A 143,362-nucleotide genomic window follows, 5' to 3' on the forward strand; every position below is an offset into this window, starting at 1 on the left:
GCCAAACCAATATAAGTGCAACATACAAAGTACAGTTATTTTGTTTGCTTCATTCGCCGAGGTGCAGTCGAAACAGATGGGTTTTCAGTCTGCGCCGGAAGGTGAACTATTGATAGGATGAACTATTCATCCAATGAATAAGGCTTGTTAATATTTTATATATGTTTCTGACATTAAACGTTCACAGCTGACACAAACAGAAATGGATTCCTAGATTCAAATATGGACATTAAATGTACTTTTTGTTATTTCTCTGTCAGGTGTTATAGCAGGGATGGGCAATTCATTTTAGCACAGGGCCTCATGAGAAACTGGGACTGTTGTGGAGGGCCGGACCAACAGGCTGATCTACCTGTATTCATTTTGCCACAATAATTATGTAATGAAAATCTGATATATTGGCAGCCCCGAGACTGGTGAGTCTCCAAAACACCAGAAAAGTCTCCAAAAGTCTCCAAAACACCAGAAAAGTCTCCAAAAGTCTCCAAAACACCAGAAAAGATTTGTCACTAGTAGCTTTTCACAAAAAAAAAAAGTTGCCAAGAGGGTTTGGAAAGTCGCTAGATTTAGCGAGAAAGTTGGCAACACTGAATGCGTGTGGTGCGTGGGATGCTTGGCACGGATTCTATTTAGTTCCCTCCTCTCCTTTCCTCCGCTTTGTCTCTGACTCTAAGTGTATGCGCCGTGTGTGTGTGTGTGTGTGTGTGTGTCCGGAGCAAAGCCCCGCCCTTTGCAAAACATACAGTAGTTTTAAAGTATATTGCCTTATATGGAAATCTATGGACACAATTCCATTCCAGAATATTAACTGATGTCATAAAAAGAATTCTCACACACAGTCTCTGAGTGTGTGAGAGAATTCTTCTTCAGTGTATCACTGCAGACGAGCTGATGTGCACCATGTATCCTGTCTGTGTGACTTTTGTGTGGCTCTGTGTGGCTCTGTGTGGCTCTGTGTGGCTCTGTGTGGCTCTGTGTGGCTCTGTGTGACTGAGGGACTTCTGTGTGACTTTTTTGTGGCTCTGTGTGGCTCTGTGTGACTTTTGTGTGGCTCTGTATGGCTCTGTGTGGCTCTGTGTGGCTCTGTGTGACTTTTGTGTGGCTCTGTATGGCTCTGTGTGGCTCTGTGTGGCTCTGTGTGGCTCTGTGTGGCTCTGTGTGGCTCTGTGTGACTTTTGTGTGGCTCTGTGTGGCTCTGTGTGGCTCTGTGTGACTTTTGTGTGGCTCTGTGTGGCTCTGTGTGGCTCTGTGTGGCTTTATGTGTGGCTCTGTGTGGCTCTGTGGGGCTCTGTATGGCTCTGTGTGACTTTTGTGTGACTCTGTATGGCTCTGTGGGACTCTGTGTGACTTTTGTGTGACTCTGTGGGACTTCTGTGGGACTTCTGTGGGACTTTTGTGTGACTCTGTGTGACTCTGTGTGACTCTGTGTGACTCTGTGTGGCTCTGTGGGGCTCTGTGTGACTTTTGTGTGACTCTGTGTGACTCTGTGGGACTTTTGTGTGACTCTGTGTGGCTCTGTGGGACTTCTGTGGGACTTTTGTGTGACTCTGTGTGACTCTGTGTGGCTCTGTATGGCTCTGTGGGGCTCTGTGTGGCTCTGTGTGGCTCTGTGGGGCTCTGTGTGACTTTTGTGTGACTCTGTGTGGCTCTGTGGGACTTCTGTGGGACTTTTGTGTGACTCTGTGTGACTCTGTGTGACTCTGTGTGGCTCTGTGTGGCTCTGTGTGGCTCTGTGTGACTCTGTGTGGCTCTGTGGGACTTCTGTGGGACTTTTGTGTGACTCTGTGTGGCTCTGTGGGACTTTTGTGTGACTCTGTGTGACTCTGTGTGACTCTGTGTGGCTCTGTGTGGCTCTGTGTGGCTCTGTATGGCTCTGTGGGGCTCTGTGTGGCTCTGTGTGGCTCTGTGTGACTCTGTGTGGCTCTGTGGGACTTCTGTGGGACTTTTGTGTGACTCTGTGTGGCTCTGTGTGACTCTGTGTGGCTCTGTGTGACAGAGTCTGGCAAAGTATGGCAGAGTGTGACCGGGTGTGACTGAGTGTGCCAGAGTGTGACAGAAAAGACGACCAGTTTGCACTTTTACTGTTTACTTCTGATCCTTTGCACTGTTCAATAAAGTTCATCATTGTCTGCAGTCATCAGTTCAGTCATTTCAGTCCACAATAATTAGCATAAAACACATTTTTGGGATCCGAATAAATGAGTGTAACTTTGAATGCTGTTGTCTCGGCACACGTTTCTAACTTCTTTTATCTTTTCTATTTGAGTTTGCCAGCAGATAACTTTACCAACTAGTTACTTTGTGATAAGCCACCCCTAATGAATGGTTTATAAGAATAATTTAACATCTTATAAATGCTCATGTGTCTCTTTCTAGTAAGTTAAAAATGTTAGTTAATAAAGGGTCTTGAGTTTTTCCATTTCTAATAAGACATCAGAAAAAGCTTGTCAATTATAAATAAATCATTAATAAAGGATTCTTATAGTAATCCATTGTTACAGTTGTACATTTTTTATTTCTATTAATTCATATATTATGAATCAGAATCAGAAATCCTTTAATTGTCCCACGACGGGGAAATTTACATTGTTACAGCAAAGAGAGTACACAATTAAAAATAATAAAAATACAGTAACAGTAATATAATATAAGTACAGTCGCACATGACAGTGTAATTGCAAAAGTTATAAAAGAGAATAAAAAGTGAATAAAAAGTGAATATTGCACAAGGCATTAATAATTGCACACAGTGTAGACTTTTCTTGGTGTGGTGGTCTACCAGGGGCCGTGGTGATTGTACAGTATGTTGGATATCAATAACAAATGGAGGTTCCCACTAAAAGCTAGTGAAGACAATCCTCTACCAAACGATGCGTTACACCAGGGCTGTTCAGCGTCACGTGCACCCTTTTTTGAGGGAGGGGGGGGGACACAGGCCCGCCAGTTGCCCGACCCTGTGTTATAGCCTCTCATTGTGAGTGTCATGTTCAAACACAGATAAAAAAACATTGTGGTGTAGTATTCTGCATACTGAGCAGTCCTTACTGTACCTTTCCTAATGTACTGTTCAGACATAAAACGCACCACTACTGTTTGCCTAACCAGGGACTTCTGCAAATGAGCTTCAGTTAGATTTATAAAATAACTATCTGGCATATGGTATGTTATATTTTTGTGTTTCAAATGTTATTTAATGCGGGTTTAATATCCTTTTTTACTCTCTCAATTATATCCTCATCCTTTATTTTCATATTGTGAGTTTTGTGTGTTTCTCCAACTGTTGCTTGTATTGTCCTGTGTACACAGGGTGTAAGACAGAACCAGCCTGTGTAGTTAAAGTTTGAATTAATGAATGAATAAAAAAAGAAAAAACCTACATACATCAGTGTCAAGAGTGGAAACTGTTTTGGTCTTAATTTTAATTAATTGTGAAGAAGAAAATACACGACACAAAGCATTAGTATTTCTTCAATGTCTCCACATGAGGGCAGTGTTGTATTTTGAGTTTTCTGATTCTAATTTGCACTCTAGTAGATGTTTAAGTGTTCCTGCATGTATTGTGTGTATGTTGGGCCTGTTGCATTTGCTCCTCTGTGTGAAGTGAAAGTGTATCATGTGTAGGTGTTTGCTTAAACTTAAGCTTAGAGTTTCAGGAGTGTGCTTGTAAATTTTCCCAGAAGTGAGACCTTACGTTTCAGCGAGGCCAAACACACGTGTGTGACCATTTAGGTGCCAACATGTGTATTCATGTGTGTGTTTCTATGTATGTGAGTGCTGTGTGGGGGTTCAGGGGTATGGATTATTTCGCCCTGGGTCGTATTCAGAGAAGCCAGCCAAGCGTGAGGCGGAGAGGAGAAAGGGGGCATTGTTGTGGTCCAGATGAGTGTCATAGGTGCCTCAGAAAATAGATTCAGTCATGGAGGTTTAACAGAAACGCACTTGCAACAACCGCCTGACCCCTCAGACGATGACGGTGCTCGAACCCCTTTTACAATAATTAAATGTATCAATTCTCATGGTCTGGCATCTGCATGTGGTTCATGTTGGCTGTAACTGATCGGTGTCACTGTGCGTTGATTACCAAGGAAGTGTTGGAGGAGAATAGACAGGAAAATGTATGAAAAGTGTATTTAGTCTGGTGCGAAATAAAACTTTCAGGGGCAAATCCTGGAGGTGGTTTTTGTTTACATCAGGTGGTTAAATTAGTCAGATCAAGGTAGCAAAGGTACAGTGGTGAAGTACTAATACCACAATGTAAAAATACCCTAAAAGTGAAAGTCCTGCATTCAAAATCTTACTTAAGTAAAAGTACATAACGAGTAACATCAAAATATACTTAAAGTATCAAAAGTAAAAGTACTCATTATGCAGAATGGCCCACATCAGAATTATATAGCCTACTATCAATGGATTATAATTATTAATGCATACATGTGTGCATCAATGTTATGCTAATGCTAATTTCAATTACTTTTAATACTGATGGGTAGCTTAATCAATAATAATATTACATCATTTTTAGTTTTTGAATTCAATTTTGTATCACAGTAATAATCAAACTACTTGGCAACTAATGTCAAATAAATGTAGTGGAGTAAAAAGTACATTATTGGCTTAAGTAATAAGTAGCATACAATGGAAAATATTCCCCTTCAAACATAGTATCTGGATGGTTATCAAACGTCAGCACTTTCATCTGACTGTCTGGGAAAACTCAGTCCTCTTGTATAAGCAAAAACAATCCTATGAATTACTTGGAATTAACTTGTCTCAACCTCCCTGTCCAAGTCTTTCCCCTTATCTCTGTCTCTCTTTGTCTCACACAATCTCCACCCAGACATCTGGTTCGTCTCTACAGAACGCTTCCAGACGAGCCAGCATCACCACTGGTTGTGGCTGAAGAAAAAGTAGCATGGCTGTGTTTCCCCTCTATGATTTACTCACAAGTAAAGAGTATGAGAGCATAAAAAGCCTCTCTGTCACAGAGAGAATGGGAGAGTTATGGGCCGGCCGCTCACATGCTGCCTCGGCCCTCTAGGGCCCTGAGGGGGTCCAGGGGCTCGCCACGATGGCTTTACCCTCATAACTGTTACACTATTTATGGACTCTCCTGGGTGTGCATGGGGCTTTTGATTGATGGCTCTCCATCTGGCGCTGTGGGGTCATTGTTGTTGTTGTTGTTGTTGATACTTCAGACATGGAGTTAAAGATGGAGTCTCTCTGCTGGGAGGTTCGTGGGTGGAAGCGTAGGGATCAGTGTGTGGGATAAGTGTGTGGTTAAAGGGGAGTAAGTCGGGTGGTTTGACTGGGGACCGGGTGCTGGGTAATAAAGTGTGCATTTATGAATGTGAAGTGGTTGAAGCTGTTAAAGGTAAAGGCTTGAGCTACAGAAAAACTTGAAAAGGAAATAGGTAGTGTCACTATATACTAGTATTTTTATAAATACGTTATTGTATTTGTTAATAATTATCAAATGATTATATTGTGTTAATATCCACTAAAGCATCTGGACCTCAAAGGTGTGGAAAGGGGACAAACTCCACATACTCTTAGATTACAAATGATAAAAATATTGAAATTCTTTCAAATAATTAATCAAAAAGATAAAGAATATTAGGAATAGAGACAACAGGAGTTCAGCATCAAGTGCAAGAACCATGTGGGTTAGGCCCAAACCCTTTACCCTCTGTAACTGCTACATCATCCAGCTGCACCACAATAAGAACACCAACTAAATCCACATGTTAATATTCCTGATGAGGAACACATGACACGCTGTTTGTATGTGTAGGCCTTAAATATAAGAATAGTGTTGCCGGTATTAATATTTATTCATGTTATGGTGAATATGCTGTGAGAAGCAATTTGCGAAATGCTTTGTGGATTAAAGTGATGGAGCTAAAACAAGTTGACCTTCAGAAGGGGGCCATTTTTACCTTGAAGATTTAGGAGGTATTTGCGTTTAAACTACTCTTTACAGTTCCTTTCAAATGTCAGTCACTCTGAAAAAGAGTGACAGTTAAATCCCGACAAAAGAAAGCGTTAATACCTTTTGAGATAATGTTGAAAAGCATCATAGAAAAAGCAAGAATGCTTTTTTTTCGTTTTGAAGTGAAAGAAAAACAGCGAAGCAGTGCTCCCCCCTGAGCCCTCAGATCTGGATCAGTTTCCTTAAGACATTGCCTTTTTCTCGTAAATGGGTGGGATTCCTGATCCCGTCCCTCCAGGGGAGTACAAGTGCATGAATAGCTAATGTTCCAAACGAGATCTCCCCCGCTTTCATTCGCTGCCAGAGAATTTCTTCTCCGCTGTTAGACAAACAACAATGTGAAGAAACCCAATTCTTACAAAACTACAGTTGTCTGAGTCCGACGGGAAGTTTAAATATTTCCCTCCAGATACGTCTGGAAGAACGGGCCCAGATTGTGGAAAATGTGTGATTTATGTGAATTTTGGCACCTGTTGAAAGCAGCTAAAATGACTCATCTTACTGGCACAGTATCGGTTGCATTGTTGGATGCTTTAAAATGAGTTAATCCTATAAAACTGTCTCACCTGATGAGTGGACAAGGCCAGAAAAACAGTAGTGATCCCGATTGAAGACCTTGGAAGATAAGTATCTTTTTCAGGGATGTCATTTATGGGCGGAATGCATCAAGTTGACCTTCTCGTGACACGTGTCCATTATGAATGTGTAATGTGTCCAGAGTGTCAGTCAAGTGAAGCATTTGGCTCTGTTCATGATAAGTGTTACATATGACTCACCAGCCCAGAGCTGCTCCATTGTTGGGTCTCTGTTGAACCTCATGTGCGATGCGCTTCACTCCCTTGACAGAGCTTTAATTGTTTTATATCTCTTCTTCCACATTCTTGGGCTTGTAGATTCACCTCAGCTCACACCCACACACGTGTGCCTACATTCAGATTGTAGCAACACTCATTGGACAGTGTTTTCTACGCTTGGCCAGCAGTGCTAACACATACAAACGTGTAGGAATGAGGCCTTCTCAGGAATCGCTGGTCCTAAAGTGAAACCACATTTTATCCGCGCTTGAGTGTTGAGTGTTAAGAGATATTTAAGTACATTTTATATCCCAGTTCACCTGAATCATACTTCTACAATGCAAATATATAGTGTACTGTGGATGGATTTTATGTTGATATTGTAACTTGAGAAACTTTATCACTTTTTGAAATAAACATCTTTGACTTGTGATCCGTTGAAAGGGAACTCCACTGATGTTACACATCATAGCTTGTTTATACTGCATATGTTACAAAAAGCTATAAGTCTACAGAGAGAGATGAAAAATTGCCTCAAGTGGCAGCAATTGTAGAGGCTGACAACGACACGTTTGGGGATTATACAAATCTGTGGGTGTGTGGAGAAAGTCGTTCTAGTTACCACTGACTATGCAATGTGAATTATGTGTCCTTGTCATACCACAGAGAAGAATAAATATTTCCATCCCCATGTCCCATAATTTAACCACACACACATCAACTGTTTGATAAACCTTTATGTATCATATTTTTCTTTTTGGATATTTCCTGCTGCTACTGCCAGGACCTCATTTACTCTTATTCGGGGCTGGGAAACGGGTTTTGGACACCAGGGAAATCTGGTGTGCCTCTGCTCCTCTCACAGCTAATTAGTGTGTGAACTAATTGCATCGCTAACTTTAGCAAAGCAACAGCCTAGTTCCATCTGTCTGCTATCTATAAAGCAGGGAGGGAGACGGAGTAGAGGCTTCTGGTGACATCCTGGATCCTTTTAGAACATTCTAGCAAGAACTTTTACCTAGGGAGCCTGTAAGCTGTTGGAGCCAAATGATCTTTTGTCGGATTGGCAATACACACTAATGGAGACGTAGACCTTTGGCCACTGACCACAATCATGCATCTGGTTTACTTAGGCTCAAAATCAAGTTTCCAAATATGATGTTGTGTCTTTGAAAATGGACAAACTAAAACCTTTGAAACACTAGTGCAGCTGTCCGGCCATCCGTCAGACCTCTAATGTATGGAAGTAATAGTTAATCCTTTTAGGGAATTACACTTATTCCCTTTCTCAGCAAGAGTTAGATGAGAAGATGAATACCAATCTCATGTTGTATGACACTTGCCAGCAGGCAGTTAGCTTAGCATAAAGACTGAAAGCAGGGGGAAACACCTCTCTGTCAAACTCATGATGACGCCAATACTCAAGACTCAAGTCACTGCTCCCAGCAGAGATACAGTACGTAAGTGTTTCCCCTTGTTTTATATCCTTCTTTATGCTAAGCTAAGCTAATTGCGTGCTGGCTCCGGCTTCAAATTATTGGACAAACATGAGGGTGATATTGATCTTCTCATCCAACTCTCGGCAAGAAAGGGAATATGTGTGTTTCCCAAACATGTTTCTCTTCGAAGCCTCTAGTCTCACTGTACGTGGCGTAACGCTTGCCTTTTTTGACACCCTTAAAGGGTCTGTTCACCCAAATGACAAAATAAATATCTAGACCATGAAGATAGTTTTGGTTTTATTTGACCATCTCTGACATTGTTGCCTCCATCCCAATACAATATGGAAGCATGCACATTAATTAGTGTGTTCATGGCATTGAAGTCTTTTTTACGGAAGAAATAGTCCCTATGCAGCTGACAGGAGTATTTTTTGTTGCTTTGAAGGAGGCATATATCAAAACTGTGGCAAATAAGAGTAACTGTTGAAACATGTTTTTTGTGATTTTTAAGCTCTGCTCCTGAAACCATTTCTCTGCTCAGTTGTGTTATAATGTTTGGAGTATTTTCTTCTAACTGTGTAAACCGTACCCTGACTAATCATGAGATTGCATATTACTACAGGCAAATCAGAAAAACCTCGGCAAGTCTTGAGATTGAAAGATTTCACCCAAGTTCTCACTTTTGCAGCTTGATAACAATGGCCCTTGTTTAAAGCTTTAAACACTGCTCCCTTTGTGGCAGACGAAACCAAAGTTTGTCTGAGGTGAGCCAGAGGCCCTTGTGGTTTGATGACCTAGACTTTCACTGATGAGGGAAACAGACGCCCACTTCCAACAGACCCCCCACCTGCCACTCAGGTTGGATGTGTGGATGAGACTCAAATATGATACGTAACGCGACCAACACGCACCAGATGACAGGAGGGAGAAAGACGAAGCAAGATCATGAGAGAGGGATTTAAAGTCAAAGTTTGTAGGTGGCACTGGATCAGGTTTCTGGGAAACTGAGCTGCGGATTGTACGGGGGGTGAATACAGAGGAGAAGGGGCACAGTGGGACTTCACGTCCTACTTACTTGTTCAAGTGAACCTCTCTCATGTCTCATTCTAGATACCGTCTGGGGGCTTGTATTCAGATCGGGTAGAAACACGCCAGCGACAGAACCCCCCCCCCCCCCCACCACACACTGAGTCTCGCTCTGCCTGGACTTCAGTGCGTCCTCCGGGTTAGCCTAACCGACGACATCCCTCTTCCTCCTTCACCCCTCCCTCTCACAAACGCATTTTTAGTTTTTGATCATTCAAACCGGTTAAATTACACAGAAGATTTGACACCAGGTATTGATGTAAAATAGTAGAAGAAAAGGGCCGGGACATCACACATGATTAATAGAAGTGTTCTTTTGAAGGTCAAACACTAATGGAGTGTGGCTCCAGGTGTGTCTGCGCTGCTCTTACACTGATTTCTTTTACATAACACCTCATGTCATATTTCCTCACAGGGATGTTAAATTTATCATCCAATCTTGTGCCACTATGGCCGTATATAGCGTACATGCGGGCATCACTGGCCCATAAAGAAGACTAAACTGTACAAAGTGGATTTATAAAGATTATCTGATCGCCCACCTGATACAGTAACACTCATTTTGGCATGAGATGCAGTTCATGCTGGCACCTGCCAACCAGCTGCTTGTGTGTCCACCTTCATTATATTTGATTCTTTCACTACTGCTGAGCCAAAAAGAAAAGGGCAACGTTAATCAGTGAATTCAGTAGAATAACAAAGTGTGAAATTAAGTTTCCCGAGGATGTTGTATGAGCCCGATGACAGTGATGACAGTTTCTTCCTGTGCTGATTAGATACCAACGCCGACTCATAGACGGCAGGACTGGGCTCCAGGCCTGTGAGATATAAAACTGTCTGGAACTTGGATTTAACAATTTGTAAGTCTGTTCTACAAATAACGCAAGACAATGCATATAATAATACAGAGAATGAATACAAGTAGTTGATTTCTGAGGCTCTAATTTAGACAAAAGGACAATTCTTGTGTTGAAAAAAGATAAATAGAGTAATATAAAGTCTCCCTTTTGTTTTTCATCTTCAATTCTATAATGTTGGACTAAAATGTAAACAGTTACACATTCATGCACGATGATACTTTGCTATATGTTGAAGAAATGCTTCTGTTTTAAATTCTGTTTTCTACTAAAAGCAACGGCCATATTTTAAAGAGATGCATTGCTAATAATTAAATTAATAAAATAGGGTATACACTATTTAAAAATCTGTGGGATATTTGGTGTATTATGACAGCGACGATTCACTTTTTCTGAAATATCTCAGTACATTTAGTATCTCGTTTGTGCCGCCAAACGTACAAAAGCCCACTCTTTTCCCACCACATCAGCATACATAATGCGGGTGCTACATGGGCAGCGATCAGAGATAGCATTACACACCCTCTGAGGCATTTCCTGTGGCGTTTCCTGCTTTCTTCACGACTTCATGTGCTAATGTCCATTTAATCCTGGCAAACTCTCGACAGCTCTTTCTGTCTCAGGGTCTGATATCACAAAGGCTCTCTCACTCGCTCTCTTTCTCTCTCTCACTCTCTCTCTCTCTCTCTCTCTCTCTCTCTCTCTCTCACAGTCGTCACCCTGAACTGAAAGCAGCAGACCGGGGCTCCCAGTATTTCACATGCTGATGGTGAAGATAAGCTGTCTAATGAGTGTAGGTGAACATGTACAGCTTCTTGTGCGTGCATGTATGAGAGGCAAAACACAAATCTGCCATGTATAGCCTGCAGCTCAGCCCTCGGGGAGAACTGTCTGGGAAATTGTAAAAACAAATACCAAGCTGTAAAGAATCTGTGTCAAAAAACGTCTGTAAGTGAGTGCTAATCCAAACGGATGTGTTGAGGTTAAAACATGAGAGTGTGAGCTAAGCTAAGTGTTTGAACCACTGCATTTTTTTCTGCATAGTTGAGCCTGTGTTTTTGTTTTTTAAACCAACATTGTGTGTCATCTAATCATATCTAGCTTGCACAGTTCCAGTCAAGTTTTATTATGGCTGCCCTCATCTTTCTTTCAGTTACAATCTTTGTCTGTAAGACAGTAATATCTCTTTTCCTATTTTTGGCTTCTCATCTGTCAAAAAAGCACTTTGACACTATAAAGCCCAGACATCGTTTATCTCTAGTGTGACACAATTCAGCAGCAGTTCTTGCTGTGTCTCCTCCTCAGTCTGCCACAGATAAGCCCCTTAACCACCTCGCCATACAGTATTACACAAGTCAGCTGAGTCACATACCAATATAGTGATCGAAACTCTGACGCCATGCCCACACATCTCTCTTTCTCCTTTACAAGGAAGACCAGCAGTAATCGATGATGGATTTCGATGTTTAAACAACATATAACTTGTGCTGTTTCTGCAGCTTCGTCTTTGATAACACTTTGGTAACTTATATTCCATAAGATCACGATAGGAGTTCAAGCTTCACTGCACATCCCTGTGTTGATAATGATGAAACAAAGGGGCTCCTGTTCAAAATGCAGGGACTTACAGTAAAATAATTGTACTTTCTTTCTAGTGCTAACCTGCTACTTCATTGCCTACCTGCACAATTTAGCATTAGTTTAGGTATAAGATGTAATGTGTGCTATCATCTTACTTCCTGCTATATAACTTGAATAAAAAGGGATTTTCCTCTGGCCTTATGCTTGTAACTATTCAGCAAGAACACTTCAAATAAAACATATTTGATACCATCAACACTAGCTATAGTTGGACTAAAAGTAGGCCTAATTGTAAAAATGTATTTATACGATAACAAGTTTCCGAACTATCATTTAACATCCGATTTTTAAGGAGAAATAGCAGCAAGAGCTGTAAACAATAGTCGTCAAAAATAAAGTGGGCACAAATGAACTACTATGGCTGGAAGTGACACAACAACTCATGTGCTCACGTTATCAGATGTGCATAAACATCGTTAAACGCAGGAAATATCTATCTTGAGGTCAGGAAGTCATTTTGTGTGTCTCATAGCCCAAGTCATCTGAGATAATTGCCTGTTTTGAACAGCACATCATTTCCTGATGTTGCAGAGCGTCACATGATAAAACAGGGAACGTGGACGTTAAGTTTAAAATGAAACAAATTTTATCATAATTTCCTTTATTTTGGAAAATAAAGCACATAAAATGCAGAACGCTCAAAGGTTGGAATTAATGTGTGTGTGTGTGTGTGTGTGTGTGTGTGTGTGTGTGTGTGTGTGTGTGTGTGTGATAAAACCACACAGGCATCATCGGGGAGATGATGAACAGATTTTTATCTGATAACAACTGAATATATTTCAGTCAAGTCACTACCAGTATCGTGATAATTGTTTTCAGACCAAAGGTTCAGCACCACAACTCACTTGAACTCAAAACTATTTGGACTATGGGACTTCCACTTAACTGAAAATGGCCAGGCATGCCTCTACACGTGTGGGGGAAAAGCAGTTGTTAGCTAACTATAACTTCTTTCACCGGGAGACTAGACCCTGACATGCTGAGAGGACAGCCACGTTAACAGCTTCGGCACAGTTTGTCTGTTCAGCTGCTACCTGAGAGGACTTTTTTTTCCACTTTTCCACTCAGCGGTTTCAGTTGACAATGAAGTCATCTTGAAAGATGATATTGTACGGAAAGCCAATCCCCTGTGGGACAATTATTTAGGCCGTGACCTCACCAGTGCCAAAGGTATTACTCTCCGGTCGGCACAAAGCATGAGACCTCTGAGTAACAATGTGAAGGAGGGTTCATTTTTATTAACAATACTGTCCAGACAAAGTGATATGGTTCTCTAGGACAACCTGTGTGTAACGCCCCCTTTATGTCACTATTTCTCAGAAAAATAAGATCACAGTGTGAAGTTATTAGGAAGGAGGTACAGGACTGTGCTCTCCACCCCCATGGGCTCCTCACAATGACCCAGTTTCCATTCAGTGATCACAGACTTGTCCTGCCCCTACAGCCGACACTGTATTTTTGTGCCCTAATGATAGGCTATTAATAAAGATGAAATGACTGAGTTTGGTTGAGGGTGTCTTTTACATTCTGTTTGCATGGTGGGAGGTTACTAGAATACATTTCTGGGACTGTAAATGTCAGTCTACAAGAACAAAAAGTGTTAACTGTTTGTCCAAAGTGTCACGTTTAAAGCAACATAATCTCTGCAGAAACACATTTTAAGATGTCAGATATATCGGTAAAAAAATACATATTTATACTTTATTGTATCATCCAAATATATATATATATATATATATATATATATGAGAAGAGATCAGTAATATAAAACTAAGGAAACTATCTAGAAACAAAGGGAGGATAATGATTTGAGAAACAAAAAGATCACAGTCACTGTATAGGTCTCCATTATTCTTTGACTTTCTATGAAGAGATCACATAAATGTAAAAGAACAGCTTTGAACAGAACGTTTACTGAGAGGTCAAACCTTAGAGCTGACAAAACCTAGAACAATGTGACCTCAGCTACTGTCCGTAAATCCTACAAGGACCTTCAGGGACGTCTAACTTCCACACTGAGACCCCCTCGAGCCAACTGTCGGAGAGATCGTTAAACTGTGGAGCTGAACGCATAAAACAACATGTTATGGACGCAGTCTGGAGACTGAAGCGTAAACTGGTTTTGTATTTTAGGACAAGCTGCATAAAACATTGAGATCAGAGTTTTTGAAGAGGGAATTCCACTCATACCAGTATGTTTCATATTTGTGTTTGGACTTGTTTTCCACCACACACTGAAGGGTTCTGCAGTATAAATGGGAATAATGATGAATGGTCAAATAAGTAAAAATATTATACTAACATAAAGTAACCAGACAAAAGAAAAACTATTCTATAGTATCCTATTGTCTGGATTTAAAGTATTTTTTTGTTTTGGATTAAGTGCAGTAATATTACAAACTGATTAAATATTGCATAATAAAGACGTGTCTTTTTCCTAATCTTGTGTGGTGGACTGTAACTAAGTAAATTTACTCAAGTACTCTACTTAAGTACAACTTTGAAGTACTTGTACTTTACTTGAGTCTTTCCCTTTAATGCTACTCTCTACTTCTACATTTTAGAAGCCAGTATTGTACTTTTTACTCTTCTACTATAATTTTAAAACTTTAGTTACTAGTTACTTTGTAGATTCAGATTATTAATACAAAAATCAACTGCTAAATTCTGATTTATTAGTATGGGTTAAGCAACCTGGCAGTGTGTGAAGTAGTTGATATTATCACTAATTAGAATTTAGCAATTTAATATAGCCTTTATTATTCGGAAATGAGTCATTTTGCACAATGAAGTGGCTGCTTTTACTTTTGGAACTTTAAGTATATTTTGTTGCTTATATTGTGATGCTAAATGAAGTTCCATTTATTTAAACAAAGATTGATTTTTGATTGGGTTGAACAATTAGTGGACCTAACAATGACTGCGCACTAGAAGAATGTGAAAGTGAACTCGCAGAGTCCCCGCTCACATCAGGTGAGCTGCCTGTCAGTGTAATGATGACGTAACAGCAACCTGTGCAATGTGATTGAGGGTTTACCACCGGACAAACGAGGACACCGTGTTTGAGCTGGTAAACTTGCCAAGTGAGTCAACGTGGAAGGAGTTTAGCGAAGTGTAAAGAAGAACTTTTAGCCGCTTTCAGTGCAGAAAGACTTTTCTCCAGCAGCAGCAGCAGGGAGTCGAAGATTTGCTCACGTGCTCGCTGCAAAGACTACGAAGAAAAAGAGTGAGTGGAACCGGTCTAACGTGGAGCCCTTTCTCTGTGTAATAAGACGGCCCCACTGGCATTAGTAGCACAAACGTGCGGCAGGTGTTTCTTGCTGTGCCTGCAGACTGCCAGACTGCAGACCTAGATGCAAGAGATAGCTGCTGATAGAAAGATAATAGAGAGATTGATGGTGGAACAGGTTGCACAAGAGGGATACACAATGTCGTCCATGCGGCAGGGAAATGTCCTCTTATTATGAGAAGGCATGTGTGTAGGTGTGTCTGGTGGACAGAAAGAACATGAAGTTCTGCAATAAATACAGTGATGGTCCTTTGATGAGACATGATTAACTCTGTCCCTTTTTGAAATTGATCTTGCGTAACTGGAGCATCATTTTACTAAAGACCGGTTTTGCCCGAAGATTGATGTTTTGTTCTCTGGACACAGAAGTATGTCATGTTTGACAGCTTCAAATCAAATTCTTTCTTTTAACTCGGACTAGACGTCAGGCTGTTATGCAACAGGAGCAGATGGAGGAAGCAGGGAGAAATGAACAGTTTGTTTGGCATTAGCAGGTGACTTTCACACTTCAGTCTTCCAAATGATGATTAATGCTGAACATCACCATAAAACCAAGGTCCGCGTCTCTGATTGACAAGGCCCGATGATATCTGCTCCTGCTGTTGCATACTGGAATATTTTTGGACGTTTTGGGAAATAAACTTAGAGAGACAGAGTAAGATGAGAAGATGGACACCAATCTCATGTCTGTATATGAAGCTACAGCCAGCAGCTGGTTGTGTTAGCTTAGCATTAAGACTAGACACGGGGTAAAACAACTCGCCTTAATCCAGTTGCCAGGAGACGAGCTGAGACTCCAGGAAGTTACTGGTACGGGACAGCACCAATGACCTATAAGTGAACTTTAAAGGTGCTGTTGCCGTGTTTTGTTCCCTCTTGGACAGAGCAAGGCTAGCAGTTTCTAGACTATGCTTCTGGCTGTAGTTTCATATTTACCGTACGGAGTGATCTCAATCTTCTTGTTTAACTCCTGGCAAGAAAGCGAATAAACACATTTCCCAAAACGTCTAACTACTCCTTTTAAAATGATATACCTTATTTTGAGAGTTAGTTAGTTGGATGGCAGTTTCCTTCCTCACAGTTAGAGAAGGATGGCAGGTGTTCTTCCCAATTCTAAATCCCGTGAGAATGTAATTTGAGATTGGACGACCTTAGCACCTTCAACCCCCCCCCGGTGTGCCACCCTGTAACGTAAAACCCAGGACGGACCAGACTCTTCTCATGTCCCGTCAGTAGTTTGGTTGTGTTGATTTACTGTCTTCCGCTTGTCTTCTAATGGCATTGTGGTCCTGCGTTCCTACATGCATGTGGCTGTAGGAGCTTCTTTTGAAACGTGCAAGCAGCATAGCTCTAGGTATGGCAATGTTGGTCAGCCCGTCATTCGGTTGGTCCAGAACGTTGGTCCTGACTAAAATACCTCAACAACTATTGGATGGATTGCTCTGGGAATTTGTACAGCCATTCATGGTTCCCAGAGGATGAATCCTAAATGATTTTGTTGACCTCCCTGACTTTTCCTCTAGCGCCTAAGGTTCAAATTTATGGTTTTGAATGAAATGTCTCAACAATTATTCGCTATGAAATTTGGTACATACATTCATGTCCCCCTCAGTAATAACTTTGATTCCTTATCTTTTCATATGGCACCATAATTAGTTCAGAATTTTAACACTTTTGATGTATGACCAAACACCTACTAAACTCTCATTCCCACAAGCCTCAGCTGTTCTTTGTGTTTAGTGCTAATTAAATGTTAGCATGCTAATACACTAATCTAAGAGAGTGCACATGGTAAACATTATACATGTTAGCATTGTCATTGTTAGCATGCTGACACTAATAGACTATTTAGCAGAAAATACAGTCTCACAGAGACACGTGGCTATAAAAGAAATACAAGTCAGTCAAATATATCTAGTTATCTTCTGACTAGATCTTTCCATTTAATAAGGACATTAATTCTGTAGAACCTCAGAGGTGACAGAAGTCCTTGTGTATCATTGCCTCAAACAGCCATTGGTGGGCCTACTGTACTCATCTTTGTCACATGGAAACACAACTGTGGTAGTGACGGCTGGTCAACGTTATGATGAGCTGCAGCTGTCAGGTAACCTTTTTTTCTCTCTGTGTCCTGATTGATGTTTTTACTGGCTCTCTTTCCGACGGATGGCTCCACAGGATGGCTCCACAGGATGTCTCTGGTCCCGCGCTGTATCACGTTTCTGCCCCTTGAAGATTATCTTAAATCACTCCACAACCTGCACTATTTATATTAAGGATCCAGGTGCTGTGTGCGCGCAACTGTACTGCACTCGTGTGTTTGATGATGGTTTCTAAGAAAAACTGTTGAGTGTGTGTGTGTGTGTGTGTGTGTGTGTGTGTATGTATATACAGTATATCTCTGTGTTTTATGCATTATTTACATCCCATACTGATGTCCAGTGTCATCCAACACTTTTATCTCTGTTCTGCCTAAAGCAGTTCCAGATAACATGCCGAGTTCAAACGCACTGCATGCGGAAGACACCCAACTGTGCTTCCATATGTGGCAGGCTACATATCTAGAGCATATGGATGACTAGAGCAGTTACAGTACTTTTTGGGAGACTGATACTACAATAAAAAAAAGACTGGAAGGAGAGAGTTCATGAGAAAATGATAAATGGTTTGATTTATTTTCAGAGACAAACCGGAAACAACTTATTTTCTCTATTATTTCCATATGTAGCAATATAAAAGCAGTTTGATGATGAGATTAGCTGAATCTCCATTTTCTACTGAGGGCAACCTTTTTGTTAGTGTTTTGAAACCCTCTCTGATAAACTGTTGGTGTCGAGAGATGCAATATCCCCCTGTTTCCCTAATCTCTGCTTGAGGCTGGAGGCTGGAGCTGAGCTCTTTGTATGGGGGGGTCATGATCTTTCACCTGCTGCTGGCCCCCCCCCCCCCCCTGCTAGGAGGTCACATTTAGGAGCTGAGGCGTGAAGGAGTGGACAAGAGAGGGGGAGCAAATGAGGATGGGAAGAGAGCAAGAAGAAGGTTAATAGAAACAGAATTCTTTTGTGTGCTGTTTACCTTCAACACTTTGGGAACTTAAGCTGTTGGTGCAAGTAACTCAAAGCAATGATGTTTGGGTGTATGTTGATGTCAATGATGTATTGCTAGTAGGATGAGCAGACACAAGATGGTCTCGCAGTCCTGAAAATGTGCCACATTATTGCACATCTATCAGCACCGAGCTTTGTTTCAATCAGACAACTCTGGTTTCAGCTGCACAGCTGAATGACCTTTTCCTGCTCTTCATACAGGAAAAGGAAGTGAGCTGTGCTAACAAGCAGTGCGTCCAGCTTTATTTAGCTTTATTTATTTTAGCTTCTTCATAGATTCAAACAGAACACAAATCCTTGCAGTGTGTGTGTGTGGCGTAAAAGTTGTTATTTTTATCTCGTCTAGATAGAAATGTCAGCATTTAAGACAGGTTCAGCTTTATCGGAGATTTACACCCACTGTCATTTCCTCACGACTTGCCGTGAGTGGAGATGCAAACGACATGCAAAGCATGCCCTTTCACATGCAAAGCTGTGTGGCAGCCACACAAAGTGCAGCCTGGCATCACAGGTAGACGTGTAAAGACGAGGATACGCTGTGTTTCCACATCATTCTGGTATGACGAGGTGCAAATACCTTTTTTTTTTTTAATGAAAATACTTTTTAGTGGAACAAAAAACAATTTGGTCAGCATGCACGGTGGTTCTGATCTCGTTATATTTACATGTTTTAGCTGCTGCGACTGCGGCTTCCCGTTGTTATATTTTCCAAAATTCACGGTTTGTTGCCACTTGTGTGTACGTCTGTGCGCGTGCATGTCAGAGGACAAAAGGTTGATGTTGATATCGCCATGTGTTTCCTTGTTTTATACTGAGTGTGTATGTGCATGCATTTATACACGTTTGTGGTTGTTTCTCCAGGTCCAGCCCATATTTTTGTGGCCCAGACAGCAGAAGGACATGCAGAGACCTGCTCTGTGCTGCACTGGGATATTTTTGGACTGTTGTGTTACTGAGAGACGGGCTGTACGAGCAACTTTCTTTGAAAAACCCAATTTTTTTTATTCCAGGTCATAGAGGCTGGGTTTTCTACATAGCACCAGGCTGCTAACTTGCTATTCAAAGTTTATAAGTGTATATATACACGGCATTATAGAAGTGCACGCCAACAGTGACAAAACACCCAGGTGCTTATAACCAACACCTGCAAGCAAATAGTTCACTGCAGTCTGGAGGTTAGAGGATGAACGATTATCTAGAAGTGAAAAAGGACACTCTCCTCTGTCAAGACTTGATCGAGATGTACCTCGGGGCTAAATACAAATAACCCACTTAGAAAACCTTGACCTGATCTGTACACTCGCACTCACACTCACACACACACTCTCTCTCACATGAACTTGCCTAGCATATCCTGAGGTGACCATCCTACCAGAAGCACACAGGAGTTTAGTGTTGATGACTGTTTTTTGAGGATTTCCACAGATTTTCATTACATTTGCGTGAACTTGATGTTTTGCTGATTGTTTAAATTGGGTATTTAGGTCTCAGGCTATCTTATTGGCAACAAAAATGTGGACTACAATTTTTTAATTGTTAGTCATCCTGTTTAGGGATTTTAAATTCTGGTTTTGCATTGTGTACTTTTTTTTTTTCTAGTTGAGACAGTTGGGTTACTAGGGGCACTATGGTCTATCATGCACCCACTTCAGATGTGAAATGAAGTGTGTGTGTGTGTGGGTATATTTGTGCACAATCTGTACTGTATGTCAAGACCCATCCTGTGCATCTGATAACACACTTGTGTCGGTATTTGTTCAGCAGGGAAAAACAAGCCAGCAGACATACCTATAGGCTGTGATTTAAGTGCATGTGTGTCCTCAAGCTTTTTCAATACTAACCACCACTTACAGTGCTTTAGAGATCTGCTGTAAAAACATGTTTCGGTTAATTACAAGGTTTGTGACGATGACAGGGAAAGTTTGGCCCGCTGACATTTAACATTTAAAATGGTAACCTTTAGAAAATATTTGCATGCTTGCTTTCAGAATAGATTTTAATACCCACCTGGTGAGGGAGATTGTAGAGTTACTTAGAAATTGTATTAGTTTCAGTGCCACAAAGATTTATGTTTGTATAAATTACCATGCTCATGTAGGGCTGACACTAACTACTCAAGCATGTTATACAAAGTGTCAGAAAGTACAAAGCTAGAGATGAAATTCCTAAAGTTGCATTTGTGTTTTCCTTCAATTTTATTATTTTCAAATATTTTATAATTCCAAAACTTCTCAGTACTTAAGTATTCGGGCCTTAAAGGGGAACTCCACCAATTTTACACTGATAAATTATTTGCCGCCACAAGTATAAAACACCAGAAACTCAGGTTGAACCGTCATCGGTAAAGTTGCATTGTGGGTAATGTAGGTGCCACGTTCTGACGAGGAAGAAGAAGAAGAAAAAAGCTGCTGCATCGATGCTAAATTGGTGGAGTGCTCTTTTAACAACTATTTGTTATACTGAAAGCACATGTTGGTGGATCAGTAAAAATGTAACCAGGGTGATGCAAAGTTTGTAACCGACAGCAACTATATGCCAGTTGTATTCACTGCACCAGCTTTGAGAAGTGTTTGCTCATGCACTTGCCTCTCCCAGCTCACTGCTTCCTGCAGGCTGTGACCATGTAAACTAAAGGCTAAAAGGTCGGAGGTCAGGGGCAGGGTGAGACTGAAATACTCCTGCTTTGAAGGCAACAGGCTAATTCCAGATAGCATGAAAGGAATGCTAATAGTAGTGGCTATATATGGGAGTGCAGGTCGGTGGACAAGCTCACTTATTGTACAGTGGCTGCAGACACTATCACTGCCCACTGAGGGTCTGTAAACATAATGAAGGGCCGATTGTGGTGCTTTGTGTGTTTTGCTGAGTGTGTCCCAACTCACCGTACAGTGGAAAGCTAATTCTGTAGTGTGTGTGTGTGTGTGTGTGTGTGTGTGTGTGTGTGTGTGTGTTTACCTTTTGTCTGCCTTACCCTGCTGTTGGTTCAAGGTTCAATTCATTCATCCATAAACGCATGAACATTACAGTGCTTCCCTTCTGATCACCCAACACTCATTACAGAACATAACAGATAAAGTAACTATGAAAACCACAGATAACGTCAACATAAAGTGTATATATTGCACAATTATACACTCGTATTATACTGTATGGGTGTGATCTTAATATACTGCATATTCTTAGATACTTCATATCTTAATGCTGTGATGATTCTAGTAGCAATGCAGTTTTCTTGTCTTGTGAAGACGATTATTGTTGTAGTTTATGGGATTTCTCTTTGTATGTCCCTTTACTCCAAGATTACAGATACAAACAAAATGGTGAGGGTGCTTGGTGCAACGTTAGGTAAATTGTTGGAGAAAGTCAGAAGTCTACTGGTTAGCTTGGATGTTATAAGTGGCGGAGGTTGCATGATTTGTTCGCTTCTAGAGGTTCTTCAATGTAATGGATGAGCATCTTCCTCACTACAGCTTTATTCCTGCTCGCATACTTTATTTTATTCCACCACCAACATTTCTGATAAAGTTTGTCACTGTAACGCAATAACTGTTCTTCTTGTGCGACAGAGCAGACAAGTTCCCAAGCTCCATGTTGAGAATTGACCCTCATGGGGCTTTTTTTTACTCTCTTAATCCTGTCACTCAGTGAAACAGTCCCATGACGATCCATCGGTTGTTTCCTACTGCAGGAAGGAGAAGAACAAGTAGAAGTAGAAGAGGAAGGAGAGTGCCAGGATGGGTCAGGGGGTCACCAGCTATAGCCAGGAAAATGTCCCATGACAACCCGTGGCATTTTTATGTCAGTCGGGTGGATTCCTTGGTAAGTTTATCAGGTTGGTGAAGTGGGAAACTATGTGGAGTTTAATTTGAAAGACAAAATCATAAAGTAATTTATGAAATCCCCTTGTGTTCCTGTCTTCTAGGGTGGGTCTGTCTCTGGTTAACCTCAAACCTGAGATGTCATCAAGTATAAATAAGACATATTAAAGTCTGATGACTGAAGATGAGGTTATGGGAGTGGCATGGGGGGGGGGGGTGTAGTTGGGAGATTAAACTTTCTGTTTCATTGACTCATAACACTGCCAGTGTTTGCTTGTAATGCACAAGATGCCACACTAATTACAGTTGCCAGAAAGAAGTGATGCAACATCATTTGGTTTATTTTCTTAGCTTCAGATCTTGAGAAGAAGCTTCACTATTTGCAAAGAAATAACCACAATATTGCATGCAGTTTGTTCTACCCAAACATTTATAGCCTACATGTTACGAAATTACACGAGCAACGAACAACACTGGCTAGTACATTGCACTTCACTAGAGCAACCAAACGGCCATGAATACAAACAATCATATATATATATATATACACAATGACACCTATCTATTGTTTATAGAGCTACTTGTTCTACTAGTTTTTCAATCATTTGAATACCGGAATTGAAATCTTGCACCTTGTGGTGTTCCACTTAGGTCTGCTAAATAATGAGGTTGAACCAGAATGTGAATGTGTGCCATTGTTGGCCTCCGCGCCGCTCTCCCTCCTCCCGGTGTACTCCCCAAGGCCCCGTATATGAGGCTGGCTTCTTACCTCCCTGATTTTGTTATGTCTACAGTCCACCCCCCCACCCCCCCCCCCCACCCCCCCCAAATACACTGCAGTATTCCTGGCCTCCATTCATTTGGATGTGCATGTTAAAGGCGCTGCTAAGTGACAGAGGCAGAAGAGCGGATGAGAGTTGGTCAGCCTGTTAAATGCTAAGAAAAAATAAAAAGCCGTGGTGAGGAAGTTGGCAACTAACAAACCTTTTTTTTTTTTTAGCTTCTGTTTTTAAAATAGAGACTCGCCAGCTTGACTTCTGTCACCCAAAATATCCCAAATACATTTTGTTTTGAGCCTCCAGTTGCAAATCTGTTTCCACTTCATTTGCTGACTGCTGTTTTATAGCAACAGGCTGAGTGCATTGAGCAGCTGTGTTTGGGCTGTACCAACTCAAACGCCAACTCGGACTAACTGTCCATGCAGGAAGGGTGTATGAAGTGTGCCTCGCTGTGTACCCACGAGCTCGCACACGTGTACGTCATTGCTTTTGTTTCTTAGAAACCGTCCGGTCACCAACAACCGGTTGTCAAAGGCGGCCCAACTTTTATTGGGGCAGTTGAATGAAGATATGTTGTTTTATTACTTGTTAATATCCAAAGCACTAAAACCTTAATGATCATTATGTTGTAAATGCATGATGTAATATATTCCTGAGCACCAATGAGTGTCTGCTGACGTGACGGGTAAAGGACGACAATTCTGATGCTTTAGAAGGAATACATTTTACAGCTTTTCTTTTATGACTTGCAGAGCAATAAAAGGGTGCAAGTGTAATTTAGTTTTATAAATAGACTGAAACTAAGGTAAATGAATAAAAATGCCTATAGAGAAGTAACCCGTGTGATACTAGTATTGCCCTTTTGAACATCCATTGTTATGATTCTACTAAGAGGAGTTTAATTTATGGATATGCAGCACCAGAACCAAACAGACAAAGCTAGCTACTAGCTGCTGAACATAGCGGAGCATTGAGCAGCTAAAGACACAGATGTTTCCCTCAGGAGTTGGTGGAGACCAAAAAGAGCTGTTCTACTTTTAGTTTTGCTGATGCATTGCATTGTTTCTCGGCTCCCTACCAACAACAACTGTTTTAACATTGAAATGCCTCAAATAATCCTCATAATGTGTATTGCGTCATTTGCTTGCTCATGCACTTGCCAGAGTAGCTTAAGATGCAAACAAAGCCGGAACACGCTGATCAAAACATTTCTCCGTAGCACCAATAGTGGTTTGAACACTCCACTGGGAACCTTTTTTTTTTTTTTATTAGCTCCAGAAAGGAAACTTGGGTAAAACACAGGGGTAAATATTTAAGTTTGACGTGTGCAAGAACACACACACACGCACACTAAAGGCCAATTCATACGTTTCGTGTAAGTGTGTCTGCTTTGGTCCTATCTCTGGTCCTCATGATGCAAATGTCGTCATCCAACCGTGTCAACGAGGGTCGTGTCTTAACAGCAGCTCCTAGTTGTCGTCCGTGTTTAGCAGGTCTGTCAGCACTCTGCAAGTTTGGCCACTGATTCTAATCAAGGAGAATTCCTCAGAGACGGAGGGACAGGAGAATCTGTAAAGCAACACAAACTCTCCACACTGAGCCGATATTGTGGAGGGAACAGTATAGCTATAAGCTGTGGTCATTGTGCGCTTGTCAATTTGTGTATGCCTAAAAAAACCAGAGGGGGGTTCTCACCCTAACGATAGCAAAGCCTAAACAGGCCGCAAACATAAAAGTAATTTATTTCACTGAAAGAGAAAAGAGAGAACTTCCCCCCTCCTTCCTCCGGCTTTCCTTTTCTCCCGTGTCCTCCCCCTCAGCCAACTTTCCCACTCAGCAGCTGTTGCCTCTCACTTTTCGCTCTCCCTCCCTCCTCACCCCACCCTGCACCCCTGCATGCTCACCCCCCCCCCCCCCCCCCCCCCCACCACCACCACCAGTCCCAATGTGATGGCTTTGTTTTATTGTTGTGCAGCGTTCGGCAGGGAAACCCCCGTCTGGAGTGGGGCAGGGGTCCGACCCCCTCTGATGGCTGCTGTGTAGCAGTTTGGATGCCCAGATAGGATTAGCAGAGACGGTGGGACATTTGCTTTCTAAATGAGCTTCATGACGTTTTTTGTAAAGCTGTTAGTTTTGGCTCTCCCAACCCACACCCACTTTTAACACCCTGTGAAACTGAATTGAAAACACATTTCTGTGCTGAGGTTGCAGATTGTGCTCGTTATAAAATGATGGTCCAGTTTGTTCCCGTGTTAATGGGAAGTCACATTAGCTTAAAGTGCGACCGTTGATGTGTTTTTTTTTTTACGTTTTCTCTAAACATCAGCTCCAACCTATATTTTTATGGTTTGCTCGGCTTAGACAAACATGCATCTCATGTCAGCTCCAAAAACAATCCCCAAGTCAAAGACGGTAAACAAACACCATTTATCTGCGGTGTTGACAAACGACTGTTTCCTGCACAGAGGAGAAAATATGTAAAGGGAGCAAAAAGAATCTATTCCTGCAGTACCAGCCACAAAGTACAGCACCGTCGTGAAAACACCAAGGATGTGTGTTTATCCTCTAACCACCAATCGGCATGAATGTAGTCCGAAAAGACTGAGGAAGCGCCTCGGGTGTGTTTGTGTGAAAGTGTGTTTACTGAGGAAATGTTATGTACACTGCAGTGTAGGATATTCGTTATTTAAATCCTTCTTGTTGTTGATCCGGTTTCATCTCATGCAGTAGTCATTAGATGCTTATGTCCTATATAAAATGTCATTTTCAACAGGGGGCAATAGGATCACTGGATGTTTTTTGGTTTGTTTTGTGTCTTTTCCTGACATTTTTGCACCTTTCTACTTTCACCTTTCTACTTATTATTCTACCTTATTCTACCTTTTTAGACTAACTTTTATCTCAACTATTTGAGAAAAGGCCTGTAAGTAAAACAAAATGTGCTTGCAGTTTAAGTAATATAACTTGTAGAGGGTGTGAGCTACCATAAATCGCAGGCTTTTACAACATGTTACTGTGTACCTGGGTCTGATTTATGGATATCTGTGGTGGGATGGTTGGGTTAGTGGTTTGAAAATGAAACCATAGTGGTTTCCTGTACCCCCATAGTCTGCCCCACCACTGCACCCCTGTGGCTTGCTGCCGGAGAGTTGGGAAAATAATGATCTGATCTGTTTACACCGTAGGGGCCATTTTGGGAAGCTCCCGTCCTCATAGGAAGTAACTCAAGAATAAATGGCTAAAAGCGACGAGTATTTAAGGTCATTGCATGTCTGTGTGTTTGTTTTCTATGGGCACACTTCGTCCTGCAAGATTTATGCAGCTAACAGAGTTGTCGTTTTTTTGTATAAGTGACGTGGGCCGCTGGGCTCGACTCCTCAGCTGCGAGCCGACGAGCCATGAAGGTTATGAGCTGTCCAGTAGCTTCATAAAAGCCCCTAACTTGACTTCCTGGTATATTAAAGCTGACATGAAAAAGACAGGCTGTAATGAGCTGTCATCTCCAGCACTCAGCCAAATGTCCAACTGTGGACTCTGTGTGTGTGTGTGTGTGTGTGTGTGTGTGTGTGTGTGTGTGTGTGTGTGTGTGTGTGTGTGTGTGTGTGTGTGTGTGTGTGGGGAATGTCAGGCTGTGTAACAGGTGGTATCAGCTTTTGGAGTTTGTCACTCAGACCCAGAACAAAAGCTGTGGATATTTCAGAATGCTGGCTTGTGTCTGGCTGCTGCCTTAGTCTTTGTGCTACAGGGCCTGTGTGTGTGTGTGTGTGTGTGTGTGGTCAGCTATATGGACCAGCCATTGTGCCCTTGGACCTCAGCAGATGTGGTCTGAACAATGAGCAGGGTAAATAAAAGGAAGTGGAGTATAAATAGCCTCTCACGTCTGCATGAGTGGAGTTTGTGTGTGTGTGTGTGTGTGATCCTGTTTGATGTGAATGAATTGTACTTTAGGAAGTTGCACTGTATTGAGCACTCCAGGTGCAGTTTTCTATCAACTATCAAACAGTTGTAAATTCTCAGCACAGAACTATTTCACATGGCTTTGTTTTTGTAAATGGTATCTCCTTTTTTTTTTTTCAAAGATTTTTTCTTTTGTTGTTATTCTCAGTTGTTTTCAGATTTTTCATCCCAATCTTTCAGCGACGCAATGTGAAAACTTAACGGTCATTTGTTCATAAGCCTCACGGCAGGCCTTTATGAGCAGTGAAGCTCAGTTAGAAACTTGTCTCTAAATCACATCCTGGTGATAAGTGCGCAGGGGAACAATGCTTAAAATAAAGAACTCTCCTCCCTCTTCTATCCAGCTCTCTCCCTGGCTCTCGTGTATCCAGGCCACATATAGACCGGGGCCATACATTCTCGCCGGCGCTCATCACACGCATGTACGTCATCTCACGCATGTTCATAACACCTTTTGTTTTCTTGCTCTGTCACTTCAGCTTGCAGTGTTTTTGTGACAGATGATGAATTCATGGCTGACTGACCACCGCCTGCATGCATCTATGTAACCATCATTGCTGAAATGATTAGTTAATTAATGAGTCAATTCATTTTAGTCATCATAATAACCTATTTCACGTAATAAGTTAGATATATCTGGGTTTTGCACTGTTGGTCTGACAAAATAAGATCTGAAGTAGTCCCCCCTGGCTCTGAGAAATTCTGATGTGTATTAATCAATTATATGAAAACCATTCAGAAATCAAAGTGTGTGTGTGTGTGTGTGTGTGTGTGTGTGTGTGTGTGTGTGTGTGTGTGTGTGTGTGTGTGTGTGTGTGTGTGTGTGTGTGTGTGTGTGTGTGTGTGTGTGTGTGTGTGGTCATTGATGTCCTATATCAGCAGCACACTTCAGCTGAAACATAATACAGGTGGCGAACCTAAAGACGGATAACAGCAGAAAGACAGGGAGGGAGATAAAGAGAGGTAGAGTTGCAGTGGGATGAAAAAGATGTCGGTATCTCAGGCTTAGTTTATAAACATGAGATGTGGGCCTGTCTTCCTTTTTCAAAGATCTTTTTCGTATGTTGAGTAATGATGCAGATCAGCAGTAGCTTTAGATCCAGCACAAACATTTCAATGTCAACTGTGTCAGCACAAAGAGAACAGTTGTATATCAGTTTCAGCTGCTGCTTTTGAAAAGAAACAGGAAGTGCTCGTATTATCAATTGAAAGCTGGCCAATAGAAAATGAATACAATTTCAGCTCTCCAGACATTGACTGAGGAAAATCAAAAAAAAAATATTTGTAATTACCTCAAAGTTCTAACATCCCAGAAAGTATTTTAGGTGCGCCTAGAAACTCTGTAAAAAAACAAAACAAAACAAAAAAGAAGCTTTCAGTCACTCGTACTCACTTTATTTATGATGTTTTGGTCCTCAGATGTGTATTTTTCCTAATGCAGATCTAAGGATTGAAATTGAATAAATAAAGTGATCAAAAGGATTTTTTGGTTCTTGCAAATATTGTATTTAAATCGCTGACATGTGGTGCAGTACATCTGCATCACATGTTCTGTGTTCACTTTCTACCATTTAAATACAGAAAACCCTAAATAGTATTTTCCTCTAAGAGAGTCCCAATGACCACAGTTATAATACTGCACAGTCTCAGTGTTGTTTCCCTCCACATTGTCTGAACGCATATTATCGTCATTTTGTAGGAAGTGCTATCGGGGGTGTTTAAGTGTTTATGGGGCCCTTCGTTCTCTTGGGCACATCTGGGTCGAGTTAAGCCCTGTCACTCACTAACATCTGTATTTACTGTAAACATGAGGGTAGGAAGTTTTCCCACTTCCACGGCCTTTTTAACAACTTTATTTAGATGGACTTTAGACATATTTCTGGACTTGCTGTTATTACAGCGACATGTGACCTCATACTTCTTTGTGTCAGCTGGACTGCAGTTTGGACTGCTGTTCATACAGTAGCTTGTAATCAAATGGCTGCAGAGTCTTGACACGGATCATGTTGCTTAGCAACTATTAAAAACCTGTTATGCTAATTCCTGAAATGAATCTGACTCCACACTTTAATCTCTCCAGACTTTATCTGGGAAACGTTCACTTTAATGGAAAACTGTGTGCGGCCTGTCAAGGCGTAAACATGTTTTCAATTGTCGTTTTTCAACCCAAATGTCCTTTTTGAATTATTAATAAAATGTATTCATAACACACTTCAAAGAGTGGCAGTAAAAAGCAGGGCAAAGCCACATTTGCTTTCGGTTATACTGGGTAAGGCAAATCTAATGCATGCAACACCTGCATTGTAACTGTATGGAAACCTTCAGAGAGAACAGATTACCTTTTTGAAGTTTGTAATCAGTCGAATCTCCCTCTGTCTTCAGACAGATTTGTCCTGTATCATGTCTGCATCTTTACTTTGTGAATAGTTTTTTAAGTCCCAATGCTTTTGTGTGCAAAAATTCATTCCCCTGACGGAAGAAATGTGAGGCTGTTGAGGAAAGCTTTTACAAATGCAAGTCTCTCCTCTCAGAGGGTCTTATATGATCAGTGTGGATTCTTCTGCCTGTTTTGAATGGCTCAATGAAGATCGGCAAAACCACGGTTCAGGGCTTATTCCTAATTTTGGGCTTACTGGCTACAAAACCCACTATTTACTTTATTATGGTGGGGCGAGAGGGTTGGAACGAGAGAGTTTGGAGGAAAGTAAAGCTATAGAGCAAAAACAGTTAGATTAATGAAAGGAAGGAAAAGGGCAAAATTGGGGAAGCATTACAAGGAGACAGACGTCTGACGCTCAGAGGGGGGGGGGGGGGTTACTGTCGGGAGAAGAGCGATTTTCTTTTGGTACTGTAAATAATAGCCCCTGCTTGAGTTGGATGGCTTTCACGGCTCCTTTTGTGTGCAGTGACATCTTAGGTTCCCTAAAGAGAGGAGAGGGCTCAGCTTCCAGGGTTTTCACTGGCATGGGAAAGGCAGAGTATTAGCCCAATATGAATATGAGAGAAAATAAAGCCTCCACAGGTCAAAGGGAACCTGCCAACACGCACTCCTGACTCTTTATCCCTCGCAAACCCACATAAGCAGACATGCAGACACACACACACACATACACACACACATCAGCACTTCATTTTATCTTAGTCTGAGCAATAATGTGTTTCGGCTCCTACTTGTGACCACCGCAGCCCAGCGGTTGAGTTGTGGCCTCTTCTCTGTTTCTAACTATAATGTAAAGCTTTTAATCTTAATGCCAAACACATGCACTCACTGAGATGCCCCATTCATATTTATAGCAGTGGAGGTGGTATCAGTTACACTGTTTTAAAAACCACACCAAGAGACATTATTTTAATCGAAGTGTGTTTTGTATTTGACAGATGCGCACATGAAGTAGCGATGACTCATTCAAGGAGGCGCTGTAATGCTGATGTCGAGGCTTTTCTACGCTGACACACCGCTTTGTCTGTCAGAAGTCATTAATTGTCTCCCATCTTCAATATACAAAATATGGTCCATGATTTTAGATTGCAGCTTTATTGTAGAAGAGCTTAACATTTCTTTCTACCATGGCATCATGTATGTGGCCTCTGGTGTTGGGAAATAACGCATGAATTAGTCAAATGTTACAGTATTGTGAATACTTGGCCGACGGTGGAGGTGGAGGAAACACTCCTCTCTAGGTATCTTACCACACCTCTGAAACTCTTCGTATTCGCCAAGTAATTGATTTAAACGTGTGTGTTTGGAGATGTGGAGGTAACGTCTCCATTAATCCTGTGCTGTTGAATATATATATATATATATATATATATATATATATATATATATATAGTAAAGTACTTTTTAAATGAGTCATATGTAATGAGTAATTGATTAGCGGTAGGCTTTGAGTTTAACCCCAATGACATCAGAGAATCGTCTAAAGAATAAGCAAACAAGAAATAAGTCTCACTCATTAACATTTCCTGTGCTGCCAATTCAATGCCACCAGGAAGTCTTGGGTGGAGGAGATGAAGCGTAATATTTGGTGACGCTGCAATGACGAAGCCATCACATGAGTATGATTCACCTGCCTCATGATGTCACACATTGTTTGATTCCTTCATCACAACAAAACAAGGCGCTGAAGAGCAACAGGAAATGGTGGGGGGGGGAGGGGGAGGGGTTTCCTTTTTGCTGTTAGTTGGGGAAATCCAGAGCTGCTATCTAATTTCTCATTTCCATTTTTTATATTGTCTTCCTGTTGGAGAACACATGTCTGTCAACACTCGAGTGATCCCATGGTGTATCTACCAGTAGTTTCAGACAAAAATATATTGACCTAGTTTATTTTTCCATTGCACGCAGCTACTTTATTCTAAGTTTCACGCTTTTGTGTCGATGCAACTCTGGGATATGACCAGTTTCCTCTTAAATAATAGTCAGATAGTAAATAGTAAAAAAAATGGCCGACAAAGTGTCATTACAATTTACAGAATGCAACTTCTCTAAAGTATTATTCTTTTGAATGAGCAGATTTTGGTTGGAAAGATGGAAAACAAACTGATCGTCAGAGCTCGGCTACATATAAGCAGCTTATGTACTGTTTATATATTGTTTATAGCCGTACTGTATATATGTAGATTACTCACAGATTAAACAAGACTTTAAGGAATACCGAGTGTTGTCATAACCGTATACTATCAGATTTGAGATATCTCAAAAACAATCGCAGGAAGCCGTTGAAATGTCAATTAAGTCTAATTTTCTTAGTTTGACAGCTACCTGACACTCCTAGTAAACTCCACCCGTCTTGTTCCCGAAGCAGAATAAAAGCTATGATAAGAAGGCCCGCTTGGCAGCAGGCTATCGGCTTGTTTTTCCTCAGACACGGTGCTATCGTCTGTCATTGTCTCTGTGTTTCAAAGTGCAAGGTGTGGTGTTCGGTTACAAAGGCTCGGCACTGGGTTTGTGGGTTTATCCAGGTTAGAATAATTGCAGCAAGTCGCTGACCCACAACAGCCCTGTTTGTACGGTCACTGGTCACTGCGACAGCAGGTCACAGACAGCGGGGTTCAAAAAAAAAAGTTCCTCAAGTTGATTGACGTATGCTAAAGATCACTGCATGCCCCATTGTGTGTGTGTTCACAACTCGTATGTTTTTATGAAGATCTAGGTCATTTATTTTAAGAAGTAGGTGCATTTGAGTTGGTTTCTTATCGAAGGTCAATGTTTGCCACCGTCTGCGATTGCACAGTAACCACTTGCAGTTTTGTTTTCCCTGGAAAAACTTAAGCTGTGTGTGTGTGTGTGTGTGTGTGTGTGTGTGTGTGTGTGTGTGTGTGTGCGCTTTATCAATCCCAGGAAGCCTTGCTACCAGGAGGCAGCAACAACAGCCACTGGCTCTGAGAGAGGGGACTTTCCTCCATCCTGCTCTGTTAGGATGCAGAACAATGACCAAATTACTCACACACACACAATGACCACTGGCTTGGATATTTTCTGTGTGTGCTCATACAGACCAGCTCGCAGCAGGTTGCACTTTGAGCTCTGAGCCCCCTACTCTCTGTCTGTTTTCTGGCTAGTCTAAAACCTTTACCCTGATCCGACCTCTTGTTTCCAAGAAACTGTGGCATTGAAAGTGACCCTGGGGAGTCGAGACCAAGAAAGTGGCAGAAAAAGTATCTCTAAACGGATGCTCCGTGACCTACTTGTTTTTTGGGGTTAGACGAGACTGCTCGTTCTTGCGCTGCCCTCTTTTTCTCTCTTCTTCGGCATCAGCTTTCTGTCCCACCCAATAGTTAATCACTATCATATCTCACATTAATTCTTGAGCACTGTCCTTCTTTCAGTTTCAGCGCGCTCTCACTTTTTCTACTGTTGATTTCTGTCGCCTGCAGTGTTGGCCGCTCTCCAGTTCTTTCGGCGATCCCACACCGCAGAGAGAGAGAGGAGAGAGAGAGAGAGAGTGAGGGCCCAGTTTGAAAGAGGCCGAGAGACTAGTCTTGCAGCAGTAATTGGTCAGGAAGTGGGCTGCTTGGATGTGCAAGCTCTTCTCTCTCTCGCTCTCTCAGTGGGCAGTCAATTCAGTTGCGTTTTGCTTCCATCTGTTCATCCCTCTCTCTCTCTCTCTCTCTCTCTCTCTCTCTCCCTCTTTCCTCTCGGTGTCTCTCTTTCTCTCTGAACTGACCTCATAGAGGGGTGGACTGCGGACCGGGCCGCCTTGACACGAGCCTTATACCCACCTCTCTGAAGCCAGTCAGCGTTTCTAAGACTGTACGTGTAGTGTGAAACTTTTCGAATGCCTGGACATGGATCTAACCTGTGACAGGATACTGGGATACCAGCGGCTGAGGAAAGGCTAATCGTGGGAATGGTCTCCCTGAGGTGAGTCGTCATTGTGTTTGTGCGGCGCTGTAAACTGCCGGGACACAGCGTGTCCTCCAGTTTTCGGTTTTATTCACTGTACATGGTTCTCAGACGTTGCTCAGATGACACAGTGCAGAGTATTTCTTTCCTTCTTAACAGCCGAGCTCTTTATTTAATCATAATTACAGAGGTGGTTCCCAACAAGCACAGTCTGACCTCCAATTACTCGCTCCAAAGTTTCAATTTAGCGCCGACTCTAATGGCACCTTTGCCCTCTTGTCTGATACGAAGCCACTTCTGCACTTGGACTAACAGTTTGGGTTTAAGCTTGGGCGTCAATGCTCGGTAGACATATAATAATACTTTCACCTTTTTGTTTATCTGAGAGGATGATCAACATGGTGTTTGTGGGTGTGTCTTTTTGAAGACCTATCCTATTCAGTTTTAAGGGACACTATTAACCTGATTCAACAATGTTTTCAGTGCAGTTTTAACATTTTGGTTAGACAAATTACTTTCAGAAATAGCTGAAGTCTTAGAAGTTTAGAATAACTTTAACAGCCTCATCTCTACAGTCATCATAATAACCTATAATAAGTTAGATATATCTGGGTTTTGCACCATTGGTCTGACAAAATTAGACTTAGTGACTAACCGTGTGTGTGTGTGTGTGTGTGTGTGTGTGTGTGTGTGTGTGTGTGTGTGTGTGTGTGTGTGTGTGTGTGTGTGTGTGTGTGTGTGTGTGTGTGTGTGTGTGTGAGAGATCTCCTTTGTGGTGTGTCCTCATTCTGGGAGCTCTAACTGGAGCACCCAGCTTCTGAGGGACACAGATTTACAGAAATAAAGGGATGTCATCATGAAATGATTCATAAATCTTGATCATTAAGATTGATTGTTGGTCATGTGACTTTTTACTTTATTTTACTGTGGTCCTGGTTTCTTGTACTGTATGCTGGTCGTATGTGGGATGAGACTTTATATATATGAAGCTGAGGTCTCCCTTGTAAGCCATGTATCAGATGATTGCATTGATAATAACTTGATGGAGGATTATTCTGATATATATTCTACCTGATGTTATACATGACATGTTGTCATAAATAGGCCAGATCAGATATATTTGTTCACTGAATCACTATTAAATATAGTATTTTGCTCTTAAAAAGACCATGAAATCTGTGTGCATATTAGGCACATTACTTCATATTTAAGAAATATATTATTTTGTATTCTCATAGTAGTGTAAATATAGTATGAGTACTGCATATATGTACTGTATTATTTTAGATTGTGTCACGTGTTTCCCTAATGGGACAAAAGTCCCTATGTCTGCGCTCTGCTGGTCTCCTTTCCTGGAGCGGGACCCTCGTCCTGCATTTTAATCTGAGGCCAAACACAGCTTCCTCCGTATATCCGCCACACATGCTCACATACTCACTCGACACACACACACACACACACACACACACACACACACACACACACACACACACACACACACACACACACACACACAATAGCTCAGCACCCACACACAAATACATGGCAATGAAGAAATGAAGCACTTTCTTCTCAGTCTCACACTCGACTCAGATTTTCTTTGCTACATAAACAAAAAATGTGTCATCTTGCAAAATACAATACTTAAAACGTACAAGAAAAAGACGATAAACACATGCATTGATACATGTAGTGTTGATGTGTAAATTAAAATCTCTTCAAACCCCACAGCCACATTTATTCTCTTATTATTGTAAATGAAAGTTAGAGTTTCTGTAAACCACCTGTTTTTCTCCTCTCCTCCTCCTCCTGCTGATTTCCTACTTGTCGTTTATCTGCATCTGCTTAATGTGAATACCAACCAGCTGCATACTTGAATACTGACATTATCTCCCATCGTAAATACTTTTCCTGCGTTCTGCTATGGCCGTGGTGCCACCCTGCTCTATCATTAGCTGCGGCTGTTGACCTTGTTGTTGTTGACGTAGCAGCTGTAGTTATTTCTGTGTCGCCGTTGTTTAGTCTGCTGGAATGGACGGGGACGCTCCTTGTTTTCGTGGACGCTCCTCCAGCTAAACCTTTGAGGGATTCCTGCACTTATATAAACTGAAACTGGTTCCTCAGTCAGATTGCTGGCCGGCAAGAGTCAGAAAATTCCTGGACTTGACCTGGCGCTGCGAGCAGACTGCTGCGGCCCGAAGGGAATACCGTCCGTGAATCTGGGAAACTCATAAATCTGGCAAAAGGAAAATCAATACAGGATATTACAGGGTTAATCAGGATTGTAGATTTCACACAGATTAAATTAGCCACGGCACAGAACATTTTAAGTTGTTGTTGGCTGAAATTCTGCTCATAATTCATGGACTCTGATGATTCAATAAGACGCATGTGCTGCATCGCAACACTAACTGGACAGCAAAAGATCTAACATCAGCCGGAAGTGAAGTCTGATGTAGATGTGCCACTAATCCGAGGGAATTAAACCTGTCCAACCTCATTTGTTACCTTCTGACAGAGCCAGGCTACCTGTTTACCCCGTTTCCAGTCTTTGTGCGAAGCGAAGCTATCTAGCTCCTGTCTGTAGCTTCATACTTAACGGACAGATATGAGTGTTGATCTTCTCATCTCAACGATCTCTCTGCCGCAAAGGGAATAAGCGTATTTCAGACCAATCAGGGTCCCGTGAGGAGCGACTGGCAGCTTTTTATTCACTATGAAAAGAAGTTACCTGCTTGTAACAGCTAATGCTTCTGTGTCAGCAGTGGAGTCAATCAAATCACTACTGATTAGTGAAACAACATTATAGTCCCATCAAACAATTGGCTATCAATTCAAACTAATCAAATGATCAGGTTAATAAAATGAACATGAGTGATAGCTGTTCATTTCCCTTCTTGCCTACAAAGAGTCAGTGTTGTCTTTTTAAGCAAAGTAAAGGCAATGATGTTGTCCTGCCGATGGATGGATCAGGAAACACTTGTTCCATGTGTCCAGAGAGCATGGACAAACGATTGATTTTGCCTTTCTATATGTGGAGGTCTTGCTGGATGCAGAACATATAATACGGCCAGACAGTGAAGTTTCCAACCTTAAAGTTCCTTAAGGGGGAAAAAATTGTGTGTTAATAGGTTAATGAAGAGCTCAGGCGGCAAGAACTAAGGCTTTAAGAGTTGTGACACTTAAAGAATCTGTGTGTGTGAGTGTGTGTGTGAGAGAGGGAAAGAAAGCGAGTGTGTCTGACCCTGTCTGTCTTTGTCACTGGTGAGATGGATCATCTGCACAGAGGGAGGGGGAAACTCTATATGAATGACCCCTCCACCAACAAACTCCTGTCATTAGTCACAGTCTCCCTTAGTCTGAATCTAGTTCCCTCTGTATTCTCTCAGTTCAGTCCTGGAAAGTGCTGTATATGTTACCACAGAAACAGCCTTCATTTTAAACTGTGGACAGCTGAGAAAATGAGGAAGCTGTCAGGCTGTCTGAGCAAGAGATTGGACCTGATTACGCACACACGCACGCACACACATACACACGCCATCAAATAAGTTCTCCGCTTGCAGCCCTTCTCCCTCCACATGCTTAAGTGGATGGGAACAGTTTTTATTTCTGATTATACACACACATTAAAATATTTTCAAGAGCCTGTGGTCTTTTAAGTCGGAGTTTACAATGCTATTTAAAGGATTGTGTATCTGTGCACCAGTAAAAGTTGAATAGTGTGTGTGTGTGTGTGTGTATGAACCCCGTGCCCTGCTTCACTGTTTGCATTGCCCGAGTGTTATGAGGAATGGAGTGGTTTATTGACAATAAGCATTTTCTTCCCTCTCTGCCGCCTCTCTCTTTCTCTCTCTCTCTTTCTCTCTCTCACTGTCTTTCTCTCTCTTCTTCTCTCTCTCTCTCTCTCTCTCTCTCTCTCTCTCTCTCTCTCACTGTCTTTCCACATGCCACTCTGCCTTGGAGATGAATGCCTCGCCGTCGTCATAGCGACCACCACAGCTCCCGATCATCTTGGCAACACGGCAAACTCTCAAACCATCAATTCTGACTCTGGGTGCAGGGAGGGAGTTTAGGAGAGTGTTTTTCCGTGTGTAGCCTGTTGTTGGCCTTGAAAAGGAGGGAGGTCTGTTGGGAAATCTGCTCACCGACTGGAGAGCGACGACATTGGGAGGGGAAATGTCATTAGAGCCGAGCCGAGTGAGGGCGGCGGTGTTGAGAAGAAGTTAGGAATGGTGGACTGGCCGCACTTCACAGGGAGAAAACACTTGCTTATTGATTAATCCTATAAAAGAATACCCAAGCAATTTAGCAACACACTTCCAAAAAGTCTGGGAATTTGCCAGAGGACAGATTGAAATGTTTTTTTTAAGCTTCAAAAACATAGGATCCTTCATTTCCCATGATGCAATTCGGAAGAGTTGTTTTTACATCTGTTGATTCAACACATGAGATTACACTGGTGTCCCCCTGTTTCAAGTCTTTATGCTAAGCTAGGCTAACCACCTCCCGGTTCTAGCTTCATAGTTAGCATGCGGACATGAGAGTGGCTTCAGTCGTCTCATCGAACTCTTGGCAAGAAAGTGTATTTGCATATTTCACAAAAAATGGTTCCACTATTTCTTTAAGATTCCGTTCATCTTGGGCTCTGGGAAATTGCGACAGGCCTTTTGCAGACTGGACCATTAAAAAATCATAGCTGATTATATCAATAATGAAAACGATCATCAGTGAAGCACAAGCTGCTGCAATCTTTCGTTTGTCTGAGTCTGCTGAAGGAAAAGGATCAAATCTGCAGCCGACACGTTGAGCTGATCTTTGTCAATATCTTCAGCCTCACCATCTCCCCTTTCATTCCCCTTTTTAAAACTCTACATGTGTTGCACAGCTCATATGGTGATTGTCACATCCGCTGAAAGAGGAACAATATTGTTTCTCTGGTCGGGCGGTCGGAGCATACGGGGGGCATCAGATAAGCCGGACTGCTGCTGTAGGTTTCTGTCATCAGCAGGTCGTGCTTGGCTGAGCCGAGGAGTTTAGACGCTACCTCTGCGTGTTTTCTAAGCTAGAGGTGCTCATTATTGTGTGTGTGTGTGTGTGTGTGTGTGTGTGTGTGGGACTGTATTTGGATTGGGAGTGGAGGTTTAGGGGCTTCGTGGGTCAACGATCCCTCAGACCATTAGAGAGAGGGGTCGTGCTTCTTTGGGGTCGGTATGTGTGTGTGTGAGCGAGAGAGGATAGTCCAGGGGGTCTCTTATTGTATTGGTGAGGAGAAGGGGGTGGTGTTAGCAGGACCCCATGCTGCTGGGACCAGTCCCTGTCCTTTTAAAGAGGGACGACAAATAGTCGACACATTTGCTTTAGTGCGTGAGACTGAGGGCCTATTGTCTCACATGTGTCTCCCTGATGGGACACGCGCCCTGTCCTGTACTATAACTGCTTTCTGAAATTCTACACCTTTTTTTTTAGAGCAGAGGTTCCTAACCTGGTGATCGCAACACCTATGGGGGAGGTGGGGGGCGTCCCAAGATGAATCTGAGGGGTCCTAAGATAAGAATCAGAATCAGCTTTAATGGCTTTTAAAGTGAGTGTGTACACATTTGAGGAATTTGACTGTGGAATGTTGTTGCTCTCAATGTATACAGAGATGGACAGACAGCTAGACAACACAGCTGAACAAAGGTACATATATGGTAATCATTTTTGTTTCTCAGGCCTCTAAAAAGTATTCTATTAAAACAAGGAAAACAAAACTCCCTCACTCACACATACGGCTGGGTATTACATCCTCATTCTTTTTCAGCACCAACCAAAAAAGCTGTTTAAACCTGTTGAATTGAGCATCTGAAACCATCACATATTGAAAGTTGGCATACATGGTCAGATTCATATTTTCAGTCTTTGCTCAAATATTTCCTGTTGGAAATCATATCTGAACTAGGCTGTCCTTTCTTTAGGCAGAGTTCTTGAAAAACATGTTTACGGTTTATTCCACCAAAGGAAGGGATTGAAAAAAAAAAGGGATCACAAGCCAGAAAGGTTAGGAGCCACGGTGTTCGTGTAGTTCATCTGTGTCCACTCTGATATTCATGTACATCTTGAAACCCACTTCTGACATTTTGTGCGCTCATTCTTGTCCAGTCTTTCTCTGATCTGGGACACAATGAGTGGTGCAGTGTCTCGCAGCGGACGAGGAGCTTTTGTTTGAGCTGGCTCCAGGCCCTATTGATCAGCCGTAACCCCCTCTCCTCCTTGTAAAGTGTGTGTGTACGTGTGTGATCTCTGGAGCTGTGCGCTAACAGCAGCAGTTCAGCTGCCCGCTGAGCGTGCAGCAGACGCACACACACAAAAGGTGTCTTGCCAGCCCTACGAGCGTTACGGACCGAGCTTAAAAGTTTGCTTTTGGAAGGAGAAGAAGAGGCAGAAATGAAAATGGAGGGGGGGGGGGAAGATAAAAGAAGGGAAAGAAAGAGAGGAAAAAGGAGAGGAGGAACTCCCAGCTCCTTGTAATTTGCTGTGGGAGAGAGGGAGGAGGAGTCAAGGGGAGGGGAATACCCAGCAGGGAGGGAGCAGTAGAGAGCAGAGGCCATTCACTCTGACACACACACACTCACATTGAAACACACACATGAACACTTTTAGACGCACACATGCAGGCGGTGGATGTGTTGCCACAGGAGAGAGGGAGGGAGAGAGGCATTCAGACGGAGGAGATCCTTAGTGAACTAAAGTGAGAGAAAGAAAAGACATCAGCTAGAGGAGTGTGTGTGTGTGTGTGTGTGTTCAGGACAAAAAAACCTGAGAGTGTATGCTCCTGTGTATATTGTGGAGGAACGGATTGCACGTTTGCTCCCAGGAGAAAGGTTTCACAATGACTGGGAGATTTCGGGAAATCTAAGGGAATCTTTCCAGGCGTATTGTTGGGAATACTGTTTGGAATACTGTGGATATGTGACCTGCTTGGGAAGTCCTGCTTTTCCTTAAACCTGCGCCTCACTTTAAAAGAAAACTTCATTCACTCTAATTACTGTTGAATTGGAGCCAAGCCACAATGCCTACCGGTAAGCAGTTTTCTTCTTCTTCTTCTTCTTCTTCTTCAAATATGCTCAATGATGTTTTCCAGCATGTTCAAATTATAGACCAGTTTTTCCAGAGGTGAAGGGATTCTGCAAAGTTGTTGGACTAGATTTTCCTGTCAAAGGTGTTGCATGTCTACAAACCTGATGTTAGCTATTGATGATCAGAATAAGTTACCACCTGTGGCATCGACAAAGCAATTTAAAAAGTGGATCTTTTTCAAGTGGCAACTTATAAATACAAGGTCCATTTACTAGCCATTGATGGTTTGGCTGTTTGTCTGAGTGACTCTTTTGTGCGGTGTGTGTGTGATATTTCTTTCCTGAGCTGACAGCGCTGTGTGAAGTGCCTTTGCAGCGTCCGTCACTTGGCAGTACAGTTGTATGAACAGCGTCTTCTGGTTGTTTTCTCACCCCGGCTGTTGAAAGGACCGTGTTTGCTTTCTCGCAGACGTCGTGGGTTAAATTCTTAATGATGCTGAGATGATGGCTCACACGGCTTTCTGCTTTTCTTTCAAGATCCTGGCGGGTATACATGTTACTTTGTTGGTAGTTACAGATTTCAGGCGCTGCAGAAAGAAAGAAAAAGTTTTTTTTTTAGCTATATGTGACACAAAGCATCTCACTTATTAGGTATGCAGTCCCTGACGAATACATTTAAGAAAATAACAATTAAAATAGAATTCTAACTCTAGAAAGGCCTGCGCATGTGTCAGTTTCCCCTTGCTGGGTGTAGGTTTGACTGAGTGGTGAGATGCCATTCTGCAGCCTGTGACCCAAATTAGAGCCTTGAGGGCAGCAGTTGGGGGGGGGGGGCAACAAATGGGGATAGAGGAGAGCAGAACAGAAGAGGAGGGGGGGAATAATTACTGTTTAGAGCAAACTCTTTGGTTTAGAGGTGCTGGTGACAATAGACCCCTCCGTCCTCCTCCCACCCTGCTAGCTCAGTCCTCTGGGACGACATCTGCCCCCCATCCTGAGCACTCACGTGAAAGGAGCTGCAGCCCTGGGGAGGCTGGATGGGTGGAGGGGAAAACAGGGTGCAGAGTGGGGGGGGGGGGGTTCAGGTCGCTTTTGGAGTAGTCTAATATAGAAAGCCAATCAATAGTTCTCCAATCTCATGCTTCAGTGTTCACCCAAAAGCTGCAGGACTTCCCAGAGAGGGACTGAAGTGGATGCAGAGTGTCCAGTGGCTGCAATCCAATCGGGTCAGATAATGAGGCTACTGTGTCACACTCCGAGGGACTGCAAGGGTGTGTGTGTGTGTTGTGTGTGCAGTGCAGCCAGGACCGCATGGGTGTCCCATGGGCGGGTGTGAGAGTGTGCGTCTGAAAATAGGTGGGTATAAGTTTGCAGGTGGACACTTTTTCCCCACAGAGGCTGAACACCGGTGCTGTCAGCTATGCTGCACATTCCTCGCTCATGTCCGCAGTGTCCATGACAAACGTTAACTCGCATCTCGTAATCACAACCTGAAGATAAGGGGGGTGTTAATCTGTGTACATAAAATGTGTTGCTTGGCAGATGTTTAATTGTTTGTTGCAAATTAGCCTCCCAGCTGGTTGGGTGTTTACTTTGACTATGTTTTGTGAGGCAATGAAAGCCACAGGAGTCTATTAAGTTGCACCTCCTGTCTTTACCAGTCGTGACGTGTGTTGGGAAGTTTGAGTTTGTGCCGTGAGACCGTGGGAGCTCGTTCTGCGCCGACACAGTGAAGAAGGAATGTTCTCTTTGTTTTTCTTTCTCCATCCGTCTTCCCAAACGTATGCATTATATTGTATGACCTGGCCTGCCCAGCTCTTTGTTGCTCCAGTGATAAGTTGCGCAGGGGAAAACGCCTCCCGTCTCCAATCCCATCCTTCGCCTCTCTCCAACCTCTGCCCTCTCTCTTCTCCCTCTCTCGGCTCCTCCGCAGTCGTTCACGGCCACGGTGTGAAATCCTGAGTGACACTTTAAGGTTCTTAGCGTCAGTTGAGATCAGGCCCGCGTCTCTATCAGAAAGAGACGCGGAGACTGACTTTTAAGTGGACGTGGCGGAAGATGTGGGGGCCATAACTAAACAGACAGTAAGGACTGAGGTGCTGCATTGTGCCGCTGCTCCTCTGCTCAGCCTGCAGGGAACAAAAACTCTCCGAAGGAATTATAAAGAGGAAGGTGCTGGGAGAATTTGGTGGATTGGTTTGAGATGGAGAAAACTTTTAAGGGTTAAAATACTACAAAAGGCAGTATTCAAAATGAGACTGATCAAGTGGGAAATGGAAAAGAGAAAGCAAGGGAGTGGGTGGTGTTTGACCTCTGGCCTTTTCTTCTCATCTCTTCTTCCTACTTTCATTCCTCTGTGTCCTCTCCTCCTCATTTCTCACTCTCTGTCACACATGTCCTCTTTCCACCATGTTTCCCCATTGAAGTGTCTTTTTGAATCCCAGCTTACCAAGCCAACAAACCTTTGTCTCGTGTACCAAGATGTTGGCAAAGTGAGGACAAACATGCTCAAATGCTTTCACTTCCAACTTGTACTTGCTTAAAAGCAATCTATACAAATGTTTTGCTGTGCCATAGGACTGTAAGTCAGCAATAAGCCGCATTGCGTTGAACTCTCTTGCCATCTGGTAGGCCTGTTGCAGCATAAACAAGAACACACACGGACAAACAACGTTGATTAAAGGATCCATGAGCTTTACGAGGTGTGTGGTCAAGTCCTGCTTTCTTTTCTCAGTCATGGTTTACACTTCATCATATTTGCTTTACTCACAATTTTGGATATAAGATATTTGAACAAAAACGTGTTCTGTCCGTTTCAGTTGGACATGCTCTGGCTTTGCTTACTTTATGTCTTTAATGTGTTCTGGATCGTCCAGTTTGATTCAAATTTCTATTTTGGAAAAACATCAGGAGCTTTCTTTCCTGCATGCAACCAGTAATTCTAAAAGTAATGAGACACAACGCCCCAATGTGATATCTGCTTAGACGATCCCTTCAGATAAGATTTAATCATTTGAGTGTGAATAAGGACTGTTATGAACACATGTGCTCCAAATACAAATATGAACCCTGGTGGTCTGTAGCCATATACACAGGCCGGTCGATGTGTATTTTTACATAGTAAAGTATATGCTTGGAGAGGCATGGTCTGGGCCCAGAGGAATGTCCTGTGGAGATCATGTGACATAGCGAACTTGCCGTTACTTAATGACCTGCCCAAACATATTCTGAGTTTGAAGGAATAATAGGAAACGGGAACAAAGGAATGGCAGGAAGGGAGATATTAAATGGCAGGAATCAAAACAGAGCGGCTGGATGTAACTGACATCAATGAAAAAGAAGTGAATGTGAGAAAGGGGACCGTCTTTCCACTGACTGAAGTGGCCTGTTTGTCTTGGTTTCTCCTCACTAATGTCAAGTTGTAATTGATGAAACGGCTAATACGACAACTTTCTTCATTTCGGAGCCTCCAGTTCTTTCTATTTCCTCAATGTCAGCAGTGTCGTGGACTGTGCACGCAGACACCCAAACGCAGACAACCAATGTAGGAAAAGCAGAACTGCATGCAAGTTCGCGGTCAATGTGGTGTGTGTGTGTAGCCTAATCCACAGCGTATCTGCCCCTTGATTGGTCGCTGTAATCATTCCACCCTACCAAAAGGACCCTGAGCCATTCCACTCTTGCACGACACAGTCCTTACTTTGTGCAAAAATGCCTTCCAAAGTTCAGCCAAATCTAATGTGCGCTTTTAGAGCTAGCCAAACCAAGTGGGTATTTTCCAAACTTAGAGTCCTTTCAGTACGAACTCCCCTCTTTCATGTTCCTGGGACTGTTTTATTGCCGAGGGATTATCCCTGGAAGTTGCATGTAACCGACAAACTGCACAATGTCAGTTTATTCCACTTGTTTTAAAACCAACGATTTGGGATACCACGCAACTTAAAATAAACACATGGATTTCTTTTTTTGTGTGCAGCTGCTGCGTATTCATCTGCATACGACCCTAATACTTTTTCTGTGGTTACAACAGCCACATGGGAAGTTCTCATGCACATCAGGGGGCCGTAAAGAGGCGAGGGAGCTCACAGCTGTTTGCTGACCACTCCAGCACAAAGAGTACTTCAGGTGATCGTAAAGAGTGCGACTGAAGTGGACAGGTTAAGTGTAGCATGAGTCGTTAAACTTGGCTAGACTGGCGGTGAGGACTGACTGCATCGATGGAGGTTATCAGTTGTAGCACGTTTTTTATATACATGCACATGCATGGATGAACAGATGGTGTTCGGCCAATTTGACGTATAGGTTTGTTGATTCATTGTTGACCATATTTGCATCTTCATTAGCATTACTAAAAATGAAAGTTCAATAACAGTTCAAGGGCTTTTTCTTTTTATTATTGAGGAAATAAGTTAAGAAAGGTACAATATACGTATAAGCAATCCCACACGTAATAAAGACAAATATCGGTTTAAACTTTATTTTTCCCTTTTTTGGCTGTTGTAATGAATCAAATACTATTTTCAAGGTCAAGAATTTGACTTTCTTTTTATGTTCTTGTCCATCCATAAATCTGTTTAGTTTCCTGTTGCGAGATCACTGCATTTTACCGTAGAAGAGATTGTCTTCAGCTTTAAAAATGCTTCCAGTAATCGAAAATAAAGAGAAAAATGTTAATATAACCCAGATGAGCTGCTGAATATGTAGCAGACGCGGTGAAAGCGTTTAAGTGTTTGTATTTTAAGATTGTATTTCTAGTCTCTCCAGATTATTGTTTATATAGATTTATCAAAATGTCACCCAATTTTTAATACAAACAAATACGTTTACAGATAATTGTTGATCTTCAAATGAATGAGAGGAGTTGTGTTTACTTGTAACCTAAAGAGTGAAACACCACATGTGACTCTCTGTATTTAGATTTGTACTCTCTGTGTACGTTGTCTGTCGTCCGTCTGCCCTCTGCTCCTCACTGTTTGCCTTCCAGACAGGCTTGAAGTTCAACTTATTAAACTTTTGGCTGAATAATAAAAGCACCCCAGCTCTTTGTCTTTCTTCAAGTAAATGAAAACCAGAGATTGAATCCAGGTTGTTCAGGCACTCGTTCAGGCACTCGTTGATTCTCTCTCTCTCTCTCTCTCTCTCTCTCTCTCTCTCTCTCTCTCTCGTCAGGCAGGAAACAGCCCTCACACACTATCCTAATCCTGGCATGCACGGACACACACAAATACACAGAGGAGCAACAGTTCCAACCTGCATGCTTAGGAGCATAATTAGAGATCATTTACAAGGATCGGGTTGAACATAATCTGGACAGGAGGTAACTAAAGCTCGGACATCTTTGCTGTCTGTCTGTCTGTCTGTGTGTGTGCGTTGTGTGTTGTGTGTGTGTGCGCGCGTGTTGAGGAGCGGGGTGGGGGGTGCTGGTTGTCTGTGTGTGTACAAGAGCCAGTTCACCCAGGAAACGGACAGGGTGTGTCCCAAACATGAAGCTGGAAGGTGGGAAGGAGGGGCTGGACAAACACAAGATGGAGCAATCTCTCTCTGTGATGTTTGGGTTTCACAGCAAACGGAAACGTGTGTGTGTGTGTGTGTGTGTGTTGCACGTGTGCACACTCTGCCCATATCTAACCGCAATAGCTGGTGCGAGGACCATTAAGTTATTAGCTCAGTTAGTGTTATCTTCAGAGTGATAAACGTGTCAAACATACACACAGTATAGATTTACATATATCACTTAGTGTGATACGGAAGGATATATTATAGGTCTGTCAAAGGGCAAGGAAAATTGTCAGTTACCTATTAATGTCATGGTATATAATATGACCCTTTGTGCATTGTGTACGGTAACTTGAAAGCAGTGTGTTGCTTATCTAAAAGCCAAGGCTGTGTGTGTGTGTGTGTGTGTGTGTGTGTGTGTGTTGTTTTTTGCCCACCAGATTCTTCCTCCTTTCTGATCTGTAATTGTTATAAAGTGGGTCAGGCTCGGGCAAACATTTGGATGGATGGACACACGCACACGGTGAATTGGTTCCAAACTTGTCTGAGGAAAATACAGTTTCATGCCCCTTCAGTTTTTGGACGCTCCAATTCCTTCCGGCCTTTCTTGGAACGGCGGTGGATCAAAACTACAACTAGAGAAAGCTGTGATAAGCTGTCAGAACATCAGAATCTCTCATGCGTTCTTGTTTTTCAGACGGGGATTGGAATTGACTTTGTTTTATGTAATCCTTTGAAAAACATGTACGTAATGGTTAAGTGAAGAGGAACAGACTTGATGGGAAACTGCTATGAGCCTTTTTCTTTTTTACTTAAAGCTGCACTAATCAATACTTGACAATGGATCAAATGACTGTGTGTAATGTGAAAGTTGCCACTCGTAGTGACAATTAAACCACAAGCAATTGTTTTCACAGATAAATCTCTTGATAAACCAACTGTATGCTTCCGGCTCGGCATCGAATAGCACACAGGCAAAATTGGCAACTAGCTAGTGAAAGAAGTTGAGCATTTAGCAGCTAAAAAGCCAGATAAAGAAGTCTAATTTTGCTCAATGTCTGCTGCGTAACAATTTACACGATGACGATACATTGATATTGTGTTTTGAGCTTCTTCTTCTTCCCCAAGCTGCCAAAAAAGTTTTTAAAAATGTGATAAATACGGACCCATAAGGGGATAATAATCAAACCTGTGATCTTTCCACCACAGACTGGTCTAACTGGCAAACCTGCTCTCAAAAGAGGTGTCTCCATAGCAAAAAGACCTTCAATGTACCCATTTGAAAGGTGCTAGAGCGAGATTCTTTGAGCTTGTTCTCAGTTTCACGTTTCATGTTTTCGACTCTGTGATCTTCGATGCTTTGAAGTGAGGCGCGGGTTGAGGCTGAGTCAGGGGCTGCTGGCAGCGAGGGAGCGACACTGTCCTATAGGGCACTGGATCTCAATGTTGCCACAACACCGGAGCTGCCGGGTCACCGGTGTACCGAGCTTTGATGATAAAGACCTGTGTCAAACTCCCACTGAGCTGGAATGAGGCGCTCGCATGCCGTCCTTCCCCTGTTCGCTCTGTTTATTTGCTCCCCGTTCTTCCCGTCAAAGCTGGCCTTTCTGTGAAGCTTGGAAACCGTTGAGGGGAAACTTGGAAGGCTTCTGTCTGATACGCTACATGTGTGGTTTCACTTTAGCTGGCCTGAGTGTGGGGCCTTGGGAGCCGGTAATCATATCTTAACAGATCTCTTCACAGACACCAGTTTGGCACCGGCCTGATGCCAAATAGACCCCTGTAGTTGCACACACACACACACACACACACACACACACACACACACACACACACACACACACACACACACACGTCTCTCCTACATGGAAATAGAGCTTTCATTCATTGCCTCAGACTGGAGTGTTCTCAACGTTACACTCTTAATGTTTTCATTAAACTCATTAAGCAGAAATGCTCACACACACACACACACACTTACATTTACTCGCACAAATACAGTTTGTTGTGTTTTGCATATGAAATGTTTTTTTGGCTGGAACTGGGGACAGATCTGGGAGGGCTAGTGGTGCGCGGGTGGCGGGTGGTCAGTGGGACTGTCAGTGTGGCTAGCTGGAATGTCAGGAATTGGGATGCTAAACAGATAGAGACTGTGAGAATATGAAAGTGGTATTGTGACTGATAGAAGTTACATACAGTGAGTCTTTTTAGCACTTGGTGGCAAAGACGGAAGTACGAGATCAGTGTCTGTCGAATGTATGAATTTAATTAGAATTTGAACAGCTCTGCGTGCGACCAGCATCAGTGAATCAGGACATTCATTTTGAGTCATATCGTTACTGTTAATAGATTTTACAATATGCCTGAAATACTTTGACTTATTACACTTTAAATGGAATTAATGTTATAGTTTATGTACTCATTTGCACTCCATGTCGTATTTCTACTGCTGCTACTTCTGTCTACTTAGATTTATGGCAACTATCTTGTCTTTATTTTCCATAATTGAGAGTCTAAGGGGTAGAGGGTGTCTTTGTTGTAAGGTCTGTACAGTTCTCAGAGATTGTGCAAGATTTCACGCACTTTGCTTCATAGCATAAAGGAAAAATAGAAACGAGGGCGCTATTCTCAACAAATCTAAAACTTGGAAGTTTTCTTACAAAGGTAGATGAGCAATGCCTGACGTGTTGGTGACAGACGGCAACAACATGGATTTTGGATGCAACCATTTATTTGGAAGCACTAGCGACTGTTGGCATGTATTAGAGATACAGATCGTCTAGACCGTGGTCTTATTTGTTTACAGTAATTATACTCATGATAAATATGACAACCATATATTTAAACATGCATTAGGCAACCGTCAACTCAATACTTGCAGTAACCAGTAAATTAGACCATTGCTACAGTGTAGTTGCCACAAGGCATTCCACTATTTCCACATCCTTTTGGCCAATGCACTTGACATTGCACTGCAGCATAACTTGAGTCATGAAGGCCTTTTTGTGCTAGAGCTCTCTGCAGCCTCACCTGCCAGTGGTCTCGTTGAAACAAATGAGGAAGTGTCCAATTGAAAGACATCTAAACACTATTTACATATTTGAAATGAAATTGATTAACGAGCGTCTCTCCCTTCCTCTCATTTTCCTCTCCAGACGACTATAACTACTTGCCTGATGCTTTGCCTCCTCTTCCTGAAGTCCCGGACTCCGGCTCAGCCCTGAGCTCCGTTGACTTTCCGGCCCGCTGCCTCCGCAACCCGGCCTTTCGCCACACCTCCTCGCGCTACTGCTCCGCCCTCAGCATGGACTCCTCTCCCGACAGCGCCGAAAGGCCGATCAGCTACAGCTCCACATCTTCCTCCGCTTCTTCCCGGGACAGTCACTGCTCACTGGGCAGCCGCTCCACCCTCGTTCCCGCCCCGCACTGCAACCCGGTGACCTCAGACCGGGACTCCGGGGCGATTCGGTTGGAACTGGTCCCTGCCCGGCAGCTGGGATGTCGGGAGGAAGATGACAGAAGCGATGGAAGGGGACAAGGGACACAGGGCGGTGGACAGACTCTGACGGAACATTCAGAGCCTGAGGTGAGCCCAGATGGAGGCGAGCGGACGGGTCCGGTGCAGGGACCCAGGACGTATGTGGATCGGGTGGTGCAGGAGATACTGGACACAGAGAGAACCTACGTCCAGGACCTGCGTAGCATTGTAGAGGTGAGGAAGACTCAAGCACAATAACATGCTCATTAAACACAAGCTGTGTAAGAAATTAGAAGCCCAGGTTGGGAAGCACTTTTCTAATTCAATAAATAGAGGCATCTCCGTCCTGGGAGAGGGATCCCTCCTCAGTTGCTCTCCCTGAGGTTTCTTCCATTTTTCCCCCTTTAATTTTGGGGTTTCTTTTAGGAAGTTTTTCCTTGTGCGATGCGAGGGTCTAAGGACAGAGGGTGTCGTATCCTGTACAGTCTGTAAAGCACTGAGACAAATATATAATTTGTGATATTGGGCTATACAAATAAATTTGATTTGATTTTGATTTGAAACTGAAATAGGGGCATACACTTTTAAACCTTTTTTGAAGGTGCCATCTTTGAACTATAATGTTTCCCTGTGCTGACCCAGTTTAGGCCCAGGCAGCAGTTGAACACCAGGAGCAATACGGGGCTTTAAATCACCAGATAACACACATCCTTCATGTCTTTGAGGTTTTCCTCACACACACGTGACGCGTACAGCTCGTTGCCTGCTGGGAACCTCCAATACAATAAGGTCACCTGCGCTTGCAGGCGGGGTTTGTCCGGGTTACACGACACCGGTGCCTTTTTTGTGCTGCAGGCACAGGCACACATTCAAATCTTTTTTTTAAAACAGGCACACACACAATACTGTATGCACACACTTGGATAAATATGCTCTTTTTGTGAGGTTGGCTTTGAACTGCAAGGATACACATAGCCTCTAGTCAGTGCTTTAGTGGCTTTGTTAAGAATTGGGTGTAGTGGTTTGTATCAAAGGTTGCTCTCCTTTCTCTTCCCCTCCTCTTTGTTTCTCTGTTCAGCTCTTTTTGCTTCTCTGTGAAACTTAAAAATCATATCCTCATGTGGTGTGCACATGTGTCGTGTGTTTTTGCGTTTGCATTCTGCAGCTTAATTTGGAATAATTGTGGTGTAAAAGGACAAAACGTGTGTGTGGTATTTTGCAGGGCTGCATGGGAGCATGCTTGTGTTGGAGCGTTGCCCACCTTTTCCCATATCCTCCTTCTTAACAGTGCTTCTTCCCCCACTCAGGGCTGTCGGTTCGTGGGCAAGTGTGTGTGTTTGTGTGTGTTTGTGTGTGTGTGTGTGTGTGTGTGTCTGTTATTTGAGGTTAAAAAGGTCCATGGCTGTTGTCAAAAGAGAGCAGGAAACCCATATTCCCGAGAGATAAGATAAGTAGTGGGAGTGAGGTTTAGTTTTTGTGGTTTTGGCCTGTCACCCCTGATCGATGTCCCACCCTTTCCTGATCTTCCTTTGCTCCCCTCTTCAGGGCGCGGAAGGTGAAGGAGAGAGAGACGTAGAGGGATTTAGCTCAGAGATAACAATGTCCAAAGTAGGTTAGGAAAACACTGAACAGAGCTTAGGAGCTGTACTTAATACTCCTCTACTGCCTCGACTCTGCAGACCACCTATTGCCATTAGAGAAGCAGACCACCCAGCCCTCGAAGACCACACTTACATGGCAAGACAGCTAATTCTTCACCAGTACTTTGGAAAGAGACACGTGCATTTAGCTTTTCTTCACTCCTTTTAATGACAGTTCCAGTGAGCGCACAGAGGATGGATTGCACTTATTGTATCTGTGTGAATAGAGCTTTTAGCACAGTTTACCTACGCTAAGGAAAAAACGTACGCTGCATCGCCCCCATCTATTATCAGCACCAGCCTAACGTGAGACGGTCCTGCAACCCCGCCCCCCCCCCCCCCCCCGCTTCAATAATCCCTTTGCCCATGCTGCTTCCTGCAATGGAAGAGGGTGCGACAGCCTTAACACAAATATTTACTCAGACTCCCCTGCGCTCACCTGTGTTTCATCTGTCAGCAGCAGTGTTGTGCTCCTCATACTCTGCCCGTCTGTGTGTGAACTGCATGTGTGGATTTAGATTATTCTCAGCATGTGTTGAAGCATTGCACGGTTTGTCGGTTGGTGCAAGAATTAATGTGTTTCTGCAGCGGCTCCGAGAGCTCCATATACTGCAACTTAAGAAAACACTTGCAAATAGACTAAAGACAATATCATCCCCGAATACAGGAATGTGCAACACAATCAGTTAACACAACCGAATACAAAAAAATACAACGAAATAGTGAAATGCCCTGCAGATGCAGGAAAACAACACCATACAGAAACGCGTTTCAAAAACAGGAAACGCAAGCAAATACGGAAAACACATCGAAAGTCGCAGAGAAAACAATGGACATTAGTTACAAAAAGGTTTCCAGGGGACACTAAAAATGATGAACACGCCTGCCATATTTAGTGTCCCCTGGAAACATCTGTTGTTTTGTAACCCAGTGCGATATTTGCAGCGTTTGTGGGTTTGGGTGAAGATGTTTTCCTCATTTGCTTTGTGTTTTGTCTACTTGCAATGTCTTTCCATAAGTCGCAGAGTGTCGAGCTCTGCGTGCTGGCCACCGTACACTTCTTTGTGCGAACATTGTTTGGGTGTTTGTTAGTTCTGCGTCATCACCCCTCCTTGGCCCGATCAGTCGGTCTAATGAGGCGAATCCGTGCCATACACAAACAACCTCAAAGACAAAGCTCTGGTCTTTCTTTCCCTCCTCCTCCTCCCTCTCTCTTTTTCCCCTCATTTCACTCTGAGACCTGGAACGCATCGCCAGGCTCATTTGAAGCTGACCAGGAATTTTGGAAATAAACTTGACTTGCAGAAACACTGAAAGCAGTGAGATTTGGATGTTTACTCTCTCCTTTGTCTGGAGGAATGACTTCCTACTGCGGTGTAGAATGAGGGACATGTTTGGTCTGTAGGAAAAGAGTGTGTACTCGAGGAGGTTAATGGTTAACACGAAGAAAATATCAAGTTTGTACATGTTATGTCTGATGCTTGGCAGGGAGTGTACCTTTTTTAAGGTGTGTGTGTGTGTGTGTGTGTGGATGTGAACGCTGCCCATTGTTGAGCTCCGCTTTGGCTGAGTGTGATGAGTGAATGGGTCAGGCCAAGTTGGCTCCGTGACCCCGCGGCTAATAAAGCATCACATTACCTCCGATGGTCAACTAAATCTAAACATGACCCCCAACAAAACCACCAACATGCTCGTGAGTCCTAACTCATATCCGCAAAACCTTGGCCTCAAGCTCTTGTATGACCTTTTAAACCCAAAACATCCAAGATGGCTGTCAACTGTCCAGTCTTTGTTTTAGTTTTTTTTTTGTATGAGGAGGGAGTTTTTCTCTCTCTAAAAATTGCTTCTGTACATTGCTGGGTAATGTACAGAAGCAATGGAGAGGGTGCATAAAGGCTCTGACAAGTGCAGTGAGTAAAACATGTTATATGCAACATAAGGTTTCCTTCAGCTGTGTGTCTTGAATTACTCATGCTTCATTGCTATTTAATGGTACTTGGATCAGTTAAAAACAATGTAGCTATTTGTACATTAACAATGAGATAAATCACAGAGCGTAATTAAGGAAGAACATCACAGAACAGAGTCTTTGTCCGGCCAAGGTTGTGCAAAGTAGAGTCAAGTGGCCCAAGAGAATAATGGGCTTTGAAAGCTACTGAGCTGAAGTCTGTAGGAGTCACAGTGTGAGTCTGTCAAAATCAAGTGTGTGTGTGTGTGTGTGTGTGCTTGCCAAGGCTGGTACCAATCAAACTGTCGGTGATCAAGCTCTAACACTGTGTTCTCTCTTTCTCTCCGCAGGACTACTTGGAGTGTATCAGTAATCAGTCTCGGCTGGCCTTGAGCTCTGAGGATAAAGGCTCCCTATTCGGCAACATTCAGGACATCTACCACTTTAACAGGTACGACACACAGAGCTGGAGACTTGAGACCTGCGTCAGACTTAATGCTGCGCTCACTTCATATCTGATGGATGGTAGAGATTGGGGAAGATTCCCATGTTCGCGACTTACGAGCGGTCACGTCACAGGACAACTCAAGATACTTGGATGAGTACAGTGTTGTGTGAGCGAGGGTTAAAAACGACTGTGCTTGGACAATAAAACACTTTATCCATTATATTTTTAATGGATTTACTCACCTTTAACCATGGGCTTTGGCTGACGTGAGATATTCCTATTTCCTTGATTTATTTTCCATGCTCTTCCTTATTATTAAGCACAAGGACAGAGGTATCGGAGCGTTCAGGAAAATCAGCATTTACATTGCCTCATGAGCTATGTGAAAGTCAGTACATAAATGGTCACAACTCGAAAATGTTTCCTGACTTTCAATTTGCTAATGAAGACTGGAGGTTAAAAACAGCTCCGGTACACAGACTTTCGTCTTTCTCAGGCTCAACAAACAATGACCTGCAAATAGTGAAACTGCGCTGAACCACCTGTTAAGTTCTGGGAAGGGCGTTGTTGTCAGGTGTGTGTGTGTGTTTTAATAAGTCCACGTCTGCATATTTGTCTCATCCGGCACCGCTCTAAACTGTGTGTGTGTGTGTGTGTGTGTGTGTGTGTGTGTGTGTGTGTGTGTGTGTGTGTGTGTGTGTGTGTGTGTGTGTGTGTGTGTGTGTGTGTGTGTGTGTGTGTGTGTGTGTGTGTGTGTGTGTGTGTTCAGACGAGATGGCTAGTTGAGCCATGGTGGTCTGGAGACACAAACACGCACGCTCTTTTGCCGCTCCTGTTCATTTCTCAGCTGTCGCGCGCAGACAATCTGGCAAGTAAAAGGAAGCATAAAAGCAGTTTAAAGCGGTCGCAATGACCTCATGCCTCAGCCATGAAACAATAACTCCCAACAGTGGAGTTTTTTTTTTTTTCTTCCACAGTGTGCACTTTGCACACGTACACGTGCACAGCTACACACAGGAGCTGCCTGTTTGAATTCATGGAAGTTTCTCATTTGTTCACAACCAAATGCCCTTAGACCTCCTTTCTATACTCAGGGGTGACTCAATGGAACAATGAATCCTGGGAGTTGATGTTCTTTTGTGATGAAGACATGTATTACAGAAATGATGGGTGCACATGTTCACATGACAGAAACGGATTTCTTGTGTGTTTTGCTTTAGGGATCTTCTTCATGATCTTGAGAAGTGCAACGCGGACCCTGTGGCTATCGCAGAGTGCTTCGTATCCAAGGTAAAGATGGTCTCCTCCCACCCCCCTTTATACTCCCACCTTCAGTTTTTTATAATTGCATCAGTATTAAAGATGTAATTTGATATAGTATATACACAGCACCCATTTTCTGCATCGTAAACACTTTTACTTTTGATACGTTAAGTACATGTTTTTTTTTGTACTTTTACCCGTTACCAGTATTGTCGCATTGAACACATGTTGTATTGTATACACACTCCTGCTCGTTGAAACTTGCACAAGCGGCTGGTTCGGACACAAACGCACGCACACACACACACATACAGAGGACAGAACATTAGAAACAGGCAATATATGGCCGCATGAAGTCGGCTAGGTATTTTGAGGTCTGTAGCATTATTTTGGTGGTTGGAATGTGAGTTTTAAGTGCAATAGGAGGGGTCGGGAGGAAGGACAGCTCCAGAGGAATTTTAAGGACCGTCCAAATATGTAATCACCTTTTTTACTGGGGATAATAGCAGTGCTCCTTCAAGAAAGCGTGGACTCAGCAGCTCTATCACTGGACGCTCTTGTTTGTGTGTTTCAGCTTTGTATTCCACTCCTGCTCCTCGCCCTGTCTATACCCTAAAGAAAAAGATTGCATGATTATGTCCCATGATAATGTGCTGCATTCCAGCACTTCCTCTAAAACACTTTACATTCCCTCCCCACCCGACTGCAATTACACCCAATACCACAGAGCAACTGTCTGACCATGTATATAAAAAAAACAAGTCCCAGTCAGCGTCACAGACTCCCTAAATACAGCAGCTGTTGTTTAGACGCAGCAGTTTTATAGCAGCCCACAGCACCACTCTGCGTAATTAACTGAGATCCATACACAAACCAGCGTGATGACATCTTCTACCGACAGATGAATGTTACAGCGCAATGAACTGATCTCAGATAATACCTTAATCTGAAATATGGACAACCTCAAGTACAGCCAGTATAAAAACAGTACAATATCCTTATAGCCGGAGGTTAAGTTGGGTCAACGCCAGCTGAAAGCAACGCTCCACCTCCTGGAGTTCAAATCACATCCTGCCTGAAGCCTCCTGCCTCTGAAACCATTAAAAGTATTCCTTGTTTCTTTTACTGGAAGAGCTTCTGACTTTGCTGCTCCAGGTCCTGTCCAACACACACACACACACACACACACACACACACACACACACACACACACACACACACACACACACACACACACACACACACACACACACACACACACAATCTGGTGCATACATGCTGGTCAGGATTCAAAATATAAAAATAGTGCATTTAATTTTGTCCAATTTAATCTAAAACGAACATTTATTATGGTCCCTACAGATTCAACCGCACCGGTATTACACAACCCAAACTTTACTTTATGAAAACATGTTTCCATTGAGATTGAAATTAGTTAATTCTTGACCTTTTGTTAGAAAGCCACAAGGTTTATTTGTAGCTCTGGAGCCTCTGCAGATGAAGTGTTTCCATTTCTCAAGGTGTTTTTTAATGATCTGAGCAGCTTTTAAGACTTCTCGTACATGTGGTTTAAAAGTTGAGATTGAAAGTGAGTCTTTGACCTTGGAAATGGCACAAGAATTCCTTCTTTTAAATAACAAGAAGAAGGAAAATCTAGACGACTACAATCGTACGGCAACTGAGCAAACTTCATGTGCTGAGGAAGATCGTTTGACGCGATCTAAAGAGCAGCTACTAGTGGACCAATGTCTCCATGCTTAAATATCCAAAATAATGCATTAGATTCCCTTACATATTCATATGCATATTATAAATAATTGAGGTGAACATACAGTAGTTGTTGGTGGTGAAAGCTGTGTTTAGGATTCTGTCGTTTTGATACAGTTATACGAGTGCCTGGTCTGCAGCCAGACCACCGCCTGGAAATATTTAGTCACCACTGACCACCACGCCCCCTTAACATTGAAGTGTGTGTGCATGCATGTGTGTGTGCTTGTCATCATTTCACAGGCTGACTTCTGCTAAAAGGGATGTAACCAGAATAATAATCGGAGTTATCTTGTATTGCTGAAGTTTTTCTATTCTGAGCATCGAAGAATCACAACCCAACACAGTGTTTGAAGAGAAGAGACATATCTAGTAGTGAATCATCTCGCCCTCTCTCACAGATAATTGGCGACCTATCCTCATGTTCCTCTCTGTTGGCCTAAATCCTAACTGTGCAATGTGATGAGTAAGCCGTTAACGTGTTTTATGGGTTGCTACATGCTGACTGAAGCACAAGGAGTACAATTACAAAAAGATCTTAAGCTTCTTTTTTCCGCCTCAAGTGATTGTGTCGAGTTCAGTGCTTTCCTGATGACTCGCTGTGACTAGTCCATTCTCGACAAATCAACAAAGAACTTTACATCTTTCTCATAAGAAATGTTTAGTGGGTGCTGATACAACTCGACCGTTCCTTGTCTCACTGAGCAGTGATTAGTGGCTCAAATCGTTCTATAGCATTTGTGTCTTGATACTCTGGAAAAGGATCGTTTTCATCAAGTATAGGAGCCATAACTTCCACATGCAGCACATGGATATGATGATTATATGATTTAGCTTCGCTTGTATATATTTCTAAAAGGGAAGTATATTGTAGATCTGAGCTATTTCAAGGTTTTCCTGGCTGGGTTCAAAGAGTGCGTGCAGACATGTCAGCTGTAATGACAAAGTCTGTGTGTGCAGACGTGCATGCTCTGCACAAATTTGTGTCCATCAAAAAAAAGCATTTATGTATCTTGTGGTCTTGTGTCCACGGTGCGGAGGGACATTAAGAGTGTGTATTAGGAGTGTGTGTCGTCAGAAATCGATGGTGGCACATCTGGTTGTGTTTAGACCCGGTCTGTGGCGGCAGACTGGAGGCGAGGAGGAGAGCTGTGCTCTTCAATTTAGGACGTTTCCCACAGAGCACCTCGGGCTAACAAATCATGAGTCTGTCTGTCTGTGTGTGCGTGTGTTTTTATCCTCACTATATTGACTTGGGATGCACTGTTGTGTTTGTGGGGGTAGCTTGAATTGTTCCCTGTGGCTTGAATAGGAATGTATATTTACCTACAGCAAGGAACATAAGGTGTGTGTGTGTGTGTGTGTGTGTGTGTGTGTGTGTGTGTGTGTGTGTGTGTGTGTGTGTGTGTGTGTGTGTGTGTGTGTGTGTGTGTGTGTGTGTGTGTGTGTGTGTGTGTGTGTGTGTGTTGCTGCTTCCTGATGGATTTCCGCATCCTGCGACCCCCAAGTGTTTATGGACACAAATAGATTTCAATTAGACTGTCACGTTATGCAGCAGAAAGTGGTTCATGGCCAGGCCTCCGCGAGAGCACGATGAGAGGGAGAGATGAATAGAAAAGAGGAGGAATGCGAGAAAATGTGCAGAATATCCCTAAAAGATCAATGAAGAGATGACAGGGATCAGGAGAAAGAGTGAACGATATAGAGATTGAGAGCAAAGTTTCTGAGAGCAGCAGAGAGAGGTTAATTTTCTAGCTTTGATAAGTCAGCGCTGTCTCTGACGTCTTTGATGTTCAGAGAGGCGTGCAATGTAAGGGAAAAGTCTCAATTATAGAGGCGGCGATGAAGTACGAGGGGATATATATATAATCTGAGCACTCAGGGCCGTTGGGATCAACAGAGACTTAAAGGCCAGGACGCAGGCTAATCATAAGTTACAGGGTTGACTTTCAATTAGTAGCGAACGGAGGAGAGAGGATGCCTTGTCTGAGCGCTCGGAGTGCGTAAACACAAAGTAACCGGGCCAGTCATCAAAACTGCACCGGGCCGCTGCACATGCAAAGCATTGTTCAGTACCAGTGGTTCTGTATGTTTCATGCCATTTATTACAAAGCAAATATACTTTGTATTACAACTTATCATTTAGCAAACTGTGCTGCTGTGTTTGGAAACGTAAATTGTTCTCAGTCTCCAGGCAGCCATTGTGTTCAAAACATTTTCTTATGATGTGAAGATTTATTTGCAGACTTTTGCTTTGGTTGTGTAATCCAACTTTGTGAACGTCAAGTCTGCATTAAGTTTTGGCAAATGAGCTTTATTGTTATGAATAAGTCTGTAACTAAACTGTGTTAATAATGTAGAATGATAATAATGTTAAGTTTTTAGCCTGCATGATCAGCAATAATAATAACGATGATGATAAAGTTTGTTCATATAGCACTTGTGCAGAAAAAACATTTGATCGTTTCATACATTCATGTACTACATACACGCATGCGAATAAATTATCCAGATTAAATAGCTATATATTTTTTATAAAAGTCTTAAAATATAAAAAAAGATTTTAAAAGAGGATACTGATTATTACAAATCTGAGCTCGTCAGGCAGTTTGTCCGAGAGTCGAGATGTGCTAACCGTAAAAGCTCACGATAAAGTAAACAAAGTTCATGATTTGTTGTTAAAGAGCAAAAACTTGCAAACATACTTCATGGGGCCTTTTCATTAGTGGTGTGCTGTAATTACGCTGAGTCGAAAAACCACCAAAATCTACCCAAAATGTTTTCAGAAATGCACAACACACAAGTGAACACACACATTTACATCAACATGACTTCACCTTTTCTTCTCTTGACTATTTTCCCGTTATTTCCTGTCACTTCAATGCATCAACTTATTTGTCCTTGTTGTGTTTTACAGAGTGAAGAATTCCACATTTATACTCAGTACTGCACCAACTACCCACGGTAAGACAGCAAGTGTGTGTGTGTGTGTGTGTGTGTGTGTGTGTTTAATGTCTGCTTATCAACCGTCTACTGTACAAAATCCATCTTTTTGCAGTCACCCGATCTTGATCTCGCCTGCGCACATCGTCTTCCCAGCGTCTCGCATAGCTCCATTGTGTACGTCGATCAATGCATTACCTTTATCCCCTCCCTGACGAACTGACAGACATAACCTCGGCAGGAGTCAAAGTGTCTACCTTCAGTTGTGCCTCAGGGTGTCTCTCTACCTCCCTCCCTCCTTCGTGCCCTTTTTTCCCCCCTTCCATTCTTTTATTCGCTGCCTATTGACAGAGTTATAGCTCACACACTGACAGATGGGGTATTCCAGTTGTCACCTTATCATACCGAACGCTGTAAATGTTTTAGTAAGCTTTGTGCGAGTGTGGTCCTATGGGAAGAGTTCTTTTGTGTATATTGTGTTTGAAACGTGAGGCTATTCTTCATGCCAAGATGCTCTGCACCTATCGAACACACCTTCTCCTCTGGCTACCTTTTTTTCTGAAGAAGAAGAAACTATTTACAAGCTAATGATTACTAATTGAATGCTGATTGTGTGTGTATGTATGTGCGTTGCGTATGACAGTTTGTGTGTGAAGGGCCTATTGTCAGCTGTTAGGGATAGACCCTCTCCACATCCACACCACAGCTGGTGACCCCAACCAAGGTCACACACGCCAGATGCACACACACACACACACACACACACACACACACACACACACACACACACACACACACACAGGGTTTGCAGATGTATCATGGTCATACTGCACTCTAAGGTCGGGTTTCCTCCAGAACAATGTGAGGCCTGTGTGGAGCTTCACTGGAATTTAGAAATGCAGACACACACACACACACACACACACACACACACACGCACACACGCACGTACAAACACACACACGCACGTACAAACACATACACACACACACACACACACACACACACACACACACGCACGCACGTACAAACACATACACAGGAAGAACGTTTTTTGGCAATTAACAACTGTTTTTCTCAGTTTTTTAGCACGTTTTAGACACACACACACACACACACACACACACACACACACACACACAAACACACACAGCCTTCATTCGTTTGTGAAAAAGACTCTTTCTTCCCCACACAGTAAAGCAGCCCCAGTAACCAGTAAATGCAGGTCTCACAAAGCTTACAGTGCTGCTGTGTTACATACTTCCCAAGATGCATCAAAACAAAATCAATAAATGCTCCCTGTGAAAACAATCAAAGTGTCGAATGCAATTTGAGATTGAGATCTGAGGCTGAATTATGTAGACAGTCCATTCTTGTATTGTCTGTCAGGACATACATTACAACTTCAACATATCATCACTGTCAAATTACGGTTTACTACACATCCCTGATATCTTATTCGCTGTGTTTTGCCTCCACAGGTCGGTGGCTGTGCTAACAGAGTGCATGAGGAACAAGGCGTTGGCCAAGTTTTTCCGCGAGCGCCAGGAATCTCTGAGGCACTCCTTGCCCCTGGGCTCCTACCTGCTCAAGCCAGTGCAGAGGATCCTCAAGTACCATCTACTGCTGCACGTACGTCTGTCTGCCTCGCTCCAAAACACGCTTACACGCAAACAATTACTTTTTACCCACAGAAATGCAAGCACAGGCACACACAAGTCCGGGACACACTAATGTGTTTTGTTATACCAATACAGATTTCATTTCTGAATCTGCTCCAATGACAATCTCCACTGGAGAAGCTAAATGTTTTTGACATATGGTGCTCAGTATGCATGTGCACGCATGAGTGTGTGTTTATGTGCAGAAACACTGGTATGCATCCCTGTGCATATGCATATAGTATGTGCATGTGCTGACTCCCAGTGTTGCGTTTGTCGCCCGTGCAGGAGATAGCCAACCACATGGAGAAGGACACGGAGACGTACGAGGTTGTGCAGGAAGCCATAGACACCATGCAGAGAGTGGCCTGGCACATCAACGACATGAAGAGGAAACACGAGCACGCCGTTCGGTTGCAGGTACGACAACGAAAACACGAAATGAGAAAGATGCAAGATTGTGAATTTTGTCAATTTGTCAAACAGGTGTTGTCCCACTTGCTCAAAAGTCTCTCCTGAATCCATTAAATGTTGAGCGCGTGACCTCCTACATGATGTATTCTGCACATTTCCGACGTCTTTCATTATTCCTATAACGAAAACAGGCGCGGTAGTTTCGAGCCCTCTCAAGGAGCCAATTCTTTTATTGTTCTGCAGAACAGTAATGTGAAGTCTAGCTTTGAACCGGCCAGGGCTCTGATCCTCCCCACGTCTTACGCAAGTCGCTGCGTTTTCCACTGGGCTAATGATGGCCTTGCATAAGGAGGGCACATAAAAGGGAAGCTTGTTTCTTTTATCAGCTGGGAGCCACAAGGGTCAAATGGATGCAGGAATGTTTGTGGAAGCGTTGGGAAAAGGATTGGCCCTATAGAAGTCTTTGTTGTTTTGTCCTCTTCATTATCTTTTTGCTTACACGTATGCATTTTTAATAAAACTTTTCCTCAACCATCTGTTCTAGTCAGTGTCGCCCTCCGCCCAGTGGCACACGACACAGATCTTTTTAGAAAAACTAGATCAGTTCAGTGCTTTTATTTTTATGTGTAAGAAGTCAAATGTTTATTTTTCTGCAACATGCTTTTTAAAATTATTATTATTATTTGGCTCCCCTCACTCTCTGTATTTCTGTGCATTCTGCAGGAAATCCAGAGCCTGCTGACCAACTGGAAAGGCCCCGATCTTATCGGCTACGGAGAGTTGGTCCTCGAAGGAACGTTTCGTCTGCAGCGAGCCAAAAACGAGAGAACTCTCTTCCTGTTTGACAAGCTTCTGCTCATCACCAAGAAACGAGAAGAAACCTACACGTACAAGGCTCACATACTGGTCAGTCGTGCTACTCGAAGCGTGACATGCAACAATATACAGACGTTTCTGCTCGGGAACAGCATTTTTAACACCACTTGCTTCCTACCTTTGTTTTTTGCAGTGCTGTAACCTGATGCTGGTGGAAATTATTCCTAAAGAACCGCTGAGTTTCAGTGTTTTCCACTACAAGAATCCCAAACTTCAGCACACGGTCCAGGTACAGCAACGTTGCATAATGGAGCACACATCATAACAAAAGTCAAAGTGAATGTAATTACATGTTGCGTTTTGAACTGTGCAGCCACCAGCAGCGTTGAGCAAGAGTGCTATTATAAAGTGTGAAGATTATTTGCAGGTGTCCAGGCTCACCTCACTGAGTTGCTCAGACATGTTGAATGTTTGAAGAGGCTAATGGCGGCCATTGTTGTTCCCTAACCACTGTTTCTGACAAGCTCTAAAAAAAAAAATCCAAAAGATAATCTGTGACGTTAGGAAAACAATGTCTCAAATGTTTAAGGGTTTATCCCAACCCTCCAGCTGCCTTTTTTAAGCTACATGTCTGATATAATCTTCTTTCTGATGTTTCCCGCTCTGTCCTCAGGCCAAATCACAGCAAGACAAACGCATGTGGATCTTACACCTCAAGAGACTTATACTTGAAAACCATCCGGCCAAAATCCCTGCCAAGGTAAGAGCAGCTCGTCTCCTGACAGCTCTCTCTCTGTTCACTGATGGCGTAAACAAAGATTTTGAGTGGGATGTATGAGAAATGTCATTCCCACTTGTTTTTTCCTTCATCTCCATCTTTCTTTCCCCCTGCTTTTTCTCCTCACTTTCCTTTTTTGTTTTTTATGTGCTCTGATTTCTTCCTCTCGTTTATTTTTATTCAACCACAATCCCTTTTCTGTCTCTTCATCTGCCTTTGGTCATGTGCAAGTGGAAACTGAGGATTCCTCTCCGAGGGTGAAGGTCATTGAGAAAGTTCACTGCGATTTCATAAAGGGGCTGCTTGTTAAGTTTCCAATTTGAGCATAATTGTTGAAAGAGGACTGTAATGTGGCGCCACCTAGTGTCAAAGTTTATGTTCATCCACAATCTAACCTGTTGAACTCACAATCTTTTTTTATTTTTTCAAATTCTAGGCTAAGCAAGCAATTTTGGAGATGGATGCAATGCGTAAGTGCCAATTTATATATATATATATATATATATATAATCCAACCAAAGTTACAATGTATATAAATGTTATGATCTTAGCCATATTTAATGCATTTAACATCTTTTTTTTTGTAATTTCTCCAGATCATCCCGGGTTTCACTATAGCCCCGATGGAGACAAGAAGGATTCCCCTCAGACCAAGGAGGGTCCAACCCCTCGTAGAGGACGCAGGAAAGGTAAGAAATAAAATAAATGTACTGTATTCTTTTGAAAAACACAGTTTTTGCAAGGCTGCACTTCAATAATTAATCAAGAATTTGTTTGACAATCCAGAACCTCTATCCAAATTGTTGAAAAATGCCAAGCAGAATGCTGCGAACACCGACGGCGAAAAGGTGAGTGATAGCCAGAGATAGTGAAAACAGTTTAAGGTTGAAAAGCTCATACTCATACGGAAGTTGTTTAACTAAAAAAAAAAAAAACATTCTCCTTTCCAGCGGATAAGTCTGGGTGCCACCCTGCTCTCGCCAATGTCCCAGCTGGCTTTGGGCACCATCGGTCGCAGCCGCAGCCTCATCAACCAATCACAGGAGTCCCTGGACCCCGGCGACCACTATGACCACAGTGACAGAGAAGAGGAGCCACATCAGCAAGATGCTGATGATGAAGATGACAGTGGCCTGGTGAGTTTAAAGATGCCCAATCATTCATCATTACATATTCACCTGTACGATTCCACTCTCATCTCTAGTCCTTTAAACACGTTGTTAATGCTGGGAACTCTGAATTCAGGGAGGCGGAAAGCGACTTCGAGTGCCTGGCAAAAGCAGCAGGAAGAGGTTGAACCCTCAGGCATCTGTCGACAGTATAGAACAGTGGAAATCCTTCAACATGAACTCTTCAGACCTACAGGTATTAATCACCAATACACAATAATAGTTCTATCACAATGTTTTTAGACAAGTTTTAAACGTCAATTTCTGCTTTCCTTTCCCGCAGAAAGCCAGAGAATCCCTAGTGAGGGAAGGAAGTCACCACCCGCCGCTTCTCAGGACACCTCACGTGATGGAGGAGCCTCCAGACACCCCTGTCCCCTCTGTTATAGTCACAGAAAGTGATCATTCTGTGAGGAACATCTGGGCAGACCACCGCGCTCGCAGGGCCATGTTCCCCACCCGCCAGCGAACCATGCAGCCTGATGACGAGGACGAGGACATCTACCAGATGTTTGTCCCGACGGAGCCGAGCGGACCAGAACCAGAGGTGCGCTCGGAGAGGTCGGAGGCCACCTCGTCGCCCAAGACGGCTCGACCCCGCAGCTGGCACGTGGAACAGGTGCCCAGTGTGCAGGTTGACCCTCCACCCGATGGAGGCAGGGTGCTGCGGAGGGCGAGCAGCGCAGGGGAGAAGTCTACAGAGGCTCCACAGAGTCCTGATGGCGACCAGGCCGGCAACAGCAACTTGGAAGTGATCCACACTGAATCCTCCAGCAATGACATATCTGGATCATCGTCAGCAGAGCAGCTGACGATAGACGATATTGAAAATGTGTATGACAACATCAGCTACGAGGACCTGAAGAGAATGGGCCTCGTCAGAAGAGACCCCGAGGAAAGCCAGTTACGAAAAGAAACTTCCACAGATGCACAGGGTTCCCCGAGCCATGCAGCAGGGGTACTAAATGCTCCGGAGACTCCTGTGGTCACAGAGCCTTTGATTGAACCAGACACTTCCTCGGATAGCAACCGGTCCTCCACGCAGGAGGGGAGGCCGTTTGGGACATGTGAGCTCAAGATAGTGGAGGAGAACATCTATGACACCATCTGTTTCAGGGAGCCCCCATCGACGGAGCTTAAAGGGATGAATGAAGGCAACAAACTAAAAACGGAGACGGACAGTCTGCAGGCCTGGGAGCAAGATCTGACTGAAAGCCTTGGAGGGTTTTTGTCCGAGGAGAGCCTACACTTTGGAGAGGATGACGCTTCCCACCCTGTCCCATGTTGCTCTGAGCCGGATTATTCCTCCTCGTCTGCCTCTGAGACTTTCTCTCAGCGCTCGCCGAAAGGGGATAAGATGTCAGAGCAAGTCGATGAGATCTGGAACGATCTGGAAAACTACATCAAGATCAATGAGAAGAAAGCTGACAGACTCCCCGCTGCCTTCCCTGTTAGTGCCAGCGAGTCGCCTAAGAAGGCGTCCTCAGTCAAGAGCAGCCCCACAAAGAGCCCCCTTGTAATTAGTCCTCCAGCCAGCAATCCAACCAGTAGTCCCCCAACACATCAGCCTAAAGCCCCACCTGTCACCTCCATGCAGTCATTCACCATCCCAGTCATCAACTTCCCTGACCTTCACAGTGAAGGCCCCACTGCAGAAGAAAACCTCAGCCCTGCTCCAACGTCACGCCCCCTTCCTGTCCCCCCAGAGCCCCTCCCAGGCACAGTGAAGAGCATACGGAACAGACTGGCTCGCCTCAGCAGCGGCAGCTTCCGCCTTGAAGATGACGACCTGGTGGAGCTTCCTCCACGAAATACTCCTCAGAGGGATATTCCCCTCAAAGACCTTCATAGCTTGTTTCCAGGGGAGCTGGCGGGTCTGGACTCACCGCTGGCCTCCTCCTCTCTCCTGCTGGGGGAGTCTGTGGACTTGGACCAGATGGAGAAATCAAAGAACCGAGTGTTCCTGATGGCACGGCAGTACAGCCAGAAGATCAAGAAAGCCAACCAGCTGCTGCGCATGAGGAGCATGGACCCTGGAGACGCTTGTAGTCGGACCAGAGCTGAGAAGAAGCAGAAAGACCTGGCAGCCATCTTGGAAGAAAAGAAACAAGGGGGCACTGCTATAGGTAATAGTTTTTTAGTTCTTTATTTGTGCATATGATAAAATATGGAACTTATTGGGATCATTCTTTTATAAGGTCATACAAACCTTTACATCTAATCTTAACTATTAGTGGAGATACTCATACGCCATTCTGTTTAGGCTTGTGCACATTTGATATTTACATCCTCTCTGTGTTCCCTCTTCAGGTGCACGGATAGCAGAGTACTCGCAGCTCTATGACCAGATAATGTTTAAGGATCCTCCCGGTCCAGCTGGCCCACATCACTCCCATCCAGGGCTGCCGTCTTCTCCGTCCATGCCTGAGACCTCCCTGGAGGAGGACTGGCTTCTCTCCACTTACAGCAATGGAGAGCTGGTCAGCTTCGTCTCCTCGTCCATCGAGTTGGACGGCGCTCGAGCGTCCTCTACCCCGCTGCGCAGACTTACCTCCGCCTGCTCCATCCCTTCTCTCAAGACCTCTCCTCCCTCTCCAACCAGCCCGCCGTCCCAGAGATGGAGCTCCTGCATGTCGCCGCCGAGCGAAAAGGAGGAGCATGTGTACAGTTCCATTAAGAGACATCCTTCCTTTAACGCTCTGTCCTCGCCCTCCTCAAAGTCTTCCCCGTCCAGTCACTGTCAGTCACTCGGCTCTCTGGGCAGCCAGCAGCAGGAGGTGCAGCAGTCTGGACTCAAATGTAACGGACCCACAGACAGACTCCATGGCCCCAGTCTGGGTCGCGCTGGTCGGCAGAGTAGTCTCCCAGAGCGCTCTACCCACGGACAGTCGGACCTGACTTTACACGATGGTCAACAGGTGGTCGTCCTGAACCGGGCTTCTGCGCTGAGCATACTCTCCGCCACCCAGAACTACATGGCTAATTTTAAGGACGATGGGGAAGACGATGATGACTATGTAGAGATCCGCTCGGAGGACGAGAGCGAACAGGAGCAGGACAGGTTGACGCAGCGAAACGGCAGCTCCGCGGTCCTCTCCAATCAGAGCCGAGGTCTCGTACACTCCCAGAGTCTGCCGTGCACACCGGTGCGCTCCTGCGACCCGCTGAGATCTCTGGACCGCGAGCATCTGGAGAAGTACCTGTGGAGCGAGCCGCAGCAGAGCCAACCCAAAATCGTCCAATCTCTGAGGGAGAAGTTTCAGTGTCTGAGCTCCAGTAGCTTTGCCTGAGTCTTTATAACACGTACAAGCCAAATATATATAAACATACAGCATATAGCAACAAAAGGGACACTGCTGCTTTGCCTTGAATGCCCTCTATGGTTCAACATCATAGTCCACAAACATAGCACATCTCTCAACATAGATCAGAAGCAATTTCTTTGATTGCAGCAATAGTTGAAACTCTCTGTCACAGGGCTTCAATGTAAAATACATGATAGGTTACTATTACTAGTCAAAAGCCTGCATGTGAGAGCTGCCTTAGCACTTCCAAACAGTCTCCTTGTGTATGTTTCAAACAGATCTGGTGGTGAAACGTCAGCGGTCAAAGCAAAAATGTTCTCAGTTGTTTGTAAAAGGCATTCAGTGTGACTGAAATGGGTTTTAATATTCAGAGGAATTCTCTTGTATTGCTTTACGCGTGAGCCTTGTAGAGATAATTGGAGTCATATTAATTGGTTCTGCTGGAGGACTTAGTGCCAGTAAACTGTTGTACAGTTACAGTAGTAGTTCAGGATACCTGTTACCGATTGTAAGAAATAAAGTCTTGTCTGTGCCCAACGTCTCAAACAGTAGTACAAGCATCAAAAATCTGATGACTCGCCACGTCAGGAGTACCTCTTGAAGCTCTTTTAATTTGCCGTTAAGGTTATTTTAACTGCGTTTTCAGCACTAGTTGATCTTAACCTGCGTAGGAGCTGTGAACCACAGCGGTGGCTAGTGTTTCTAATTGTGCTTACACTATCAAACAGTTCTGAACGAGCAACCTTTTCAAATTTGCAATCTTCAGACGTGCTACTCAGGCTATATTGTCACTTTTAACAGCTTTGTTTTAGCAATAATTGTAACAAAAAGGATGCAACTGTAAAGAAACCATGTTGACTAAGATCCAATAGGTTAAGTATAACTAGACTTAGACTTGCAAGTCTATTTGAAGTTATTGTGTTTCACTCTACCTGCCACCTTTGTCATCAATAGGTTAATAACACGCTTTAAAATCGAGAGAAGATGCCGATATTTTAGATAATCTAAGAAACCATAGGGCTTCATATTTATTTTGAATCTGTGAGTAAATCAGAGATGTTTCTGCGTGTCACGGTGTGGGGGGGGGGCATCCATCATGTAAAGTGAAATGTGCATCTCAGCAAGTCTTATTTTAAACTTTTGTTTTTAAGAGGGACCACAAAGGAGAACATTAGTTAGTTAAAAGACTGCAGTACTGTATTATTTGGTGTATTTGTTTTCCTCTCAAATGGATAGTCTGTTTACTTTGTTTACGTTTTGGGACACTCCCGACTGTCACGCTACTGATATTGCATCCACAGTCACAGAAAGAAGTTCACAGTCAGATAGTTGTCGGATCACTTTTGATAAGGTTCACACAACACAATTGTTTTCTCTCCTCGTGAAGCAGACCCAGTATTTACCACACGCTGTCTTAATAAAAATCACTAAAGTTGTCCTATTTATTTGAAAGCATCCCTGTTGTTTTGGTCACTATTACTTCAAGCCACGGACGAGTTGTAAAATATAGTATTTATTAAAAGTTTTATTCAGATTTAGGGGGCGCAGACAAAATTTGAATCAAATACTGTGAATATTTTCAGAAGTAGGTTTCCTATCACGCACTGCTTAACACAAGTTCCTAATCAAAATAACACGTGAAAAGTTGAAAAGCACAATATCATGGCCTACTGTTCATATCAGGAAATATGCATCAAAAGCAAGTTAGGAATATGAAGTATGTTTTTTTTTTTATTGTACATTTTTGTCCTGTTTCACTGGTGGGGATTGTCTTCATTGACTCTTTTTTGCACTTTTCTGTCTTTTTTTACATTTTATTTGTAAACACTTTGTAAAGATGTACATTTTAGGAAAGTTATTCTTGTATGCCATAGGTATGCTTTATAATGCTTTAATGTTTAAGTTAAGTGTACTGTATTTTTTTTAACTGCCTAGTTGTCATTGCTCAACAAAACAATGTATTGGAGGAAATAAATTCAAATTAAACTCTTCTCTGTGTTTTTGTGGTTATCATTGAATAAATATGAATATGGCACAGAAAAGCAGCCGTTTATAATTCACAGGTTATGTGTATCACTAGGAAGTATTCATTGCTTATCCTTTCAAGGAGACATCCATTACAAGCACCGCAGCCTGAAAATATGACGGTCAACATTTCTCTAAGAATATGCTCAGTGGGGATTCAAAGTAATTATTTTCCGACTTCTCTCTCTATATATATATATATATATATATATATATATATACTGTATCATGCAGAATATAATGCATATATCATCACACTTCTTTGAGGATTAAACATAATGATTGGTGATCAATTGGTTATTACATTTTGGTAGCTAGGCCTACAGTAGATAAAGTAATTAAGAAAGTAATTAAGAAATTATGTCCAAAAAAGACTAAATCAGATCTGCCCTCAATGATAATGAGTTTTTTTAATTTAGGGTAAAACACATCTATTTTATTTTATTTAAAGAATCTCTTAAATTTGTTTTTCAAAGCCAAATTAATAGCCAAAGAGATTTACTGAGAACACCTGATGGTTGAAAGATACACTTTGTTAATGCTCTCTGGTGGGCTAACAGTTTCATGGTGTCAGAATTTCTAAATTACCACAAACATAATTTTTTTTACATTTCTTTACTGCAATTTCTTGTTACTTATACTGGTAAGTAAGAAGCTGATTTATCAGGTGATTAATAAAACATACACACCAAAAATAAGACTATTATATGAAAGTACAAAGAGGGGAAAGAACGAAGAAGAGAAAATTGTAAGAAAAGGAAAAAGAACACATCTATATTTATCAGAAAATGAATAAAACACACATCCAATTCCTCCAAAAAGAAACAATATTACCTCAAAAACAAGAAGACAGAAAATGAAGAGGAATAATTAGATACAATTAAATTAAATTGCAAGTAAAGAAAATAAGCATGTATATATTGAAAAAAAGTAAAAAACATACTCTATATTTGACGTTTCACAGGAGGTGCACATGAACCAGGATCAACAGCAGAGGTCGCCATCATAAACTAGATATCATCACAGGCATGCTGGGAAATGTAGTTTATAAGAAATAACGTTACAAAGCCTTCTTTACTAATTTGATATAGAACTGGTTGAGGTGAAACTTCATTACAAACACACATTTGAGATCCTTTACATAATTCAAAAGCCATTGTACTCTAATTTGACTTTTTTTTTTACTTTTCATTCTCGAAGCTTCTGCTTATTGCCGGTTTACCCATAGTGCACTGCGCCGCTTCCTTTCTTCTTGGTTGTGTGGTAGTCCAAAATGTCTCTTTTAGATGGTCCGTTAAATGTGCTCGGCCAGAGGACAACTGGCGAATCTGTTCGTACTCAAAATGGTGAGTTATGGTGCTCTGTTACTTGGTGTTTCAAATATGCTTCATGTATTTGTTGTGTGTCACGAATGGTCGATGAGAGAACGGATTTAATTTACTGCGTGCACCACACGTGTGGCTAATGCTACTGCTAGCTAACTTTAATGTTAACTTTAAGCCTCTGCATCGTCTATAGGAAAATTCTGCAAAGATCAGAAAAGTCATGCTATTTTTTTTGCACTACATGCAATTTACACCAACAACATCTTACTCCCTTTTCAGTACCTTCCACTCACATCACCATGAATGGATGGCTATGCTATTGGGATAGAAAAACACTGTCATGGTCTGAAGGTGTGGCTAGCTAACTGTAAACCCCACTAAATAAAATGACAGGATATTTCAGAGAAAGAGGTATTAGTTAAGACGTAAATATTTAACTATGCACCAGCTCTCTTGAGAGTGTTAAGGAAGTTTTATTAAGGGCTTTCTTCTTGTCTTTGCAGTCATGGCCGCATCATCCATCGCCAACATCGTCAAGAGCTCCCTGGGACCCGTCGGGCTCGACAAGATGTTGGTCGACGAGATTGGGGTCTGTGTCACATTCAACAATATTAATATATTGATCAGTTTGTTAACTCAATGGCCTGAGTTGCTAATTTGTCTCATATTATTGTATGACAGGACGTGACTATCACCAACGATGGAGCAACCATCCTGAAGCTGCTGGAAGTGGAGCACCCAGCTGCCAAGGTCCTGTGTGAACTGGCTGACCTGCAGGACAAGGAGGTCGGAGACGGGACCACGTCTGTGGTGAGTCCGGTCATCAGCTGCCCCCAATATGGTGTCAAAGTTTAGGAGTAGAGTGTTGAAAGTGAACATGTACTTGTTTGATAACAGGATAAACAAAACAAATTGCCATGGTGTGATTTTTAACATTTGACGTGTGATTGGGTGGACCTCAGACTCTTTAGGTGGGTCGGAAAAACATTTTGTTAAGTTGAATGCATCAATTAGTGCACATTGAGAGCAAAATTCAGAGGTTGGATATATGAAGATCTTTGTGCTCTCGTAAACAATTTTTGGTTAATAATAATTTCTGTAAACAAATTAATCATAACATAGGGCTCCATCTCCAGTCTGTTGTTAATTGTCCTGTTATAGTGCCTACATCTGCCTTTCAATACGGATGTATGGCTATGCTAACGGGAGAGAGAAACTGTCCATCGTTGTCTGAAGGGGTTGAGCAGCCACATTTCTGCCACCCCTAATAAAATGATGGCACAATATGAAACTTGTACCATATTTATTGAATGTGTAACAAAGTATTCTCAGAACAAATATGAAGCCAGTGGGAGCTTTTATTTATGTATATCATGTGACATTCCTTTAGGTAATTCTTGCTGCAGAATTGCTCAAAAGTGCAGATGAGCTGGTGAAGCAGAGGATTCACCCCACGTCAGTCATCAGTGGATATCGTCTGGCTTGCAAGTACGATGCTTACATTGAGAACTAGTCTTTACTCTCTTCAGAAGTGTTTCTAAATGGACTCCCGTCATCGCCGGGTGATTCATGTCTGTTATGATTTTTTGACATGAAAACTTGCCTTTCATCTTCCAGGGAAGCAGTTCGCTACATTAATGAGAATCTCACTATCGGAACAGAGGACTTGGGCAGAGAGTGCTTAATCAATGCAGCCAAGACCTCCATGTCCTCCAAAATCATTGGAACGTATCCTTTTTGCATTCTGTGCTTGAAATGTTTTGTTTGAATCCAACCCACACGGGCTTTCGAAAGCCTGGAGTTTGCAGGCAGTGAGTAATTGTTTGTGTGAATAATGCCTTTATCTGCCTTAACCCGGAACCCTCAGTGACGCAGATTTCTTTGCTAACATGGTGGTGGATGCTGCTATTGCTGTGAAGTTTGTGGACACCAAGGGGGTGGCCAAATATCCCATCAACTCTATCAATGTGCTGAAAGCCCATGGCCGCAGCCAGAAAGAGAGCTTCCTGGTTAATGGCTACGCAGTGAACTGCACAGTTGGATCACAAAGTATGTTTGTTGCTTGAAATTCCCAAAATGAAAAATGCAAGAATTTACTTAACGGCATTGTGTAATGCCTCATACATTACCATTGCATCTGATTAAACTCTCATTTAAATTGGCTGCTATGTCCCACCTGATGGCGTAAGCAGTGATGCACGTGGGAGACAGTATACTGGCTTTGAAAGGAATTTAGACGCAGTAGTTCATAAACTGCATCACAACCTTTTAGCCAACGTAATAACAGTAAAATCTGTGTTTTTTTTATTTTGTCCTTAGTGTCAAATTGTAATGGTTCTCCCCTGTTTAACATGCTGCTTTGTGTTTTCCCAAAGGCATGCAAAAGCGTATCCTCAACGCCAAGATTGCTTGCCTGGACTTCAGTCTGCAGAAGACCAAGATGAAGATGGGAGTCCAAGTCCTTATAAACGACCCAGAGAAACTTGACCAGATCAGACAAAGGTACATTTTCTTATTCTCCTTACACTGTCACAAATAAATCCTTAAGAATCATCTCATTAAAATGAGCTGTGATGCTGAATCAATAGTATACACGTGGGGGAAACTATAAGCAGCCGCTTCTCTCTGATCTGCTGTATCAGTATTGTGGGCTGGACAGTTTAGTATTTTTATAATGTATTGTTTCTAAATATAACTCAAAAAATTGAATCAATATTTGATTTCCTTGCTCCAGGGAATCTGATATCACCAAGGAGAGGATCCAAAAGATTTTGGCAGCAGGCGCCAACGTTATCCTGACAACCGGTGGCATTGATGACATGTGTCTTAAGTACTTTGTGGATGTTGGAGCCATGGCAGTGAGGAGGGTTCTCAAGAAGGACCTCAAACGCATTGCCAAGGCAACAGGAGGTAGGGTGCAAGTACACTGACGTTTGTGCTTTAGTGTTCCCGGTCTTATCATCGGAGTACACGTTTTAATATATTCAGTGGGTTTAAACTAATGAATATCATGTTGACGTCTTTGTTCTCTCGTGAACAATTTTTGGTTAATAATATTGTCCTCTAAACAATTTAATCTTAAACACATTGGTTGTATAGAATAGGTATACTAATCCAGTCGCAGCACGCCGTGAACATGTGGCTCAAGCTCCAGTCTGTTGTTAATTGTCCTGTTATAGTGCCTACATCTGCCTTTCAATACGGATGTATGGCTATGCTAACGGGAGAGAGAAACTGTCCATCGTTGTCTGAAGGGGTTGAGCAGCCACATTTCTGTCACCCCTAATAAAATGATGGCACAATATGAAACTTGTACCATATTTATTGAATGTGTAACAAAGTATTCTCAGAACAAATATGAAGCCAGTGGGAGCTTTTATTTATGTATATCATGTGACATTCCTTTAACTAATTCTTGCTGCAGACTTGCTCAAGTGCTGGTGAGCTGGTTAAACTAATGAATATCATGTTGACGTTTGTTGTATTTGTCCGCTCTCAGCCACCGTCTGCCCTTCTCTGACCAATCTGGAGGGAGAGGAGACGTTTGAGGCCACAATGCTCGGCCAGGCTGAAGAGGTTGTGCAAGAACGCATCTGTGACGATGAGCTCATCCTTATCAAGAAGTAAGAACTGCAACTATATATAGCAATGTTCTGTATTTCATACTAACTATAAAGTCCTAACACAATGCTGATTCAATGCTGATAGTTGTGTCAGTACAAAGGTAGGATCAAAACATTTCAATGCATTCAATATCATCGATAGTGCGGGCGGGAGTTGTGATTAACTTGGACATTGAAAAGGATTTGTATCATCTGTAGAGGGCGGAAGTCCCTCATGTGTAAATGGTGTATATATATGCATTTATACCACTCGAAGCGCTTTACAACCTATATCGGCGTCAGTAGCACACACATTCTCACACACCATGTTTACTGCAGGGGATCAAACCACTACCTCCTGAGTCACAGCCGACACATGTTAACTGTATTGCTTCTGTTTTCTTTGAATCCCTTCAGTACCAAAGCACGCACATCTGCATCCATCATTTTGCGTGGGGCCAACGACTTCATGTGTGACGAGATGGAGCGCTCGCTGCATGACGCTCTCTGTGTGGTCAAGAGGGTGCTGGAGTCCAAGTCTGTAGTGCCAGGAGGTGGCGCTGTGGAGGCAGCTCTGTCCATCTACCTTGAGAATTATGCTACCAGCATGGTGAGCCATATCCTCTGAACGTTTGTTTCATTAAACATGCAGCGGGAGGTATCTGGGGTTTGGTTCGTCTTTTTTAAAGAGCTGATTTATATATTATAATGCTTGTTGCAACTGAGGTTTCACAATGCTGACATGTTACTCATCCTCTTATGTTTCTTCAGGGTTCCCGAGAGCAGCTGGCTATCGCCGAGTTTGCTCGGTCTCTCCTCGTCATCCCCAAGACGCTGGCTGTAAACGCAGCACAGGACTCCACGGATCTGGTGGCCAAGCTGCGGGCCTTCCACAATGAGGCTCAGGTTAATCCTGAACGCAAGAATCTCAAGTGGTGAGTCTTTCCTTACGGCATGATGATACACTTAGTCCTTTGAACTGTTAAGGCTGAGTTGATACTCTCTTATTTTTATAGTTCTATTTTCTCAGCTGCTAGGTGAAATTATGTTATGTCGAACATTCAGTATTTGACCACTTCTTCTGTCTTGTAGGATCGGTCTGGATCTGGTCAACGGCAAGCCAAGAGATAACCGTCAGGCTGGCGTGTACGAGCCCACCATGGTTAAGACCAAGAGCCTCAAGTTCGCCACCGAGGCGGCGATCACCATCCTCCGTATCGACGACCTCATCAAACTGTTCCCGGAGCCGAAGGAGGGCGGGCAATCTTACCAGGACGCAGTGCAGTCTGGATCTCTGGGTTAAAAGGCTGCGATTGGTCCTGATAGTTTCGTCATCTGTATTTATACTTAAGGAGCTCTTCATGGCTGTTGCTCTAGTATAGGCCGTGCACTTTGCCTGTTTACTGTTCTCCCACTCCCTCGAGGCTCTCGCTTCCAGAGGAACTGTAAGTGATGATTTTTTTTTTTGACACTTAATAAAGCTCCAATGTTCATGTACATGACTTGATTTGTTAATTCAGATTGGCTCGCTGTAGTTGTGCAAGCTTTGATAAATGAGTTTCAAAAAAGTTTTGACTATGGCTTATAATTCTTTATTGATATGTAGAACGGCTACATTACAGGACACATTTTCACAAACATCACGTTATGTGCTGGAAGCACAAGGTAAAGAGAAGGCTAGCGTACTTAACCTTATGGCACTTAGCTGCATTTCAAGGCTGCTGTTTGCTTCGTTTATTAGAGAAAGTGGAATGTTGATCAGAATCTGATTTTAGCTAAACATGGAATATACATAAGATAGCGTGTCTTCCAAGCCTGTCCATACTGGGCACTAATGAGGCCTTGCATTTCAAGTTTGCTTACTTTAGTCAGTTGTACAGGTAACTGAAAGCAGGTCATCTCAAGGGAAAAACATGCAATACTTTGATTTATTGCTAACTACAGTAAGGTGCTTACTTAGAACATCTAATACCAGCATGGTTAAGCTGTCGGCATACACTAGATTTACACTATAGACCTCTTAAACATTAAGTCGCATGCTACACAGCTGTAACCTGAGGAAGGATTTAAATTTCACAGTGAGAAAGGCAGGCTACTGTTAAGTTCCAACAATCACAACTCTTATCAAGAACCCAGGTAAACAAATGTACATCACCCCCACCCCGCAGTGTAAACGAGTCCATTTATACTTTAAACTGAGATGGAGTGCAAGCTGTGAAGCAGCATTTAGTATTCATCTCAGACCTTCTCCACGCACATGGCGATGCCCATCCCTCCTCCAATGCAGAGAGATGCCACACCCTTATGGCCTCCAGTCCTCTGAAGCGCATGCAACAAGGTCACCAGCACTCTGCAGCCAGACATACCTAAGGGATGGCCCAGAGAGATGGCACCACCACTCGCATTCACCTGAGGAGAGAAGGACAAGTGTTACCATGCCGTTTGATTCTGGAGTGAGATTTACACCCATATCAGGCTGTTGGATAGAATCCTTTATTGCCATTGTACAAAATATAACTGAATTAGGAACGATCTGCAGCCGATAAACACGGGTTCTAAAATAAATAAAATGTCATCATTGCACAAGATTGGAGGTTTGCCCTTCGAAAAGACTTCATATTGCATGCGAGTTAATGGACACTGTATGACTTCAAGTTTAACATTTTGAAGTGATGCCGGGACGCGAGTGTTACCTTGTCTATATTCAGGCCAAGCTCTTTAACCACCACAATAGACTGGGCAGAAAAGGCTTCATTGATCTCAAATAAGTCGACTTGGTCCAGCTGCCAGCCTGCTTTCTCAACCTATCAGGACAAGAATGACAGAACTATAAAGACAGAGAAGCTCTTTCTCTACGGTTGTTACATTTTGGTGCTTCTGATTTCTTACCGCTTTCCTGATGGCTGGAATTGGTCCAGTTCCCATGATGGACGGGTCAAGGCCAGCTTGAGCCCACGATACAATTCTGGCCATGGGTTTTAGGCCACGTTTCACAGCCTCTGATTGGCTCATTAGGACAGTTGCCGCGGCTCCATCATTAATACCTACAGTAAAAACAAAGATCAACATGCATTCCGACACTAAAGCTGGTACTAATAGTTACAGCAGGAGCAGACATCTGTTTGGTTAGTGAGATAAACCTCAGTGACATCGTCTCAAAAATAATGGAACAGCAACCTGAGGAGTTCCCAGAGGTGACGGTGCCGCTGTTCTTAATGAAGTAGGGTCTGAGTTTGGACATGCCCTCCATGTTGCTGCCGTGGCGAGGAAACTCATCCGTCTTCACCTCCACTGGGCCTGAAGAGGACAGACAAACGTTAGAGTGCATCTGCACACAAAGACGATTTCTCGATAATAAAAACCACTGAGAAACTCCTCGCCTTTTCTGGATGACGTCATGACTGGGACAATCTCTTGATCGAAATGTCCCGCTTTCTGTGCGGCCTCCGCTTTGTTCTGGGACTGGACAGCAAACAGGTCCTGCTCCTCTCGACTGACTTCCCACTGATTCGCCACATTCTCCGCTGATAAAGAATATAATCACGAGATTCAGCAGAACAATAAATACTCATCAAGATGTGTGACAATCGGGCGTTTGCCCATGTACATCCTCGGCCATGCACACCTGTGATGCCCATGTGGTAGCCATGGAAGGCGTCTGTCAGGCCGTCAGCCACGATGGAGTCCTGCAGGGAGGCATCGCCCATCCTCACACCTGCTCTCATGTGCAGCGTGTGAGGAGCCTTTGGTGGAACCAGGAAAACAGTTAAGACATCTCATCATCAAGGAAATATCGCTGTTTTCAGATGCCACATCTTTATGGTGTAAGTGGTTCCTGCACGGGTTCATATGTTCTCACATTAGAACTACAGCATTTACATCTAGGGTTGGGTGTCCGTCCAATATTTATCCATACTATCAATAATAATCACATACTATCTGATAAATTGATAGGTATATTTATAGTAACCTTTAAAATAAGATACCCACACACACACTCTTATAATTATTATCGGATCTAATTGAAATATGTCATAACCCACCCTGCTCATACTCTCCATGCCTCCTGCCACCACCACAGTGGACTCTCCAGTCTGGATGGACTGAGCTCCCAGACACACAGCCTTCAGCCCAGAGCCACACACCATCTGGCAGCTCCAGGCCGGGACAGGGTAGGGGATACCTGCCCCGACACTGGCCTGACGTGTCGGGTTCTGCCCATGACCTTAAGGACAGAAAGGGAAAATACACTTGGAACACCTCTTCTGCTGCTCAAAAGACCGTTGTACAAATGATCTATGATTCTATATATATGCTCGATTATGGTTGTATTGTATGATGAATTATGTGTCAATGCTTAAACGGTTGGTCTCTTTGTACACAGGTACCTCTTGGAAAATAGATAATATATCTGATTAAATAAAGGATTTTTAAGAATGAAAGGGAGAAATACAATAGAGGTGATACATTATGGGATATACTGTAGAGTATGGGACCTCTGCCACACTCTTTTCTCAGTGATTGAGCTTTCACCTGCTGTTAGTACGTGTCCCATGATAACCTCAGAGACCTCCTCTGGCTTCACCCCAGCCCGCTTCAGAACGTCCTTGATCACTACTGAACACAGGTCCGGCAGAGGCACCGCGGACAGAGCACCATTGAAGGACCCTATGTAAAAATGTAGTGAAAGAAATAGAAAATATAATTGCCAACAGTATTGCCAGTGTGATCTACATATGTTGTTCTTTTAGATTAGATGTACGTTACACCATGGTGCATATTCATCTTTCCCTACATAAGGGAGAGTAGATAATCAGATGTTGCCACGCTACCATCTTTCCTCTTTTATATCATTGTACCTCAGACACTTCATTTAACATAATTTGAAGATGTAATCTGAGGTTTCTTCTTCACATTTTACACATTCAAGATCTACTGCTGCTTTATATGCCTAGTAGATTCCTATGGTCATCAGACAAGAACTTATTGGTTGGGCTCAAAAATAAAAGAGACTTTAAGGCTTTAACTTTGAAACTGTCTCCCATTTAGACTGATCAGTGAACACTCTGGACACCATTAAAGAGCAGCTCAACCCCCACCAGTTTAGACTTGCCTTTGCTTAGTTTAATTTAGCTTTTAGTCTATTTTATTCATTACTTTTAAATTGTGTCTCTATTGTATGTCTTGCTTTTAGCTTTAGTTGTGAAGCAGCTTTGGACCTATGATCTAGAAATGTGGTGTGTATGCTATAGAGTGCAATAAATAATAATATAATCAATAAACTTCACTAACTACTTGTTACTTATTATTTATTAGTGTCATTTAGGGGTATCGTTCTATTAAATTGTTGACTTTACTGGATACACAGTGGTCTTTCTGGATTCACAACTTGGCGAGGTAAACACGCCCAACTTGCTCTGACACGTTGGACATGTTGTAGAGACAACCAATGGTGGTGCGCTCGTGCTCCGTGGCACTATGACCAGCCACCAATCAGTGACCACAGAACAATCCGGACACATGAGCGAACCAATCAGAGCTCTGCAACACTTTGCGTATTTTATTGAATGACAGCAACCACTTTGTCAAATTAAACAAGACAATTGATATACGACTTTAAAAGCCGCCATGATTTAAACTATACGTATATGTAAAGAAACCTCATAACTACATTCATAATTACACAACAATTAATTTGACCGCGACACCGAGCAGAAACGTAGCAACAGCAAAGTAGCAAGCAAAATGTTTTTAATTAATGTGTATGGCACTACGGGAATATTAAACCTTACCAATTGGTGTCCGTGCAGCAGAGACGATGACAACAGGTTCGGTGTTCATTTTGATAGACGGCTGATTTGTTGGAGTTGTAATTCCTGTATGTACACTCTGCACCGTGCTGTTGACACTGCCTGCCTGACAGAGCTGCACTGAGAGGGATATGTACAAGTGTAACTGCTGGGGAAATGCACCACAGCGCCCCCGTGTGTCTGGGAGGAGTGTTCCTTCATTATGTCACCTAATGTTCACTTGTCCCCTTTACATTTAACTTATACTTTAATTTAAAGGTTCACCAACACTCCTATGTATTGCATGTTCTACTATCTGTATCAAGCTCTTGTGCTACTGTAATGATGGGAATGATAAAGTTTGATTTTATTACACATAAGATTAAATCTCAACACAAGAAAAAAAATGTTTTTCATCATAGTAAGTTGAAAAAATGCAAAACATTTAATACTTTTATTTTATATATAAAAAAAAAAAAAACTTTTGACAGTGGGGTAATTATATGCGGAGGACTTTTAAATGAGTATGCTTCTGCTGAACCAAAGGGTTATACAAGTAATGAGTTTCCATATTAATGCATTGATGGGTAGTAATAATGTTTCACTCTGTTGTATTAAAAATCTTTATTGGTATTTGGTCAGTACATGAAAAGGACTGAAGTTAGAATAATATGAACATCGCATATAAACTACTCACAATTCAACATAGTCTTTTGAACAGAAATTTGTCAATGAAAAATTGAAATTGCATTAAAAAAAAAAAAAGAAAGAAAAAAAACACAGGCCAACATCTAAAAATGACCTTGAATATTGCGAAGCTACTGTAATTCAGTGATTTTACTGACTTTTGACGATGAGTTACAACACCAGATGCCTGATTTCAGTGTCAAGAGCTCAAACAAGAACAGCATAGACATGCTCAAAGAAAACAGCAGAATGAAACGTACTAGTTTTAAATCATACATCCACTCAATTCAAATCTAACATTAACCCATACCTGTTATATCCCTGTTTAGCAACACAAGTGTGACAGAGGCATCACGATAGGCAAGGGGAGGAGGGTGAAAACAAAATGTTGTGGACAGCAGCGCTGTGTTACAGACTATGCATTTGTTGCCTTGTTTGTATATTGTATAAAATAAGAAAAAAAGACAGTACATGTTAAAGTACATTACAAAACCGCACTGTCGCCCGTGCTGGAGTCCAGGCCGTTCTGAGTGTGCCGTGACCCTGCAGTCCTGGTGCCCTTGGTCACCACGGCAGCCTTGTCCTCGTGGGGGTCGGTGGTGGAGTCTGTGTCATTCGAGTGCTGAGTCAATGATGTCTCGCTGCCTGTCGGAGAGTCCACGCTCTCGTACCCTGCACTCAGCTGGCTCCCGAAACCCACAGGTCCTCCAACTCTCCCAGCAGCAGTCTGACTCCCTGACGCCTCCTCCGAGTGGTTGGACAGTTTGGTCTCCGTCTCGCCGGGGCTGGAAACCACGGGGGACATGGGAAAGTCTTCCTCGGTGCTGCTGACCTCTCGGTACAGGCTGGGCGTGGCTGTCTCGCTCCTTTGGGATGAGTTGCCATTGCTTGGTCCGTTGGAGACCCTCCCGTAGTCTTTTCCCATTGGTTCAGAGGTTGCGCTGGCCTGCTCAGGCTGGGTGGACGGTTCAACGGACGAGCAGGAAGCAGTGGGTGAAGTCCTGCTGGGTCCTGCTCCGGCCAATGCCCCCTGAGTTTGAGTCAGTTGCTGTCTCGAGTCCTTCAACTGCTGCTGCAGCACCAGGATGGTGCTCTGCATCCCCTCTACCTCCTCGTCGAGCTGGATGATAAAGTCATTCAACTCTGGGAGACAGATCACGGACCGTAAAAGAACCAAGTCAAAAATCGACAGTAGCAAATCCAAAGATGTACATATGATAAAAGGTAAAAATGGTCAGGCTGTGAAATGTGGATGCTACTCAAGTTCTCACCGTCTTGGCTGCTCTTGAGCTCCTCGCTGTACTTCTTCTGCAGGGCCAACTCAGCCTCCAGCTGGGCGATGCGTCCCTGGGACATCTGCCTACCCAACTCCTGGTTTTCCTGAATCAGCATTCGACACTTGGCCATCAGTTTCTTCCCCGTTTGGCTGTAAGGGAAACAAGTCTCACATCACGCAGTGAACCAGGAGACGAACACAACAAGCAAAGAGGTGCCATTGATCGGTTCCAACAAGCTACGGGTCAACACAAACTCTGCAACCTGGCCATCCCTAAATTACTTGTCACAACAGGATGTTCATTTTATTCCAATGCAATATAAAATTACTCATAAAAATCTGTTCTGAACAAAAAAAAGTTACTTATTTTCTTGTAAATGACCCAAAGTACAAACTCAAAAATCTAAATTATATGTAGTAAAAATATAAGTTCCTCCTTACTGTGGCTGAAACCCAAAACTTAGACCCACATTGCTATAGAACTAATGCATCCATTCTTACACGGCATCTTAATTCACCATGTTGCATATTGAAGAAAAGTGACCACTTTAAAAACAACAGTAGCAATTCTGTCGCCACCAAATTCTCACACACACTCGCTACATCCGAGTGTGAGGAAAAAGCAGAATGAAAAAAATGCAACAGAGTAACATTAGAATGACACGCTACAAGAAACCCTGCAATTTAAATATCAACCCTTAATGATGAGTAGCAAAAAAATAAAATAAAAAAAGGAAATATGCACGGCAGAACCAGGCACTTTGTGTAGTCATCACTTTAAACACACAGTGTTTTAACAGTAAAATCAAATAAGCTCAAGGCGCCGCTTTTTGAATCTAATCCAGAAGCCAAATTTGCAACAAATGACAGGTTAACATGTTATTTAAAACCATAACTTATCCATCATCTATACAGTCTATAAATAACTATGGAAGTCCTCTGGCCAGAGGAAGAAGAAATATTAACTGTAGTGGCATCTGTAGCCTATAGAAGTCATTAAAGTGGTAACAGCTCTGAGACTTGTATAAAACCATGCATGTTTTTCTTACTCGTCTTAAAAAAGCAATTATCCACGGAACATTATTTAGTTAGTTGCATTTTTTTTCTAAATGCATAGTTATCATAACCATTAATTTCTCTAGAGAACTACTAAGACATGTGCTTTTAGCTTTTAAAAGGCCGTGTGTACACTGCCAGCTCAAATCTCACAGAAGTGTAAGAGACCAGAATATAAATGAGTTTTTAAAAAGACAGGAAAACACAAAAGATTCCACGTGCGTTTCATTCTGAAAACAGTGGCTCTGTGCCAGAGATGTGACACAAGAATGGTCTAATGAGCTACTTGGTGTAAATGGCTGAGGGAGAGATTGTGAGGTCAATCACAAAAATACACAGAAATACAATAAATACATTCTCATCAACTCATAACATGAATCGTTAAAGACATTTGCATTCACAACTTGAAAACAGGACTCATTGCACCTACAGCAGTGTGTTTCAGTATGCATCGGAAGAATTAAGAAAAGCTTAATTCACCATAAAAGTGCAAATATTAATATACAAGTGTAAACAATGGAAAAAAAGCCAATCATGCATCTCGGTTTCAAACACACACACACACTGCAGTAAGTGTTTGTTTCAGAGAAACAAGAGAAAGATCAAATGAAATGGCAATATATAAAGAAACAAGTCACAAAATAAAACATGTAAATACACTCTACCGTGGGTGGGCCCATGTTCAAAGACACAGGCGACTGGCCCCTCATCCCTGAACCACAGCCCTCTGTGGACCGAGGATCTGGCTCCGCTCACAGTCTTAACATCGTTTCTAGTGGCTCTTCCCCCCCACAGTCTTAACTTTTAATCCTAGATACTTTCCTCATGTTACTGCAATGTATCTAGACTGTCCAAAAAGTCTTTACGTTTCTCAGGCAGACTAGAGGGTATGCGTGTGGTGTAATCCACAGTTTAAATGTCTTTATAAACCAAGTATGGGAATAGTCTGTAAAATGTTCTGTTTTAGGCTAGGGATTCTCCCTGCCTGACTCAACCTCCACCGTAACCCCCCTATTTAATATTTCAACTGTCTGCTTTGAGCTGAGGGGGCGGGGAGGGCATATCCGTGTCGGGAAGTGAGTGACCACCTCCTCGGGAACAGTCCGGACTCCTTCAGGCCCTTGGACGGTGAGGGGATACGAGGGGAGAGAGCTGAAACACAAGTGTCACCTGACCATACGGTCTTTTCACTTTAGGTTATGGGATATGTAGCGGGCACAGTGCAAGAGTACAAAAACAGTTTTGTTTTGCAGTGACTGGCTTTCTTTAAAGTCTGAGTCTCGTGGTGAGTACAGCATTTGTCAGCCTTCCCCCCCACCATTGTTCCTGCATGCCTGCAGTGAGAGTGAGGGTGGGGGGCATGAGGAAGTCTTGACTTTTTTTTGGGAGGGGGGGTTATTTTGATTGTCTTTACCTATCAGGTGTAAATTTCCAGGCACTCAGTTCATTTTGGGCCTGCTCCAGTTTGTCTTTAGTCTGTTCTAGTTCAGCCTTCATTTTGAGGAAAAACAAGTTGATGGCCGGGTCCACCATGGACGACCGCAGTTGGGCCGCACTCGGCTGCTGGACTTGCTTGAGGTACTGGATCTGGGTCTGCAGGATAAAACAAACGGGTGTTACTGACCAGTAGAGTCCAGTATATCACGAATAAAAACCTTATGATTGTTATCATTAGACACATTAGCAATTTCCCAATTCAAATATCGTGGCTTTAAAATCCAGCTACATCATTAAGGTCATAAAGTTACTTTTCAATCCTGAGCCCCAGGAGCATAAATTGGGCAACTCAAGCAATTCCTGCATGTTGTTTTTCAAATAGCATCAAATGAGTTCTGAACATCATCTAAATGTAGATTCAGATAATCAATATTACATTACATCAAAGACACTCTATAGTATATAGAGTTGCTTTCCTGGTCACACCCAGCCCTAATCCTTCCATTCAAGGAAGAGCAGACAAGTTCAAAACACAAAAACTCACCTGCTAAAGTCGCCGCTATGACGACATCAACTTTCCACATAACTTATTTGAATATATTTACATAAGAGGCAAATGGTGTAACTGATATTTCCCCAAAGATAGGATGTTAGCCATTTCAGCTCAACAGTTAAAAAAGGAAGGTGACAACAGGGTTCAAAGTTTAAAACCTTTCTAACCTCTGCAGTGTGCGTGTTGTGTTCACCTCTGCAATGTGTGTGTTGTGTTCACCTCTGCAATGTGTGTGTTGTGTTCACCTCTGCAGTGCGCGTGTTGTGTTCAAACCTCTGCAGTGTGTGTGTTGTGTTCACCTCTGCAGTGTGTGTGTTGTGTTCAAACCTCTGCAGTGTGTGTGTTGTGTTCACCTCGCTGCACTGGAAGACCGGCATGTGCTGCCATAAAGCCACCTAGTGATCCACTGAGCTGTCAGTCTGATAAGCTAAGGAAGCTCTCCTTGACACAATTTACATTTAACCTACATACCACGATAATGAATGAATACACGGTGCAGTGGAGCGCTGAAATGATGTCAATTAATAGATCAAGTCCATTAATTAATCAATAATAGTCAGCTTTATTATTAGAAGTATAGGATAATAGTTACCCCCACAGGGTAGATACTTTTGTTTGAGTTAAGCACTTATGGCACAGCGTAATACTTTATTACTCACAGGGCACTACAGATAACAGAATCAGTATGCAGAGAGAACATGAGGTATTTACCAAATGCCCTACCAAAAAAACAAACACGCTTCCCCACAGTCATATCAAAAGCCTTAGGAAAGTGTAGTAAAAGATACATACTGTGCACTCTTGCATTTCCTGCTCCTTTGTAGCAAGTCGCATGACCAAGATGTTCTCCCTGCGCGCAGACTCCTGCTGCTGCTGCTTGAGCTTTTCCTCCGACTCCTTCAGCCCGGTCACATCATTGGCTAAGACAGTGAAGAGAGGAGGAAAGACAAAGCATCAGGAGAAACATCCCTTTCACCAGCAGCCGAACAATAGTGTGCACAATGTGTCTATTGCTGTCAAGAGAACACGTGTTGTACATGTAAATAACAGATGTACTTACAACATAGCTCTGTATATTTTGCCTCCAGGACCTGGACATACGCTTCATGCTGTTTCCACCTGAGAGGAGCAGAACATGTGTAAACATAAACAGCTCAACGTAAATAGATCAAGTTTCCCCAATTAATCTCCAGTTGTAGAGCTTGTAATCTACCTTGCACACAACTCCTCTCTGGTCAGGGTCTTCATGTCAGATTCACTGAGGCGAACCTGTAGAGAAGAAAAACACAAGGACTGGTTAGATAAAGAAACTCATCAATTATTAAAAGATATTGAGACATGAAGGGGCTCGTGACACATGATGAATATACTGGGAAAAAGGTACCCACCTTCTTGGGTAGAGGCTCCTCGTTGGTCATTGTGAACTCTAGAAGTAAATATGAAAGAAACATCACCATTAATCACAGCTTGGTGTCGTGTGTTGAAGCGGCTGCATCTTTAGCGGTAACGCGTCGCCTGTGCACACGCAGTAAAATATGACATGTATGACAAGTTTGCTAATTTGCTACAAATGTTATGGTTTCTGACTACTAAGTGAAGCTTTAAGTGTTCGTCGGCGAAGCTAACCACATGGTCGACCAAATAAAAGTTAACATTACCAGTTAATAAGAGCTGTCGAGCCTAATGTTAGCTGGTGTGGCAGGGCAGCAACGATGGTACGGAATAGAAATAAGCTAACAAGGTTAACTCTCGGATGCTAATAACATTTAGCATCCGCTAACTAAATAAATATAGGCTATGAAACTACAGCGTGAAGCTAAAATATTTGCTTTATGTTCAGCCTGGCAGCATGCAATTCTTGGCTGTGTTTTTCGGCTCCTTGTTATCACAAAATGGCGGTGAAGGAAATGACTCCCTCCCTTGCGCTCCTTTTCCTGAAACTAGCGGGCTCTTGGCTGCAGATTTCGGGCCTTCAGCCATCAAAACACTTACCGGACCAGTTTCTTTCGATGTTTAAGGAACCTCTCGGCTTCACGGATTCTTAACAAGACGCAAAATTGCAACTAGGGTAAAATTAGCTGTGAATTTAAGTGTAGTTGACTCGCTTCGGCGTAATCACCATCATCTTCGTCACTGACGGCAGAACAGAATGGCTCTGGCCGAGCTGCTGCTGCAGAGTGCGACCAGAGATGGAGAACAGACAACAGACCTCTCACTCCGCAGCAACTTCCGGAATCTAAAACGTGGCTGCGCCGCATCGATACTGGGGGGGGAAATGCTTCTCGTTCATTACTATTGCAGCTCAACCTTAAGTTAACCATACATAGTTAATAGTTGTTTGTTTTGAAGAAAGATATGGGACATGATATTTTCTGGTGATTTTATTATTTTACTTCAAGTATTAAAGTCGGTGGTGGAAAGTAAACACATTACATTACAGTTCATTTAGCTGACGCTTTTGTCCAAAGCGACGTACAAAAAGTGCAAACAATCATAGAGATACAACTCCAAACAGCAAGAATCTTGTAAGTGCAATAGCTTGAAATAGGTACAATCGTAGAAGTGAACACTGTCTTCAAATAAGCCAGTTTGCAGTGCAACATAAGTGCAACATACAGACACTATTACTATTAGCTATAAATAAGCCAAACCAATGTAAGTGCAACATACAAAGAACAGTTATTTTGTTTTCTTCATTCGCATAAATAAGTACATTTACTACTCCACTAGATCTTAGAGGAAAATATTGTACCTTTTACTGAACTATATGTATCGGACATCTTTAATTGGTTGTTACGTTTCAGATTCTGTTTAATTAAAATATAAAATATAATTATGATGTATTATTATCACCATTGATTAATTTCTGGGGAGAGATTCACAAGCTACCCAGCAGTAGCCTGTGTAAAAATAGTTCAAATGAACTCCTCCTTCACCACCTGCAACATTAAAGTGATGAACACATGAATGCATCAACAATTATAACAGAATTACAGAATTATAATAGAATCCCTACATCTCATTCAAGAAAGTTCTTAAATGAGATGTGGGGAGGTCTGGGCATCCTGAATTATTTTTAGTTTTTTGGCTTTCAAACAGGCCCGCATAAAATGAGTAACAATATTCACTCATGTGTTCACAATATTAAAGTTTGTAGTCCGGATTGATTGATAGATCAGTTATTCAGTCTTTATGGGTGGGAGAAATGTGAACCAACACCAATCACAAATACTGAGGTATTGTTGGTGATTCCTTCCTTCCTCAGCATAGACGATCTCTGGTGTTGCTCCGATGTGGTAGAAGAGGCGTTCACGTGACCCTTTACTTTGCTGGTAGATTTGAAAATTATGCAAAATTGTGCAGCCTACCGGTACAAATGATTTACAATTACAATGGCTATATTTAAATGTATGTATAATTTAATTTCCACAACATTGTATGTTTCTAAATGGAAATTAAATACAAATATTTCTATAACAAAATGTGCACTGTTGAATGGAACAAATATATACAAAAGGGAGGGATGAAATACATAATCTAATAGGTAAAAACAAATATTTCAATGTATCACGTTTTCATCACAAATATCATTATATAGTGCATACCGTATCAATATTTATGAAAGTGGCTTCAAAAGATTGCAGTTGAAGTTTAGCTCATTCCGAAACACTCTCGGTAACACCCCTACAGGACGATAATGGTACGGTCGGCTACGCCTGTCAAGTTGAAATTGCACATTTCAAGGGCAGTTATACCAGTCTGTCTACTCAGTCCTGTCTACTCCTGAGAGCACTATTATGAACATGCTGTGCAGAGTTGGCCAGATACGCAGGTAAAGCTTATATCAACCTACCATTTAGTGCCATTATTACCCTGTTCAACGAGCACAAGGTGTCAGGACCGCTGACTCCTGCTAGCAGCGATTGCTAATGCACTTGGGACAGTTGTTTATTCAGAGCTAACAGTTAGCTAGCCAGAGTGCTAATTTAGTTTAGCACCACGGCAAGGTTAGCTTGTGGCGCATCAAATTAAGGGTTAAGTGCTAGTCCTGCACTCATTGCCTTCCTAATGAATTGTTAATTTAATGTTTGTTTGTTTTCGGACACATGTTTATACCTAACGTCAGGTTACTCTGTGCCAACAGCTCATTCAGCTAATATCTAAACACCTCAATTGACTGTAACGTAAATCCACAATCAACACCAGACATTTAGGTCACTTGAAGCCAGTTGCTCCAGGTTTAACCTACTTTTGTCAGGCTATCTTTGGCCTATAAAATCCAATGTAATCACTGTTAACCAAGTTATTTTTGTCTCTCCATATATGTATTGCATGTTGGGTTACTTTAGACCAAAAGCTATATTATTTCCAAAGGTAATTGTTGGTAGGTTTTTCCTCTGCTTTGTTCCAGGTGTGCAGCCAGCCTCAGCCTCAGCCAAACTGTAAACCAGGTAGCTGCATCAAGGCAGAAGCACACGCTCCCTGACTTGACCTATGACTATGGATCCCTGGAGCCCCACATCAATGCAGAGATAATGCAGCTGCACCACAGCAAGCACCATGCCACATACGTCAACAACCTTAATGTCACAGAGGAGAAATATCAGGAAGCACTTGCAAAGGGTACACACTTGCATAAACTAATTGATCCTGTATATTAAATAATGAACTACATCAAGTTGTAATCTAAATGTTACAAGTTTAAACATGTCATGACCGAACATCAATCAGTGTTTCTTCATATTAACCTGCTGTATGTATTTGTCTTGTGTTTTAGGAGATGTGACGGCACAGATCGCTCTCCAGCCTGCTCTGAGGTTTAATGGAGGAGGCCACATTAACCACTCTATCTTCTGGACAAACCTCTCTCCAAATGGGGGCTGCGAGCCACAGGGTGAAGCAGAAACTCTTCCAATTCTTTGAACTTCTCCTCTCATTTCCCCTACACTGCTTTGTTTTGTTGTTAACTTAAACCTGCATTAGGCAACACATGAGTCTGTAATGTGAAAGGGTTGCTGGTAGTGCTTGGACCTACTGTGAGTGAACAGCCAACTCTGCAGCTTTAAGCTCATTGTCTTTGGTTAATCCCTTACAAAGACTGTTACCACCCTCTCCAGCCATCAATATAAAACATAGCATGCCTCTTTCAGTGCACAAGCTCAGGCAAGTTAAAAATATACTACCATCCTAACTAAGATGTGTTTATGAGGATTTGGGCAGGAACAAGGCTCCACTGTGCCAAAGCAACCTGTGAAGCTGGGCTCAGCTTTGTGTTACACTAAGGCTGTTTTCTTTTGTCATTCTGCCCCCTAGTGGTCGAATATGCTACCTAGTCGGGTTATATGGGGACATCATTTAGCAGACAGTATTATGTGGCTTTCCTAAAAGTTTTATTTATTGCTAAAGATTTGACAGTATGAAGCTCACAGGGAAGATCTGTTCAGATAATAAAGAAAATCTAAACATATTTAGAATTAAGTTTACTGAAAATGATTCCTAATTCTTAGTTTTTTTGCTTTTATTGTCTAACATTGCCCTGGATTAACACCTGTCCGTGTCACTCGTTGTAGGGGAGCTGATGGAGGCCATTAAGCGGGACTTTGGCTCTTTCCAGAAGATGAAGGAGAGGATGTCTGCGGCTACAGTGGCAGTGCAGGGCTCGGGCTGGGGCTGGCTGGGTTTAGACAAGGAGAGTGGAAGACTTCGTATCGCTGCCTGTGCGAACCAGGATCCCCTGCACGGAACTACAGGTCAGTTGACAAATCTGCTCTTATCGGTACTAATACAATGTGGTAAAGTTCTGTTTTTAATGGCAGGGTATGGCGATTTCTAGTATCAGTGTAACGTGCAACACTAAAATCCCCGTATGAAAAGGAGCCACCTGAGTAATTGTTTCCTCTCTCTGACCCTCAGGTCTCATCCCCCTCCTTGGTATCGATGTATGGGAGCATGCCTACTACCTTCAGTACAAAAATGTGCGGCCGGACTATGTCAAGGCTATCTGGAATGTCATTAACTGGGAGAACGTGAGCGAGCGTCTCCAGACTGCCAAAAAGTAGAACCTAATCCTCAAAGATCCTCTAACTCATTTCACGCTCGCCTGGACCTGGGTCAAATGGTAGATGCGAATAATGTTCAGTTTTATGATGCACTGAGACTTTCAGATGATCAGTAACATCAAAGTTGATTAAATTAACTCTAAAATATTTCCTATGTTTGTGCAGACTACCACCCTGCATGAACACAGGTTGAAGCAAACGTAAAAAATTATTTGCAAGTGCTTTTTATCTCAGGTCTGTTCCCGATCTCTATACTCCTTTTCAAGCGCACAAACCTTTTCACATTGAAGCTGGCTATTGTTAATCCCACTGAAATATCGGCTGTCATACATGTAAACTCGGTGTCGGGCAACAAGAGTGCAACTGAGACGTTATTGCAGTCTATGTTTTTGATGTATTATAATAAAATTATATTTCAATTGTACAAGCTTGATGGTTGGTGCTTCATTCTTCTATTTGTATGTGTTGTGTTAGATGAGCCACTAAGATGCTTTTCAAAGAGTTCTTTGTCAGAGAAACATAAAAACAGTGATTGTGGTCACAGCGGAGACTTGTACAGAGGCTACAGTATAAAGATCGTTGTTAATGGGTGTTAAATACGGGTCATAGAATATCTCAAATGTAAATAAACAAGTCTTTGGAGGCAACTGTAAGTTCTTTTTCATTTGGTGAGTCGTATAAAAGTATTTAGAGACCGGTCCACTTCAAAGCTCTCCCCGGCTGTAATTCTCATCTTTCATCTTACATGGCGCTACGTGATGGCTATCGACATCTGTTTTCCAAGACTTTTATTTTAACTTTATTTACAGAATGGCCACTTTGGCTTCAGTCCAATCAAAAGATAAACATTTTAGTTGGGGAAAAACAGTGTTTGATGAGAAACCACAGCGCTGCTTATGAAGTCATCTATAGTTAACGAGGTTTGCAAACACTTGTGCACATTAAACACTATATTAGGCGTAAACTGTATGTGTAGTACTGTAAAACCTCATGAACCTGAAATATCAGACGATACTAAATGATTGCGCTGCTTCTTTACAGTGTTGCCCAAAGAGGGCAGTGTTTCCCAAGGTTTTCTGCTGCAGATGCTCAACAATTTGAGTTGAATTTTCATCTCAAAAACACTTATTATCAAGTGTATTTAAATGATGAATGTATGGGAGATGTATATATATTCATGGCATTGGTTCAGACACACTATCAAAAGATCATCACCTCTTCATCCATACAACCCAAAGTAGATTTCAAAGGGCTTGCGCAGTTCACTGTGTGTGACTTATGAGTTGTATGTAGAAAAAAAAAGTATGTTTCCTTCAAAATAATATCAAGAACTTTTGCTTTTAACTGCACAAATAGTTTCCAGCTGGTTCATCTCCCGACATCCAAGTGACTGCGGTCTTCCTGTCTGTGATTAGGAACTGACCAGTTTGCCAGCGGGACTTTCACATTCCAGAGATCACTCCCTTTTCCTGGAGATGGTGTGATGATGTAGAGGTGAACTGGTTTGTCACTGGACACTGAGTTCAAGCACATGGTGACCAGACTCCCATTGTGAGACTGGAATCAGCACTTTTTGTTGTAATGAGTTATGTACGAGTTTGGTCGGGAATTGTCTAACTGAATGAATCAATAAAAAGGAAAAACATGTCATTTAAACAGTTTTTTGATTCAATGCATCAGTGAACTATTACAAATTGGCCCAGTTCGACTCTATTTTCACATTGATCATGATTGTTAAAGCTGACCGACATGCCTTTTGGGACTTTCATATGAAAAATACTACTGATGTGGCAGAAATCAGCTGCAGCAGAAAGCCTTATGACTTCAGACTTATTTTTGGAAAGAACGACAAAGAAATGCTTAAAATTTATCAGAGCCATAAAGTCGAGCAGACAAACTTGAGCACTTTTTCAGTTGGGAGACGTTGCCAGCCTCTAAAAACAGAAGTCTCCCCATTTATAAGACGATGGTCTGTCTAAATGTGGCCTACTTTTGCTCTGTAAAGAAATTGGGTGTGCCAAAAAATGATTTCCCTCTTCCACAACTCGTAAAAACGATGGAACTCACTCAGGATAAAGTTTCTTTAACCTCTGGAAGGGAACAAAGGAAAATATTGGGACTGAGTGAATGAGTTTAAATCCTCTCTGAAACCTGCTTTTCTTCTTCCTCCCCCTCTACCTGTTGCTCCAGTGCTCTTTCCTAAAAAACTATTTTCATGCAACAATCTGTTTTGTTTAGCTTTCTTCCAACAGATACACACACACTTTGGGAAACACTGAGCTCCACTTGGTGCAGTTTTCTCAGTAGACGCACACGAGCTTGCAATGAGACTCGCATGTGGTTTTGTTTCACATCTTTTCTTTTCTTTTCCATTGTCAGGGTGGAAGTGGTGGAAGTGCGTGCCCATCACATTCTGTATCCTTCACTGATTCAAGTTATGGCCTTCATCACCACACACGGAGGACTTTCATTTTCTCTTCTCGCAAAAACTCGGTTAATGTTACTTCATATTCAAACACACATTTCAAAAAATAAAAATAAAATGACATTATTTATTCAGACTTGTTGCAAATGTCTATGCTTCTCAAGCCTTTTGTTGGGCACTGACAGGTGGATGTAGGCCTTAAAGTAATGCATAAACTGCTCAAATCATAAGCTAAAAAGAAATGGAGGATTTGGCCGTGCCCTATGTCGCGTGTGAAGAATCATTTCTGTATACGCCCTGTGATTTGGGTTTTGTTCCAAAATTGAATTGGTGCTTCCCTGGCCCATGCTACACCCTTCCACCAAGTTTCATGAAAATCGGCAGAGCAGTATTTCCTTAAATACTGCTGACAAACGGACAAACCAAACCTCCGGCGGAGCATGATGGGCGAGGGCGATGAGGTTACCAGAGTTCATCTGACGGAGCTGTATGGTACAAGAACCGGTTTTGGAATGACGTGCTCCGCAGCATTCACACCTGCAGAGAAGGATCGCTTGTCATTAGCCTCCAAGCAAATCTGATATCCAAGCCCTGCATGCTTGTCATATAACTCTTCAGCCTCTTCTCTGTCTCCCCAGCCCTCGCAGCTTTGTCATCACATTTCTAGGCTCTGGAGTCAGACTATCCGTTTGCCCTGCACAAGCTGTCATTGTCCCATTTGGACTGGAAAGCCATTATAAAAAATGAAGTGTCAACATTAAGGAGGTAGAACTTTCCAGCGTTCGCCGTCCGTTGTTCCTGGCAGAGAAGGGTGACTGAGCTAAATTCAGGGCACCCGTTTGGGTCCGGGCCCGAGTCTGAGTGCTTCGGAGAGGGAGCTCTCCACCAGGCGCTGAGAGCCAGGAACCAGACATTTCAGAGGGTATGAGGCAGCGGGGTTTTGTGGTAAGCTTTTGATACCTCAGCCTGACAGGGTGATTGATTCATCATGGCTGCTGAATATACCAGGCAGACAGAAAAGCATCCTCAAGAGCTTGAATAGTAAAGGTGCATACAGTAGGTTTCATCAGCTCTGTATGACTTTGGACTCTTCTGCCTCTGTTTTGTCTTTTTCATGTAAACATTAACATTTCTACTCCTGAAAATGTGCTCTAAAGAAAAGAGAGGAAAGGATTGTTTTGGCAAGAGGGGCATGCCTGTCTTCTCAGTAATGCAACAGTCACTTGCACCAATGAGTCGAAAGGCTTGCGGACATCGTTTAGGCAGCAGAGTGTGATAAATCACTGCAGGCCCGGGGTCATCTAGGTTTGTGTGGGACTGATCCAAGCTTGACAAATCCACAGGGAGATCGCTGGCTTTTCTTACAACAAAGTGAAATGCTCTCCTCGCTGCCAAATGTAGCTCATACAAGGACACAAACTGTAGACTGTTTATCCATAAAGTGAACAATAATTGCACAAAGTTATACTCGTAAAGCCTCACCGCTCCATTGGTTTTTTGGCTAATTTTTACAGACGTACAAATCAGTGAAACTGGAGCTTTAGCTTAAAAGTGAAAAGCTATAAAACCCAGACACCTTGTTTGTTTGTAAATTATATCCGTCGCCTGTATTTTCTCTTTCCATATTCATATTTTCTGAAGCTGCAGTCTCCATTTCTGGGATATTCATCTTGGCAATTAAGCCTCTTGGATTCTGATTCAATAATCCCATTGGATTCAATCAACAGAGTGGTTCAGTTTTTCTGTCAGAAGTTGGCCATCTTCTCTCATCCTTTTGCTGCGAGTGAGCACTCAGCAGATCCTCTTTGGCCGGGCGTTCAGGATGTCAGAGAAATATGAAATGAAGAGTATCTGGAGGATACCCAAAGACTAGAGAGTATTCTAATGCAATGAGGGGCCTTCAGAGTGCAGCAGACTGGACTTCCTGGTTGGGATGCAAACGTCCCTGCTCCACGGTGCGCCCACCAGCTTGAACTAAAAGAACAAGTGGTCTTACTTAAAATCGCATCAGTCTCAGTTTCTTATGACAAAAAACTTCCATAAACACATTACAAACCCCACCGCCTTCATTTCCAGTTATTAAGGTGACAGACTGTAGAAAGAGAGGCTCTCTTAGGAAAAGCCAGGAAATAGATAGATAGAATATTGTTTCGCCTAACTATTTTTTATTTTCTTTGGTGCGGTGTGTCCACCATTTTTGTAGTTCTCTCCTGGATTTGTGCTTCGAACCTGGCCACTGCTCGCTACGTTTCTATAGAGGTTGACGTCCCGAACACAGCAAAATGAATAGAAAAGTGAGGGATTATTAATGTATGAATTTGTACATTGTTTTTGTTTTAGGAAAATCCGACTCGTAATGCTTTTAAACTACAAATCATTGTTTAATGGGACATTCGGTCACCCTACCTGTTGTGGGACAACGCAGCATCTGAAAGAGATACGTGTGTTTGTAAAGATAAAATCTAGTGTCCGTCTGCATTAACAGACCTGGTTAGCTATAAGCATAGAGTATATTTAAAGACAGAATTGAGTTTATTTGTTCATGTACCTCCTCTTTGGCTCTGTGCAGAGTGTGTTTACAGTACATATGTTTCTGCGTGACTGTGTGTGGAGCAGTCCTGACGTAGTATAGATATCACTTAGATACACATGTTGACCTCTCAGAAATGATCGGTTGTTTAGGAAATCTTTGGTACCGGTTCATCATAGAGTGAAGCATGAGTGACATTAAAGACCTTATCTAATGAGTGAGTAACATGTGGACAAGACTCTCAAGATTCTCGTAAAAAACCCCAAAAAAGACTTAATTGAACATGAGCCTAAATGTGTATGGGAGACGTTAAATGTCACTTTTAACTTTAAAACACTGCCTTGAATTCAAGAAAGTAAACAACTCGACGCCGTCGGTGCTAAAGTGGTCGGATCATAGATCACAAAGGACCCCCGGCATGTGGGAGGGGCCTGAACTTGCAACGTGCCACATGACTCCTTAATTCATACAAAGAGGGGCTATAAAAGTACGAACACTTTATGGACCTAAGCCTGCAAACTAGTTCCAGAATGTGCACTGATCATCCTCTACTGGCGGCCATACATACCCAACAGTCTATAAGTTCAAATATAAGTTTTATTCAGATTCAAGCCGGACTGATACAAGATCTTTGATCCCAGTAGAGATATTAATATTTGAAAATCTAATCCTATATAATTTATATTGGTCTTTTAGGCTCAACGCATACGCACAACATTTTTTGAACTGAAATCGAGATATGTGGGAAGTGGAAAGAGTAAAGCTCTAAAGTTCTCTGGTGGATGTAATGAATACAGTGTTGCCTCAAAAATATATTTTCTATAAGGCAATTCATTGTTATCAGCTGACATTTTCTGCAATATCATCATAATGTAATATCAGCCAGTGAATTTATTAGGTTAGCTCTAATTCTTACATAATATTAATAACAATAACACATTTAAATATATCAAATGTAATGTTTATTTTGTAACATTTGTACGTGAAAATATTTAAAGAAATATTTCTGATGCTAACTGTTGGGATCAAACAATGTAACGTTTCAGCTTTGACCAATGGTATCCTGATCAAAGTTGCATGTTCATGAGCATATGATTATTAGCAGTTCCTTATATGCCAATGCATTGCACTGTGTCTGCATATTTTCCCTCCTTAACCTTTTCCAATACACTGTGGAAAGCTGGCTGTGTTAGCAGCAGACTTTATTTCCTTGGGAGGTGGAATTAAGGAGGATCTCCTTATAACTTATTGGCTGGAAAACGGGTCCTTTTGACAGATGTGCGAACAGGAGAAATAAGACTATAAAGTTGAGTTGAGGCTTACTTCAGGCTAAATAAGCATGTTCTTTAACCAAAAATGGAATCACACAGGTCTTAGTCTTTATGATACATGTGTGACTGTTTATTATATTATTTAATATTTCCTCTTTTGAAGTGCATAATTCACCTTCCCTACATTGGACTTTGCCATTTTTAACTTTTTTTAAATTGACAATCCGGCAATAAACATCCACTTCACGCAACCATTGGCCAGATGTGTCGAGGAAATGTGAACTTCTCTGTTTTTTTCATTCCTCACACAACGTTTTGTGTTTACAAACAATTGAACTCTTCCAGAAGAGACCAACCAGCACCGCTTGCATCATCCCCATTTGTATGATTCAAAGTGTCTCGCCTCTCTTTTGACGTGCACAGACACGTCATACAAACTAATTAGTGTTAAGTAGAACCCTTTACGATGTAAATCGCTGTAAAGTTTCTTGTAAAGTTGTTTTACCAGCAGACGGTGAAACAGGACGCCCAGTTGCCTTTGTTTAGATGAAATGTTCTGGATGACTCAATATCTTCATAGAAAAAACGGTTAACAACTCATAGATGTACAGTGGCATTCTCTAATCATACAAAGCTATTTAAACGTGAAAACTGCTCTCAGCTGACTTCATAAATCACACTTAATGAAACCATGCTGGGCAGAAGAGACGGCTGTCTGTATTCTTTTGCAAGAATCCATCAGTATCCATTCCTCACTCTGGTCTGTTATATTTCATTGTCTGTCTAAACACATCTCCACATGGAAAACTAGGAGCAGAAACCAGAGTGGAAAGAATGACTGGGTCACAACAGAAGGTAATTTGAAAAATAGAAGAAGACAAAAAGACTTGAGGTCAAAAGTTACGTCAAATGTCGCAATGCTAGATTTTTCATCTCCTGTAACATGAAAGATAAGTTTCCCATGAAGACATCTAAAGGAGTTTTTGGTACTACGGGCAGACCTTTGGGGACTTTATAACTCATTTCCTCTTCTTGTCTTGTTTCACCTGCAAAAGGCCTTCACGGGTCTGAAGTCATGTTTGTAATGGTGACTAAAAAACTAAGAAAACAAAAAAAAAATCCGGAATAAAGTCCAGAATGCAGCTCTGTAACAAGAACCAGCCTTTTTATTGTTGATCAATTTTAAATCCTTGAATGTGGCGTGAAGTAGTTGGTTGCTCACGGGGATGGAAGAAGCATGGCATGTGAGGCCAGAGAGGATGTGGCAGTAGAGGAGATCTGGATAGAAATCAAGTGGCATGAAGGTGCAAACCAGAGATCAAACTGTAGATATGGTGACAGTGGAGCTGCAGGTTGAATATCTATGTTTGTGTGTATCTATGTGTGTGTGAGATTCTCCCTGCCAGGGGATTTTCCATAGTCACTGCTGTATTCAGAAACAGATGCAATACTGGCAGTCAGACCAGTAGTCGGGTAGAAAGGAAAATAAGCCCTCAAAGCATTCTTCCCGCTGTCCCATCTAATTTCACACTCACCCAACTTCTCATTGCCATTCCTTCTTCCAATACATTCTCCTGGACTACACTGATTCCCCTTGTTCATTTCACCCCCACAGTCTCAATCTGCTCCTCTTCTCAATCTTTCACTTGTTTCTTATTCGGATTTAGCTTCTTTCTCCTCGTTTCAAAACAAACATACTGATTGATGTCAGTATTTAAGAGACACATTTCATTCTAACCCTCCACTTTTATGTCAATCTTTCATTAATTCAAGACAGATTTAACTAACAACTAATTCATTCTCGCTCCTTTCCTATGTTTCTCCTAGTATTGCCTCCCTCCCTCCCTCCCTCCCTCCTTTTGCTGCTCTCTGTCCATGTGATGTAATTTAGCATCAGTGTAAGTCTTTAAAGCGACATGTGAGTGACCTCATCCTCACACATCTGCTGCAGGGTTTCACTTGCCAGGGCACCATGGAGGGCCTCAGCACTCTGCGGGGGTTATGATCAACACATGCAATCACGCACTCTTGATGAATGAATTAACAAAGTGTACACACATTCATCCATTGATGAAGTAATTATTTCATATTTACATTGGATTTTCAACAAAGTTCCTTATAAACAGTGTGTGTGTGTGTGTGTGTGTGTGTGTGTGTGTGTGTGTGTGTGTGTGTGTGTGTGTGTGTGTGTGTGTGTGTGTTCGTGTGGTAATAAGTAAATAATTACTCTGTCCATTTAGGCATGACATATTAGTTGACATCACAAGTTTGAAATGGAAAAGTTAAAAGGGCTTAGTTTCAGGATTATAGATTTTCTTGTAAACTCTCAGAGCCAAGCTAGCCTCTCTGTGAGGCTGTAATGCTCTTTGTCAGTAATGTTAGATTGTTAATAGTTGGGTGCTAATTCTCTGTTGGATTGTGACTTCAAGCGACCCCTTTTCATATTACACAAAGTCATTTGAGCCATTGCTACTATAAAAGTATGCTTGAGTGCAGCTTTTATGAATCAGCGCTCGCATTATTAAAGTTTCTGTTAATACGCCATTGTCAATGCATACTTTCAAACATACATACAGCATGAAACCTTGTCGCTGTAAAGTTAGACCCACAACCTTTTGTCCCTCCCATGAGCTTCCGTTTGTTGGCTGTCGTCTTGCCTCAGCCAGCCCAGGCAGCTCCTGTGATGTGACTTTTCCATCCAGAGCTGTGGGACTCAGCCAATCAGCCTGAGAAGACAGGAACTGTTCTTTCACAACATCTCCTGGCTCCACCGTCAACAATGTTTTTGTTTTTTTTAATGCAGAGTGATTAACAATACACTAAGTAAATTATTGCCCTGGCAGCCTCTTTGGGAAACTGCGTTCTAAATTTTCCATGTATGACTTCCTTTTCGTAAGAGATAGCTTTTCAAGATGTGATGTTTTTCAATTTTTCTTTAATCCAGATTCAGTGGTGTAATGCATAAAGCCTGGGGGACACAGGCTGCGTCTTTTACCGCCTGGAAAAACGCAAGGCTTGTTGGTCGGGAGTTGGGTGCAAACCTTCAAGGGCAGGGGTAGCTAAGCGACCATAACCAGCTAACCGTATCGTTGAGGCCAAACATTCATAACCTGCTCACCATAAATCACGAGTTTGTAGCTGAACCTCTTCTAGGTGTTGGTCTTTAAAGTGTGTATAAAAACATTGTCCGTGGGACAGATCGTAAAGCTCTGGGTAGACCGGCACTAAAATCGACTTGCTCCTCCGTTACCGTAGTCCGATATTTAAGGGAGAAAGGAAAGATAACCAACTGTGATTGGTTCTTCCCTGAACATTACTTGCGCTGCATGTTTCTGAGTAAATAGGCAGTTGGGGCGTCATGACGGCGTTGCTCTCGCTTCTGAGAGCGCCTTCCGCACGTCTACATTCACCACAATGGATTTGAAGGGTCCAAAAAAGGGCGCCTTACGCAAGAAGGGTGCAGAGCAACGCACTTCAGAATCAGAATCAGAAATCCTTTATTAGTCTCACAACGGGGAAATTTATAAGAATAAGAAAGTAAAGTACTCAATAATTAAATAGAATAAAATAGTGTAACAGTAGTATAAGTACACAGTCGTTGATACAAGTTGTAAAAGTGAATAATGCACATTTTAAAATGCAGTTTAAAATGTTATAACACATCGGACGATTATAATGTCCATATCAAGCATCATTTGTGTTTGTTTGTTTGCTTTACTATCTTGCCAATACTGTTTGTGTTGCATCTGTTTGCAGCGTTTGCCTGAACACACGGAAGTACTTGTGTTTCTGTTAATTCCACATCTGTTAGTGTCCCTCTGTGTATACATAAATCTTGTACCTAAAGTACTTTCCAATGGCAGTTAAATAATAAATAACAACGTCTATCATGAGCACAAGGACCAGACTGCTTACGTCTTTGCTTATAAGCTACTGGCTATAAATCCACAAGGTTTGTTTTGCTGTGCTCTCTGTCTGTCTGTCTGTCTATCTGTCTGTCTGTCTGTCTGTCTGTCTGTCTGTCTGTCTGTGTCTATCTCTGTCTGTCTGTCTGTGTCTGTGTCTGTGTCTGTGTCTGTGTCTGTCTGTGTCTGTCTGTCTGTCTGTCTGTCTGTCTGTCTGTCTGTCTGTCTGTCTGTGTCTGTCTGTGTCTGTCTGTCTGTCTGTCTGTCTGTCTGTGTCTGTCTGTGTCTGTGTCTGTGTCTGTCTGTGTCTGTCTGTCTGTCTGTCTGTCTGTCTGTCTGTCTGTCTATCTGTCTGTCTGTGTCTGTCTGTGTCTGTCTGTCTGTCTGTCTGTCTGTCTGTCTGTCTGTCTGTCTGTCTGTCTGTCTGTCTGTCTGTCTGTCTGTCTGTCTGTCTGTCTGTCTGTCTGTCTGTCTGTCTGTCTGTCTGTCTGTCTGTCTGTCTGTCTGTCTGTCTGTCTGTCTGTCTGTCTGTCTGTCTGTCTGTGTCTGTGTCTGTGTCTGTCTGTCTGTCTGTCTGTCTGTCTGTCTGTCTGTCTGTCTGTCTGTCTGTCTGTCTGTCTGTCTGTCTGTCTGTCTGTCTGTCTGTGTCTGTCTGTCTGTCTGTCTGTGTCTGTCTGTCTGTCTGTCTGTCTGTCTGTCTCCTGGAGTCAGACAGGGTGGGAGTGAGAATAAAATATAATATTTACCAAGCCTAAGGCTAGCGGTGGTCAAGCAGCATTTGCAAACAATTCTTCTCATTTGTTTGAACTTGCGTGGAGTACCAGATGAGTTTTGACATGTAGGACAACACAAAGTGCCACGAACAAGTCAGTTCAGCACGCCTTATGGCAGTTGACCTCCCCGACAGCATCCGAGCGGTCTCGTTCTGCCTGTGTGGCGCTCTCACAGGTTTAAACAAATGCTAATAATTATTTGCAACAACTGTTCCCGTCGTCGGGCCAGGGCTGATTGACTGATTGCTGATCACAGCAGCTAGACGCACTATTCAATAGCCCGGAGACATATGGAGATAAATTCCAACAGAGTAACGCACATATTCCACCTTCATCTAACACATGGCAAACAGGAATAAGTCAACTTGTCAGACTTCCTCAGTTCAATAACTGAGCTGAGAAAGAGAGAGAGAGACATAAACCAAAGCAGTTTCCATACCATGCTCACATGCAGAGACTTGTCTGCTTTACGTTACGCAACTACGCCATGCCTTCTTTTATTGTGTGTTTATAATTTAAGCTTTTCTAATGACTTCACACTGTATTGCTGTATGCACGATACGTCCCTCGTTAAATTGCCTAATGGGATAAATGTTTCAGCACCAAATTAACAGTGTATTACAGTCTTTGACTTAGACATGAGTCATTACTGCTGCAGCAGCCTCCTTCATTCAAGTCAATGAGAGCACTGTGTCAGTCTCCAGATGGAGGAGAAAATGATTAGTGCCTTGATAGCTTTCCAGAAAGGCAAAATCCTGCTTCAAAGGAGTATAGATCGCTGTGCAGTGTCTTGAGCCTGATAAGCCTTTAAACTGGATTTACTGGTTTGTGTTTTATCTTCTCATTGGTACCTGGAGCAACACAGCAACACAGCCTCTTGAGTTTTTGATACATTGCTGAAGTGGAGAGAGAGACAGGGCAGTTTTGCAGTAAGAGTGAGCTCCTTGTTATCGTCTCTCATCTCCTTCATCTGGAGGGGAAACAAGGAAACAGACAGTTACCTGGCTGTCATTGAACTCAGATTTATTTGACAGGGTAACAGGTCATTTACATGAACAAAGATGATCATTTGTTTCAGTCCCGTGAACCAATATGTTCCACAGACCTGGTGTAGTAACATAAATATTTACTGAAAGCTTCTGATGTTTGGGACAAATGTAATATTTTATGAAACGAATAGTTTGAAAACATGCTTATTCGCTTTCTTGCAGAGTTAGATCAATACCAATCTTTGAAATCTTTGCGTTACGTATGGAGCTAGAGGCTATTAGCTTAGCTTAGCTTAGATAAACTAATTCATTAACATGTTATATCTTGTTTGTTAGCAGTTAGCCTGTGACGGCGCTAAGCTAGCTGTTTTCCTCAGCTTCCAGACTTTATGTCATGATACGCTAAGCTAACCTCTTCTAGCTGTTCATACTTGCTATTATATATATATGTGAAAGAAGTATTTATATCTAGTCCTTTTAATGCTGAACATCACTGCAGTGTGAATGTGTAAATGTGTTTGAGAAACACATGAGTAACAAATTAAATTCAGATTTTACTGCCCTATTTGCACTTTGTCTTTATGGCACACTCATGTTTGTAAGTGCTTTGCGGTGATAATATTAGAGCAGTGTAAATATTAAACTAACACTGTTTGATTGTGATGAAATCATATGTTTGAACTCAACCATAGGGGCCATCGCGTTGGAAAGTTAACATGGACAAAAATGACGTCCTTAACAATAAACTTGTCAAAGGTAGACACCCCTGCCAACGTTGTGTTTTGATTATCAAGAGAAGCCGCTCCTGGCCTTGGCCTCTGCTGGCACACACTTTTCCGATTACGTATTTATATCTGCTGCAGAGTTGAAGGATAATAATGAAGTAATAGAACATTTGAGCAACTTGGCTTTCGACAAGGAGGTGATTTAATGAGCCTTAATCTGAAGATATGTAACTAACAGTTACCACAATGTCAGATGAGCTCAGTATCAGATGGTTGGAAGGTGGATATTCTGATGTCAGCTGATACTAAATACATATTTATCCTTTGGGATAACTATTTACTTCAAGTAAACCTATTTGCTATTTATAAGCACCTAAATATTTAATAAATGTTTTATAACCGACTATAATGTAGTTGATAGCAGATAAAAGAAGCCTATCCATGAACATTTACAACTTCTATGAATACATATTTGTATTATTACTATTGTCATGTGTTACCTGTTTATACACCAGCCTCCACTTATGGGACAAATACAACTACACCATAGTGCATTAAAAAACATTTATTAAATATTTGAATGCTATCTAACTATCTCCTGGTTGTAAGCTTCATTTTTAAGAGACAGATATCAATCTTCTAATTTACGTTTGGCAACAAAGCAAATAAGTGTATTTCCCTTCGATGTAAGACTATTCTTTTAAAATCTAAGCAAATGACAAACTAAATAAATGTTTTCAAGCTCATTATCCCTTCTTTAGCCTGGCAGAAGAAGTATTAAAAATAAATGAAATAAAATAAATATTGTTACATATTATGTATGAAATAGGTCAATTTATATTTTCTTTTTAAATCGGTGCTTGCACATAAAACAAACAGATTTCCGGAAGCAACTGTGAAATCATTCTGCTTAAAGTAATATTCTGGATTGTACAATGAGGGTCTTATTTGTGTCCATCATTTTTATCGGCTATGAAACTGCTGCGATCTGGGAATACTGAGGTCAAGGTTGCACCAGGAAGTGGGTCCGTGAACCGTGAAGGATGTTTAAAACAGACAGTTTGGATAAGAATGAGTTTTCTCTTACACATAAGTGTGGCTAACGTGGGGCTCTGCTCGTGTTTCTTGCCACATCAGTATTCTTATGATGGATCTCAGCAATGAAATCAATAAAAGGGATGGAAATTATTCCCAAGATAATCTAAGTTTTATGAAAGTAAAATGTTCCTGCTATTCTGTCTTTAGTTAGATGTAACATTTTTTACTGAGAGACAGCCGTCGGGCGTGTCAAGCATAAATTAAACAGCGTGTTTCCTTTTCTCAAAGAGTGGGTATTAGTATCTTCCCTTACTTACAGCTTCAGTTCTGGATCCCTTCTTTCAGTTCCTCGCCTCCTCACTCCTGAAGACTAAACAATATTTCCTTTTTAGTGCAGTCAGCCTCTCAATACGTCACCTCCTAGATTTATTTACAAGACCTTAACTCTGTCACCATCCGCTCAAAGTAAAGGAACAAATCCTGTGGTTCATTCTTCTGTAGCTGTGATAGAACTGGACAGAAGAAACTACAATATCTGCAGTGCCTCTCCCTCTCCGTGTCCTGGCAGTCGGGAGGTTTGGAGCCTCATTAATCGATCACAGTGTCTAACATGGACTTCATTAGGTCTTTAACAGAGACTGTAAAGACACCACAGCTCAGTCAAGCTCTTTCACTGCCTCGTTATCAGATCTATATAAGCCGATCATGTAGGATTGGATGACAGTGTTTTAGTTAGCTAAGCCAACAAAAGCCATGGGAACACTTACCCATAATCCTAAACCCCTATCTTTGTGGTTTGTGGGCCAATTAAATATATTAAGAATAAGAATATTATCCACAAGCTGCTGGATGAGGAAGGATTTGCTTATAATTAAGCAACCTGAAGTGTCATGAAGGTGTGCATGTGTGCTTTTCTGTATTGACACAAGTGCAGCATGCATACATTGACTCGTGGGACATGTTAAATGCACCTCAGACCTCACACGCAGTCACAGAGGAAGGTCAGGAGCAATCAGCGTCAATGCGTAAGTAGATACCCTGCTCTCCCCGACTTAACAACGTCTAAAATCGTCTCTGTTTTTCCACGTTTGTTTCCATCCCGTGAAGTCATTTCAGACATCCAGGTCGTTAAATTAGTGTAGCCGTTGACAGAAATGGAATATGCTGCAGCACTTTATTTCAGTCGACAATGATTACCTTGAATTTAGTTTGCTTTAAAAACGATAAATGCGTCCTTATTTGACTGCCTTAGAACAACAGCTCTTTCATAATAGACTGTGTTTACTTTTTGAAGTTGAATGAATGTTGGCAACATTTCAACGGGAGCTGAGTTTAAAGACTTCCACAATGTAGCATGACATGAATGTCCTCTACCGATGTTATCTTGCTTTTACTTGGAGCCTGAGATCCAAGATGTTAATTGCAGACGACTGCTTCACTGTAGTGGTTGCGCATGTGATAACAAAGAACTTGAAACTGAAACTATATTTCTAAGCTCCCTGTCACCATATAATGTATTTTCGTCATGAATCTCTCAGGATAGGAAATGGGTCACTGATGTTTATATTTCAGACTTTTACTCCTAGACCTTTTTAGGAGATAAAAGTCTAACCACCGATGATTTGAAGAGATAATGCTGTTTTATGACTCCTCTACACTCACCTCTCTATTCCCCCTCGCAGAGTTTCTTAGGTTTATGCGTGACCTCTCCATGCGTGCCAAAAGAGTGATATAATTACGAGTCTCAGCAGGCTGAGTTCATAACTGACTTTTACAATGATCTCAGAGAAGCGATCAAAAAAAAAAAAAAAGAGCTCCGACTCTCATCCAAACCCCATTAAAAGAACACTGAGAGCAAAACAGTCTCTGTCACTGCAGCCTGCCTATTATGTAATCTTGGAGTTCTGTAAATATTATGTCTCTGAGCAATTGAGAATTCCCAGCTCTTTAATTTTCATTAGACCCTTTTTTTATTTTCTCATGAAAATCTTGTTCAGAGGCACAAGCTGTTTTCTCCGTCTCCGTTGTTTATGGCTCCTGTCATTCTGACTGATACTGCCGAGGATACTCGATATTCCCCCAGATTCTCCTGCACGTCCCCTCTCTCCTGCCAGTGTGGTTTCTCTTCCAATGCATGTAACAGTTTTTATGCATCCTTACAGAGATTGAAACATTTTAACTGTACTATCTAAGGGCCTTACAATCTCCTTGTTCATCATGAGTAGTATTTGCTTAGACCAAAGCAGCAACAGATAGTGACAGATTCAGGTTCGTGCAAAACAAACTGGACTCCTTTAGACTAGAAATTAAATCTTTTAACAAAACAATTATTGCAAAATGTTCTAAATTCCACAAAAGAAATCAAAGCAAACAGGAAAAATTAAGCCTTTTGGATGTATATGCCTCGTGGTTTTACTGACAATATAGTGGAAATTGATAAAACTAAAAAAGAAAACACTTTTACAATCTATTAATTATTATCTTATCTAAATTCTGCACACAAAGAACGGAAATAAAACATGACGTTGCATGTTCAAGTCTTTGCTTTGCCTCTCTTGCTTTTTTTCTTCAATCTTTCTTCTTGCGATGATTTCAGCTCTCTAGAATGTCTAACTTTTTCCATCCCAAACAGCGTGTGACCTCCCTCTATCAAAAAGCAACAAAAGAAACGCAGCATGTGGAAAATTCTTTCACAACCACACATTTCTTCGTATAAGATTTTAACGTTCCTGTAATTCAGCATTATGTGGTATATTCAAATGTGTGGAAATTAGCTTATTCTTAATCAATGAAACAATGACAGGAGAGGCTTACTGGCATTCAGCAGCCGGTTTGAAAAGTAGCTGAATTTATAATATAAGATCCACGTGTGGAAAGTCGGCTGGGCCTGGACTCAATCAAGCAGCATGGCCTTTTTTTTTTATATAAAAGATCTGCAGTTTGCTCTGTGCACAGACCTTGACTGAAAACTATTACAGAGGATCTGACACACACTGGAAAATAGCTGACATATGATGTGTTAGAGCCGTGTCATCACGGCTGGATGTCACGGTGTTAGCTTGGCTGAAAAGAAGCAACAATTTCAACATTTTTGGACAAATTTAAAAGGCAGCGTTTGTGTGTGTGTGTGTGTGTGTGTGTGTGTGTGTGTGTGTGTGTGTGTGTGTGTGTGTGTGTGTGTGTGTGTGTGTGTGAGTGTTTTTTTGTTTATGTGTACATGAGGTTGATGTTGATCACCATTTCATCCTTCTGTCTTCTGATGTCAGCTTTTGGCTTCTCGATCAAAGCAGATGCAATCACAATCCAATTCTTAATCCAAAGTTTGATGCTGAGGAATGAGGAATGAATTCTTAATGAGAAGAGAAACTGACAACAACATCACAGATCCTACACTTGCTCTCCCTGAACATCTGAGGACACCACAGACTGTGGATGCTTTTAAAACAGGCCTAAAAACCCATCTTTTTAACACAGCGCTTTGCTAGACTTGAACCATTTTAAAGTGTTGTCTTGTCTGTCTACCAAATGTTTTTTAAATGTATATTCTGCTCATCGTTTTTACTCTGTAGCACTTTGAGTTTTGTTTACGCAAATGAAAAGTGCGCCTATAAATACAATTTGTTATTATTATTATTACTTGATTAGCACTTGATTAGCCAAACTCTGTTTACTGCATTGGTGCCGTGGACCACTCTTGGCCGAGATGAACACAGACTCCACCAGATACGTCATGTACACGTGGTCTTCAGCTTTTTTCCGGTATTAGCTTCACTGGGAGTGGAGCTGCTGCAACCATTCACAATCGAGCATGCTCAACTTTTCCAAGATAGTAAAATAACTTACAAGAATGTAGCTCCAGCCTTTCTACATGCTCCTCAGGGAAAATGCTCACAGGCATCGTTTGGTTTCGATTGTATAGATTTTAAAAGTAACATTCTCCAGTGAACAGTTGGATCAATTCATCAGCTTGCTGACGTGTTGGCTCCTCAGTAAACCTCTGGGGTCACCCACGGTACCCTTCTCAAGACATTAACGTGCATTTACCTGCCTCAACTTAACATGTCGAGTGTTGTTTCAGTGTGCTTCCACTGCCATGAGGTTATTCTACTTAACTGACATGTTACTATCACTTACCATTTAAAAATGTTATTCTCCTGGCAGATACAGATCCTTCCAGGCAGCTGTCACTTGGACTGATGGTCCAAATGTTTGCTGTTCATTAGTGATGGACTGTTTCACAGCGGACATTTTGGCGTGTCATAGCAGGAAAAGCACAGGTGTAAATAACAATTTTAAGTTTCTGAGCTTTGTTGTGATGCATGCTTTCTCACTGTCATGGCTTCTGTTGTGCAGATTGCAATGATAATGGGAACATTGGGTAAATCTTTTACACTTCAAGTGTTGATTTGTGGTGTTTTGCTTATTTTAATATTTATTTGTATTTTTTTATGGACATTGTTTTTTAAATTATAGCCTATGAGGGTTTGAATGATTTCCTCGCTGTCTCCCTCTGTTGTGATGGCATGTTAAGTCAACTCAACTCACTTAAATATTAACAAAATTAATCTTATTAATCACACTCTTTTGTCAAAATGTCTGATGTGAAAAAGGAGGCTATATGAAAGAGCTGCTAGCAGTAGCTGTTAAGCCACACTTGCCTTATGAAGGCTAACACAGCCCAGTCAGTAAGTAAACAATCTCTGACGAGGTCATGGTCTCAATTGCTAGTTTCAAGTCTTCTTCCAAACAGCATGATGTTCATTTAGTAAATTATGGTCCCATTTAGAGTAAAATAGACGATAAAGCAGAGTATGCTTTTAGGGCGTGGCTACTTGTGATTGAAAGATTGCTACCACAGCGTTTTCCGGGTTGGGTGCTCTCCGTGTTTGAGTCTAACAACTTTCTCAGTGTGTTTTCAGTTCATGAAAGATAATAAAAATGTCAAGGTCAGCGTTTGGTTGTACCTAACTCCAACTTACCTCTGGTTGCAAACAACCAAGATGTATGACTGTAGCCCACTGAAAGCAATGTGCTCTACAGAATTCTACATCAAAACTCGTTGGGCTGGTTTTTGTTTCGCAAGGTCAAAACTCTCGTTTGAAGCATTGTTTTTTTTTTTTTGTTGAAAAGGCTATTAAAATGCCTCAATTAGGAGTTTGAGCATCACATACTCTAAACTCTGTTTCAGGTCTTTCCAAGAAGAAACGCCTCAGGGGGAAGTAGTGGTGCACATTTTAAATGTTGGACCACACTCGTGTTTTTCTGCTTCTAGCTTTGTGTCGTACCGTTGTATTGGTTATAGTTTATTTATTTTTCCTCTTCCTCCTGACAGCAGTCATCATTTCTAACCAGGACACACACACACACACACACACACACACACACACACACACACACACACACACACACACACACACACACACACACACACACACACACACTACGACTTTAATCCTTTAACATCTGTAGCAGATGTGGTAGCCTTCATGTACGTGTGTTTAGAAAGCGTGTTTGTCCTCCCGTCCCTTCTTTTCTCTTTTCCTCACTTCCTCCTCTTTGTTCCTCCTCCTCCTCTTTTTCTCAAAGATTAATTTCTTGTGTTTTCAGGATGGGGTTCCCCATAGTGCATTGAATTAAATATCCTTATTCTCTGCTCAGGTCAAATGGCACTGCAACTTGTAGCCAATGAAAATCTTGGGTGAAGAGATGCTCATCACTCACTGACAACACATGGCAGCAGAGGCTTTCATCCACATACCTGGAACATATGTTTGATATATGACACTATCCACCAAAGTGTTGACAAATCACTCCAAAAACAATCATTATATCTCCATCACCGGCCAGGGGAAATATGTTATGCCCTCTCAGAACTCAATCACCATTTAATGTCTTTTAAATCTTCGAGCATCAGAGCCAACCTCAACAAGCTGTTGCCTGTGCTCCTCAGATAAGGGATTGCTGCTAAGACCTTTGATACTGTGCAGAGTTTAAGTAAGGTAATCACGAGCTGCGTCAACTCTGCTTAGTCTAATGGAATGAAAGTAATGTTTTTGGAGAAATTCTGCACTTCTACGGCTTTATTTCTGAGTGAACTTTGAACCCCATGCTTGGCTTGAACACCAGCAGAGTAAGTGCAGTATCAGGTGTCGTAGTGATGACCGGATGTGTAGAGTAATGATAAAGTTTTTGTGGGTTATAAAGATCCTATTCCATCCTTAGAGTAATGATGGGGATTAATAAGAGTGATATGTTTTCTTATGAGGCAGATTTGGGCAGCATGTGTTGAAAACGAGTAGCTGCTGCTGGACATCTTACATTTTTCTACAAAGCTGACAGTTTTAGGCAAACACTGACTGGGGCAGCAGCGGTTCTGCTGTTGGGCTTTACGGAAAGCCATCAATCTTGAAAATGAATTAATTTCTCAGAACTGGATTAATGATTCATTTGCAACACATACAAAAAACAGACCTCACTATTCATTAAGCTTCATCTGTGAAATATCTTCCACCTGGTTTATTATTGTGGTTCTGACTAATGATCAAACGTTATTTTACACCGATGAACTATAATTCGTATTTCAAACCTGAGCACCATAATTGGCTTCGAGCATGAAAATGAAAGATTTTATCTGAAGTTAGTAACATTAGAAGCAAATTCTAACTCGGCTGGTAATTCGATTAATACTCAAATGATCCAGAATATAGTAATTATAATCGGTTTGACAAATGCGTACGGTAGGCTTTTCCAAATCTAACACAGCAGATGAGGGTACTACAGTATTTCAAGCAGTGGCGGGGAAGTATTCAGAACCTTTACTTGAGTAAAATAATTAATATAACAATGTGAAAATACTCCATTATGAGTAATAAATCCTGCATTCAAAATCCTGTTTAAGTATTAAAGGCAAAATGTATTTACAGTATCAAAAGTGAAGCTATGGAATGTAAATAAGTGGATTTACTCAAGTACTGCAGGTACTGATTTGAGGTACACACCTGTACTTCACTTAGATTACTTCCATTTTATGAAACTGTATACTTTTGACTCCACTACATTTACTTTCATAGTTACTTACATTGCAGATTAAGATTTGTACAGATTAAACATACAACAACAGTAAAATGATATTAATTATCCAATAAGATTATATTTAATATAACACAAGTACTTTTATTTGTGATACTTTAAGCACATTTTACTGATAATACTTTTACCTGAGTAACATTCTCACTGCATGGCTGTTAAAATAATTTTCTCGTGTGGCATTGTTACGTTTACTTCAATAAAAGCCATGAATACTTCCTCCGACACCGAGTTAAATACTTATTCTGCAGAAAAATAGCTGCCGTGGGTCCCATGTTGTTGTATGTATACGTATATGTAATGAAGAAGAAAGTACAAAGTGTGAATATAAAGTAGCATAACATGGAGGTACTCATACTTGTAAGTGTTTAAATAAATGAAAGAAAGGTGCAACACAAATCAAACCTGGATATTTATGGTGTGTTGATCCTCTACACGTGGCTGACGGTTCCCTCCACATTTGCCCACATGCTTAATACCAATAACCTGGTGTTTTCTCTCTCTTCCACTGCTTCTGTCCACAATATGCTTAGATTTGAGCAGTTGCTGTTCCAGCTGGCTCTACCAAATGTTCTTCCAAATCTTCCATTAGGTTGATGAAGTAGCTCTGGATCCCGTGCGAAAGCTTTTTGCTCCAGAAGAACGTGGCAGCGGTGAGAATATGATATGATTCATGTTTTTGGATCGCTGTGGTTTCCATAACACCTTTATTCAATCTCTCACAATTCCTGAGCAAATATTTGGTCTTTTATTCTTTGTCCGTATACGTACAAAACTTACACAGTAACTTTTAATGAATTCTGGTGAATACCAAAAGAGTGTTAAAAAAAAACAAAAAAACAGTATGATGGGTTAACAACACACATAAACAACAAAGTAGCCGTTACATTATGAAATACAAATCTCACGATTGAAAATGAACAGACCTATTCACACCTTAAGCGCCCATTCTTACAGTTTGCTTTGCAGCTTGTGCTTTGGTCCAATGTCACGGGTTTGACCGTATGTGTGCATTATTGATGAGATAAATAACACTGGGTGAGTCTGTGGGATAGTTGGGGATAGTACAAGGACACGTTAAGACAAGAGTTACACTAAGCAAGAGCACACATGCTTCTTTTCCCCCTCATATACAAACTGCTTTATATAAAAAAGTGCATTGTAATGATATACATTGAGTTGTTTAAAAAGTATTATATTCTCTTTCTGTGAAGACGTAATAAATTTGTAGTGGTGTCATTTAATTGTGGCAGGCAAAAGTCTGTTTTTAAGGGCGAGACCAGTGAAGGTAAGAGCCTGCAGCAGGATGCAGATGGGTTGCCCTCTGTAACAACGTCTCCTCCTGTGTTACCACTTCCCGGGGATGGGCACCCCGCATTCATACCAGCCCACGAAAGGATGGGGTGTGCGTCGGCCAACGACTCCAAATGAAACCTGCTGCTGTCTGTAGGCGCGATAAAATCCTGCAAGAGGAAGAAATGACAAAGCTGTTCATAGACATTTACAGAAATGTGTCAGGAGACTTGAATGCAGCATGTCTGGATATAATCATCATTTATCACTGTTAGCAATTACTTAGTTTTTATCTGCTTGCCTTCCATATTTGTCCCTTTCAGAAAATCCCATTGTTTGGAAAAGTGTTTGTCTTTGTATCCAAAGCCTGATGAAGCTTATTATTGAAAAATAGAGAATTGGGCTATCTGCAACTTTTAAATATTTTCCATAAGCCAGTTTCCAGAAAGTGATGCATTCACAGGGTATTTTATTGGGAAATCAAACCGGTAGAACATAGAGTACAAAAATATTGGATTATACTGTGAAACGTGTCTGTAACAGTTAGATCTCAAATCTTGGATTTCAAACACACCAACGTTTATCAGCTACATAACCCCTTTGAACAAATGTAAGTTTGTTAGAAAAATAAAGCAAATTAGCAGTAAACGATGCCTAATGATGCAGTAAATAGTGGATTACTTATCCAAAGCAAGTTTCAAGTATTTATTATGACCTGAAATCAATATTTCCCAGGAAGTTACGGCATTAATGTTAAGTTATAATTAAGAAAATGGTCTGCAGAAATGAAAAGCATGTGAGATTTGGTCTAAAACATGCAAAACCCTGGTAGGTCCTTAAACAAGGGTTTATTTAAACACAACTTTTTGTCTGTATTCTATATACAACATCAATGCCGCTGGTCTATTAAGAGCCAGAGAGCCAGACTGCGTGGAAACAATTATAAAAGGTTAGGTCTGAATATCAATGCCAAAAATGTGCAACGTGTTTACCTTGTGCTGAGGGCAGATTATTTGAGAGGTAGGCAGGACCTGTCCTCCCGTCCCTGTAGGAGTCCACAAACTGGCAGTGGTCCTCTCCCTGGCCGAATGTATCTCCTATACTGTAAAAGGGATCTGCAGAGGGGGAAAGGGATGAGGATCATAATTAGGGTTATATGATGATAGTGAGTAACTGGTTTCTAAATTGAGGTGAAGTCATATGTTACCTCTAAGACCGTCTCCCATGAAGATCTTGTATCGCAGAGAGTTACACAAAACCACGCCCACAAACTTCCTGTACCATGTCCGCTTGACGTACTGGCTGCCCGTACAGCTGCTGTGGGCGGAGTTATACTTGAAGGTAAAGGGGATCCAGATTGGTTCTCCACCTGAGGAGCAGAGGAGGAGAAGCGTCATGATGTGGTCATGTATACTGTACATAGAGGAGGGTGAACAATACAAATAAAAGGTTATCAATTAGTATATCAAATATGATATGTAAAGCACTTTGAAATGGCGTTCTTAAAGGAAAGGAGGATTCAGGAAGAGAAGCAGAAAATAATAATGAATTAAAGATAATCCTGATAGCAATCAGAGTGTGTCACTGTGTACACTCGAGAGCTAAAGACCAACTCATATTGGATTTTCGAGATATATTAATCTCCACTTGTCTCGTACAATGTTTCAGCAAAAACTTTATTATCGTCTTATTCGCACTGACGTTTGCCTGACACGACACAGTAGCGATCACAGGCGCGCTACAGATCAGAAAATGGCCGAGGGGTGAAAATCCGAACAGCAGGATGGCCCCCTCTTTAAAACCTGCAGCTTCGGTAAGACATGGGCTTGTTGACCTTAAATTATGGACGGCGTATGGACTTACCAGGTGGTCTTTCGATGAGAAGAGGGTCGTCTGAAAGAAAGAATGCGATCATTTCACAAGGGAGGAAAAGCACAGAGGCAGCCCTGCAGGTTTTAATGCATTTACCTGATTCGGAGAATGAAAGTACATCTGCTAGTCTGCTTTTACTGCAGGGATGGTTTTATATTTGAATATCTTGCATTGCAATATAATGAACGTCGCCGTGACATTTTTCTTTGCAAGTGCAGCAGAAATGAGGGTTGAGCTGTAATCAATGAGGCGTCTAAAAGTTTTACTTTCGCAGGCGTTGACAGGATACACACCTGATTCGGTGACATAGGTGAGTGTGTTGCTGACGGGTCCCAAACCAAACACATTCTTGGCCTGCACTTTGAAGTAGTACCTGAATGAAAAACAGAACCACAACATGAGGATTTAATGAGAGATTTAGCAGTTAAAGTGTCATTCCGCCAGTGTTATTGTGACTGGGTGAAGGAAACGTTAATGACCATAGCAGATGACTGGGCATGCTTCAGGCTGATTTAAGAGTAGTCTGTTTTATATTCATATGAATCCAAAGTGAGTGCAGCACAATAAAATGGCTATTTGGCTGGTGTTGAAGGGAGAATGGAGGGAAGGGAAAAAAAAGAGACATCTAGACATGTGGAGATTAACAGATAGGAGGATGGAGGATAAGAATGACAGACAGAAGAAGGGAGGGATGTGGAAAAAGTAAAGCACAGGGATATATATACTGAAAGATAATAGATAACTGGGATGAGCTGGAAAGACAGGATTAGTCCTCAAAAGAGAAATTTCCTCACAGAGCTTTAACATGGCAGTGAGCTCACTTTGTCTCCGGGTGGAGGAGGAACTAATACATCCGATCAGATTAAAAACTACAACACCACCACCACCAGTGACAACTTTGACAATTTGCAAACTTTTCCACTGTAGCCGGCTGGAGGTGTTTGTGCAAGTGTGTGTTCATTAATGCAGTATTGTGTGCATATGTGCTTTCAGCCAGTCTGCAAGGTCGCATACAGTAAGTTCATGGTCTGCCAATTCCAAGCCAAAAACTTTCACCACATACGGCCACGAGGCCTGGATCCAATCACCGCAGCCACGTGAACACAATGACCAAAATATATATATATATATATATATATATCAGCAGAGAGAGGGAGAGCGAGAAGACGGCAGCTGCAGAGAGATGATGTAATGAAAGAAGATATTGGAGTTGAAATTGGAGAAGGCAGAAAAAAGAAAAAGTGAGTCAGAATATAAAAACAGAATAAACCACAAAATGCTACGTCGAGCCAAGCTAGCTATTTGAAACTTAAAATACAGAGAGCTCTGCGCTTCAGTCAGAGCATCGCTCTCCTTGTCTTCTCATCAGATGATAATCTATGTGGCAACTGCACATACAATGTAGCACCAAATTCAGCCTGGCCGTATTACCTGCTCCTCTGAAACTAGTGAACTGAAGTTAATTATAAACTGAACGATTCTAAGTCGTCTAATGACTCATATGTATGAAAAGAAGTGAAAGAACCAGCACAGAGGTTTCAAAATCACAACATATCTGAATATATTTATATATATATATAACCTTTATTTAATCAGAGATGAAGAGACTTTTTGCACAAGACAGCGGAAGAAATAGGAAGACTACTAGGGCTGCAACTAATGATTATTTTCAAAGTTTAAAATCATCCAATGCGATCAGATGTTGTAGTTTAAAAATCATTTGTAATTCAATCCATTTATCAGTTTAAAAGCAGGAAAACTTGTGGATCGAAGGAAATGTGTCCACATGTGAGTGTACATACCTGTGTGTGTGTGTGTGTGTGTGTGTGTGTGTGTGTGTGTGTGTGTGTGTGTGTGTGTGTGTGTGTGTGTGTGTGTGTGTGTGTGTGTGTTTAGGACTATAGTAGCTCAGAAGTTCTGGCAACCAGAAGGAGCCTGCAGCGTGGTAAAGGCCAACCCCGTCGCATAAACCATCGCAGGATCGAATGTAACCAGGGAGACGCACTATCGTGAATACAGACCCGTCGCCAGGGAGGGAATCCCTCTTTGCAGGCTCTTGGAAAACTTTACCTAATGCACGCAGCTCTGTTTGTGTTCAGCAGCTGGTGTTTGGTTTCTAAAAGGCCCAAGAAGAGACACCTATAATAACACCTCAAGCAAGTTCGTGCCTCCACTGGGCATGAAGGTACTTTATCCCTGATGAAGTCACTTCTGAAACTGTTTTTCCACTAGATTGTTACGGAACATACAGCTTGCACGATTTTAGCGATTTTAACTTGCATTATACATTCACTAAATAGTCATTTAGTCCCATGTAAAATTGATCAAACAGTATATTTGCTGAAAAGAAAAAGCTAGAGCACCTCTAAACTTTATATTTAAAATGAAACAAGAACATTTTTAGGTGAGAAATCTCCCTTCCTCTCTTGGGTCTACATGCTAAGAGCGGTTTCCATGCATTTATTTTGAAAACCGTAACCCGTGTCTCGTAAGACAGGGTTTTGGAAACACGCTCTAATAACAGAAACAGACTGAGGTGATTGCATCCGTGTGAAAGTGCTGTGTGTACGTTACTCAGAATTTTCCAATATCTCAACAGAGTTTTTACGGCATGTCACATTTTGGTGCTGATTCAAAAGCGTTTCTCGACCTGCCTCCGCTTAGCCAAACTGATTTACTTCACTCCGAGGGTTTTCTCATCTCTTATACAAGCATCGCAGTCTCAGCCTCCAACTCACACTCTGCTCTGATCAGTTTCAGCCTCAGCGTGGAATAACACCAACAGACACGTAAACGTTTCAACATGAACTCACACAGTAACATCCAGACAAGATGCATGTTCTGTGCATTATGTGATGACGGCATATATAAACACTCAGCCGCAGCCGAACACCTGCCCCCGAGGCGTCAGAGTAATACAAAACTTCTCACAACTCTTGGTTTTGTTTTCTCTTTTTCTATGACACCCATGTGTGAGATGATACTGTGCATTGCTAAACCTGAAACCATCCTCTGAACAAGCGTGTGTATTGTAAGCATGCATGCATAGACGATGGTGTAAACACACACACCAGGAGGTAATGTGTTACCTAGAGTTGGGTTTGAGATTCTCCACAGCCAGGTGCGTCCCGCTGGAGGGTCGAGAGGACCATCTATTGTTGAGGATGTCGTCATATGAAGCACTGTGGACCATGTAGCCTGCAGAGAATCATACAGAATAAAAGGGCAGAGCTCATTAGCTGTTAGCAAAAAAGAGAATTGGATTCACTGTCAGACATTGTGTATGTTTTAGTTTGAAGTGAAACACAACAATAAGCTGAGGTTTAACATTAAAGGAATACCAAGAGTTAGATGAGACATTCAATACCACTCTCATGTAATAAGGAACATATGAAGCTAGCACCAGCAGACGGTTAGCTTAGCTTAGCACAACAACTGGAAAATGGAAAGGAGAAAGTGGGAGCATTTCTCATGTCATTTGTTGTACATGTGCGAGACTCTCCTGGGATCACAATGGAATCTCCAGTCTGTGGATGATGCCATACATTTTTGTTGGATCAAAACCTTAACCAGGAAATATTTACCGGGGACCAATAATGACTTTGGAAAGTCGCATGTCAGGAAATGAGGAAAGAAAGGCAGCTTACTTCAACGCATCAGGAAGCAGTTGTTATTATGTTAAGTTGGAAGCCTGGCTGCAAAACAAAATTCCCCTAGTGGGACAATAAAGATAACCTTGAACCTTGGAAACAGGGGCGGGGGGGGCTCTGGCTGGCTCTGTCCAAAGGTAACAAACCCACCATTTTGCTTTTTCTCAACCTTGGACTCACATGACCTATGAGTATTTATAAAGTATCAACATTTATTTTATGCTTTCAATTCATTTGTAAGAGTAGGTGGTCCCCCCCACATATTTAACTCGAGAAAAAGTGCAGCCATGGCATTTTCTTTAACTCATGCTGTCTGCCTGTCTGTTTTCTTCTTCTTCTTCTTCTCAGTCACGCAGACTAATCCTTAGAATCCGGTAAGCAACCTCAGGTCACGCGGCTCTCGATCACTCACTTTAAAAGTATAGAGCTGCTCTGCCGCACATCAAACTACCAACTGTTTCTATTGGACTTTTGAGTCCGAGTTTCTATTTTTACTGGAACCACACCAACACAGCTGGCTGCTGACAGGAGAGACGGGAAATACTAGCTACTTTGTTTTTCTTCTTTTGGTTTTTCATTCCTGCTCCATTCTACATTGTTAAACTGAAGTTTGATAGAGTAGTATGGAGACTCCTGCTTTTGGTATAAATGTATTAAATGTTTCCAAAGGAGTTGGTCTTTTGAGCCCGATGCAACACTTTCACTCAGTGAATAATGTGTATGTTTTGCCCAAAACCTTCGGGCAATCAATGCATCAATGCATCAGAGTAAATGGAACCAGAAGTCGGGTTGAGGTAAAAAAAAACTCATGCTAGTGACTTTTGCTAACAGCTGTTTCCATCCACTTGTTTTGAAAGCTGTGACCCGTAACTTGTAAGACACGGCAGCGCAAACCAGCCCTAATAACTAAAACATCACCTTGTGATTGTATCTGCATGTGTGAACTGTATTTGCAGATGTGCGTATTGGAAATTGTCTGCTGTATTTGCAGCACTACAATACTTTTATAAGAGACATTCACATACAAATTAGAAGCTTTGTGAGTTTTGGCCAACTTATCTTTGATACTAGCAGAGAAACAGTACATCAGCATCACGGCACTTAACAGAAATGAGTTTCTGGAATTCGGCGTGGTATGCTAGATAAAACAAACTCGCAGAGAAAGTATTTGAAATAGGAGAAAATAGTTAGGTGCAGAAATGGCAGTGTCGAGATATAGAAGAGGGAACATCGAGGAGAAGAGATGGAAAGAAAACAGCAGTGACGGTACAGACCAACTATCTGTTTAACACATCAGTGCACGGACCAGCCCACAGCATGACCAGGAGCTTGTGCTTTCCTGCCAAAGAAAACGTACTGCCTGTCTAGCTGTCCAGACGGCTACCTCTGATAGTCCACCACGTCTCATACGGTATGCTGTTATCTTCACTCTCTTCTCGGTCCCTTTTTTCTCCCCATGTGTCACTTTCTAGGTAATAGGAATTTTGGTTTTCCCTGAGAAACTCTGCAGGAGCTGAAGAGCCCTATTCCATGTGTTCAATGCAGTCTGTTTCTACATGATTTATGCACAATAAACTGCTGGAGTGAGTTCTTAAAATGTGAGTCAGGAGGGTAACATGTTAAAGGCTTTTGCTAAAGGCTGATGAAACAGATACAAAACATAGTGGCAGACACAATAATCATATAGTGGACTGTAATGCTCCTCTAATTAATACATGAAACAAACATAAATGTCATATTTACATCAGCCCTCTTCTTCCATCAATCCATTTATTATTATTTATGTAATCATATAAAAAGGTACAATTCCAGTGAAATGTAATCCTGCCAGTTCCTTCAATTTGTGCATTAAAGAGTTTAAATAGGATTGGAATAGTAATAATTATATGTTTATCTAGATGCGTCCAACTATATTTTCATTAACAGTAGTAGATAGAAACTAATTAGCATTTTCTTTTGCCGGTTTTCTTGAAATGTGATTAGAAATGTGTGCTACATCCGGATGGAAACTTGATTATTGATAGATAGAAACCAAAAATTCCTACCTCCTGGAGAACACTAATGTAGGGGGTACTATCACAACAACTTATTACAGTTTTGACCATCAAACAACATTTGAAACAATTCTTATTCTTCTTACCTGACACCATATCATCCTTCATTGGGCGGCCCCAGTCCAGGATGATAAATGAGTGGCAGCCCTCCATGGCGACCACGGTGAAGTTATGAGGCTTGTCTTTGGGAGGCTGCTTTTGATTGGCTGCCAGGATGTCCTTCTCTATCAGGTCTTGTAGGACGTCGACCTGCAGATACTCCAGAGCCTCCGTCAAGGAGCAAGGAGACGCCAGGTCCTTCCGGATGTAGTTCACATAGGGAGCTGAGGGCAGGAAAAGTGAAGAAGTTATTCAATTTAACCACATAATTCCCATACATAGGCAATTTAAAAGATGTTACTACTTCTCCAGGTCATACTATTTAAAAATGTCAGTTTGGTTTGTTTGTCAGCAGGATTAAGAGAAACTACTGGCCTGATTTTCATGAAACTCTGAGCCAAGGAAGAACCCATAACATTCTGGAGCGGATTCGAATCACAGGATGGATACACTAATTATTTTTCACTTACATTACACTGCGAGATAGGGCATTGCCTTTGCGGAGGTCTGCGCTTTCCAAATAGTTTCAGAATAATTGCTTCCCCCCCTCCCCTTTTTGTCTCTTTTTGTTTGTTTTCAGCGACTCTGAAAATGCCAGCTGGACCTACAGCTGTGAATACTTCAGATATCCCACAATTCTCAGTCAGACTGGGCGCCTGGAGTCGCTCCCACCTCCCCAGATGATTGGGCCTCTGCTCAGGCCAAGAGTCTAACATGTGTCAGTATCTACATCTGTGAGGCTGTGTGGTTTAGGCTGTCACAAACTCCTACTGTATGTGTATTCACAATCATACGTTATTACGCATTTACACACTGAAACTGATCTGTCGTCGAGGTGAGCAGATTTATGTGTCACAGGGTGCTTGTAAGTCTGCCTTTCTGTACAGCGTCCACATGTCCAGGATCAGTGCAGATCCATGCACACAGAAGTTCCAGATGTTTTGCTCTGTTCATGTGTCCTTCTTGTCCTCTTGTTGAAAAAGACAAATCCAAAAACTGCGAGCCAGACGTGGAACAAATGACACTGGGAAACAGAATCACGACAGTTCACTTAATGTCAATTCTAATATCAATCTAGTAGGACATAAATTAGCATTCTTATAGTCCAACCATCCTGGTACTCGATCTCTAGTCCAATGTGGAAAAGTCCATCCAGCTGGATCTTACTGTAAAGAAGATTCATGCAACTGCTAAGAATTATTAGTTAATACTATTGTCCCACGTCTCGCTTTGGGCTCATCCAAACCATCCCTGGACAGATAAAGAGACTAAGGGGAAGAGTTCACGCAAAGCATGTCAGTACACTGGCAGGCTTTCTGACTGGGAACCTAAAATATAATAAACTAATAAATAGGGAAGAGGATGTCTCCACATTGAGCCAAAAAAGCCTTCTTTCTGTGCTGAGGTCAGCACCCTTAACTTTTATGATTTCACTTGCTTTTCTGCTCTTGACTGTTTTTGTCTCAGGGAGAGTAATAGCTTTCAGATGGCTCCGTGAGGGGATCACAAGACAGATAGACGATGCCCAGAGTAAGCAATGTTGTTGTCCCAACAAGCTTCTCACAAACATCGGTGTAACAGTCACACAATGCATTTATTCTGTCAATGAAGGATGATGAAGCAATTACATGAGGTTGTATCCACATTTTTAAACTTGAAACTAATGGCACATTTGCATAAAAAATGATAACCCTTGATTCTGATTGGCCAGAGTCTGTGCATTATTTTACACCACCAATGTCAAATGACTTGCCCTGGAATCTGCTACGCAGTCTTTAAAGGAAGGATCTTTGTCACCTCTTCATCTGTCATGCATCTTGCTATGAGTTGCATTATGGGAAGGTGCTTTTATCCTAAGTAATACAAGTCACAGTATCTTCAGCTTCCACTGTGTTGATTTTGACCATTGTTTTTTATAGTCTGTCTCTTGTAAGTTCCTCAACTTTAAGAATATTACATGCAATATTAAGCCGTTGCAGATTTCTTCTAATAAGTGTTGATAGAACCTCAGCTATTACTAGGCGATGGCTACTCTCACCTGACGAAATAGTGAAAGTAAGGATTATTCTTAGGTTTGCAAAGACATATATAAAAAAATGTATAATGGTTTTTGAGTAACTGACCATGGCATGTGTGGAATAATCCACTGTGAGTTGTAAAGTTCTGAACTAAAACCTCCGAAGCTATACGTTGAGTACTTACTGGTATGTGTCTGTAAATGTTTGTACTATTGAAGTCTGTGGATACAGGATCTTCACAGTCGTTATTTCAACAGCTGAAACAAAGGACCTCTGACATTAAATCGTTTTGAGAAGGTTGTAGTCAAGTAGATGATGTTTTTTATTTCTGTCAAGAGAATATTGCGGTCTGTTGGTGCAAAGATGAGGTGATGTGAGAGGCCAAAGTAAGCACATAGGAACAATAAAAAGAAAGCAGGGAGTCGAAGTGTACTGGGATCACTTCTGGAAATCCTGAACAATGTGTCCTCTGTGAACTTTGTTATTATGATCCAATTACAGATGGAATGAAGAAAGATATACACTTATTCCCATGTTCCACAAAGCGATACATGGATATTAAGATATATATTTCACAAATCAGCAGCTGAGTACATCATGATATGGTGAGGAAGAATAACTCAAACTACACTAAAGTGTTTGTAAATGGTTCCTTTTCTTTTGGCCGTTGTTCACTGTAAAGTCTGAGAGTGTCATATATTTATGAGGTAATGCTGAGAAAGCCAAGAGAGAGATCCAAATGTATTACTCCCCCAAGAAACAAAACAGAACTCCCATCATTATGTGCAGCTCATCCAGACATTCATCAAACATACTCACGAACAGGGACACAAAAAAACATGTAATACTCAGAAGCACAAGCGTTCTTGGTCAATCATGTGCTCTTTGAGACGTATGCTATTTATTGTGCTCTCAGGTAAAGATGCTAATGTCCTTCTCTGGCATTGACAGTGAACTAAACTCACAGAAAACAATAAAAAGGTATACTTTTCTGCTTCCTGGAAGAGGATGGTTTTTCATACATCAGGTGAAAATATAACTTATTTTATATTTGAGGTGTTTCCTTTTAAAAAGCGATCCATTATGCTCAATGAGAATGTGCTATTGAATCTCAAATCTAGAGCTCAACCCCATACTTAAAGCTTAACTCTGGAAGACAGCAAGTATAACCTTGCTCTTTGGGAGAAGCATAAGTCTTGGAAGGAGGATGGTTGAAAGTATATAACCGTGAGGGGGTTAAAGTTCCTTTTAAAAAGGAGATGGAAATGTGACATAAAGCTTGGAATTTAAGATTAGAGCTGTCAGAAAAAAATTGTAAGGCTAAACATGAGCATACACTTGTTCATAAACACATTTTATTTCTTGTCTTTAAGTACCTGTGAATCGTTTCTTCCCACTGAGGTCAAGCTCAGATGACGGGCCGTGGTTGGATGGTCTGGTGTCTGGCTCTGGAGTCGGGATCTCTGTGGTGCTGGTGGTGGAGGTTGTAGTGGTGGTTGAGGGTGGCAGGGTGGTCTGGACCAAAAACTCATCTGGCAACAACACATGCGTCAAGTAAGCTTTTTAATTTAAAAAGATTTATATTATTAACATCCTAACTCAATAACATGCTGCTGTGTTTCGTTAATCCTTTGTAGCTGGTCCCATGATCTACGGAATAAGAGTGTCAAATTGAATTAATTAATAGTGGGCAGATGTAAAAGCTCACTTTGAAATAACCCCTTTTTCCCCCCGAACACCCCCAGCTGTACTCTTATGTAATGTTTTGCTACCCAGATTTTCCATGTGAGGGGGGCTTGAAGACAATGACCATTTCACAAGTCTCCAAGGCTGACAAATGTGAAGTGATCCAGTGGGAGAAATCCAATTAGTTCCTTCTGCTTTCATCACTGTTTTTCCCCCTCTGTGCCGCATCAGTGGGCCTTGGCATTACATCATGGTCCACACACATGCAACCAGCTTTGAGCTATGGCAGGGAAATGCTAAGAAAATATTGAAATGCTTAATGTGTCTTTTCAAGCAAACCCCCCAAAAAGAACACCTGTAGTGAAATAAGTACGAAGGCTCACGTCAACCAAACGCTGCAGTTTTCCATTCAGCTAGTGTTTGTCTGCTCATCTATTACATTACAAAGCAACTTTAAGAACAGCAAATACATTGCGTTAAATCATAAGCCAGGACATTCTCTTCAGCTTAGTAATGTTCCAGTTTTTGGAATAAAAGGGATTAAAAGCAGCCCATATTGGAAAATATCCAAAACCCCAGCCATGAACCAAAACCAAGCCGAACAAACTTACAAGTGGAGAAACAAAGTGACGACCACAGGCAAGGCAAAGAGGCAGACGAAGGAAGAGCTAGCAAACAGATTCACAGACAGGTAAACAGACAATAAACAAGCAGTGCAGTAAACAGTCAACAAACAATGAGCATGCGGTGCAGTTCAGAGGCCAAACTCAGCCAATACCTTCCTTAAGAGCTAAAGCGTCAGTCAATGTAACCATGTGGTCCATTTCCATTCCTGAGGATTCCTCTGTCAGAGAAGTAGAACAAGCTGTAGCATCACATGATCATGTACACATTTCTGAGCTGGCACACACACCCACGTATCCATAGACAAACCTACTTGAATATATACTGCAGATACGAGCACTATTGCATATTTTGACACTATTGCAAAATAATTTCTGTCCCGATTTTCTCTATTTCAAGACTTTACAAGGAAACATTTTTCTATCTGTTTCAGTTTGCTGTGTGTGTGTTTGAGGTTGTTCATGTTCCTGCAGGACTAATAATGAGCACTGTAAGGTACAGAGCTGCCTTAGTGGGATTATTATTATTATTATTATTATTATTATTATTATTATTATTATTATTATTATTTTGTAGTATGTTGTTACAGTGGGGAAAGTTTAATATTATACTGTATATATATCAGCATCACTATGGTTCTTTCTCAAGTAAAAAGAAATATTTGAAGGATCCACACACCAAAAATCTATTCACGGCTTGGCAAGATTATTAGCCCCAAACCAAATATTGAATCAGTTGCCCCAAATGTACACATCCAGTTCCTCAGTATAGCTGCAGCATCACTGTTTTTCTGTTCATAATTGGAACCCCCGACTAATATGGACTATGGCTAATAATTTGTACATTTACAATGCATTTGAAGTCCATGATGCCACACAAATAACATTGACAGTGCTGTGCTCACATAGCCATATTTGTTTGTGTGTATAGGGTACTTTAATAAAAAGAAACTACTATTTTCTATCTTGATTTGAGTTTTTTGGTTAATTGCATATTACAACTTTGATCTTGGTTGAGTTAATTTAGTTTAATTATTTTCAAATTCCCCACCATGTGTGCTGTAATAACTAGAATAGCTATGCTTTGTGTGTTAATGAATGAGTGTATGTTTTATTCATTGTCGATAACACTGATGGAAACGTTCAACTTGACTGTTGGTAGTGTGTTTAAACCAGTAGTACTCTCACCACAACCAGGCCCCAGATGTGGAGACTTACATGTGGTTCCTGTGGTCTCACATAGACACACACATCGACACACACGCTGTCCAGATCACTCAGTTAACACACACACACAGTTACAGAGTTATAGGACTGAGTAGGTACAGACAGGAAACACTCATGTCAACATTGGTCTCGATGGATATGACAAACAATACAACTGATAGATTTAGTAAAGTCAAACTTATTTATGTTCACTATTCTGGCTCTTAAATGCTTCACTAAACTTCATTTTAAGTTATGTGGAAAACCTATTTACTAAGCAATATTGCGAGTCGGGGTACTGCAGTATTTTGTTTCATCCCTAAAGCATAAATCTCTATTTGGATCCATCATTAAAAACGCTGTCTGCAGTGTGTTATAATGATTCGAGTACTTTCTCAAAGTCTCACCTTCTGGATAACAGTCCAATATCCCTTCTGGATCCAGCAGTGGATACCCATATTCATCTGTTTTGGAGAAGGTTCCAGGTGGACAGGTGGGGTAAAGTGGTGCAGTGGTAGAGTCTATGATCCATTCAGTGGTGGTGGGTTCAGGCGTGGTAGTAGGAGCCGTGGTGGTGGTAGTGGTGGTGGTGGTGGTGATCCTGTGGTGAGGACGGTCCAAGCCAAGTACAGGTTTCCCTCCAACCATGAGGACCTTGTCTTTGGGGTTTACAACAGGCTGGCTGTCTCGGCCATGGCCAAACAGAGCCATGCCGTCCTGGTTTACCAGGGGACTGCCCATGTGGTCTGGTGGTTGGTGGAGTGGAGGAGCAAGGATGAGGTGAAACAGAATATTCATGACTTTGTCTTGAAAAGTAAGCTAATAATGAGAATGATTAAAGCACATATTCAAGCGGTATGTTTAAATATCATATAAGATTGACTGAAGCATATCACCAAAAATCGTGCGTCCATCCTCTCCAAGCACCACTCTCTTAGGTTTGCCCTGGGAGTCCTGGAGAACTTGTCCATCCTGGTTCATAAGCACCCCCCGCTCAAAGTCTACCACCTGGAGAGACCAAAATATAGCCAACATGCTTAGCTTAGCACAAAGACTGGAAACAGGGGGAAGTCCAAAGGTAACAAACTCTGCCGACCAGCACCTCTAAAGCTCACTTACTAACATGTTATAACTTGTTTGTTCAATCCATATAAAGAAAGCGTATTTATTGGAAAGGCACAGTAAATCCCTGGAGTTTTGTCGTCACTACCTTGGACATATCCAAGTTAGCTGTTTCCCCCATTTCCCCCAAGTTAGGCTAACCATCTGTGGCTCACATTTTCCACATAGATATGAGAGTGGCACCAATCTTTTCATATAACTCAACAAGAAAGTTAAATAAGTGTATTTCCTAAAATGTTGAATTATTACAATCTACAGTATTTGATGCTACAACAAGCAAGTTACACGAGAATGTACTCAAGAATAATATGCTCCACAATTTTAGATTTAAGTATAGATAAAATCAGCTCATTAAACATAGTTACCCATTTGTTTCCATCAGGTCCTGTGATAAACCTTTGACCAACGGCCTTGCTGGTTCCATGAGAGGAAGAGGACTCTTTGTCACTTGTTGCTGTCAGATTGGGTCGTCCATTTTTTCCTAACGATTATATGATTTAAGGAAAGTCATTTTGTTACTAAATAATTTACTGATTACAGAATCATACATATACAAATTATAATTTAACTTTTTGCTCAAGAAAATCCTTGCACCTTTTGAGTAATACAGTAGCAGGCAGTGGCAGCTACTTAAAATCACATGCAGTTTACTGATGGAATTTACCGTTTCCATTGGCAGGCTTGATTTGTTCTCCAGTGTTTGGTTTCCCTCTAACAATCGGATAGCGAGTCCGAACCCCCTGGCGCTGAAAGTTGTCTCTAGATGATGACGAAGATGTTGAGGACGACGATGTAGACTGGGAGTTGCCTCCATTTAACCCCCCTGTCTTTGTCACAGTATTGCCACTGACAAGGTCACGATCTGTGGTCAAAACTGGCTGGGGAACATTTGAGGAAGAAGAGGAGTCAGATAATGATGAGGAGGCATCAGACGTTGAAGAACCCAGTCTTGAGTTCTGTGCTGGCTGTGGTCTGATAGGAAGCTTAGATCCACCAAACTGCCTGTTTGCAATGAGAGGAGAGCGGCCCCTCCCGTTCACCCCCGTACCAGGACGGCGAAAAGATGACGTACCTCCTGATGGGGAGCCAGGTCTTGTCCTGGAAGAAGTTTCCCTTGTATCCACACTATCATTGTCCTCTATATTTCTGTTAGTTGAAGTTTTTGTAGGATTTTTTTGGAGCGCTGTGGCATCTGAAACTTTATCATTGTTTCCACTGATTTCTCTACTTCTTTCATGGAGATAATCCTCATTATGATCGTTATTATTTGAGGTTCCTCTATGGACCGACTCACTCGAGGCTCCGTGTCCACCTGAGGAAGGATGGGAATCAGAGTTTGAAGAAGTGGCTGCTGAAGATGATGAAGAGGATGAGGTAGATGGGTTTCTAGCATCACTAGATGCTGTATTTTGATTGGTTAAAGAAGGCTTAACTGAACCCACCCCCACCCCATTCTTTAGTAGGTCGTGAGTCCTTAGATCTTCACTAGTCTCCTGTATCGTGGACACTCCTGCAGCACCTGCAGCCCCTGAAACCCTAGTGGGTGTCCCCCTCGAGATGGATCTGCCAGCCCCCAAGGAGGATGATGTCCTGGTAAAGGGGGTTTTACCCTCCTGCCTTGAAGATGAAGCTCTCGTCCCTGATCCAAACCTGCCTGGGTAACGGCTAGCTAGCCAAGGGAACCTTTCAGCAAATGAGGGGTTCATTCTGGTACGAGGAACCACAGGTTTTTCATTACTACTTTTGCTCCTTTCCTCTTCCTCCCCTCTCTCCTGCTCTGTGGGTTGTGGTTTAGAGCTTGAAGTAGGCTCTTCAACTTTGGTTAATTCTGCGTCTGTGTTTTTGTAATTACTGTCATCATTTCCCTCTCTGTATGTTGTGTCTCGCTCAGGTGATGTGCGTGAACTCTGTGTGTTGTGTGAAGTTGCAGAACTTTGAGATCCTCTGAGTGAAGTTGACTGAGAAGAGCCTGCAGAGTCTGTGTTGGATGGGTGGTTTGAGCTGCGCTGTGAAGTGGATGGCTTGGTGCCCGAGCTCTGCGAAGTTGTAGAGCCTTCAGACCTAGACCCTGATGTGGACTGAGATTTGTCAGAATTATATGCATCTGATGTTGCCTGACTTTGGGTTGCACTTCCTGAAGGGGACCTGGATGTGGCTGAATTTAAAGTATGGGATGTTCCATGGTTTTGAGTCCTGTCTGGTAAAGTGGACTGTGACGCTGAACTACGTGTGTTTGAAGTTCTGCTTGGTAAGTTTGACTGTGAGGTGAGGGCAGGTTTGTAACCATTCAGCATTCGAGTTGTATTCCCTCGAAACAAAAGCCCATGATGTCTTCTATTGTAACCATATCTAGAGCCCGACCCAGACCCAATGGTGCGCCCCACTGAAGCCGAACCTCTCACAACAGATGCAGCGTCTGTCTGCTGAGAATTGGTCTCTTTTAAAACTGTAGAGGAGGCTTTTGCGTGTGTTATGCTGGCCTTATCGAAGGAGTCTTTGCTCTCTGGGTATGTGGAAGCCACATAGTCCTTTCTACTGGCTGCCGACTCTTGAATACTTGAAGAGGAGGACAATGAGGTTGTCGAAGGTGAGGATGATGATGATGAAGAGGAAGTAGAAGATGAGGAGGAATTGGAAGAAGTGGCAGAAGATGAGGAGGGTGAAGAAGAAGAAGATGAAGAGGAGGAAGCAGCCTTGGATCCTGGTTTTTGATGGACCCTGATCTTAATGGGCCTTCTGGGCGGTGGATTGGGACGGCGTTTAGTTGGGGAGGGTGTCAAAACTTTGAGGCTGGGGGTCTCAGTAGTCAGAGGCTCTTCATCATATCCACCTTCATCTTCAAATTCAGGGGAAACATCGTTGACTGGTTCTTTTGTCTCTGGTACAACCTCCATGGTTGTCGTCTCTTCTACTGGAGATGCCGTTGTGGGCATTTTCTCCTCTTCTTCCTCTTTCTCATCTTCTCTATCTTGAGCTCTTCCTTTGGATGACCCTCTGTTCACTGCCTGTCTGACTGAGCCCCTTACAGAGGAGAAGATGCCGTGATAGGAGCGTGACTGGGAAAGTGGACGTCCACGCCTGTTGACAGGTGCAGCAGGGCGTGGTTGAGGGGTTGTGGTTGGTTCTTTTGTCACCTGTGTTGACTGGAGGTCTAATTCTTCATGGTCAGTATCCTGTTTGGAAGGGGTGTGGCTAGTCCTGCGGCTGTCCTTGGTTTTTGAGATCGATGAGGCAGCACTGCTGGCTGGCAGTAGACAAAAATTGGAATTTAGGATTAATCAAATTGTGATTTGTGATGTTGTCGAATTGTGAAAACTCACATACTGTATACAGTAAACTGTGCTTACATCCTGGCATGACAACACTGAGGACCTTGCTCTGTGGTCCCTGACCCCTCCTGTTGGTGGCTCTAATCTTGAAGATGTACCGTTCTCCCGGTGTGAGGCCATCTAAGGTGGCTGTAGTGCTGCTGCTACGGTACGTCACACTTTTCATTCCAAATGGCTTCATAGCAGGAGCATAAGACAGGATGTACTCTGTGTGGAGGTAGAGCATGAACAACTGTTGTGAAGAGAGGAAGTGTGAACGTTCAGGAGAACATTTAAAAAAACAAATGGCCTTTAAAAATCTTAATTCAAAAGCCCTTTTTCCAACAAATGCATGTAACAAGTAGAACATCAATTAGTCCTGTGTCCTCCGCACTCTGGACATGACTGAGATGTATTTTTACTATTTACTATTTTTATTATTATGTGTACCAGTGTTGGAATAAACTTAAAGTACCAAAAGTAAAAGTACTCATTGTGCAGAATGGCCCATTTCAGTATGATATATATTCTGAAATTGTATTAAAAAACATTAACTTAAGTAAATGTACTTAAATGCACCACTGGTGTGTACTAATCAAATTACATTATTACATTATTATTACAAATTCACGACCACTGGAGCGCACTAATATAGGGTGCACTATTATATGAGAAGAAAAATAAAACACCAAGGATATATTGATTTGTTAGTAAAAATAAATTCATATATTCCTCCTGGCCTGACCTCTTATCCTCCCATTGGGTTCTTCAGGTGGATCCCATGTTGCTATAACAGCAGTTCCTTTCCCTCGTAGTGGCTTGACCTCGAAGTTCTCTGGTGGCCCAGATGGTGCTAGCACGTGAGGAAAACACAAGTGAATGGAGAGACACAGTGAGCGGAGGAGCAGCAGGACAGAAACCAGAAGCAGCGTTGAGGGAACAGGGTGAGGAAATTGCTGCTTAAGAATGTAAAAACAGCGAGTCGGTGCCAGGAGGCTTCAACTGAGGGAAGCACTGCTGCCATACATTGTCAGGAACCTCCCCTTGAAATCAAGTATGGAACGGCAGATGGATATCTGAGCTGTGAGCCAGGCAGTAAATGTTGACATTCCAGTGAACCGCAGCTCAGGAGCTACTAGGACATGGTACAAAAGCAGCAATCATGACAGAGCTGCAGCCAAAGCTGGAATTAAATATCAAATGGGAATAATAGGAAGTGAATGTGTTGAAGTGTGGTATGAGGAAATGAGTAGAAAAGAGCTTGCAGAGTCATGCAAGTATAAAGTCTCTTTTCAAATTCTTAGGAACACTTCTGTTGACTGACTACTCGTCACTTTTCCTACATTGCAACCTAAAAAAATGATATTCTATAAGCAATTCTCAGCAGACAGTGGTTGTATGTGCGTACCTGACTCAGGGGTCCTCTGAAAGACGGAGACGCTCCACTTTCCATGATTTTCTGCCTGAGAGATTCTGACAGAGAACTCATACATGCCGTCAGCAGACAGGGTGTCTATCAACAGCCTCCTCTGGGTGCTGTCCTTGTACTCCCAGCGTGCGGACTCACCCTTCTCCCTATACCTAATCGTGTAGGATCTGGGTTAAGACAAAATAGGCATGTTATATTTCAGTGGTAATGGTTAGCATTCTCTCTTAGTCAGTCAATCTTTGTCTTTAATTCACTTTCTTTCACAGATCCCACCTGATAACCCCGGGCTCGACCTTCCCCATCTCAACAGCAGGGTCAACCCAGGAGATGAGGACCGACTGAGGAGACATAACCCTGACACCGATGTCCCGGGCCTCGTACTCTGGTGGCTCTGGACAACACACACAGGCACACACAAAGAATTGTCTAGCTCCAAAATCACCTCAAAGATCATTGAATTTGGTTATTGGTCGGCCTCTGGTTTTACACATTTTGTCTAACATGACCACCAAATCAAAACACGAACATTGAAACACTTGAAAGTTGAATATTGATGAGCTATTTCGAGATATTCACAATGCAAAAAAGAATGGTACTTGTCAAGAGGAACGCAGTAATTCTCTATAAACCTGCACGTACCTGGTGTGGTTGTTTTGGTTGCGACGGCTCTGTTGGCGGGTGCGCTCCGGCCCAAGGATCTCTGTGCCTGCAGTGACACCACATGAACGGACTCAGATGCTATGAATAGAAAAGGGATACCAGGCAAGGCCAGGGTTTACACTATGGACACTAAAGATGGTACAAACTAAATGTATACATTTAGCTCATCTTCATAAAATTAAATTTAAAAAAATCACAAAATAAGAGTGCAGTTTGGAAGCTGCCAGTCTTTTCAGCAGCATATTTGATTTGAACTGAAAGCGTTGCCGCTTTAATATGGTGGTTAAGAGAGTAAAATGTGAGTCCTCTTACTTAGTTTAGCTGTGTTTCGGTTTCTCTGGTCAGATTGAGGCTTTGTGTGGTGTTGGCGTCTCCTTTCCAGCGGGGGAGCTCCTGCCAAAGCTCTCTCAGGCTGCCTTGGACCTGAGGAGGACTGTGGGGCCCTCCTGGTATTAGACACGGCCAATGTTCTCGCTGTTCTGTCCACCCTGGCGGCCCGCTGTACAGAGGGCTGTTTTCTGGCAGGAGTTTGCGGAGACCTGGCTGGACCTGTGGATGATAAAGGACGGGGGAAAGTCAGATTGCACCAGAGTAACCTTTATGACCTCCTACTTCATTCATGATCTGCGCTGGGTTTTCCTTTGGGGCCTTGTTGAAACTAACTAAATCATTGGACATAATTGCTCCACTCAAGAAACATCTGCTCAGTGGTAAACACATGATTACATGTCACTTTCATCCAACAGTGTCACTTAACATGCCCAGTTGTCACAAAAAGGACATGGCGTGGAACCGCACCATGTCCCCAACATGTCATCTGCTCCAACTTCTGGTGTCCTGCTTCCTGCCTCAATCCCACCCTAGTAGTGAATCCATCTTGGACAATGACTCAGACTTGGACTCAGACATCCAGACAATCCCGCTCATCTGGCCGCAGTGCTGAGTGATAGCATTGGCAATATAACAAATAAACTGTCTTCTTTCTTTTCCTCTCCTCCCTCTATCCCCTCCTTCATCCGTTACTCATAATCACTGTCAGATGAAAAGTATCTGCCCTGTTTCCCATCGGCATAGCTGCATGCACAGCTGGGTGAGTACTGACAAGTCAGCTGATGTTAGAAAGTGGATTTGTCTCAATTCAAAGTGGTTATAGAGACAAAAAAAGCTGTGATGAAGGCTTTCCCCTTTCAACAAACAGGTAGGGCGCCAAAAGAGAAACTGGTTTTTACAAGAGAGGCCACCAGATCCAAAACGTTTTCTTTACCAATGGGGAGTGAGGGAGAGGTTTAGTGCTGGTGGGCTTCTACTATTACACTGTATATGTGGGTGAAACAAAAATGAGACAAAGAGGATGTGTAGGGGAGTATAAAAGCACACAAGAAAAGCTCCCAGGAAGAAAGAAGGTTTGTTGGAGCTATCCATTACTGTCTTTAAGTCTCTCTGTCTGTATCCTTCCTTGTGTCCTGCTGCCAGCACAGCTGAGTGGATATCCTCCCTTTAGACCGAGACAATTGACTGTTTGGTAATGCAACAACTCTTTCTCTCTCTCTCTCTGATGTTGCTTTTCCTGTTTTCAAATCCTCCTCTCCACAATTATCCTGCACCTGTACAAATTTCATCAATAATCTGTTCTCTATTTTCTTTTTTTCTTTTATGCCGACAGCAAACCGCCTGCGCCGATTGCAACTGTTAAAGGTGAAATAAGTAGACAGTTTATTTTACATTAATTCGTCAAATTAGCCATCAAAATGTAAAATGAACTTAGACAGGAGCCAGTTAAACTTAACAGGGTAACACCAGTGTTGTTGTCTGTTTTATGTAATTTACTACAAAGCACATACATACTGTCTTAAAATGTTTTAGTCGTTTGGTTGCTTCTGAACTTTAGTTTCTTCAAATTCAAATGTATTTTTCCAGAATATCATTTATACTTACTGATTATAAAACGCCCTGAAAATAAATTCATGAACTCAGGATTTAGAAACTTGAAACTTGCGAACATTGCGTGTATTTGAATATCTGTCAAAGTTAACAGTAAGTTACCGATTGACTGCTTCCGAGGTAACAATGTCAACAATAACAATAATATCCTCTGTCTCATATGTACCTATGCGAGCAGCTCTGCTCGTACTGCCTGATGTTGAAAAAACACAACAGTAAAACATTTGGTTTTAATCAGCTTAAATCTCCTTTTCCTTATTTTCTTCTTCCTCTTTTTCTTTCTCTGGAAAGCTGTCACAGTGCATAGTTTGGCCCGGGTCACCACTAAACCATTGACTCTACAGTACTCTCACTAGCCAAAACCTTTCTGTCTTTTCCTGGAAGCTTGATGGTCCGAGGTGCTGTGAGACTGGCCTCCAGACAGACACACATACCACTGCTACAGCGGAGACCCACCTCAGTGTGTTCAGGCTGATGCTGAATAACTTTACTGTTGTGTGCTTATTCAGTCCCTCCTCAAAAATTATCTGAAGAAAGTTTTTATCCACGGTTTTGACATTTCTCTTCACTTCAAAAGCAAATCTAAACCTTGCAAACATAAATTGGTTACGTTGCTCAGTTTAGCCACAGTTAAATTTATACAAACAATTCTCAGTTTAGCCTCAACTGACAAAGACAGTGGCAAGAAAAATCTCCAGTCAGAATATGAATATACAACACTTACAGTATATCTCAAAAGTGAGTACACCCTTTAGATTTTTGCAAATATTCTGTTATATCCTTTCAGGGGATAACATTATCCTACTGAAACTTTGATATAACTTAAAGTAGTCAGTGTGCTGCTTGAATAACAGTATAGATTTATTATTACTTTGAAAATTACTCAGTACACAGCTGTTAATGTCTAAACAGCTGGCAACAAAAGTGAGTACACCCCATAGTGAACATGTCTAAATTGTGCCCAAAGTGTCAATATTTTGTGTGACCACCATTGTTATCTAGCACTGCTTTAACCCTCCTGGGCATGGAATTCACCAGAGCTGCACAGGTTGCTTCTGGAATCTTCTTCCACTCCTCCACGACGACATCACGGAGCGCACGGATGTTGGACACCTTGCACTCCTCCACCTTCCTCTTGAGGATGCCCCACATGTGCTCAATTGGGTTTAGGTCTGGAGACATACTTGGCCAGTCCATCACCTTAACCTTCAGCTTCTTCAGCAAGGCCGTTGTCATCTTGGAGGTGTGTTTAGGGTCATTATCATGTTGGAAAACTGCCCTACGGCCCAGTTTCCGAAGAGAGGGGATCATGCTCTGCTGCAGGATGTCACAGTATATATTGGAATTCATGTGTCCCTCAATGAAATGCAGCTCCCCAGTGCCGGCAGCACTCATGCAGCCCCAGACCATGATGCTGCCACCACCATGCTTGACTGTAGGCAAAACACATTTGTCTTGGTACTCCTCACCAGGGTGCCGCCACACACGCCGGACACCATCTGACCCAAACAGGTTTATTTTGGTCTCATCAGACCACAGGACATGGTTCCAGTAACTCATGTTCTTGGATTCATTGTCTTCAGCAAACTGTTTGCGGGCTTTCTTATGCATCGGTTTCAGAAGGGGCTTCTGTCTGGGGCGACGGCCATACAAACCGATTTGATGCAGTGTGCGGCGTATGGTCTGGGCACTGACAGGCTGACATCCCACTTCTGCAACCTCTGCAGCAATGCTGGAAGCACTCGCACGTCTATTTTTGGAAACCAACCTCTGGATATGACGCTGAGCACGTGGACTCAACTTCTTTGGTCGACCCTGGCGAGGCCTGTTCCGAGTGGAACCTGTCCTGGAAAACCGCTGTATGATCTTAGCCACTGTGCTGCAACTCATTTTCATGGTGTTGGCAATCTTCTTATAGCCAAGGCCATCTTTGTGAAGCGCAATAATCCTTTTTTTCAGCCGCTCAGAGAGTTCCTTGCCATGAGGTGCCATGTTGTCCAGCATTCAGAGAGAATTGTGCCCAAAACACCAAATTTAACAGCCCTGCTTATCATTTACACCTGAATCCTTGTAACACTAACGAGTCACATGACACCAGGGCGGGAAAACAACATCATTGGGCACAATTAGGACATGTTCACTATGGGGTGTACTCACTTTTGTTGCCAGCTGTTTAGACATTAACAGCTGTGTACTGAGTAATTTTCAAAGGACAATAAATCTATACTGTTATTCAAGCAGCACACTGACTACTTTAAGTTATATCAAAGTTTCAGTAGGATAATGTTATCCCCTGAAAGGATATAACAGAATATTTGCAAAAATCTAAAGGGTGTACTCACTTTTGAGATATACTGTATATATACACACCGTGTCTTTAAGGCAGCTTCCACTTTTTTCCAAATAACAGGTAAAATTGATAATCATATGAAAGCTGCGTTAACAGCATTATGGCTGCCACAACAGTCAAATATGAATATAAAACATTGCCAGTGCATTCATTTGTTTTTAGCAGTTATTAATGAGCTTACCGTCTGCTAATATAATGACTTGGAATGTTAACTGGGATCATTGACATTAGGCGGTAGCTAGCTAGATAACTTTAGCTAATTTAAAGCTTCATGACACTTTCTTTTGCCCCTTCCGTTATTCTGCCAGAAACACAGTGGGTCTTTGGCTCCATTCAGGGAGACTAAACTTAACGAATATGATTAGCTGTGTCTCCAGAGCGGCTTTGCCTCAAACAAATATAACTGAAACTCCAGAGCAGCATGGTGGTTCGGTGGTTAGCACTGTCGCCTCACAGCGAGAAGGTCCTTGGTTCAATTGCTGGTCCTGATCTTTTCAGTCTGGAATTTGAATGGGTTTTCTCCATGTTCCCCACCGTGGCACAAATACACGCCAAGTCAAGTGGTTTGGAGAGACTAAATTGTGCATGTGGAACAGTTTGAACACGAGTGTCTATTTGTGTTTACATGACACACGCTTAAACGTCCCGATGCCCCATGACCGCACAGAACTAAACAGATAATGAAAGTTTACAAAAAGTCTATTCTGAAGCTGAGGTAAACTTTATTAAGTGTGATCCACTTCAATGAGAAGAATATTTCATTTCCTCTAAAGAGCTTAAATAAAGTTTAAATAAATATTAGAGCTCCAAATAATTCATTTGATATTTTTTCTATAATTTTTGTCTATAAATACCACAAAATAAAATAAAAATGCTCTTCACAAGTTGATAGAGCCCAAAGTGGCATATCTTTAAATAACGTGTTGTCCAATCAACAGGTCAAAATCCAAACGTATTAAATTAAAGACAATGAGAATTTGAAAACATGACAAATGATTATTCGTTACCAATCAAAATTGTTTAGATACATTTCTATCGCGTGACTAATTCAATTGATTAACTGTATAGATAATCTGTCAATTAGGTTACAAGCAATTCTGTCTGCTACTAATTTTCTTTCAAGCTGATAATTAACGTGGTGTTTACCGATAAAGGCAACAAAACTCTAAAAAATCACTTGCAAGAAAACACACCTCGCTGAATAGATGGGGATCAATGAGTCAGAGACAAGGGAGTGTTTTTAACCATTAATGTCATTGGGACAGAACAAGTGTGAATCATCATCACATTTGATTTGGCGGTTCCTTTTATATCCGTGATGACAGCAGATGATTTCAGCAGACCGCTTGTAATGGATTTAACCACATGCTGTTAACTGAGACTCGTGTGTTGTTGGTAAAGATGCCTTGAGATCATGTTTACCTGCTGATGAGTTGCTGACAGGTGCACCGCCCAGCACAGCAAAGCCATCCAGGTTAACCCATTCAGGGTCTAAAAAATTTGACAAAAACAAAAATTGGTTAAATGATGTTACCAGTAGAAACTTTGTAAGAAAACAATAAATTATGCACAATTAAACAGAAACTCAGATTTACCATTGAGACATGTTAAAGTGGAAATGCTATTTTTCCAACTTGTGTGTGATTTGCTTTTCCCCTCTTATCAGAGATCTCATAGTCTCTACCTCACCCCCTGTCGTTCCTGATGAGTCAGTCTAACAGTGGCTGGCCAGACACATTAATGATGTGTAGGCAAACAGCGTAGTGTTATTTATGACGACTGATGCTGCTCTCATGCTGCTGAGGGAACAACACCCGATCTGCAAGGAATTTCTGGAAAGGCAACACTGAGACGTGCTGCTCGGTTGCCAGAGACTTATGGCAAACTGCACCGGAGCTGGAGAGACCACAAGGCCGCCACAACGCACGCTGGGCACACACACACACACACACACACACACACACACACACACACACACACACACACACACCTATAGATGCATTTTTGAACAAACACTGACACACCATACAAGACAATGCATGACTCAACACTTGGCACCGCCCTATCCTCCACCACAATCACCACCAAACACACTTGTGTTGCACACACACACACACACACAGCAAGTGACCACAACACAGGGGATTGGGTTATAGAAGCTGGGCTGGGTTTGGATGTGGAAAAGAAGGGTTGGCTGCAGACTCTGAGCCGCTGATGAAGTATGGCTGTAAGATGCCAAGGACAGAGGAAAATGGAATAATGACAAAAGCAGGCTAGACTGTGTCAACACTTCAAACTGTATAGAAACATAAAGACCTGTTTTATGTTTGACAAGGCGGGATTAGCAATTAAAAGGCCATTACGACCTAAAAATAATGTCCTTCTAAAGCCTGAAATAACCTCTGTCTGGCAACACCACCCCCCAGTGCGCCTTTTTTTTTCATCTGGCAAACTTGGATAACAACACATCCAATAATTAATTTATCCTCTGATAAAAAAAATCAATTGTACATGCACTTGCCCGCGTGTGCCTACACCTCACCTCCCGGCTTCTCTGCTCTGTACACAGCTTTGCTCATCCCCCCCTCCTCATTCTTGGCACTTGTCTTGAGAAAGTGCAGAACTCCAGGATCTGAAAGCTTGCTCGATAGTTCAAGCCAAACCTCTTTTTCTTGCTCTATGTCCATTTATTTTCCTCTTAATGACTTTTTCTTTTGTCTACCACTCCTCAGGTCCTTCAGAAACATACTCATTAGCTCCTACTAATGACTCCTTCATGTAACTCTATCTCAAACGACCTCACTTTTTTACTTTTTCTGTGTTTCTGCCTTACCTACATCCTCCAGTAGATGAGAGCGACTGTCCTTTCCCATTTTAGTGAAGCGGTGAGACCTGGTGGGTTTGCTGGAGCTGATGACGAAGCGGTCCACAGGTCTTCCATCTAGATGAATAGAAGGCTCCCAGCTGTCTCTCAGGCCCTTATCCACAGATGTCTGTTTCCCATTGTTTGACCGCAGGGGCTTCTCTGCTGCAAAACAAATGACGTCAGGATAAATTGTGTCTTATAAAGTTTATTTTAAAAGTTCCCTTATCGCTTGTTGCCTCTACACATTATGGCAGACATGCGAGTCTGCAGCTCTGTGAGCATTTAATAAACTTTTTCTTCAGTGCCACCAGTACACTTTCTCCTATATTTATTATACTTGGCATTTAAAGTAACTCTGATTCAGATGAAGCATAAACTTACGTGTAAGGCAGCACTGAAAAATACAAACTAATTTGATGGTTAAATAAATAAATGAGGATTTGCTTGGATGGCTCAAGGCTCAGGACAATAAGCAATCTTCAGTCCACCTCTTGGCTAGATTGAATCTAAACAAAACAAAGGAAATAGTAACCACTGCTGTGTTTTGGACAGCAACTGCGTCTTTGCTCTTCTTTTGGTCCGCATGGTAATGCAACAGCTCCATTATCCAACGGGCCAACAGTACACCCAGATAATAACGTGGAGCATCGAGCGTGACTTTAGCACAATATACAATTATGAAATCACTTTGTACGAAAGAAGAAAAGTTACAAAGAAGGTCCCGGAGGAGACTGCATACGTGGGAAATAGTTAACAACCATTTGAGAAATTCAAAAATAGCTGCCTTGATCCATCGTGCTCGAAAGAATGGCCTTGTGCCTGAGAGCTTGCACGGATGCTGAAGCAGTCAACAAAAGTAAGGGGACATTTGTAAAAAGGTCTGACTCATAGTAAGACATTTTGCTTAATACTTGTTTAAAACCCTGACCCACTAACTCCCACTCATAATCAAAGTATGTGCATGTCATTGTTTTGTATCTTTTCAAAGTCAAACAATTGAGCATTTTTAACAGATGATGTGACTGTTCTGCTGGGAGAATGAAAACATTCATTAATAAACATGCATGAACATTAAATCCTAATTAAAACAATCGTGATATTAACGGTTGTGTTGCTGTGCTTCATTTATAGCGATGAGTTACCGTCAACATTCATTTGGAGTCCTGTTTCTGTCCATGTGATAAATTTAAGTCTAATAAACCGAAACAATGAACTGAAAGATGCTCAAAGGCTCCAAAGAGCTGAGGGGAACCACATGAGTCTGGTGATAATTCTCTGTGCCATATAATCCGTTGTTAATACAACAAATATTATATTATAGCAGCTTTAAATCTCAAGATCCAAATAAGTATTCAAGCATTGGCTAAATGGAGAGGATCTTCTCTAACACAAGTAGTGCAAGATTTGTTTGCAAGCTGTCACATATAATTGTCAGTATTGTCATAAGAGTCATAAACAGCTGCTCCTTATGACTGTCTGCGCTCCCCAAAGGTTTACAGCAGCCGTTTCAGTTTAGCATCTACACAAAATCCCTTCATCACTTTGAATTCTTGTTGTCTGCAGGTGTGTGCCCAGCTGGATCTGCACTTTTCATTTTTCACGTTCAGAAATAATTGCTGCTCAGGCCCTGTATGCGGCACTTTAAAGGCCATAGCTCTCCCGAGGCCTACACTGTTGTTTAGTACGTGCCGAAAGCTCGTCTCCTTGCCGTTTCTGCGGACTCTAGATAGCACAGACCCTCAGATGCAGACTTGCCTGAGTGCCTGAAGGAGTGTGAGAGTGTTTACCCAAAACAAAACACAATCTCTCCTCATTATATCCTCATTTACGTAGGGTTACAGGGGAGTCAATTTTATCAGCTGCTCGTGGCAGACTCTAGTCTGGACTCACTTCAATCGCTCCCACCCTGTTTCCAATAAGGCCTATGTATTACGTAGGAAGGGATCTGCTCCTCTGTCCAGACATCATTCTGTGATTTTGCCTCTTTGGAAAAGTATGATCCAAGGGCAAACCAGATATTTCTGATTAAATCAAGACTGCTTTTCGAGCACAGCAGATGCATGATTGCCATCCAAGAATAAACAGTTTGGGAAGCAGTTAAGCAACTGAGTGGTTGTAACATCAGAGGGAGGCTTGGTTTCAGGGAGTCGCCATGGGAAACCAGGGCAATAATATAACATTTAAAAGACAGACAGACGGTGAGAGTGTGATTGAGTTAGGTAGTGGAAAGTAATAAGTATGTGAAGAATGAGGGCAATGGGGGTCATTATATCCCTGTTTATTTTGTGTGTATGTGTGTGTGTGTGTGTGTGTGTGTGTGTGTGTGTGTGTGTGTGTGTGTGTGTGTGTTTGAGAGATAGTGAGACAGACAGACGCGTGTATGTGCATGTGTAGTTTGGTACAAGAAGCCTATGCAGGTAAGCCCTGAGGTCAAAGGACTCCTGTAAAACTGTTCTAGAAAATACTTGCACTCATGCACCTGCAATGTGCTGCCACTTTTACAAGAGAACCCTCTCACCTCGCACACAAAATCACAGAGGTTGACCTCCCGCTCACCCCTAATGAGTCATGCCATTAACCTCTAATACCTGTCTTCTTCCCCAAACCCCCATCGACACTGGATCCCCAGTGAAGGTATGTGTGGAGGGGTTAACAAGGTAGTGTTGCAGTGTCACGCCTACTGTCCATTAAGTTATTAGATATAAGACTGAAGTCGTATACATCAGCATGTGCTAGGATATTAACAGTTTCTGTCATGGCATCAATAAAGACATGCACACACTGACTGAGGTATATTTCCTCTCCAATAACTGGGTGCTAGAGGCAAGTGATGTAAAAGTTTCCACTTTCCTATTTTTGAGATTTATTTTTAGATCATTGCAGCACAACAAGCATTCGGAAGAGAAACCTCAAATATTACTGTGCGTGCAGCTCCTTCTTCTGTTTTTTGTTAGTATTAGGGATGTATAGTGTGAATATATCCACATTCTTATCTTATTGTATTCATCTATTTATCTTGTGTTTTTGATATTGTATTGAAAGTTACTGTTGGATTGAGAAAAAAACTATTAAACTATTACTTAAATCTGATTGGTCAGATTGAGACATCAACCAACCATGACATTGACTTAAAGGGCTGGTTCACCCAAATTACCAAATGAATCGCTTTCCACCGGTCAGTCATGCAGATCATTTTGGTTTTATTTCTGAGATTTCCGATACCACAACCAGATGGAGTCAAATTGAATTGATTATTGTGGTGGTCACAGCAATGCAAACATTCACCAAACAAAGTATCTTTTACAGAAACAATGTGTCTCTCAACTATTCACAGACCTCGCTGTC

The 143,362-nt window shown here is 42.1% G+C and overlaps 6 protein-coding genes and 1 non-coding gene across 14 annotated transcripts in view; 4 read left to right on the forward strand and 3 right to left on the reverse strand.

The window, feature by feature from the left end:
- Positions 1–14,815: 14,815 nt before the first annotated feature.
- Positions 14,816–69,280, forward strand: LOC115003514 (pleckstrin homology domain-containing family G member 1). 6 transcript variants are annotated; one of them, XM_029425332.1, is made up of 18 exons: positions 14,966–15,035; positions 21,894–22,024; positions 48,815–49,371; positions 53,076–53,176; positions 54,394–54,463; positions 59,121–59,167; positions 60,628–60,778; positions 61,096–61,227; positions 61,945–62,127; positions 62,231–62,326; positions 62,711–62,797; positions 63,252–63,285; positions 63,412–63,504; positions 63,602–63,663; positions 63,766–63,951; positions 64,061–64,180; positions 64,268–66,110; positions 66,295–69,280. In XM_029425332.1, the coding sequence occupies exons 3-18, from the start codon at positions 48,964–48,966 to the stop codon at positions 67,272–67,274; spliced, it is 4,593 nt and encodes a 1,530-aa protein (XP_029281192.1). In that variant the 5' UTR covers positions 14,966–15,035; positions 21,894–22,024; positions 48,815–48,963; the 3' UTR covers positions 67,275–69,280. The 6 variants fall into 6 exon arrangements, with proteins under 6 accessions (XP_029281194.1, XP_029281191.1, XP_029281192.1 ...); XM_029425334.1 differs by lacking the exons at positions 14,966–15,035; positions 21,894–22,024 and adding an exon at positions 14,816–14,892; XM_029425331.1 differs by lacking the exon at positions 21,894–22,024 and having other exon boundaries at positions 14,956–15,035.
- Positions 69,281–70,515: 1,235 nt separating this feature from the next.
- Positions 70,516–75,738, forward strand: tcp1 (t-complex 1). Its single transcript, XM_029425626.1, has 12 exons — positions 70,516–70,660; positions 71,143–71,228; positions 71,321–71,449; positions 72,030–72,127; positions 72,257–72,367; positions 72,507–72,688; positions 73,015–73,141; positions 73,374–73,549; positions 74,139–74,262; positions 74,659–74,851; positions 75,013–75,176; positions 75,334–75,738. The coding sequence occupies exons 1-12, from the start codon at positions 70,588–70,590 to the stop codon at positions 75,542–75,544; spliced, it is 1,674 nt and encodes a 557-aa protein (XP_029281486.1). The 5' UTR covers positions 70,516–70,587; the 3' UTR covers positions 75,545–75,738.
- On the forward strand, positions 70,906–71,043 carry LOC115004240 (small nucleolar RNA SNORA29). Its single transcript, XR_003831802.1, has one exon. It is a non-coding gene; the product is annotated as a small nucleolar RNA SNORA29 (small nucleolar RNA).
- Positions 75,739–75,817: 79 nt separating the features above from the next.
- On the reverse strand, positions 75,818–80,161 carry acat2 (acetyl-CoA acetyltransferase 2). Its single transcript, XM_029425628.1, has 9 exons — positions 80,034–80,161; positions 78,775–78,909; positions 78,285–78,466; positions 77,867–77,984; positions 77,622–77,765; positions 77,419–77,538; positions 77,131–77,285; positions 76,935–77,045; positions 75,818–76,650 (listed from the first exon to the last, which is right to left on the reverse strand). Exons 1-9 carry the CDS (start codon positions 80,080–80,082, stop codon positions 76,480–76,482), a joined length of 1,185 nt encoding a protein of 394 aa, XP_029281488.1. The 5' UTR covers positions 80,083–80,161; the 3' UTR covers positions 75,818–76,479.
- A 478-nt stretch (positions 80,162–80,639) lies between these two features.
- wtap (WT1 associated protein) lies at positions 80,640–87,237 on the reverse strand. Of its 2 annotated transcripts, none has more exons than XM_029425535.1 (8): positions 87,032–87,237; positions 86,428–86,465; positions 86,253–86,308; positions 86,100–86,158; positions 85,832–85,959; positions 84,464–84,642; positions 81,989–82,143; positions 80,640–81,860 (listed from the first exon to the last, which is right to left on the reverse strand). In XM_029425535.1, exons 2-8 carry the CDS (start codon positions 86,455–86,457, stop codon positions 81,202–81,204), a joined length of 1,266 nt encoding a protein of 421 aa, XP_029281395.1. In that variant the 5' UTR covers positions 86,458–86,465; positions 87,032–87,237; the 3' UTR covers positions 80,640–81,201. The 2 variants fall into 2 exon arrangements, with proteins under 2 accessions (XP_029281395.1, XP_029281396.1); XM_029425536.1 differs by lacking the exon at positions 87,032–87,237 and adding an exon at positions 86,698–86,893.
- A 1,479-nt stretch (positions 87,238–88,716) lies between these two features.
- sod2 (superoxide dismutase 2, mitochondrial) lies at positions 88,717–91,522 on the forward strand. Its single transcript, XM_029425785.1, has 5 exons — positions 88,717–88,871; positions 89,451–89,662; positions 89,817–89,933; positions 90,610–90,789; positions 90,953–91,522. Exons 1-5 carry the CDS (start codon positions 88,837–88,839, stop codon positions 91,096–91,098), a joined length of 690 nt encoding a protein of 229 aa, XP_029281645.1. The 5' UTR covers positions 88,717–88,836; the 3' UTR covers positions 91,099–91,522.
- A 21,043-nt stretch (positions 91,523–112,565) lies between these two features.
- The window catches only part of fndc1 (fibronectin type III domain containing 1), a 34,225-nt gene continuing 3,428 nt past the window's right edge, over positions 112,566–143,362 (reverse strand). The window contains exons 2-22 of one of the 2 annotated variants that reach the window (XM_029462587.1): positions 139,985–140,179; positions 138,574–138,642; positions 133,173–133,409; positions 132,840–132,938; positions 132,474–132,591; positions 132,180–132,367; positions 131,517–131,624; positions 130,811–130,999; positions 128,128–130,707; positions 127,829–127,944; positions 127,238–127,349; positions 126,749–127,087; positions 125,291–125,356; positions 124,203–124,358; positions 120,796–121,032; positions 118,095–118,203; positions 115,299–115,378; positions 114,997–115,026; positions 114,341–114,502; positions 114,126–114,248; positions 112,566–113,303 (exon numbers count right to left, since the gene is read on the reverse strand). In XM_029462587.1, coding sequence (XP_029318447.1) covers positions 113,188–113,303; positions 114,126–114,248; positions 114,341–114,502; positions 114,997–115,026; positions 115,299–115,378; positions 118,095–118,203; positions 120,796–121,032; positions 124,203–124,358; positions 125,291–125,356; positions 126,749–127,087; positions 127,238–127,349; positions 127,829–127,944; positions 128,128–130,707; positions 130,811–130,999; positions 131,517–131,624; positions 132,180–132,367; positions 132,474–132,591; positions 132,840–132,938; positions 133,173–133,409; positions 138,574–138,642; positions 139,985–140,179 — 5,429 coding nt within the window. In that variant the 3' untranslated portion in view covers positions 112,566–113,187. The remainder of the gene's footprint in view (positions 113,304–114,125; positions 114,249–114,340; positions 114,503–114,996; positions 115,027–115,298; positions 115,379–118,094; positions 118,204–120,795; positions 121,033–124,202; positions 124,359–125,290; positions 125,357–126,748; positions 127,088–127,237; positions 127,350–127,828; positions 127,945–128,127; positions 130,708–130,810; positions 131,000–131,516; positions 131,625–132,179; positions 132,368–132,473; positions 132,592–132,839; positions 132,939–133,172; positions 133,410–138,573; positions 138,643–139,984; positions 140,180–143,362) is intronic. The other variant, XM_029462588.1, reaches the window with a different exon arrangement.

This window comes from Cottoperca gobio, chromosome 24 (assembly GCF_900634415.1).
Source record: "Cottoperca gobio chromosome 24, fCotGob3.1, whole genome shotgun sequence".
Classification (NCBI taxonomy): Eukaryota; Metazoa; Chordata; class Actinopteri; order Perciformes; family Bovichtidae; genus Cottoperca; species Cottoperca gobio.

Coding starts and splice junctions, on each gene's coding strand:
- acat2 (XM_029425628.1), bottom strand. CDS start 80,082: ATGAACACCGAACCTGTTGTCATCGTCTCTGCTGCACGGACACCAATT. Junction 78,910..80,033: donor TGCTGCACGGACACCAATTG/GTAAGGTTTAAT, acceptor ATTTTTACATAG/GGTCCTTCAATGGTGCTCTG. Junction 77,286..77,418: donor CACCTCTGGGAACTCCTCAG/GTTGCTGTTCCA, acceptor TTTTTACTGTAG/GTATTAATGATGGAGCCGCG.
- wtap (XM_029425535.1), bottom strand. CDS start 86,457: ATGACCAACGAGGAGCCTCTACCCAAGAAG. Junction 86,159..86,252: donor AGAGAGGAGTTGTGTGCAAG/GTAGATTACAAG, acceptor TGCTCCTCTCAG/GTGGAAACAGCATGAAGCGT. Junction 82,144..84,463: donor TGGAAATTTACACCTGATAG/GTAAAGACAATC, acceptor TTTCCCTTACAG/CCAAACGGGGAAGAAACTGA.
- sod2 (XM_029425785.1), top strand. CDS start 88,837: ATGAACATGCTGTGCAGAGTTGGCCAGATACGCAG. Junction 89,663..89,816: donor TCAGGAAGCACTTGCAAAGG/GTACACACTTGC, acceptor CTTGTGTTTTAG/GAGATGTGACGGCACAGATC. Junction 89,934..90,609: donor TGGGGGCTGCGAGCCACAGG/GTGAAGCAGAAA, acceptor CACTCGTTGTAG/GGGAGCTGATGGAGGCCATT.
- LOC115003514 (XM_029425328.1), top strand. Junction 49,372..53,075: donor ACCTGCGTAGCATTGTAGAG/GTGAGGAAGACT, acceptor TTCTCTCCGCAG/GACTACTTGGAGTGTATCAG. Junction 64,181..64,267: donor TGAACTCTTCAGACCTACAG/GTATTAATCACC, acceptor CCTTTCCCGCAG/AAAGCCAGAGAATCCCTAGT.
- tcp1 (XM_029425626.1), top strand. CDS start 70,588: ATGTCTCTTTTAGATGGTCCGTTAAATGTGCTCGGCCAGAGGACAACT. Junction 71,450..72,029: donor GAGACGGGACCACGTCTGTG/GTGAGTCCGGTC, acceptor ACATTCCTTTAG/GTAATTCTTGCTGCAGAATT. Junction 75,177..75,333: donor GAACGCAAGAATCTCAAGTG/GTGAGTCTTTCC, acceptor TCTGTCTTGTAG/GATCGGTCTGGATCTGGTCA.